Source organism: Geotrypetes seraphini, chromosome 3 (genome assembly GCF_902459505.1).
Source record: "Geotrypetes seraphini chromosome 3, aGeoSer1.1, whole genome shotgun sequence".
NCBI lineage: Eukaryota > Metazoa > Chordata > Amphibia > Gymnophiona > Dermophiidae > Geotrypetes > Geotrypetes seraphini.
In genome coordinates, this window is record NC_047086.1 from 194,128,205 (window position 1) to 194,272,383 (window position 144,179).

A 144,179-nucleotide genomic window follows, 5' to 3' on the forward strand; every position below is an offset into this window, starting at 1 on the left:
TAAAGGCCAGCACGATCCATCTAGTCTCCTCAGCACGGTGGCTAGAATCAAGTGCAAATTCAAAGTGTGTCACACAGCAAAAATGGTTGTGAAGCACAGATCTAGACAAAACCCACTTCAACAAATGCCATTGCCAGAAGGACAGCCAGCCGCTTGAGAACAAGCAGAAATGGGTTTAATTCCCACACTGTAGCTCCTTGTGGCTGGGCAAAGCATGTAACACATTGTCCCAGGTACAAAATAAATACCTATATGTAATATGTAAACCACCTCCACTGTAACCACAGAAAGGCAGTATATCAAATCCCATCCCCCATTCCCTCCTTCCATTTTCCATTGCTTCACTCTTTACCATGTGGAGAACCAACACTTCTGTGGTAATACAGTCTAAGTGCATGCTGTATTGTACATTCAATTACATACTATGAGTACCAGTATAAAATTGTACTGCTGAATCCATTCATCCAAACTATAGAGTAAATCTTTTAGTTTGGTATCCTTATTTTTATTGTATGAACCTTCAGAATACAATCAGGCATACATTTCTTCTGATTGTTTCTATCTCCATCGGTCCACCTTTTATTGAATATTTCTAGCATTCATTCTAAATATTTAAAAAAAAATTTTGTAATTGTAAGTTTTTTCCTTAATTCATAATTTGATAAATTCAATAGCCATCACTTAGGTTTTAAACTCTTTCTTCATTGTCTTTCACTTCCATTAACCAGTGGAAGACAATGAAGAAAGACAGTGGAAGTGGAAGACAATGAAGAAAGAGTTTAAAAGCTAAGTGATGGCTTTTGAATTTATCAAATTATGAATTAAGGAAAAAACTTACAATTACAAAAATTTTTTTTGAAATATTTAGAATGAATACTAGAAATATTCAATAAAAAGGTGGACCGATTTGAGCTAGAAACAATCAGAAGAAATGTGTGCCTGATTGTATTCTGAAGATCCATACAATAAAAATAAGGATACCAAACTAAAAGATTTACCCTATAGTTTGGATGAATGGATTCAGCAGTACAATTTTATACTGGTACTCATAGTATGTAATTGACAGTGATTGTACCAGTAAATAGTGGCTCTAATTTTCAAGCAGTATCTTCTCTTGTACATTCAGACACTGCCCTCTGTTTGCTTTATGCTAGACTGATCAAGCTGTTGTTGTGTTATTGGTCATAGTCTGAATATGTGAATGACTCAGAACTTTGCTTTTAGGTACAGTATGTTTCTGTTGTTGAGAGATATCATCCTTTCTGTCTATTGGCTCATCCATCTGTACACATCTGTTTGTTCATGAGCAAACTAAAGGATTTTACGGAGTGAGGGAGAAGAGCAGGGAAAGTGCATGGGAGGGGCTAAAATCCCCAAAATGGGAAATAAATGAAGACCAACCCGGGATATATATTTTTTCTGATGAGTCTTTATAAGTACAACAACACAGACTGTTTCAGCTCAAGAAATGTGTACATTATCAAAACAAATAAATAGAATGGGAAAACATATATACAAAAATATTAAAAGTTGAAAGCACTCACAAAACATATTCTTTTATGTATAAAAACAATAAAAATTTAAAAAAAGATATGTGAATAAAATAATCTAAAAATAAATTAATTGGGTGATAGGTATCTATCTTCTTAGGCCCGATTCTACAAAAGATAGGCGTGTTTAGGGGTGGAGAAGGACTTAGGCCAGGGATGGGCAACTCCGGTCCTCGAGGGCCGGAATCTAGTCGGGTTTTCAGGATTTCCCCAATGAATATGCGTGAGATCTATTTGCATGCACTGCTTTCAATGCATATTCATTGGGGAAATCCTGAAAACCCGACTGGATTCTGGCCCTCGAGGACCGGAGTTACCCACCCCTGACTCAGGCGCTGCTAGGCTCGATTCTAAAAGACTTACAGGCACCTAAATTTTAAGTTAGGCATGATTCTGTAATAGGCGACTAAGTGTGATTGACAAGCGATAGACGTCTATTTTTTTATATGTCATTTACAGAATTTCCCCCCTAACTGCATTGTTTGGTATCTGAAGATCTCCCTCCACCCAATGCACAGAACAGTCACTTGAAGCTGACACCTCTGTTATCAATTCTATTCTTGGTTTTTTCTCTTTCTTCTCTGTAGTGCTGGTAGTTAATTTTCAGGGAGGCATGGCAGAGGAGTCCTATGCACTGTCTATGGAAAAACATAGTATTTTACTACACTATGCCTAAAAGCACATTCTTTCAGGTTGTTACCACAAAATATTTTTGGGCCTGATACAAAACCTCAGAGCTAATGGGTATGTCCTGCATGCAAGAGAATTAATTATATACCAAAGAAACATATGTAATTAGCCAACACAATGCGACTATTTCCATCATTTAAATTCTATGTGGGACTCAGGTCAGAAATTTTGAATTGGATTCCAGTTTATGCCAGGAGGCACACAGCTACTAAATTACACATTCTAACCACTAAACTGAAAATAACATACTTTTTTCTGCTTCTCTTGTCAAGATGATTTTTGTCTCTTATTGAGTTGGTCCCAATCTATTACTTTCTTGTCTATCTTCTTCTGACTCTCTCTACAGACTCTCCTTTACAGTTTGCTTTTCATCTCCTGTCTCTCTTCATTACTTCCTCCCCAACCCAGACATTTTCATTTTTGTTATCCTCCATTTATCTCTTCTCTGCCTCTATTTTTGTCCTTTACAGCATCATTTCTCACCTCTATTCATTCACAATTGGATCTTAACCTTCTTCTTTCTCTTCTTTCCTTTATCATCTCCCACCTTCCAGTTCTCCCTCATACAACAGTTGCCCCTCCCTACTCTCTGTTTCCCCCTGATATCATTGCTCTCCCCCAATCATTTTCATGCTGTCTGCCTCCCTCTTTCCCAACAGCCACTTCCTCCCTTATTCTCCCACTGCTCTCCATCAGCCCTGCACTGACTTTCTCCCCCCATAACTTTCCCTCTTACTCTCACCTCCCACCTCATCCTCTCTCAGCTATTTCATTTTACTCATTTCTTTTCTTGTTTTTCCATTTTCTTCTCTCAGATCCATTTTCATACCAGTCACCCCCTTATATAATCTTCACCTCCCCTGATATCCTTTGGTTCTTTCTCTCCTACTTTTTCTCATTACTCCTTCGAGCTCTTATACATCAACCCCCACCTCCATCTCTCTTCAATTTGTGTGCCCACCCAATCACCACCTCTCTCTCTCTCTCACACACACACACACCTCCTCATCTTACCATCATCCCCTCTGATCCTATATCTCCATTCCCCGCCCCTCTTCACCACCATTGGCTTTTTCTAATGCACACTCTTCATTATCACCTTTGCCCCACCCCAACATTATCTCTGGCTCTCTTTCACATTCTTCAACACCCCAGCTCTTACACCAGTTTTCTTGCATCTCCTCTCCAGCACTTGTGCCTCTGTATTTCCTCACCATACTCTTTCACACACAATCCTCCCCTCCCACACACATACAAAATTCTCATGCACCCCCAATCATTGTCATCTGTCACCTCTATCTCAATAATACTAATGCTTGTTTTCCCATATCTGCTGTGAAACACATGGTGCCTCATGATATCTATTATTCATAGACCTCAGTAGTGCAGGCTAGTATGAACATAACATAAGAACGTAAGCATGTCCTTTGCTGAGTCAGACCATGGGTCCATCGTGCCCAGCAGTCCGCTCACACGGCAGCCCCCCCAGGTCCATGACCTGTAAGTGATCTTATACCTCAAGCATTCTATTCCCTAATCATTTAATATCCTGTATGGTAACCCTTTGACTATACCCTTCAATCCCCTTTTCCTTCAGGAAGTCATCTAATCCCATTTTGAAGCCCAAAATCATACTCTGCCCTACCACCTCTTCTGGTAGCTCATTCCAGGTGTCCACCACCCTCTGAGTGAAGAAGAACTTCCTAGCATTTGTTTTGAATTTGTCTCCTTTCAATTTTTGCGAATGCCCTCTTGTTCTTGTTGCCCCTGATAGTCTGAAGAATCTGTCCCTCTCTACCTTCTCCATACCCTTCATGATCTTATGAGTTTCTATCATGTCCCCTCTAAGTCTCCACTTTACCAGGGAAAAGAGCCCCAGTTTCTCCAGCCTTTCAGCATATGAAAGATTTTCCATGCCTTTTATCATCCTTGTTGCTCTTCTCTAGACCCACTCGAGTATCGCCATATCCTTCTTAAGGTACGGCGACCAGTATTGGACGCAGTACTCCAGATGTGGGGGCACCATTGCTCGATACAGTGGTAGGATAATCTAATCTAATCTAATCTAAATCTTAAGTTTATATACCGCATCATCTCCATGAGAATGGAGCTCGACACGGTTTACAAGAACTTCAAATAGTGGGTAGAGAAGAAGAAAAATGATTACATGAACTTATGTGTAGAAGGGGGGAGAGAAAGGGGGGAAGGATAGAGCTACAATTTGCTGAAAAGCCAGGTTTTCAGTTGTTTGCGGAATAACTGAAGGGAGCTCAGGTTCCGCAGCGGGGTGGTGAGGTCGTTCCAAAGACCTGTGATTTTGAAGAGAAGGGATTTTCCCAGTTTGCCTGAATAGTGGATGCCGCGTGGAGAGGGGAAGGCTAGTTTAAGCCTTTGGGCAGTTCTGGAGGAGTCGGGACTGGAGGAGTTGAAAGACAGTGGGAAAAGAGGAGGCAGGATTCCATGAATGATCTTGAAAGCCAGGCAGGAACATTTGAAATGGATTCTGGAGATTATTGGGAGCCAATGAAGTTTGGCAAGGAGTGGGGAGGCATGGTCAGACTTGCGTTTTGAGAAGATCAGTTTGGCTGCAGTATTCTGGATTAGCTGGAGTCTTAGAATACTTTTTTTTTGATAGATTTAAGTAGATGGCGTTGCAGTAATCTAGTTTGGAGAGGATGATGCTATGTTTCGCCCACACAAGAATCTGTCTAACGCGGGGATGCTAATATAAAGGGGGATTTCCTTGATAAAGCCTTGTGTGGGCGAAACATAGCTCTGTATCTGAGTATTATCCCCTTTCCACGTAGATTAAGATGTGTATTGTTTTCTTACTCTAAAAGTACTTTTTCTACTGAAATTATTTAAGAAAAAATATTTAAAGCATATTTAAGTATAATTGCAGAAGAAGATTAAAATGGGACTGATGACGATTTAGGTGCTGTCATGCTATATGGGGAAAAGTTTGATACTCATACTAGCCTGCACTACTGAGGTCTATGAATGATAGATATCTTGAAGCTCTCTGTTTTTGATGTACAGTAAAACCTTGGATTGCAAGTAACTTGGATTGCAAGCGTTTTGCAAGACAAGTAAAACATTTTATTAAACGTTAACATGATATACAAGCAATATCTTGCAAAACAAGTACATACAGTATACACATATCACAACTGAGCCGATGGTTCTTCTCTCTCTGACACTGCAGGAGTGCAGTGACTGTTCTAAACAAGCAAAGTCTTGCAATATGAGTGCATACAGTATACATGCATCATATCATCACAACTGAGCTGAAGGTTCTTCTCTCTGACGCTGCGGGAGTGTAGTGACTGTTCTAAATAAGTGAAGTCTTGCAATACAAGTACATATAGTATTTTGTATTAAAGTTTTGGGGTTGTGGAACAAATCGTCTGAGTTTCCATTATTTCTTATGGGGAAATTTGCTTTGATATACGAGTGCTTTGGATTACAAGCATGCTTCTGGAACGAATTATGCTCACAAACCAAGGTTTTACTGTATATGAATTTAGCCTTGAGTGAGTATTCAGATAAAATCTATAGCCTGAATCTGTTTGAGTGAAACACATGGTAGCATGGACCTTGGGGAGGAGCAACATACCAAACAGCCAAGCCTGAGATTACATTACTGTCCAAAGAGATAGAGAAGAGTCAACATTCACTAAGAATTAATTCACCTCTTTTCCGCATCCCCCCCCCCCCCCTTTATTCATGGATAGCAGGGGAGGGTTTTGACTGGAATAGATATTACCGAGTACAGAAGAACCCTTACACTCCCTGCTCCACCACCTTCCTTTTCTGTCCTAGCAAGGGGGAATGCAGCAGTTAGCGTGCAGGATGGTGGGGTGGGGAATGAAAAGCATAGTTGTTCTGTTAGAGACTCATGCGGCTTCTGTTCATTTATACGTGGGTCTTCACTGCTATTGTAATGTTTTCAGATATGCTCTCAAGCCAAATAAACTGTCTCAACAATTTGCTTTGCCTTTATAGTATATTACTTACAGCAACAATAGGATTCTAGAAAGGATCATAGAGACTTATACAATAGCTAGCATGACTCATTACAACTTCCTCTCTTTAAACTAACAGTTTCTATAACACGCTGGTTTTCCTATGTCACAGCCATAATATGTCCTGGTGGGTATCATGATCTGGGGCAGTTTCACAGCTGACTGTGACCCATTCCAGACCTGCCAGGTCTCTCGTTTTCAGCAGCAGACCCCTCCCCCTCCCACCACTTCAATCAGGTGTTTGGAAACGGGCCTCCTTCATAGAAGGAAGAAGTAGATAAATAGTAGACAATCAGAATATATCTAAAAAGGGGAAAGTTTTACTATTAGGTGATTTTAACATGCTGGATGTTGATTGGGGTATCCCTATTGCAGGATCTTTTAGAAGTAGGGAGATCCTGGATTCTCTACAAGGAGAATTGTTCCAGCAGTTGGTAATGGAACCCATGCAGGATGGGATCATACTGGACTTAGTGATACAAATGGGAAAAGTGTTTTTGATGTTACAGTGGGTGATCATCTGGCATCCAGTGATCACTGCATGGTATGGTTTAATATTAAGATGGGTATAGAGAGGGCTCATTCAAAAGCAAAAGCCCTAGACTAAAAAAAAATAACTGTTCTGATGGGGAATTACATCAAGAAATTGTTGTCTGGATGGGAACATCTGAAAGGAGTGGAAATGCAGTGGGCAAAACTGAAAGGAGTAATCGTTAGAGCAACAAATCTTTCTGTGAGGCAAGTAAGTAAAAGTAAGAGGAAAAGAAGTAGCTGAGAATGTAAGGCAGGGGTGCCCACACTTTTTTGGGCTTGCGAACTACTTTTAAAATGACCAAGTCAAAATGATCTACCAACAATGAAATAAAAAAAAAAAAACACAAAGCACACTGAAAGGCAGAGAAATATTAATTATCATTCATATTCCGGGTTTTTTTTCAAAAAGGTCAGGCAGATAACTCTATGCAATGTCACCTCAGTAACAACCATACAAAAATAGACAAATATACCCCCTCCCTTTTTACTAAACCGCGATAGCAGTTTTTAGCACAGGGAGTTACGCTGAATGCCCCATGCTGCTCTCAATGCTCATAGGCTCCCTGTGCTAAAAAACGCTATTGCGGTTTAGTAAAAGGGAGCCATAGTGCAAAATATAGACAGCAGATATAAATTCTCAAAACAGACACATTTTGATCACTAAATTGAAAATAAAATCATTTTTCCTACCTTTGTTGTTTGGTGATTTCATGAGTCTCTGGTTGCACTTTCTTCTTCTTACTGTGCATCCAATCTTTCTTCCCTTCTTTCAGCCTCCTGTATGTTTCCTCTCCTCCAGACCTCATTATCTCCCCCAACTTTTTCTTTCTGTCTCCCTGACTCCCTTTCTTTCTGTCTCCCTGTTCCCCCTTCTTTCTGTTCCCTGCCTGCCCCCTTTCTTTCTTTCTCCCTGCCCTCCCCCAAGCCACTCAGTTTGTTGCCGCCGCCATCGGGGAACAGCCCCTCAAGCCACCATCGCCCCAAGCTTTCCCTGCAGAAGCGTTGCACTGACCAGCATTCTGCTCCCTGATATCAATTCTGATGTAGAAGAGGAAGTTCCGGGCCAACCAGGCATTTCTCCCCATTCTATCCAGCCTGAGCCCCATCTCTCCTTGATCCAGCATTTCCCTTCTGTGTCTGTCAGAATTACCATTCAACCTATTTTCCAGCATCACCCTTCTTTGTGTCCATCTCACCTATATCCCTATCTCACCGCTTTTTCAGAATCTTCATTTGTCTCTGTCCTTGTCTTTACCTCATGTTCACCATTTGCCCTTTCAATGTCTTTATCTCCCCCCCCCCTTTTTTCAGCATTACTTCTATGTCTCTATTTCACCTCCTCTTCATATCCCCTCTGTATTTCTATCCTTATTCAGTAGGTCCTGCTTACCCTTTCTCTTCTTTGTGTCACTATCTCCATTTTCAGCTTTCCCCCCTTTTCCTTTGTTACTGCACCCTGTAGCCAGAATCTTTCCACCCTCCCTCCATTCCGGTCCAGCCCAGTATGAAATATTTCCTTTTGTTTCCCTCCCCTCTCTCTTTCTCTCTCTCTTCTCCTCCCTCACCCACGAGTCCTGCATCTGGCCCTCTCCCTTCCACCTTCATCCAGCCACACACCCTGCCCTGCGGCCCTCTTCAGCAACTGGTCAGTAACGGTGATCAAGACAGGCTGCCGACATAGAGGCCTTCCCTCTGTGAGTCCTGCCTTTGTGGAAAAAAGAAGTTGAAACAAGCGGAACTCGCAGAGGGTAGGCCCCGACGTCAGAAGCTTGTGTCATTTGCTGCTGATGACAAGTTGCAGAAGAGAACCGCGGAGCAGGGGGTCTGGCCGGATGCAGGTAGAAGGGAGAGGGCCAGATAGGAAGGCTGCTGGAAGAGGTAGAAGCTCCGGAGCAGGACATCGACCCCGGCCAGGATGATTTCTTTTTCAGGCTGCTGCCACTGCCCCAGCCAACCCCCCCCCCCCCCCGCCAACACACATACCGAAATGGCAAAAACCAGACTAAAGTGGATGCCCAGCGTCGGGGAGAGGAAGGCTGATCGGCCCGGTAAATCGGGACGGCAACACGAGTCTATCACAGAGCCCGGGATGGGCTCCGCAATCGACTCACGTTGCCTTCTCGATCTACTGGTCGATCGCGATCGACGTATTGGGCACCCCTGATGTAAGGAATAAGAGGTTAGCTTTCATAAACTACAAAAGATCGCAGAAAGAGGAAGGCAAAAATATTTGGAAAAGTTAAAAGAGGCTGGTCGAGTAGTCAGGAAAGCAACGATACAAATGGAAGAAAAAATAGCTGACGGTAAAATGGGGACACCATATTTTTTAGATATACAAGTGAAAGGAAGAAGTGCAAAAGTGGCATTGTGAGACTCAATGGTGAAGGGGAGGAATATGTAGAAGCTGATAAAGAAAAGGCCAAATTGCTTAACAAATATTTCTGTTCTGTGTTCATGGCTGAAGCGCCGGGAGCAGGACCACAAAAGACAAATGTGAATAGGGATGGAGGAGTAATAGACCCTGATCGATTTTCAGAGGGATGTGTTCGTGAGGAGCTAGCTAAAATAAAGGTAGATAAAATGATGGTGTACATCCGAGGATACTGAAGGAATTTAGGGAAGTTCTGGTAGCTCTGCTGACTGACCTTTTCAACGAGTTTCTAGAGTCGGGAGTGGTACTGGAGGACTGGAGAAGGATGGATGTTGTCCCTCTCCACAAAAGTGGAAGTATAGAAAAAGTAGGGAATTACAGGCCGGTAAGTCTGACTTCTGTGGTAAGCAAATTAATGGAAACACTTTTAAAACAGAGAATGGTCAAGTTTCTGGAATCCTGTGGATTACAAGACTGGAGGCAACATGGATTCACTAGAAGTAGGTCTTTTCAGACAAATATGAACAATTTCTGTGACTGGGTGACTAGAGAATTGGATAGAGGTTATGCGCTAGATGTGGTGTGTTTAGATTTTAGCAAAGCCTTTGACAGTGTTCCATAAAGACATCTAATAAATAAACTGAGTGCCCTTGGGATGGGTCCCAGAGTGATGGGCTGGGTCAAGAACTGGTTGAGTGGAAGGCGACAGAGAGTAGTGATCAATGGAGATCACTCTGAGGAAAGGGATGTTACCAGTGGTGTGCCTCAAGGTTCTGTTCTTGGGCCTTTTCTTTTTAACATTTTTATAAATGATATTGCTGAAGGGTTGTCTCTTTGTGGATGATACCAAAATCTATAATAGAGTAGACACATAACAAGAAGAAAGACTTGGCAAAGCTTGAAGAATGGTCTGAAATTTGCAAGCTAAAATGTAATGCTAAGAAATACAAGGTCATGCATTTGGTCTGCAAAAACCTGAGGGTAACGGTACAGTTTAGGAGGTGAAGAACTTATGTGCACGAAAGAAGAGCGAGACTTGAGTGTGATTGTATGTGATGACTGTAAGATGGCCAAACAGGTTGAAAAGGTGATGGCGAAAGTTAGAAAGATGCTAGGTTGCATAGGGAGAGGTATTGCCAGTAGGAAAAAAGGAGGTATTGATGCCCCTGTATAAGACGTTGGTGAGATCTCATTTAGAATATTATGTACAATTCTGGAGGTCGCATCTTCAAGAAGATATAAAAAGGATGGAGTGGGTCAAGAGGAAGGCTACTAAAATGGTATGTGGTCTTCAAAGATCTAAATCTGTGGAGGAAAGGCAGGAGAGGGGGAGATATGATAGAGACATTTAAATACCTATGTAATGTAAATGCGCATGAGTCGAGTCTCTTTCATTTAAAAGGAAACTGCAATGAGAGGGAATAGGATGAAGTTAAGAAGTGATAGGATCCGGAGTAATCTAAGGAAATACTTTTTTACAGAAAGGATGGTAGAGGCGTGGAACAGTCTCCCAGAAGAGGTGGTGGAGACAGAGAGTGTGTCTGAATTCAAGAGGGCCTGGGATAGGCACGTGGGATCTCTCGGAGAGACAAAGAAATAATGGTTACTGCGGATGGGCAGACTAGATGGGCCATTTGGCCTTTATCTGCCATCATATTTCTATGTAAGCAAATTTAGCCAATTTTTAGGAAATTAACCTTAAGAGGTTTTTTTTTAATATTAACAAACAACTTTTTCTTGATACCAACTTCAGAACATTTCTTTATGTAACTACCATAGGTTTCCTATAGAATTCTATGTTCCAAAACAAATTTCCACTAAAATGTATAGTTTATATTTCTTATCTACCCTATTTTATCTAGTAGTATTCTGTTAAAACTGAATTAGTTACATCCCCCCCTCAAGCAGCACAAGTTAAATGCTGAACCGGCCATTCTAATCCTATGGGTGGCTCGACATTTAGCTTGCACTGTTTGGCAGCATAGCTTGAAAAAAAAAAGGGGGGTGGGGAATAATGTATCATAGTCATTAATCTTTCAGTCTCTCTTCCTGGAAGTCTTTCTTTGTTCCTTGGAAGCTGAGAACATTGGTTGTCATCAAAGCTCTCTTGCCACTTTTCTTCTTCTACCACAGATCCAGGGAGTACCTACTACTCTAGCCTATAGAAATCAATAATAAAAACTTATCGACTTGTCCTAATATATGCATCTAATTACCCTCCCCCCCCTTTTTTTTTTTTTTTTACAAAGGCATGGTTCTGGCTGCTGGGTGGCAAACTCTCTGATGCCGAATGAATCCCTATGGGCATTGGAGTGATTAACGCAGTCCGCCACGATAATCGTTTTTGTAAAAGGGGGGCCTATATGTGCCTCATTCTTCAGGATCCTAATACTAGATGTTCTAACTATTCCAAAAAAATAAAAAGAAAGGTGAAAGGGGATTCCTGCCATCATCAGCAGACGAATCCAGAAACATGGGATCTTACCTCAATCCTGGTGTGATCTGCTGTTAGGTCTCCTGTTTTGGATTTCCCAACTCAGTTTAGACTGAGGGTTAGGCAACCATGAGTATTAAAAAAGAAAAACAAAATGGCAAACTTGGGGAAGCAACTGTGTTACTTGAGTCACAGGTGTTTTTCCTGAATGAGGGAGAAGTACTGGAAAGGGGTGATAGAAGGAGAAATGGGCATGGGGCTGCCTCCTGCGCACTTCCTCTCTTCTGGACCTCATTCCCTTCCCTAACCAAAATCTCTCTCTGTCTTTCCATGAGTCCAATTTTCTTCCTCTCTCCTCCACCCCTATTGGAAACCCCTTTCTCTCTCTCTCTCTCTCTCTTTCTCTCACTGTTCACCTGTCTTGAGAGATCCAGACATATCTCTCACCCCCACATCCATTTCTCCCTCTCTCATCCCTTGGATCATGTGCAGCATTTTTCACCACTACCTACCAACCCTATGCCCATTTTTCCTTCTATCACCGCTTTGCAGCATAATGCCACATCTCTCTCTCCCTCACTATGTCTAACATTCCTACCCCTTGCATCCCATTCAATCTGTCCCTCTGTTCCCTCTCTACCACCATATCCAACATTTCTCCCTCTCATCCTTCATTCCCCATACATCTCTACCTCTGTATGCCCAATTTTTCTTTTTTACTTTCCCCATGTGCACCATTTCTATCCCTTTCACTCACACACTCATGCCCAACAATTCTCCCTTTCTATTCCCTCCCTCCTATGTCCCAGGTCAGTGTCCCTTTTCCCCCTCCATTCTCTGTCTCATGTTCAAGCCCCCTCCCTTCCTTCTGTGTCCCAAATTCATGCTCCCCTCTCCAACCTTAGGTCACCTAATTTTTTGACCATTTTTGACCGCAAAACCTTCATGTTGAAAACTTCCAAATCCAGACCATTTGGACATGGAAGGGGCCAGCATTGTAATGGACTGGCCACACAGACATGCCAGCAGAACAGTAGTCTCAAAAATCAATACTTCTTTAACACTGAAATAATGTATTATATAGCATGATATTCACACCGAAGGTCCTCAGAACTCCACGCTAACTCATTTGAATAGTGTGGCAGCACTCCTCACTGGAACCCTTATGTATCAGCATGTACTATTTTTCATTCTAAAACTTTTTTTCTATGTTTTAAAATTAATTGTAAAGAGTCAGTGCTTTAACAATCAATAATTTAATATAAAGGAGGGGGCTGGTGCAGTAATGTTCACAAGCTAAGTTGCACTTTATATTAAACTATTGATTAAGTTATAAGCACTGACTCTTTACAACTAATTTTAAAACATAGAAAAAAAGTTTTAGAATGAAAAATAGTACACGCTGATACATGGTGAGGCCTCACTTGGAGTACTGTGTTCAGTTTTGGAGACCACACTACTGAAAGGACTTGCTGAGGATCGAGTCGGTTCAGCGAACGGCCACCAGGATGGTCTTGGGGCTCAAGGATCTCACGTATGAAGAAAGATTATAAAAATTGCTGCTGTACTCACTTGAGGAAAGAAGAGAACGGGGATATATGATTGAAACATCATGGGACGCATCGAGTCAGAAGATGATATTTTCTGGCTCATGGGACCCTCGACCACCAGAGGGCATCCGCTGAAAATCAGGGGAGGGAAGTTTCATGGCGACTCCAGGAAGTACTTCTTCACCGAAAGAGTAGTGGATCATTGGAACAGACTCCCACTCCAGGTGATAAAGGCCAGCAGCGTGACGGATTTTAAGAGAAAATGGGATACTCACGTGGAATCTTTAAGGGAGTAAATTCAGGGGAGGGGATACTTGGAATGGGCAGACTTGGTGGGCTATAGCCCTTTTCTGCTGCTTTTTTCTATGTTTCTATGTTTCTAAGGGTTCCAGTGAGGAGTGCTGCCACACTATTCAAATGAGTTAGCGTGAAGTTCTGAGGACCTTCGGTGTGAATATCATGCTATATAACACATTATTTCAGTGTTAAAGAAGTATTGATTTTTGAGACTACCGTTAATTTGTGTCTAGCATTGTTTGATAGCAGAGCAGTAGGGCGTCTTAGAGGGCACTGCTGTGAACTTCACATAAAGGGTGCCAGATGTTCATCTTACCATAACCCTGTTATGATTTAAGGTGAACCCTCCCAAAACTCCCTCAAAACCTACTATCCCCACCTGTCTACTAGCCCAGTAGCCCTTATGGCTGCAGGTGGCACTTATATGGCAATATAGTAGGGTTTGGGTGGCCTTACTCTTTTCACCATAAATGTAGTGGTTAGAATGTCTGGGTCCTCTTCTTTATGGCTCACTAGCCCATCCACCAGGCTACTTAAGACAACTCTGTGATGCTTTACTAGGATTTCCCATACCAAGTGCTGTTATTCTAAAGACTGTTTCATTCAGATTTTTGTGGGGTGAGAGGAGGTTAGTGATCACTGGGGGAGTGTTGGGGGACTTGTTACTTAATCCCTCCAGTAGCCATCTAGTTTGGGTACCTTTTTTGACATTTAGATGCTTTTAAAACAGGTCTAGCTCTGGACATCTAAGTTCTGTCCTGAATGTCCTGGGAAAGGTTTGATTATTGCTACATAACGTTCATGTCTAAGCACACCCAAAGCCTGTCTATGACATGCCCCCTTGAGTTTGTATGCACAGTGGCTTGGACACCTTTGCAAAATGTCCAGAAAGATGGTTTCAAACATCGGCACTTGGACGTTCTTGTGGCAGAACGCCTAAGTGCCAATTTATGCCAACTTTTGGATGTCCTTTTTTTTTTTTTAAATGAGCTCCAAAGGACTTTCTTAAGCATATTACTGTCTCTTTAAATGCAGTTTAACTTATCTCTCTCACACTATTAGAGAAACCTTCTAGCTTTGACATGAAGCTCCTGATTGGTGAGGTCTGACTTTAGTACAGGAAGAGGCGGTCGGAGCACACCGTGAGTTATTTCTTTCACTCGCCGGCACTCCGGATGCCCTCTCCTGCCTCCCATTCATGGTCGGAAAATACCATGAATGACCAGGACTGCGGACTGCGAATTCGCAGGGGAGCACTGTATATATCCAGGAGCAGGGAAATTTACACAATTTTAAAAAATTACTGAAAAAATATTTGTTTTGTAAGATGAAATATGGGAATTGAAGCTTTAATATAATTATAGGTGCTGGTTGCTGAAATGTTTTGTTTGTTTGATTTGTTTAATTGTATGAGATGTGATAATATTATGTAAGTACTTTTTGGAACCCGCTTTGTATAAAGCGGGATATAAGCCTATAAACTATACACTCTAACAGTGTGACCAAAATAAGATAGTCGTAACTTCACCATGTGGGCTTCATGTGACATATCCGGTCTGAACTCTTCCAGATGTTTGAGGTGATCAAAGGAACTAGGTGAAGAGGGCACACTACAACTAGGTGGCTGGACATGTTAACAACTACTATGGGGATGACGCTGAAGGACCTTGTCAGACTCTTTCTGGATCTGTAACTCATCAAGTTGCTGGGACTCAATCCCAAGTCGATGGCATCTAACACATACACCTGGAAAGGGGGAGGATACCAACATTCTGACTTCAAGCCTGGTAATTTACAAGTTTGTAGAATCCTGAAAACAATCCAGACCCTTGGCAATCCAAGGTTCCCTAATCCTGAGTACATCTGACAGGGCCCCTCCCCCCTAAACATTTGGGCCCAAGGCATGTGCCTAGTTTGCCTGTGCCTTAATCCCTCTCTGCAGCTGGAGACCAAATGCATCTGCATGCCAAAAGCGACAACCATTCCAGTCCTAATTTTTCTCCATTAAATGCAGAAAAAGATATTTCCCTAAGAAAAGCATGTTCCTTTTTACATGGTGCTTTATTGTCACTGTACTTACAGATTTCCCTGAACTTTGCCTTGCAACTTTATTTTCAAGCCCTTCCATCACGTACTGCATAGTCCTAAAACTACATATGGCAATGTAGAAGTATTTCACAGATCTCCTGTCTCATCTTGCACTGGAGAACATATGAACTGCTACCCTACTGGGTCAGAACAAAGATCCATCAAACCTAATATTCTGTTTCCAACAGTGGCCGTCCATTTCACAAGTACTGTACTTGGCAGGATCCCAAAAAGTAGATAAATTCCATCCTACTGACCCCAGGGATAAGCAGTGGTATATCATGACAGCAAACATCATCATGTGTGTAGAATCTTGAGAAAGCTTGGGACAAGTATATTGGATCTGTAAGGGAGAAAAAGGGATGGTAGATGGTACTGATGGGCAAACTGAATGAGTCATATGAGGGCTGATTTCACTGCGCAACAAATTTTAAACTAAACTAAACCTTAAGTTTGTATACCGCATCATCTCCACAGAAGTAGAGCTAGGCACAGTTTACAGGAATTGATATAGAAAGGAACTCCAAAGAAAAGTAGAAGAACTTGGTACAGAGAAGTTTAGAGAGACTTAGTATATCGAAGAGGGAGAGGTTGTTACATTTTAGAGAAAAGCCATGTTTTTAAATGTTTTCGGAAGAGTTGGAGGGAGGTCAGACTCCGAAGCGGGATAGTAAAGCTGTTCCAGAGTTCAGTGATCCTGAAGAAGAGGGATGTCCCTAATTTTCCTGCATGGGATATGCCCTTTAAAGAGGGGAAGGATAGTTTGAATTTTTGAGTAGATCTGGTGGTGTTGGGATTCGAGGAGTTCCAAGATAGTAGAAAAAGGGGAGGAAGGATGCCGTGTAGAGACTTGAAGGTTAGGCGGGCGCATTTGTAGTAAACTCTAAGGATTACTGGGAGCCAGTGAAGCTTAGACAGAAGCGGGGAGACATGGTCGAATTTGCTTTTTGCGAAGATTAGTTTAGCCGCGGTGTTCTGAATCCGCTGGAGTCTATGAAGGCTTTTCTTTGTTAGGCTTAGGTAGATGGAGTTACAGTAATCCAGTCTGGAAAGAATAATGGATTGAACGAGGACAGCAAAGTGTTGTTGATGGAAGCAGGATCTCATTTTCCTTAACATGTGAAGATTGAAAAAGCATTTTTTTACTAAGGAGTTAAGGTGGTCGTTAAAGGACAGTTTAGAATCAATGATGATGCCCAGAACTTTGCTTGAGTGTTCAAGCTGCAAAGTGGTGCCAGAGAAAAGTGGGATGAGGGTGGGTAGCTGATCTAATTTTGGGCCAAGCCATAGTAGTTTTGTTTTGGTCTCGTTTAGTTTCATTTGTGCGGTGAGGGCCCAGGATTGGAGGTTTGATATACATGAAGAGATGTTCTCAGAGAGATTGGTGAGGTTAGAGTCGGTCTCGAGGAGGACAAGGATGCCATCGACGTAAGTGTAAAGTGTTTCCAAGGGGGATAGTTGGAGGAGTTTCAGGGAGGACATATAAACATTGAAAAGAATCTGAGATAGAGGTGAACCCTGGGGAACTCCACAAATCGGTTTCCAAGGAAGGGATGAAGAGCCATTCATGTTAACGAAGTAGGAGCGGGAACATAAGAATTTTGAGAACCCAGTTTAAAAGGAAGCAGTTCCTTCAGCTAAAGCCCAAGGTTTTGGTAGCTGGAGCTACTTTCTTTTTGAAATTTCCAAGCAAATGCCTTATATCTTATGGAAGTGATAAATATGTGTTTTATGATCCAGTCCAGTTAGAAGACTTTGTTAAAGAGAAACCTTTGCTGAAAGTTTAATTTCTATTATTGATTTTTTTTTTTAACTTTTGGAGGATGATGTATAAATTATAAAATGCCATTTGCCTGTCCTTAGATGGTAGATTGATGGATTTGATTTTTTTTCCTTCTTTTTTTAAAAAAAAGATACTGGCGACCATGATAATGTGGACTAGGACATGGTTGACTAATTGCCTTTGTTTTAATGTTCTCTATATTGAGTTTGCTGTGGTCATTCATGAATATTTGTTATTAATGTATTGTAACGAATAATCAAATAAAGAATTTAAAAAAAAAAAGAATTTTGAGAACCAATCTAGGACTGTTGAGTTTATGCCAATTTCAGAAAGTTGGAGAATTAGTATATCATAATGGACAATATCGAAAGCCGCAGAAAGGTTGAATTTTAACTTTTTTTCTGGGACAAGAAGAAAATGAGGTTTACTTTATAGAATTTGACCTCCTGTGAATGAAAATAGCCTCGGTTTTCTCCTATCACGTATAGTTTTTTAGCAAATCACAAATATTTATAGCATGAGAAGTGATAATGTAACGCATTGCACTAATTTAACTAAAAAGCAAAACCCTATACAAAATCGACGATTTAATCTCAACTGTGCTGATGAAGCTTGAAAATTGCTGATGAGGCAATAGGCCTACACCCATAATAGTTTCATTATATAGCACATTATTACATCATCATTACAATTAATACTCTAGCTTAAAAATCTAATTTGAGGGCAAACTGTCTTAATATTTTAGAGATTGTTATAACATTTACTCCAAGCATTAGCAAATATAGCGAAAATGTTAATTTTTGCATTATAATGCTCTTTTGCCAAAATTCAGAGGGTTATACTGAAAAATTAAGGTCAGTTTTGAATTCAGCGACCCCCCCAAAGCACTATAGAACACCCACTACAATTCATGCCCCAAAACCTCTTTTGCACAGTGTATTTAGACCACAGGAGCAGGCTGGCTTGCTCCCATGATCAGCACTGAGCCCAGATATTCAATTCTGGTCCATTTCCATTGACCTGCATTTGAATATCCGGGGTATTTTTTTGTGGTTATAACTTTAACCGCTTATATGTAAATTAGTAGCGGGCACTGACCTGTTAAGTTTATAGTGGCAAAAAGTAGGCCTGCTATTTACACTGCCTAGTTTGGCAGCTAAACATGGCTGGTCAGCACTCAATATTGGCAGTTATCACGTGCTATAGCCGGCTAACTGCGAATATTCGACGGAAATAGCTGGAAATCTCCTGCTGAATATTGGCTAAGCGCTATTTAAGCAGCCAGGAGTCGTTCCTAGCCAGTTAAATAGCACTGAATATCGAGCAGATGCTCTTAGTCTGCCTTTATTTTTCTCTGTTTCTGTGGAAGTTTGATCGGCACAGACTCGGTTGGAAAATGTTCAGTTGTGGTTAAAGAGGCAGAGTTTAAGTGATGCTCAATAAATGCCAACCCTGTAATTAATTGCTGCAGTGTGTTTTGTGAGCTTGTTATATGAAAGTGCAGTGTTATTATAACACTTAATCAATGGCATCAGCCACCTAGGAGCCAAGCACATACTAATGAGAAATAAGAACAAGTAGTTCATATTTGGAAATAAACCTTCCTAAGAGCTAAGGAGCTAAATTGCATTTTTTACACGTCTGTTGCTGAGAGAGGCAGGATGGGCTATGGAATTTCAGGAAGACCGTGAAAACCTTCCTGTTTATGAGACCAGTGACTTAAAAACCACGCCTTAATGGCTCAGTAGCTCCATTACCGACCCACTAATACTCAGTTGCCGATTTGAAAAGTGAGATGACTGTCTCTAAATCTTCTATCCAGAAACTTGAACAGGAAATGACAACATCTAAACAACTGCAAGAGACATTAATAAAATATAACACTAATTTGAGAAGAAAAATTGAGATGCTTGAGAACAACTCTCAAAGTAATAATTTAAGGCTGATTAATTTTCCTAGGCTGGCGATGGTAACCCCAAGGGAAATGCTTAACTGATGGTAATGATGGATGGGGGAGGAAATTTTTATCTTTTGTATACACTTCTCCCTCCGTATTCGCGGTTTCAGAATTCGCGGTTTCGATTATTCATGGTTTTTAGCTTGCTGGCTCCTCCCCCTAAGTTATATCAGCTTGCATAAAAAAATCGCTGATCCAAGCATTTACAGAGAAAATTGCTGATTCCCAGCACTTTCTTCACCGTGTTTTGCCTCTCCTTCAGGAACAGACCAGGTCTCCCTCCATGTTATTCACGGTTTCACTATATTCACGATGGTTTTTAATAGAAAACAGCGAATAACATATGAAAAAGTTATTCACAGTTTTTCTATATTTGCGGTTCTGTTAATCCCTTATCACTGTGAATACAGAAGGAGAAGTGTAGATACTGAGTGCTTAGTTGATTATCATTATTTGTATATAAATTGTATTGCACTTTTTGTTGGCATTAAAAACTAAATAAAGTTAAAAAAAAGAAATCTTAAGAGGTTTCAGAAGAAATGTTACCTCCATTTTCAGGTGTATATTACTTGCCTGATAGAAACTCAACTCAACAACAAAAAGAATGTTTCTGAACTATTAGAGACGTCAGATAGAGAGGCAGCAGTGCCTGAAACATTGATTATAACAGTAGCTCTTTCGATAGATAAATCATGGTTGTTAAAAACTTTCTTTAAAAATAGACAGAGAGAATTTTTAGGCCATAAAATACAGATGTTTCCTGACCTTTCACATGGGACGCAAAAGCATCACCGTGAATTTCTTCTTCTGAAATCTGGGGTTATTTCTTTGGGAGGTACATTTTATTTGAGACATCATTGTAAGTGTATTGTGTGTTACCGTACTGTTAAATATGGGTTTTTTAAACCAAATCAGTTGACAACTTGGCGTTATTTCGTCTGGATGTAGAAAAATCTTGAACCCTATAGATTTGGATTTAAATATGGAACCTTGCTCTCAGCTCTATAGCCAATAGAATTCTTTAATATATATTTTTTCTTTCACTCGCTTATTCGATCTTGGACTCCTTTTGAGGACATGAGCATAAATAGTTAATTTCTTTAATTAATGAATGTTAAGATTTCTTTAATTTAATGGAATGCACTGCCGGAGGATGTAGTAAGCAGGAACACGCTACAGGGCTTCAAAGAAGCTTTGGATAGATACTTGGAGGACAAAGGGATAGAAGGGTACAGAAAAGAATAGAGGTAGAGGTAAGTTATAAAATTAGTCTGGGAACACTGTTTCAGGCAATAGGCCTGATGGGCCGCCGCGGGTGCGGACCGCTGGGCAAGATGGACCTATGGTTTGCCCCAGCGGAGGCAACTCTTATGTTCTTATGAATGTTAAAGATTTATATTTCATTGGAATTTAATTTGTATACTATTACTGCTTTCTATACAAGTGTAATACTTGATGTTTAAGTTTGAAAATTAATAAATAAATAAAATTAATAAAAAAAGATACTCAGTTGCCACCCTTAATGTAACGTGAATGTTGTTGCCTACTGTAACTCAGATGTTGTTTTGGACTATCAATATTTGTCATGTACTGTATGTCATGTCTCGACCTATACTGTGTATGTACTCCTGTTCCTTACACCCTCGCTCAATATGGAATAATCACAAACTAAAAATAGAAATATGTAGACAAAAGTTAAACTGAACCGCCAAGAAACCAGACTCTGCATACAATACAACACTACAACACCACAAAAACAGTAATACATGTCCTCTAATACTGTGCAAAATATAAAGACAGTAGATGTAAATTTGAAAAAACTGATACATAACAATTGCCACTTTACAAATTAACAAATAAAAATAAAACAAATAATGAGAAATAAGAAAATACCATTTTATTGGACTAATCCCCGTAAGCTTGGTCCCCATCCCCACAAACCACCTGATTCCATCCACACAAGCCTTGAATTGTTTTATATTGAATTTATTATATTAAAGTATAAAAAGAAACAATATTCTGTACAATTGTCAATTTATAAATCAGCGTCTTCTCCCCACTCTCTCTTCCCCATTTCCCTTCAGCGTCCTCAGCCTACTCTCTCTCCATTTTCCTTCAGCGCACGAACATAAAAACAAGCAAGTAATTTATATCATTTTCCAAGTCAAAATGATCTATATTATTGGCCAAGTCAAAATGATCTGCCAACAATAAAATTTTAAAAACACAAAGCACACTGTACACAGAGAAAATGTTAATTATCATTTATATTCCGCGGGTTTTCAAAGAGGTCAAGGCAGTTGACTTTATGCAATGTCACCTCAGTAACAACTATACAAAAATAGACAAATATACCCCCTCCCTTTTTTCTAAACCGCGATAGCGTTTTTTAGCACAGGGAGCTGCGCTGCTCTCAATGCTCATAGGCTCCCTGCACTAAAAACCGCTATTGCGGTTTAGTAAAAGGGGGCCATAGTGCAAAATATAGACAGCATATATAAATTCTCAAAACGGACACATTTTGATCACTAAATTGAAAATAAAATCATTTTCCTACCTGTTTGATAATTTCATCAGTCTCTGGTTGCACTTTATTCTTCTGACTGTGCATCCAATATTTCTTCCTTTCTTTCAGCCTCCTGTATGCTTCCTCTTCTCCAGATCTCATTCCCTCCCCAAACTTTTTCTTTGTTTCACCCTGCCCCTTCTTTGTTTCTCTCTCCATGCCCCCTTTCTTTCTGTATGTCTGTCTTTCTCTCTCTCTCTCCGTGCCCCATTTCTTTCTTTCTTTCACCCTGCACCCTTCTTTCTTTCTCTCTCCATGCCCCCTTTCTTTCTCTATGTCTGTCTTTCTCTCTCCGTGCACCATTTTTTTCTTTCTTTCTTTGTTTCACCCTGCCCCCTTTCTTTCTTTCTGGCTCCCTGTCCCCCCTCCCTTTCTTTCTTTCTGGCTCCCTGCCCTCCCCCATGCCACCACCTTTGGGAAATATGCTGCCACTGCCGCCATCGGGAACAGGCCAGCACCTCTCATGTGTGCATTCATAAAATACAAGCAGTTACGCAGATATCATGCGAGTACATTTACACTAGCTCCATGGCTTCTGTCTAGCTGTGGGTTCCACAATGTTACAGTACCTCTAATGTCTTATAAAGATACACAGGTAGTTATCACTCTAACTTTCGGCACTCAAACTGAAGTTATGGTTTATTTACAGTATTTAATATACCACCCTTCCTTAGGTAATAGCAGAATGGTTTACAATATAAAATCATAAAAGATAAGACAAGAACTACAAATCGCAGGAAAAGCTAAGGGGCTCATTTTCAAAAAAAGATACGACATCCAAAAGATTGCATAAGGGAAGGGGACTTGTAGACTGCCTTTCTGTGGCTTTGGCATTCAAAGTGGTGGTCATTGGAGAATTAAGTGACTTACCCAGGGTCACAAGGAGTAGCACTGGGTTTTGATCTCATAACCTCTGGGTACAGAGGCTGCAGCTCTACCAGTGAGCCACACCTTCCCCGTAAACCAGTACTTGAATGTCTTACTAGTGAAAACATCCAAGTGGACATTTTCAAAACTGACTTACAATACATCTTCCTGTCTCCAGTGCATATAAACCTTAAGGGGAATGTTAGAGGTGTGTTTTGGACAGGATTAAAGGGAGTGGGGAGGGAAAGGGATTGGGACTTGTATACCGCCTTTTTGTAGTTATACAGCCACACTCAAAGCGGTTTTACATACAGGTACTTCAAGCATTTTCCCTATCTGTCCTGGTGGGCCTATCTAATGTACCTGGGGCAACGGAGGATTAAGTGACTTGCCCAGGGTCACAAAGAGCAGCGCAGGGTTTGAACCTACAACCTCAGGGTGCTGAGGCTGTAGCCAGGGCAGGATTAATTCTTCAAGGGCCCGTAGGCACACAAATACCCTGGGCCCCCTAGTCCCACCATGCCCTAGCCCCACCCACACCCCGCCCCCATTTATTTACCTGTTTTCTGAAAATTAGTCAAAATGTATTAAAATTAGTCCAATAAAAGGATCACCATTTCTATTTCTAACCATTTATCAAAACAGCTACAATACTACTTTATCCTAAAGCAATAAAATAAAATAAAATAAATATAATTTTTTTCTACCTTTGTCATGTGGTTTCTGCTTTCCTCATCGTCTTGTCAATTTCTTCCTTTCATCCACTATCTACCTCTTCCAGAAAATGTCTGCTTCCCTCTGCCATCTCTCCTCCTGCCCCCTCCCCCTCTAGTATCCATCTTCTTCCCTCTGTTCCCCTCATTGTCTGGCATTTCTCTCTCTTCTGTCTCTCCGTCCCTCCCTGTAGTTTTTAGCATCTCTCTCTTCTCATTGATTTCCTCCACTCAGATCTAATATCTCTGTCTCCTTCCCTGTTCTTTGGCATCTCTCTCTTCCCTTTCCTTTTCTTCTCTGATCTTCCTTCTCTATTTTCTGCCTCCTTCTAAATTAAATTCTTTCTTACAATTCAGTCTTCAGTTTCCCTGTTTTCACTGTGTCTGCTCACAGCTTGCCACCCCTTTCCTTCACCCCTCCACTATCTCACTAACTCTATCTTCTTCCCCCCATCCAGCATGTGGGAAAGCAGCAGCAGCAGTGGTGTGGAGGTGAGGGCCTTTCACCTCCTCACTGCTGCTGCTGCTTTCCCATATGTGACTGACGCTGACGGCACAAGTTCTCCCCTCGTCCATCATCTGCCCCTTCTCTCTCTCCACCCCAGGCAATTCCAGCACGTTATCCAGCATGTGGGAAAGCAGCAGCAATGGTGAGAAAGCAGCGGTGAGGGGCCCTCACCTCCAGGGCCGCCATCAGGGCAGTACTACCAGTCCTGCATTCAGGGGCCCGGAGCTACAATATCTTGAGGTCACGAATGAGTTCAGGCTATCTGACCATCTTTTTGTGCTCACTAGTCAGGCTAGACGAGGCACACGATTTTCAGATGGATCTGTAGGGCTATTATGTCAGATAAACAGTCACCAGTGAAAAACAGTCACCAGTCTCAATAAAAGCACATTCCACTAGAAGTATGGCTTCTTCGTGGGCAGAAGTTTGGGTGGTCTCTCCCAAGGAGATTTGTAGGGCAGAAGCTTGGTCCACGCTACATACATTTTCTAAGTTTTACAAAAGTGGATGCAGTGGCAAAGGAAGACTCCACCTTTGGGTCCTCAGTGTTATGAGCTGGCACAGTGGTCCCGCCCTAGATTTCTGGGACTACTTTTGTATGCCCCGTCCATCCAGAATGCAATAGAAAAAGAATGCAATAGAAAAAGAGATTCGGTTCTTGCCTTGCTAATATCTTTTCTACCATATTTCCCCAAAAATAAGACAGTGTCTTATATTAATTTGGGGCCCAAAAAAGGCACTAGGTCTTATTTTCAGGTAGGGCTTATTTTTTTTCATGTACATGATCATCTCTCCCTTCCTCTCCTTCACCCCAATTCTTCTTCTTTGCTTTCCCCTATATGTGTAACATCTTTATTCCCCTCTCACCCATCCCCTTGTGCCGTCCCTCTGCAGCATCTTTCTATCCCTCCATCCCTCTGTGCAGAACCCTTGCCCAGCTTCCATCCTTCCCTCCCTCCCTCCCTCCCTCCCATCCTTACATACATTGGAGAAATACGTGTATTGTACTAATTGTATTGTATTGTATTTTACTAAATGTATTCTGTAATTCGCTGACTGTACTGTGACATCCTCGCTATTTGTATTCTGTAATTCGCTTATTTTTAGCTCTCTTCACTGTAAACCGCCTAGAAGTCGCAAGATTGGGGCGGTATAGAAAAAAATAAAGTTATTATTATTATTATCCTTCGTGCAGCAGAACCCTTTGCCCAGCTTCCATCCTTCCCTCCCTCCCATCCCTTGTGCAGCAGAACCCTTTCCCAGCTTCCATCCTTCCCTCCCTCCCATCCCTTGTGCAGCAGAACTCTTGAGCACCCGCCGCCGCCCCCGCTGTGCAGCCAAACCACCGATGACCCTCCAACCTTCTCTCCCAATCGATTCCCGCTGACTGCGACCATAAATACCTTGCTGCAGAGGAGCGTTGGGCCAGCAGCACTCATAGGCTGCTTCGTGGCCTTCTCGCTGGGGCCATCTATGTTTGTTATGATTTCAGAGCAAAAGATTAGGGGAGTTTCCCATATCCCTCCTTTTTAATCTGATTTCAGAAAATGTGGTATAATAAATGTACCAGTTGCTGTAAAGCCCAGTTAGAAGAGCATGAAGCATATGGCCATATTGCACCTGTTGACCACACTGTCATTTTGCCTCTTTACTACAGTCACACACACAGTGTGGTCTGGTGGTTTTTAGCCCTTGAAGCAGTTCTTCGAAATGAAACCGAGCACAAGTTGGACTTAGAAGAGCCATCTTGAAATTTTCTTGTGATACCATGCTGTATGGTGACTAACAATTTATTTCTTGAGTTTGAATGCAATATTTTTATAGTGTACTATATATAAGTTTGCATTGAATTATGGATACTGGACACTTGCATGGAAGGAATTAGTCTATGACTGAGACTGAAGCTGATTGCACTTCTTAGGTTGCTTAAGTTATAGATAACAGAGCCAAGATAGAACCCTGCATGGCTCTGTACAAGGCTAATCAACTCCCAGACTTCACCCTCCCCCCACACATTATTAGTCATGAGGTTTGTGTGTGGCAGGGCTCGGGGTGGATTGGGGCAGGCCGGGGCAGGGGGCAGAACTAGGTGGTACTGGGGGCTGAACAGGGCAGGGCCAAGTGTCCTCTTTTTTAAAAGAGGAAATCTGGTAACCTTATGGTGGGCAGACATGGGGGGGGAGACCAGCCTGAAAATGAGCATAAGAGCAGCAGGAGGAGGTAAATTGGAGGACACCTTCAGATTAGAGAATTACACGGGGACAAATTTTTCCCCCGTCCCCGCAGGAGCTAATTTTCCTGTTCCATCCCCGTGAGTTCTTTTCCTGTCCCTAACCCATTCATACATGCTGAATCCTCATCTGCACAAGCCTCAAACATTTTAAAATCACAAATGTTTGAAGCTTGTTGCAGTTAAGGCATGGCCCAATCCTTTTCTATGGCTACATATCAGTTCTGTTTTAACCATCATCAAAAAAGTCACCTTTAATGTGCATTCAGTTTTCCTATAAACATATAATAACAGCAAAACCTTTTTTTTTTCTTCTTCTTTTCCAGAAGATGGAAAACTAAGGTTTCAGTTGAAAGAACAATCCTCGTCCTTGCTAAAACCTGGTTCAAATCCTGGCACCCAAGTTAGGTGCCTTGAGGCAGTATTCTGTAACAACACGTGTAGTATTTTGGAATGCCCCTTACATATCCATGGCTATGCTCCCTTTTGAGTTAGGTGCTATTAGAATTAAGTACCATGCCTTATAGAATAGCCTGCAGCTTAAATAATTAGTTGTTTAGTACCCAGTCGCTTTATAGAATAGCGTTTAGTGCCCAAATACCTTATAGAATAGCGTGCAGCTTAAATAATTAGTTGTTTCGCATCCAATTGTTGACATTAATTGGCATGCAAATGTAGGCCCCAAATCCATGGCTTCTTTATTCTCCGTATCACTCTTCACACACTGTGGTGGTCTCTCATTTCTAACTACTGAAACAGGCTTTGAACAATTTTAAAATAATTGAACGACCCCCTTCAGATTATGCTTAACCATTTTACTACCGCCTTTTCTGGCGATTATGGCGACCCTAAAATGACAAAATCTACCCTCACTAAATTTTGTGCATATGAATGGCCCACTTTCGGTGTAGGATGGCCCCCCGAGGGTACTCTGGATTTGAATATTATACGTCAGGTATATATCCGTGTCACCAGTCCCACTGAGGGACATCCTGATCAGTTCCCTTATATAGATAGTTGGTTGGATACGGTCCGACTAAAACCTTCCTGGCTTAAACCCCAATTGGACAAAGCTACCTTAGTGCATGTAATGGCCCTCCGGCGGAAGGTCCAGGAAAACTGCCCAGTTTTATCCGAGCCATTAGATAGTGGACCGGATCCGTTGGAACCCTCAGCGCCCCCTCCTTCGTATACCCCTCGACCCGATTTGAACGTTCCTGTCGGTCCTGGTGACCGTGATATTCAGGATCCCGATTTACCCCCATCCCCTGATTTACCTCCCCAACAAGCCCTCCACCCTCAACCTGACCCCCAGGCATCCTTCAGCCCCCCCTTGCAATCTCGTCTTCGACATCGTCCTGATAAGCCCGCTGCCATACTTCCCCTCCGACATACTCTCACCGCCCAGCTCCCGGATGACCAAGGGTTTCCCCGACCTCCGATAACCCATCTGGTATACACCCCTTTTTCAACCACTGATATTTATAATTGGAAAACGAACTGTCCGCCCTTCTCTGAAAAACCTCAAGCTACTATTGATCTCCTTACCTCCATATTCCAGACCCACCTGCCCACTTGGGCAGACTGTCAGCAACTTTTAGTCTGCCTATTGAGCACTGAAGAACGGCGCCGAGCCCTTTCTGAGGCCCGGAAACATGCCCAAACTTTAGCCTCCGTGGACCCGAATCCTGACAACTGGCTTACGATACATTTCCCTGACACAGATCCCTCCTGGCAACCTGACCAACCTGCCCACATGACTTTACTAGACTCGTATCGCAAATATATTATACAGGGCTTAGTTCAGAGTTCTCGGAAACCCATAAATGTTACTCGTGTAGCCGAAATCATGCAAAAACCTGATGAATCTCCCGCTGCGTTTCTTGAACGCCTGACCGAAGCCTATCGTACTTATACCCCTTTTGACCCGGAACTCCCTGAAAATCTACGCATGGTAAATACCTCTTTTGTCAGCCAAGCCCAGCCTGACATCCGCCGTAAGCTTCAAAAGCAAGAGGGATTCGCTGGCATGACAACTACCCAGCTATTAGAAATAGCTCAGCGTGTTTTTATGAACCGCGACACTGCCGCTCGGCGGGAAGCTGATCGCTGTCTCCGCCGAAAGGCAGACCTCTTTGCCCTAGCCCTCCGCACTCCCTATAAGGTTGGTCCCCCTTCTGTTCCCACTGGTCCAGGGTTCACACCGGGTCCAGGAACCCGCCCTGATCTGGCCCGAGATCAATGTGCTTACTGTAAACAATCAGGACACTGGAAAAATGAATGTCCCAATCGACCCTCTCAGGATCGGTTTAATCCCCGATCCGGACCCCCAGCCGCTTCCGGTAGGCCTGGACCCCGTGCCGGTCCCTCTCTGGCTCCCCGACCACTCCCTAGTATCGCTATGGTCCAGGACACTGCCCCTGATTCAGATAATGAATACTGAGACAGACCGGTTTCGGGAGTACGACTGACCCATGTCCTGCCCGTCTACTCCCTAGGTTCCCTTGAACCCTTGGTCGATGTCCAAATAGGGAACCACAAAGTCACCATGATGGTTGACACAGGTGCTCAGCACTCCGTTCTCACTAAACCCCTCAGTCGTTTCTCCCCAGATACAATTGAGGTCTCCGGCGCCACGGGATCCCAAGCCGCTGCCCCCATTCTTGAACCGTTGCCAGTTTCCCTCGGCCCCCATGCTATCCCTCACCGGTTCATATATATGCCTTCCTGCCCTATCCCCTTGCTGGGCCGCGATCTCCTACAGGCCTTGCACGCTTCCATTTCCATAACCACACGAGGATTTTCCCTGCACATTCCTGATGATCCTCTCCTCGCTAGTCAACCCCTAGATCGGCATTTGTCTTCCTGCCTCTGTTCCCTCATGCAGTCTCCCTCCGGGGAACCGGCTCCTCATCCCGCTGTCCCGTCCTACCTCCTTACTGTTCCTCCTGATCTTTGGGCTGAGTCTGGGTCTCCTGGATTGGCACACAACATTCCTCCTTTTGTGATTGACCTGAAACCTGCTGCCACCCCAGTTTCAATCAAACAGTATCATATCCCTAAACGGGCTTTGACCTCTATCATTGTTCATTTGGATCGCCTTGCCCGAGATGGCTTTATCCGTCCCTGTACATCCCCTTGGAACACTCCCCTCCTCCCGGTTCTCAAACCTGGAGATCCCCCTGACTACCGCCCTGTCCAGGATCTTCGTGCAGTTAACTCTCGCACCACTGATATCCACCCTCTGGTTCCCAACCCCTATACCCTCCTGTCCCATATCCCACCCTCTGCCACTGTCTTCACGGTCTTGGACCTTAAGGATGCCTTTTTCTGTTGCCGATTGGCCCCGGTCAGTCAACCCATTTTCGCCTTTGAGCGACCGGACCCTGACCCTTCCCGATCCCCTACCCAGGCAACCTGGACCAGACTACCCCAGGGCTTCAAAAACAGCCCAACCCTGTTCAGTACGGCATTAGCCCAAGACCTCAGCTCCTTTTCCCTTCCACCCCCTGCCTGCCTTCTCCAGTACATTGATGATCTCCTCCTCTGTTGCCCTGACCTCTCTTCAGCGCACACACACACCCTTTCCCTGCTCCTCCACCTATACGACTGTGGATATCGGGTCAGCCTCAAGAAGGCTCAGTTTTCTCTGCCCTCAGTCACCTACCTCGGCTTCACCATTTCACAGGGCCAGCGTTCCCTACCACCTGATCGGGCTGAGGCACTGTGTTCTCTGCCCACCCCGACTGACCGTAAATCTCTCCGCACCTTCCTCGGCATAGCTGGGTACTGTCGTCTTTGGATACCTGACTTTGCCACTCTGGCTAAACCCCTTTACGAGGCTACCAAAGGGCCTGATCGCTCACCTTTCCTTTGGACCTCCGCTCAACAAAAGGCCCATGACTCCCTGCGCTCTGCACTCCTGTCGGCCCCTGCTCTGGGCCTCCCCGATCCTGAGAAACCTTTCCACTTATACTGTCATGAACGGTCTGGAATTGCCTCAGGAGTCCTTCTGCAAACCCTCGGTTCTTGGAAACGCCCTGCTGCCTATCTCTCCCGGCAACTTGACCCTGTCGCCTCTGGTTGGCCCCCTTGCCTCCGGGCCGTAGCCGCTGCCGCTGACTTAGTAGCCCATGCCTCTAAGTTTACCTTTGGTCAGCACTTGACGGTTCATGTCCCGCATGATGTCCTCTCCCTCCTGGACTATCGGGCCCACCTCTGGTTATCAAATGAGCGTCTCCTGAAATATACTGCGCTCTTCTCTGAGAACCCCACCCTTTCCCTCGTCCTTGTGAGCCCCCTTGATCCCTCCACCCTACTTCCTGTACTCCTTTCCACCGCAGCCCCCTCTTCCTTGTCACATGATTGTCTTCATGCTATCGATTCTGTCTACTCTTCCCGCCCTGATCTTTCTGATCGCCCACTGTCCAACCCGGACTATATCCTTTTCACAGATGGCTCCTCCTTCTTGGACGAGTCCGGGACTCGTCGCTCCGGATATGCGGTGACCACTACAGATATAGTTATCCTTTCGGGTTCCCTAACTCCTGCCCCCTCAGCCCAGGCAGCCGAACTTGTGGCCCTCACAGCTGCCCTCCGATACTGTGCTAATTCCACCTGCAACCTCTACACTGACTCTAAATATGCCTTTCTAGCTGTTCATGCCCACGCTGCCCTCTGGCGCCAGCGTTCCTTCCTCACCTCCTCTGGATCCCCTATCCAACACCACCAACTCATCCTGGACCTTTTGGATGCTATCTTGCTACCCTCCAAAGTTTCTATCATGCACTGCCGGGCCCACCGTCGCCTCCGTGACTTCATCAGCCGCGGTAATGCCTTGGCTGACCGCTCGGCTCGCCAGGCGGCCCTCCAAGGTCCGTCCACACCCCCTCTTCTGTTATCCCTTTCCTCCCCTCAACCTTTCCTTCATTCCCTTTCCCCCCAGTACACTGACCCCGAGCGCAAGTGGGCCGTGCAGCAATCTGGCCATTGCACCCTCCCATCTGGATGGATTACTATACCTTCCTCTCACACATCCACCCCCCTCCTGTACGTCCCTCAACTCCTGGCCCTCACTGTTGTCCAACGTGCACACGATTTTTCTCATGCCGGTAACCCAGCTCTCCGCACTCTTCTCCGACAGAATTTCTATATCCCGAATCTCTCTCAACTCATCTCCCATGTCCTGCTCCGCTGTGTCATTTGCCTCCGACACAACCCCTCTTCTGTCAGGTCCCCCGTTCCTGGTCACCAGCCTATCGGTTCACACCCCATGCAAGTCCTCTCTACTGATTTTACCCTCTTGCCCCCCTCCCATGGGTTCCGTTACCTCCTGGTTTTCATTGATTCCCACACTGGGTGGCCAGAGGCCTACCCAGTGCGCACAGAGAAAAGTAGGGAAATAGTAAAGGCTTTACTCCATGACATCATCCCTCGCTATGGCCTGCCCCTAGTGATTGGCAGCGATAATGGCCCCGCCTACATATCACAAGTCACACAAGCTGTCTCTCGGGCTCTGCAAATCACCTGGAAATTACATGCGGCCTATCACCCCCAGAGCTCTGGCCAAGTTGAACGCATCAACAGAACTATTAAAACCCTCCTCGGAAAAGCGGCAGAGGAAAGCCGCCTGCCATGGCCCAAACTGATTCCTTCTGTTCTATTTCGCATCCGCTGTACCCCAGGTAAACGCAATCGGTTGTCCCCATTTGAGCTCATGTATGGCCGACCCCCGCCGATAGTCAGCCCAGACCCTGAGTCTCTTGAACAGATAGGGAACGCTATCACAGACGCAGAGATAAAGCAGCTAGGAAAGACCATTATGAAATTACAGAACTGGGTCATTTCTAGAGCCCCGCTACCAATTACAACCCCTGTTCACCTCTACAAACCTGGGGATCAAGTGTGGCTAAAAGTATGGAAGAAAGAACCGCTGAAACCCCTTTGGACAGGGCCTTTCACTGTCTTACTTGCTTCTCCCACAGCTGTCAAATTGTCCCGCCACGAGTCTTGGATTCACTACAGCCGTGTGAAGCCCGCTGCTGAGTATATTTGTGAAAAAGGGCCTACTGACCTTCAACTGAAAATCACACGGCTGCCCCACACTCTGGAAGAGTAATCACGCACGTCTGATCCAGAGATCTGTCAAGATATTTAAAATGAACTCTGTTGTGTATATACTGCTTGTGATTTGCGTCTTGCCAACATTGTCCATGTCCCCTACCCCTCCCACGCCTGGGTGTGCCCCTTGTGTGGCACTAGTGGACAATGGGGGCAAAACGGAAAATGTTATTAGATTTCAAACTAATTATGAGTGTAAGGGTCAACTAGTGACCCCTGTATGTATATATAACAAGGTTGAATATTCTATATGTAATAATGGAGACTCACAGATCTGTTTTGACCCCAAAGCAACTAATAGGGATACTTGGATAGAGGTCAGGTCAGTCTGGGATCAGGGCCCCCTGATTCAACAAACCCTGGTCACTAATCCCTATGTCCCGGCCTCAGTCCTCTTTGATGCTTGCCATGCCATGGACCAAAACCCCACCTTCCTTGGACGTTGTGGTGCCCTGGCATGGAGGAGGGAATATATGCACAATGATAAATACATGTGCCTGGCGGGACAGAAGCCGTCCCACTGTGAAGGGTCTTCCGAACACTACTACTGTAACTACTGGAGATGTGTATCCTGGGCTACTTGGGGTATGACCCGACTGCCTACCACCCGAGCCATATTATCCAAAGGGGTGACTACCTCTGACTGTGGCCTCCAGAACTGTAATCCACTTAACTTCACTATCCTACAGCCGTTTAAATGGAACCTCGATGATAGCCTCCGGAAAGCTCGCTATCTTGTGGGCCTACAGATATACGGTAAGGGCACGGACCCTGGTACTGTCTTACACATCAAACTCGTTGAGAGACACCGGATCCCTGAACAACACAGCATTGTGTTTCCTGACTTTTATGAACATATGAAACTAGACCAACAAGACTTTGTGCCCTCTGCCACCACCCGCAACCTTTTCATACAGTTCGCTGAAGCCATAGGAGCCACCTTAAATCTGACAAACTGTTATGTCTGCGGGGGCACAAATATGGGAGAGAAATGGCCATGGGAGGCTAAACAGGTTTCCATGCTCCGGCTGGCCAGCCTCCCGTCTTTCAACTACACCCCCAACTTACAGCGGGCACCCAGCTGGCCCCTGAAAAACTCCATTCTGGCAAAACACTGCATACAGCGTCTCGGACCATCCTTTACCACTCGTGTTGGACACCTGCAGTGCCAATCCTTATGGACTAAAAACAGCACCTCTCAGCCCGGTTGGACTTATTGGACCGGAGATCCTAAGTTAAAAATACCCAGACGATGGAATACTACTGGCAACGCTACCACATTAAATGTCTACCTCAACCTGCCTGCTTCTGCCCCTTGGGCTGCACCGGAAGGATACTACTGGATCTGTGGGAAAACGGCATACCCCACTCTACCCTCAAATTGGACTGGCACTTGTGTTCTGGGCACTATCAAACCAGCCTTCTTCCTCCTCCCGTTATCCGAAGGAGAACATCTGGCTGTCCCAGTATTCGATCAACGGGCCCGTCCTGAAAGAAGTTTGGAAATTGGTAAATGGGATGACACTTGGCCCCCGGAGCGCATCATTGCTGTCTACGGTCCTGCTACTTGGGCTGATGATGGTATGTTTGGGTACCGGACCCCAATCTACATGCTTAACCGCCTCATACGACTGCAGGCGGTTTTAGAAGTTATCACCAATGAAACAGCTAGGGCCCTGGGAGCCCTGGCCAAAGCGAACACTATGATGCGTACCGCCATCTATCAGAACCGACTGGCCTTAGACTATCTATTGGCCGCTGAAGGAGGGGTATGTGGCAAATTCAATCTTTCCAACTGCTGTCTACAACTAGATGATGAAGGATTTGTGGTTGAAGAGGTCATAGATAAAATTACCAGATTAGCTCACGTTCCTGTCCAGACTTGGAAGGGTTTTTCTGCTGATATGTTTGGACTTAACTCACTGACTGATTGGGCCTCCAAACCGGGACTCTTTAAAGCCCTCACCATAATTTTCCTGGTATTCTCTGTCATATTTTGTGTTCTTCCTTGCCTGTTACCATGTTTATTGAAAACCCTTAACCATACTATTAGGACTACGATTGACAAAAGTACCACCGCTCTAGTCCTGGCCCTTTCCTCCTATCACCCAGTCCCCACCTCTGATACAGATGGCCCTGACCTCCCGTAACCCAGCTAGTCAGCTAGCGCACAGAAGAAAAGTTGGGAATGAAGGATCCCTAGCTAGCTGACATAGCTGGGTCACAGTGTAGATGAAGAAATTCCTTTTAGATCAATGGGTCATAATTAGTACAAAGAACAACTTGTGACTCCATTTTACTGCTCTGAGAAATCACGTATGCATGCAGGCCTGTTCTATGTATCTGTCTTAGTGCCTGGTACAGCCAGGAGGCAAAGGAATGTAGATGTTAGCTAGCCATTGATGTATAGATTATAGGATGGATTTATGGTTTTGTTTTTCTCTTTGCTCCTACCTTTTGGTCAGAACTGGTTAAACTGGTTCGGACTGGTTAGGACCCTATATAATCTTTGTGTTTGAAATTCTCAGGGTCTTCTGTTTATGCAGCCAGTTCTGCTCAGAAGTCCAGCATATATGCTTGATTAATAAAAGCCTTTTTAAATCTCTTCAGTCTCTGGCTCAAGTCTCTGCACTACTAACGGAGGGCCTTATCCTAACCGTTCCTGGTCAACCACCAGGTTAATGCCGGCTATTACGGGTCTCGTAGAAGGCAAGGTTTGAAATCCTCCGAGGGAGACGATCGTGCCAAACAGGCTCAAGTCTGTAGATCAAGTCCCTGTTCGGCTGCGCCAAATGAAGGTACCTTTTAGGATAAGGCCCTCCGTTAGTAGTGCAGAGACTTGAGCCAGAGACTGAAGAGATTTAAAAAGGCTTTTATTAATCAAGCATATATGCTGGACTTCTGAGCAGAACTGGCTGCATAAACAGAAGACCCTGAGAATTTCAAACACAAAGATTATATAGGGTCCTAACCAGTCCGAACCAGTTTAACCAGTTCTGACCAAAAGGTAGGAGCAAAGAGAAAAACAAAACCATAAATCCATCCTATAATCTATACATCAATGGCTAGCTAACATCTACATTCCTTTGCCTCCTGGCTGTACCAGGCACTAAGACAGATACATAGAACAGGCCTGCATGCATACGTGATTTCTCAGAGCAGTAAAATGGAGTCACAAGTTGTTCTTTGTACTAATTATGACCCATTGATCTAAAAGGAATTTCTTCATCTACACTGTGACCCAGCTATGTCAGCTAGCTAGGGATCCTTCAATAATGAGTGTATTGTATTATCCATTTCTTAAAACAGCAGGAAATTGTGCAAGCAAAATTGCAGGGAGATAACGGATTATAGCAGAAAACATATGGTCGAACGATCATCCAGGTAAAATGCATTGAGTATAAACTCTTTGGAAATGACTGCATGAACTGTTCAACTCCAGATCGTGTTACACAGAAAAGGGTTTTGAAGTTAGATGTTAAGCTTTCTGCTTTAAATCCGTGTACCAAATGAACTCTTTTGCATCCCTGTAGCAGGTGTGCTTAATAAAGCAACTGCACCTGCCAAAGACTTGGGAGGGGGGAACTTGAGTAACAGAATAGTCAAGTCTGTGATACTGTGCAGTGATCAGAGAGCAGACAATTCAATAAACTGAACAAGATATTTCACTCAGAAATTTGGGATAAATATTCTGTTGGCAGCTATAGCCATGTCCAGGCACTGGCAATAAATATCTAAGTTTGTGTGGCCAGCTGGCATGTAACCGTAGAAGTACCCAATAGTATAGTAAAGGGGGGCAGGGAGAATGGTCCACCCCAGGCACATTCTTGGTGAGGGCACTGGCACCCCTCCTCTTTTCCACCACCCTGCTCCTTCCCTATCTCTTTTAACTTCCTCAGCATCACCAACTCACTGCCTGACATTGGCGTCAGCTCCTCCTCTGACGCCACTTCCAGATCCCATGCCTAGGAACTGACGTCAGAGGGAGAGCCTACATGGGCAGGGATTTGGTGATTCTGCTCATGCTGGGGAAGTTAAAAGAGGTACGGGGTAAGGAAAGGGTGCAATTGTGCTGCGGGGGGGGGGGGGGGGGGAGGAGGAGCAGGAGTGGGGGAGGGGTGCCACTGCCCTGGGCACCTCGCACCCATCTATGGCTGATTTTAACTTAACTGATTAAGGCCTGATTATTGGCACTTATATGGTTAAGTGCCAGTTCCATCCCTAGACCACCCACAAAATAGCCAGTTTCCATTTTTGCAGTTAGTAGTGCTGAATATCTCCCAAAAGGCAGCTAAGTGCTATTTAACCAGTTTTAACATTACCACCTTGATTACCACTATTACCAAGGTTTAACATTATCACCTTGATGAGTGGCCTTACTAATTACCTGCACCATAGACCATAACTCAAAAGCAGAAATGCACATATAGTCCCTTTATAGGAATTATGAGGAGGTAGAAGCAGCAAGTTAAAATCTCCCAATATGCACACTTTCTTTGATTTTACAGGCAATACAGACAGAAAGTGAATCAATTCTGAACAGTCAGTGGTTAAAACTCCTGGAGGACTATAAAGTACACAAAAACAGATATACAACCTCTCAAAACCAAAAACTCCACATCACCCATTTCAATAGCACATTCTCCAGTGCCAACCATAGCCCTTGTTTAAAAAACACAAGCACTCCATCTAGTCTCTGCTTAATACAGCAGGCCCACTCCTATTTATAGCCCTCTGGGCAGCATTGTGTCCCACATACCCTGTCTGAAAGATGCAAACATGATTCCATTATATAAAAGACATCATAATCTACTCCCTCATAGATCATATTCTGAATCAAGATGATCTTTTTCTTTACTGACCATACATTTAACAACCTAGCCAAACTACTGCAAAAACAGCTGATCTGCCAGCCACTTGAGGGGAAGGGAGTTAGGGCCCATGTTAATGCGGCGGTCAGCTGTTCCTGGCAGTCGCGGCATTTGTTTTTATTGAGCGTCAACCACTAGGAGCTAAGGGGGAGTATGTGCTGGCATTGGAGCAAGGGTAACTACGATAAAATGATGAAAATGGTTAAAAAGAAGCTAAAATGGTCTGTGGCAAAGGTCAGAAGTGTAAACCAGGCATGGTTGTTGTTTAAAAATGCCATCTTGGAAGCCCAGACCAGATGCATTCCACATATTTAAAAAGGTGGAAAAAAAGAAAACAAGAGTTGATGTGGTTAAAATGTGAAGTGAAAGAGGCTATTACAGCCAAGAAAGCATCCTTTAAAGAATGGAAAAAGGATCCCAATGAAGAAAATAATAAAAGACATAAGCACTGGCAAGTTAGATGCAAAATATTGATAAAGAAAGCTAAACAAGAATACGAAGAACAACTTTCCAATGAGGCAAAAACTCATAGTAACAATTTTGTTAGGTACATCAAAAGCAGAAAATCTATAAGGGAATCTGTGGAATTGTTGGATGATCAAGGAGTAAAAGGTGCACTCAGGGAGGATACAGCCATAGTGGAGAGACAGAATGAATTCTTTGCTTCAGTCTTTATGGAAGAAGATTTAAGAGATCTACCAGAACTGGAAATGGTATTCAAGGGTGATGATGCAGAGGAACTGAAAGAAATCTCTGTGAATCTGAAAGATGTACTAAACCAAATCGACAAGTTAAAAAGTGATAAATCACCTGGACCAGATGGTATACATCCCAGGGTACTAAAGGAACTCAAACATGAAATTGCTGACCTGCTGTTAGTGATCTGCAACCTGTCGCTATAATCATCTGTAGTACCTGAAGATTGGAGGGTGGCCAATGTTACGCCAATTTTTAAAAAGGATTCCAGGGGAGATCTGGGGAATTATAGATCAGTAAGCCTGACCTCAGTGCTGGGCAAAATACTAGAAACAATTATAAAAATTAAAATTGTGGAACATATAGACAAACACGATTTAATGAGACAGAGTCACCAATTTGCTTGACTTCATTGAAGGTGTGAATAAACATGTGGATAAAGGCAAACCGGTTGATGTAGTGCAGTGGTCTCAAACTCAAACCCTTTGCAGGGCCACATTTTGGATTTGTAGGTACTTGGAGGGCCTCAAAAAAAATAGTTAATGTCATATTAAAGAAATGACAATTTTGCATGAGGTATAACTCTTTATAGTTTACTAGTCTTTAAGCCCGTTACATTAACGGGTGCTAGAATAGATGTGTGTGTCTTTATTTCTTTCTTTCTTTTTCTTTCTCTTTCTCTCCTCTTGGCTGCTTTCTGTCTCTCTCTTTCCTTGGCTGTCAACCATCACCCCTTGCCTGTTCCACCTGTTCAGCAGTAGGTCTTCTCCCTTCCTTTTACCTCCCCCTGTCCATCAGCACTCCTTACCTGCTCCCCCTGTCCCTCTTCCCTGCTCCCCCTGTCCAGCAGCACTTCTTACCTGCTCCCCTGTTCCTCTTCCCTGCTCCCCTGTTCCTCTTCCCTGCTCTGCCTGTCCAGCAGCACTCCTTCTTTTCTCCCCCTGACCCTCTTCTCTGCTCTCCCTGCCCAGCAGCACTCCTTACCTGTGTCTCTCTTTCTCCTTAGTGTTTTTTTATTTTTTTCAATCTGTCTCTTTAGCCCCCTGTCCTTCTGTGAGTGTCTGTGTGTCTCTGTCCTTGTGCACTGTTGTTTGTTTGTTTGTTTTTTAATCTCCTGATCCCCTCTGTTTGTTTGTTTGTCCTTGTGCACTGTTTGTTTGTTTTTTTAGCTCCTGATCCCCTCTGTTTCCATGGCAACCCTGTTCGCGGATGTGAGGGCCGTTTTGTGGTGCCGGGTGTGGCGGCGCCGTGTAGGTCGGAAGCGGAAGACGGGCCTCAGCGTTTTGTAGGGCCGGGTCTGGCGTCGCCGTGTAGGGCGGAAGCGGGAGGCGGGGCCTCAGCACCGGCCGGGTGGCGTCTGGCGTCGGCGTGTAGGGCGGAAGCGAGAGGCGGGGCCTCAGCAGCGGTCGGGCGGCTCGCGCCGCCGGCCCCCAGGAGCTCGAGGCCGGCGGCGGACATGGATGGCGTGTAGGGCGGAAGCGGGAGGCGGGGCCTCAGCAGCGGGCAGGCGGCTCGCGCCGCCGGCCCCCAGGAGCTCGAGGCCGGCGGCGGACATGGCTGGCGTGGCATGGTGGAGTTCGGTGACGTAAAACCCGCGCATGCGCAATTGTGTTTCCGCGACGGATCAGGGAACATGATTTTTTTAGTGCGCATGCGCGTCCTACCATTTTATTATATTAGATAAATCTTTCCTTTTGGCTAAGTCTTAATAATAATATTCTAATTTATAGCTAAAGAGACATATGATCAAGAAACTGTTTTATTTTACTTTTGTGATTATGATAAACATACCGAGGGCCTCAAAATAATACCTAGCGGGCCGCATGTGGCCCCTGGGCCGCAAGTTTGAGACCACTGATGTAGTGTATTTAGATCTTCAGAAAGCTTTTGATAAAGTTCCTCAAGAGAGGCTCCTGAGAAAATTAAAGAGTCATGGGATAGGAAGCAATGTTCAATTGTAGATTAAGAATTGGTTATCAGACAGAAAACAAAGGATAGGATTACATAGTCATTTTTCTCAATGGAGGAGGGTAAATAGTGGTGTGTGCAGGGAACTATACTGGGACCAGTGCTATTTGATTTATTTATAAATGATCTGGAAATTGGAACTACGAAAGAGATGATTAAATTTGCAGATGACACTAAACTGTTCAAAGTTGTTAAAACGCATGCGGACTGTGAAAAACTGCAGGAAGACCTTAAGAAATTGGAAGACTGGGCATCTAAGTGGCAGATGAAATTTAATGTAGACAAATGCAAAGTGATGCATATTGAGAAGAATAATCTAAATCATAGTTACTGGATGCTAGGGTCCACCTTGGTGGTCAGCGCTCAAGAAAAAGATCTGGGTGACATCGTGGACAATACGCTGAAATCTTCCACTCAATGTGTGGCTGCAGCCAAGAAAGCAAACAAGATGCTAGGAATTATTAGAAAAGGGATGGTAAGCAAGAGTAAGAATGTTATAATGCCTCTGTATCACTCAATGGTGTGATCTCACCTTGAATATTGTGTTCAGTTCTGGTCTCCTTATCTCAAAAAAGATATAGCAGCACTAGAAAAGGTTCAAAGAAGAGCGACCAAGATGATGAAGGGGATGGAACTCCTCTCATATGAGGAAAGGCTAAAGAGGTTAGGGCTCTTCAGCTTGGAAAAGAGATGGCTGAGGGGGAGATATGATTGAAGTCTACAAAATCCTGAGTGGTGTAGAATGGATACCAGTGGATTGATTTTTTTACTGCATCAAGATTTACAAAGACTAGGGGACACTCGATGAAGTTACAGGGAAATACTTTTAAAACCAATAGGAGGAAATATTTTTGTACTCAGAGAATAGTCAAGCTCTGGAATGTGTTGCCAGAGGATGTGGTAAGAGCAGTTAATGTAACTGGTTCTAAAAAAAAGGCTTGGACAAGTTCCTGGAGGAAAAGTCCATAAACTTTTGTTTGAGACAGATATGGGAGAAGCGACTGCTTGCCCTGGATTGGTGGCATGGAATGCTGCTACAATTTGTTTTGTTTCTAGATACTTGTGACTTGGATTGGCCTCCATGATGATGGTATATTGGGCTATATGGACCATTGGTTTGATCCAGTAAGGCTATGGTTATGTTCTTAAAAAGAAATTGTTTCTGTTTACTTGGAATGGTTATATTTCATTCCTTACTTCCAGGATCTGTAGTTTTAAATTCTCTTTTAACCTGAACCTTATTGAATCTTTCCTTTATGAGCTGCCTTGTCACAAACATAGTTATTTCTTTGGGGGGGGAGGGAGAGGTAAAAGCATGGAATGTTGCTGCTATTGGGTTTCTGCCAGGTACTTGTGATTTGGATTGGCCAATGATACTGGGTTAGATGGACCATTGGTCTAACCCAAGGATCTCAAAGTCCCTCCTTGAGGGCTGCAATCCAGATGGATTTTCATGATTTCTCCAATGAATATGCATTGAAAGCAGTGCATGCACATAGATCTCATGCATATTCATTGGGGAAATCAAGAAAACCTGACTGGATTACGGCCCTGAAGGTGGGACTTTGAGATCCCTGGTCTAACCCATAGTCGTTTGAGATCTTGAGTTATGCTTAGTTCAGTGGTTCCCAAACCTGTCCTGGGGGACCTCCAGCTAGTCAGGTTTTCAAGATATCCCTAATGAATATGCATGAGAGAGATATGCATACCAGTCACTTCCATTATATGCAAATCTCTCTCATGCATATTCATTAGGGATATCTTGAAAACCTGACTGGCTTGGGGTCCCCCAGGACAGGTTTGGGAACCACTGGCTTAGTTGATGGGAAGCTTCCTTTTTGTTTTCTTTTAGAGGGGAGGATTTAAGAACCCAGTCCTGCTCATGGTTTGTTGAGCTGTTTGGGTTGTTCTATCTATATTTTTTTGTTTTGAAGTTGTTTTCATACCCCAGGGGTCTCCAAAGTCCCTCCTCGAGGGCCAAATCCAGTTGGGTTTTCGGGATTTCCCCAATGAATATGCACTGAAAGCAGTACATGCACATAGATCTCATGCATATTCATTGGGGAAATCCTGAAAACCCGACTGGATTCGGCCCTCGAGGAGGGACTTTGGAGACCCCTGTAATACACTCACTATTCAATAACCATCGACTACTGATACATCTACCTTGAATTCATTGACTATATAAGAACATAAGAAGTTGCCACCACTGGGTCAGACCAGAGGTCTATCGCGCCCAGCGGTCTGCTCCCGCGGCAGCCCATCAGGTCTGTGACCTGTGAAGTGGTTCCTGACCATTTCTGTAACCTACCTCTACATCTATCTGTAACCCTCAATCCCCTCATCCTTTAGGAACCTATCTAAACCTTCCTTGAACTTCCTCGCATTTGTTCTAAACCTGTCCCTTCTCAATTTCTCCGAGTGACCCCTTGTACTTGTGGTTCCCCACAGTCTGAAGAATCTGTCTCTGTCTACCTTCTCTATGCCCCTCATGATTTTGAAGGTTTCTATCATGTCTCCTCTAAGTCTCCGCTTTTCCAGGGAGAACAGCCCCAGCATTTTCAACCTGTCAGCGTATGAAAAGTTTTCCATACCATTTACCAGTTTAGTTGCTCTCCTCTGGATCCCCTCAAGTACTGCCATGTCCTTCTTGACAGGGGGGTATATAAGTGTGTGTGTGTGTGTGTGTGGGAATAAATTTGAAGTAAAAGAAAGTGAGTTTTGACTCGGCTGTTTGGATTTTGACCAATGTACCTATCTATTTGTTCTTATTATTGAATAAACAACTTCTCTAGCGTCAGGGAGAGAACTTTGTCTGGCTGAGCTCCACCCCTGAGGAACTTCTTGCTACTGAACATCAGGTCCCAATGTTTATGTTTATTGATCACTTGATATCCCACTAATGCATTAGCTCATAGCAGCTTACAATAGATACATAAATGGAAAGAAAGGAATGTCAAAAAACAAAAGTAAAGTTAACAACCAAACAAGTAACCAATCACACAATATATCTAAAAATGTGTTCGCTGTACTATTCAGTCTTCCCCAAAGCTACCATGACTTTCTGAAGTGGATTTTGAACTAAAAGCTGCCTTATAGCCTACCTGTCAAACTACAGAGCACATTGAAAAAGATAAGTTTGAGTCATTTTGCACTTTAATTTATGACCACTGGCTATTTATTCATATTTATATTGCACAACACAGAGCTTCATTAAGCCCCACAGGAGATATTTGGCCAATGAGGTTCTCCGCCTGAACACCTTGTACCACTGCTGTGGTGGTGGGAGGGCTTTGTCTGAGGCTTTTCCTCCTAGTGGTGGCCCTTCTGACTCATGTTGTAGCTATGCTCACTTTTTTACATTTCATGTGAATGTGTTCTATTTATTGATATTGAAATTTTCACTATTTATGGGTTGTTTATACTACTTCTGCTCCCCTGCCATTCTTTGTCGTTCATGTTTTTTTTTCTACACCCTCCTTTAAGTGTTGCTTAGAAAACTGGCCCCTTACCAGAAGACCTAAAACAACTTTATATCCCTTTAATATCTCTACTTCATTATGCCTCTTCAAACATTACTCTCCCTACCTTTACTTACTACGCCTTAGTTATTACACTGATATATTATCTAATTATTCTTGTCAATGTACAGTAATTGTAAATTGCCAGTTGCCTAGTTTATACTTGCTACGCACAGCCTGGAGGGAATTTTGTTTTTTCAAAAAAGGCAGTAAGAAATCTTTATAAATACGGAAAAAATAATTTATCAACATTGAACTACAGTAGATTCTAACTTCTGGTAAGCTCCATTTTGAGCTGTTTAGTTGGAAGTGTTCTGTTCATCAAGGTTGTTAGACCTGGCACATGTTCTGGAGGCTCTGTGCTGGCTTTCAGATGAGAAAGAAGGCCATGGCTGACTCTGGATTGATCCCAACTAAGCAGTGGGAGGGATCAGTCTTGAAAGAAACTTTCCCTACAATCCTTGCCAGAAGAGGAGGATATAGAGAGACAGAGGTGGGGGAGGATGAAGAGAATATATTTGAGGATCTGATCTGTCCCGCGATTGGCTGGCCCAGAACTTCCTCTCTGACATCAGAATTGACGTCGGAAGTGAAGTCTTGTGAGTCCGGCGCTTCTAAGCGCCTGGCCTGGCTCAGGGAGGCAGGAAGAAAAAGATTGCAAGGCAACGCGATCGACTCACATTGCCTTTGCGATCTACTGGTCGATCGCGCTCGACCATTTGGGCACCCCTGCTGTTATGGTATCCTGTCCTGACCTGAGGAAAGGGGTTTAGTTCCCCCAAAACTGCCTTATTTCCATTTCCTATTTATAAACTTTAATCAATAGATACAATACTACTTGATTCTACGTAAAGCAACAAAACAATTTTTTCTACCTTTTGCCGTTTTTGCTTTAATCATCTTGTCTTCACTCTTCTTTCTAGCCAGCATCTGTCCACTCTGTCTTCCATACAGCATCAGCCCCTTCCATCCACTGTCCGCCCTCTCCCCGTTCCATATGACATCTTCCCTCTTTTTATGCTCCTTCAATAAACTGTCTATCCTGTGCCCCTTCTGTTCTCCTTTGTACATGATTGATTTCAGCTCTGCCACCTCTCCATTTTTCTCTCTCTGTCACCACCCCGTCCCCTATGCTCTGGCATCTCTCTCTTCTCCTTTCTTTCCTTCGCACCCCACAGTCTGGTATCTTCCCTTCCCCGATTCTCTAGCATCTCACTCCTTTCCTTTTCTTCCATCTCTCCCTCCCCCTCCATGCTCTGACATCTCCTCCTTCCTTTCCCCTTGGTCTGGCATACTTTCCTCCTTCCCTCCATGCCCTGGCATCTCTTCCTCCCTCCCTTCCCTCCCTTCCCTCCAATACCTGGCATCTCGTTTCATTCCCTCCCTCATCTTCTTTCTCCCTCCAGTTGGGTGCAGCAAGTCTCTCCCCCCTCTGCTCCCTTTCCTCCTTCTGTCACCCATGACTTGGCGTCATGAACTTCTTCAGGCAGCAGCATTCACAATTCGCTGCTGTTGCCAGCTTCGGGCCTTCTTCTCTGTCGGGTCCTGCCTTCATGGAAACAGAAGTAGGCAGGACCCGGCAGAGAGGAAGGCCTGAAGCTGGCAACAGCAGTGAATTGTAAATGCTGATGCTGGCTGAAGAAGTTCATGACGCCAGGTCGAACACCCGGGGCAGACTGCTACTCTCCCCCCCATGACCCTCCTATCTCTCCCTCCCTCCCATCACGAGACTCTAAACAGCACTGCTCTACTCTAAGCAGGCTGCTTCAGGGCTTTCTCCTGCTGTGATTTCCTCTGGCACGTCACTGATGAGGGAAGGAGGGAGAGATAGGAGGGTCGGATCGGGTTGGGGGTCGCCCGGAATGATGATGAGGCTGCTGCTGCCAGCGAATCCAGCAAAGGTGAGGCCCCAAAGCACAGCACTGGCAGACCCCCCCTGACTATTTTGGGCCCTAGGCCTGTGCCTACTGGGCCTATCCTTTAATCTGGCCCTGCTTCCCCCCCCCATATGCTCTGACATCTCTCTCTTCCACTCCATGGTATGGTATCTCCTTTCCCTCCATCCCATGGTCTTTGCATCTCTTTCCTCCTTTTCCTGATCTTCCTTCTCCCTCCTTCCCTCTCTCTCCCCAATTGGGTGCAGCGGTATTTCTCTTCCCCCTCCCCCCACTGGGTACAGCAGTATCATCAGCATTTCTCTTTCCCCTCCCCAATTGGGTACAGCAGAAGCAGCATTACTCCTCCCATCCCCCCCCCCCCCCCCCGTCTCACACACCCGGCAGATTCGCTACAGACAAAGGCAAGTTGCAAGTTTCCCTTGGTCGCTGACCTATCTCCCAAAGGGCAGCGACAGAGGGAAGTTTACAACTTGCTGCTCTTGCTTACTTCGGGCCTTTCTCGTTGCCGGGTCCTGCCTTCACGGAAACAGAAAGTAGGCAGGACCCGGCAGCGAGAAAGGCCCGAAGTAAGCAAGAGCAAGTAAGCTTTCCTCCGTGGCTGGCCTATCTCCCGCATGCTCCGGGGCTCTAATGGTCCGTGCTGGCTTCTCTTCTCTACCCCCCCCCCCCCCCCGACGTAACTTCCGGTTTCGGAGGGAAGCCGGGTTCGAGTCACTTGCTGGGGGTTTTTTAGTTTAAAGTCTGGCGGGTTTTTCGGCGGCTCTTCAGGCTGCGCATTAAGCAGTGGCGGCAGCAGGATTTGGCAGATCACAGCCGGGCGGGCATCTAAATTTGCTGGACATTGCGCCCGGCTGAAAAGCGCTGGGGAGAACTTCTCACATCCAAGTTTTTCAGAATCCAATCCTTCTTCATAGAACCTGTGGACTAGAATGCCAGCAATCTGACTTCTTGATTGACATGGAAAGCCGAAACAACCTTCAGCAAAAAGAATGGAATGGTGCCTATATATACCTGCTGTTTGTCGGCAGTGTTCCTTGTTGAGCTCCCTCTCCGTTCTTGCCTGTAACATTGAAATTTTATAAGAGCAATTTTATGGAAAAAGTTCTTATAGTTTTGACTTCTTTTTGTTCGCAGAAGTGCTGACATATTTGATAAATCCTGACCACGGTGAGGATTCCACTAGCAATTTCATTTACCAGCGAAGTGCTTTAGAACTCTTAGAATTGGGTCTCCTGATGCATACAATGAAACGGGGCCGAGTTGGGACCCCATACCACCTAAGATAAGTGATATTCTTTTCTGATGGTCAGTTCACAATAGCTGTGAGGAATTATACAACATCAAATAACTCGTTTGTGATAAGTTTGAAATATATGAGGTTTTCAGTTTCACGAATACAGGTATTGATTGACAAAGCAAGAGTAATGCTATGACTGGACAGGAGGACAAACAAATCCCCCAAACGAGCCTCATACTTCTGAGCATACAGAAGCATTGTCAATTTTCGACTGTTTTCTACATTACATCTTGAGTAGGAGATATGTTATATAACTAGATTGGAAAAAAACAGGCAGACCTGTTGGTTTTTCCTGATCACTAAAACTCCTGGGGGGGTTTTTTGTTGTTGTTGCATAGCCAAGCGATTTTAGTGCATCAATTGTATGGCTACTTTGTATGGATTACTTTTCAGAATTTTGGGAAACTGAATTTCTCCTAGACTTGTCTACTGAAGCCAACCTGATTAAAGTGAGCTGATAATGGCCCTCAATTTACTTATATGCAGTTTAAAAAGTTTTCTGTTGAGCGGGAGTTTGAACATGTTATGATATCCCCAAGATACCCCAGAAGTTCATGACAAAACTGAATCTGAGGTAAACATAGTGAAAAACGTATGTAAGGAAGCAAAAAGGGATGGTGAAGACACAAGGAAAGCTATACTACACTGAAGAAACACACCAACAGAAGGCATGATGTCAAGGAGACTGAAAATGGCCTGCACTCAAAGCTACCTCAGAGAGTTAAAGTCTGTAGGACATTTACAACAGGAAATTGTAATAGTTGAAAGAAAAAAAAACAGGGAGGTATTAATTTATGCTGCTACCACCTAATGGCTCTTTGTTATATTTCAATGTTTTCCTCTTTGCAAAGAGTGTTGTGGCTTTTAACTTTAGTTGTCAAATGCTATGGTTTTTGTGCACAGCTGCATTAATTAATTAATTAACCTACCACCTTTTGGAAGAAAGTCTCCCAAGGTGGTGAACATTCTGCAAAGTGTGTCCCGATTGATGGGGGGGTATCACTGAGGGGGGGGGGGTCCAGCAGGAGGGGTTGAGCACCTTCCTACCGGTGATCATGGGCAGGAGGGGTTGGGCACCCTCCTGCAGCGATCATCAGGGGTGGAGAGGGGAAACTGGCGGCCATAGCCACTGCCGCTATACTAATCGCAGCAGGGAGATCCCTTGCCACGATTAAGTATAGCAGCCGCGTCTAAAGTAACCCAATTCTGTAACTGGCGTCTGCAACATGGACATCGGTTACAGAATCGGGTTTAGTTTGGGTGGGTATAGGCCCGATTCTGTACAGGAGCCCCGGGAAGGGTGTCCTATACAGAATCCGGGCCTTAATTTAATGTGTCTATTTTTAACTCTGAAACAGTATCCATCTAAGTTTAAAAAACAGGATCACCTGTACGTACCAGGAGCTGCTGAGCAGGTATTTCAGGTTCTGCTATATTTTTAGCAAGTGTAGTCAAGTTCTAGACAGAGAAATGTCTGAGAGTGAATGTTAACTGCATGCCTGAATTACCATCAAAAATACATTCTGCTTTGATGCTAATGAACCAGTGGTTCGTGTTAGAAAGAATTTGATCTAAACAGAGCTATATAAATTTACACCTAATGTGCTGACATCCTCATGTATATGAGATGAATCAACCATGTGTTTTCATTCTTCCCAACCTGATGGAATTTGGAAAGAATACAAAAGGTGTTGAGAAAGTCTGTCCACTCTGTCTGACCGACCATCTGTCTTGTCTCCAAAAATTTATCAAAATGGGATGAAAGCTGACTTATAAAAACAATAATAATATTAATTTTTATTCTTATACTAGTCTTTAAGCCCGTTACATTAATGGGTGCTAGAGATGTCTGGCTGTCTGGGTTTTTTTCTTTGTCTCTCTCTCCTTGGACGCTGTCTGTCTGTCATTCGTTCTGTCTGTGTCTCTCCCTGGCCCCCTGTCTACCTGTATTTCTCTGTTGCGCCATGCCTGCCTGTATCTCCGTGGCCCCCTTCTGTGTCCCCCTCCTCCTTCCCAGAGCAAAGCATGATTGTTTTGTGCCCCCCAGCACACCCCTCCCCCCCCAGCAGCCCCCTTTCCCTCTCCCCTTGTTGTATCATGCCTGCGTGCTCTGTGGCCCCCTTCTGTTCCCCCCCCCAATGATTGCTGTCTGCCCCCAGCACACCCCTCCCCCCCCAAGCAGCTCCCTTTCCCTCTCCCCTGGTCCCCTGTTCTACCATGCCTGCATGCTCCGTGGCCCCCTTCCCCCCAAAGAAGCCCCCTTTCCCTCTCCCCCTGGTCCCCTGTTGTGCAATAGCTGCCTACTCCATGGCCCCCTTCCGTTTCCACCCCCCTCCCATTCTTACCCTCCCTCCATGCCTCCAACTGGAGCTGGTCCTCTCGGCCCAGATCGTCATGCAGCAGGCCCGGCATCCTGCCCCGGTACTGCTCGCCATCGGGAAGGTGGAGAGCGGCCTGCAAGGTTCGCTACAGTGGCTGGCGAACCTCAGCAGGCCGCTTTGAAGAGGAGCGGCAGCGGGAGGGAGGAGTCGCTGGCACTCGCGCCTTCAGCTAGCACAGGCGCCTTGAGGACTGCCACAGAAGCACACCTCACGGTACCAGGAATCATGCAGTTTCAACAGCGCATGCGCGCTTAGGGTTTTATATAGTGTGACAGGGAGGCGCCTGTCAGCAGTTTAAACCCGGTTTTAAACCCTGCCTTGCAAAGGGCTGCCCCTATTCCTAAGCCTAGGAAGCTGCCCAGTAACCCTGTTCCTATCACCAAGAGCCAACAGGCAGGGCAAGGCAAAGAGAGAAGGACAGAAACCACAACATCTGGTTTAGGGCACTATAATCCCTTTTATAACACCTTGGGCAGTGCTCCAACAAAACCTCTAGTAAAGAAAACCAGCACAGGCATGGTTAATGAGAGGGGTGGGGCTGACAGGCAGGACGAACCCAGAGGGAGAGTGGGAACAAGCCTGCAGCATAAAATCAGCACAGCTGGGAACACTCGAAAGAATAAGGCAGAGAATGCAGGGAGGAATGCAGGAGAGAATTCAGGAGGGAATTCAGGAACTGCTAGAACAAGAAGTGCCGTGCTGAGCAGGAAGGAGCCTGCTAGGAATTCTCTGTCCCAGAGCAAAGCTAAAGCATAGGCTGTCTTACAACCCTCCCGAGCAAACAGACTTCTGGCTCCTAAGCAGAAGTTCAAGGGAGGAGAAAGACTTCCAGGGCATGGCTGGCCGTTAGCTGCCCCTGAAGGGCGTTCTTACCCGGTCTCAGAAAGCGGAGAGTCCCTAATGGAATTAGAGGGAGAGCTATCTGGAAGCAGTGAAATGGAGTGCGATCTAGCAGCCTGGGATCTCCTGTAGAATCACAGTTAATAAGGTATGAATGGGGGAGGGGAATGAAAGTGAATGTATTTTGTGTAGCGTTCTTTCTCCCTTAGGCAGAACTGTAAGCATGTGTGAATGAATCAATTAGAGCCTGAAAGAGAGGCCTTGTAGATAAAGGGAAGGAGGTGAGAACCATAATTAACTTTCCTGAGAAGCTTGAACGGAACTCAGAGACCTGACTTCATGTAACCCTGAAGCAGGGAACTTTTGGGAGGGGACTTACACCAGTCATAAAAGGTTGGGTTATATAAAGTTCCCTAGCCCCTACCCAGGAGCATAAGGGTAGTGGGGGCATTGGACTTCAGGTGGGTCAGGTAGAAAAGCTTCCTGAAGTATCTGCAGACAAAAGCAGTAAAACTAAAGAGAAAACGTTTTTGGTTTATTTTTGGCTTTTTGGCCTGAGCAGCAGGCCGGACTATATTATAAGGAAGAAGCCTTGTGAATGTATGATTTGTTTTAAGTCCACTCAGCCAGAGGGACTACTGGAACCCCAGTGTTTTGAACTGGGGGTAATAAAGATAAAAGCTGAACCTTACCCAAAAAGCAGTCTACTAATTATTCTACTGATTATCCAGTGGGAGTCCTCCTGGGAGCGCTCCGTCCTACGCCTGGGGCGGGAGCCGGGTTGCCAGCGCTAGGCTTATCCCTGGCCCCGCCACAGAGCGAATTATGGTGGCAGTGGTGGGATGTAGCGCCACTCACAGGCTACTGCTGGAACAGTGGAATTTTTTTTTTGCTTTTTCAAATTTTTGTTTAAAGAACTGACTATTGCTGTGGGAAACACATTGCTTATTGATATTGCAAGTACTATTGCCTAACTTGGAAGAATTGCAATACTGCTTGGTGCAGGTTGTGAGTGCTGCACAAGTACTGGAAGACTGAAAACAGTAACTTTAAATTCCCTGTGGATTACAGGGTTTTTTTTGGAGTTTGGACAGTGAAGTGATAAAGTCCCATTTTTTGGTTGGAGTATTGGTGGAGTCCCACAGAGGTGTTGCAGGAGTGCATGGCTACTAGGCCGGAGATCCTGGTCGGCGGACGGAGACTGGAGTGAGCCAAGCTGCATCCTGGTGGAGAGGCGACCAGAGGAACAATGTATGCGGTAACGGAGATCGAATCCTGGGGAGGAAAAAACCCAAAGGCGCAGACTCATCAGTGCCTGAGGTAAGGGTACCTTAGGGTGCTGGTGAGGGATTCTAAGTAAAAGGTTTCCTGTTTCCGGGAAGGGAGAGGGGAAAGGTGCTTAAAGAGCCACACTTGGTTTGTGTTCTCGTTTCCCTTTCCTTCCAGATGGAGTCGGCCAAGCCTACAACAGCGTGGGAGGTCGAGCGGCGACAGCTTGCAGAGGCGATGCGAGAGTCGGAACGGACACAGATGGACTTGTGGAAAGCCGATCAGACCGCCCAACAAACCCGCCATGCCGAGCTACTTCATATGCTTGGGGAACAAGTGCAGGCTATGCATAAGCTGGCACAATGGCAAGTGACTGAACCAACCACCAGCGCCCCGGTAGGAGCTTCCTTTGGGGAGCCTATTAGACTGAATAAGTTAGCACCGGAGGACGAAATGGAAGATTTTTTATTAGCGTTTGAGCGGGTGGCTGGGGCATCTCACTGGCCTCAGGACCAGTGGGCAATAAAACTTATTCCCTGCTTAGCGGGACAAGCGCTAGAGGCTTACCGAACTTTGAATGCTGAGCAAGCCTCGGACTATAAGTGCTTAAAAGAAGTCCTATTAGAGTATCTTGGACATACCCCAGAACAGTACAGAATGCAGTTCCGGGCCTTAAAAATGAGCCGGGAGAGAGACCTAAGGCCCTAGCGCAGAGGCTTAAACGTCTCTGTGAGAGATGGTTAACCCCTTTTCTTCAAAGTCTCCCAGCCGTGATAGCAGAGCTGGTGAGAGAACAATTCATAGAAGCAGTTCCAGCCTCTTTACAAGACTGGTTAGCCAGGCAGGGAGCTCCAACCCTGGGTCAAACTGTTGCTATCGCTGAAGCCTTCATGGAGGCTCAGGTCCCCTCTAGAACCCAAGGGTCTAGGCGAACACCTTGGGAGGAAAACTCACGAGTACGGGGGTCTAGTTACACCACCCCGAGTAGGTATAATCAAAGTACCTCCAGGGATCGAACCTTTCGCTGTTTCTCCTGTGGGAAAATGGGTCACCGGAGCACACAGTGTAAAGGGAAACTGAACCTGGCTAGTAGGAAAGAATCCCCAGGCCCTAGGGAAGGGAGAGAATACTTTCTGCCAGTCAGGGTAGGGGGAGTTCCGGCTACTGCTCTATTAGACTCTGGGGCGAATCAGTCGAGCGTCTCTCGGGCATTGTGGAGGGCTATACGGAATAAGAAGGGGGAGGCAGATAGATAGACCTAGAGGCATATTTAGAATTCAATGTATGCACGGCACGACCATTCCTTATGAACTCCGAAGAGTGTGGTTGGAATATGGGGGGAAAAAGCAGCCCCTAGAGGTAGTAGTAATGCCAAACCCGCCCTATGATCTTATATTAGGGAGGGAATGGTCAGGTTTCCAGGAATGCATGAGGAAGCGGGAGGAGATGTCCCGGTCGAGGTATAATGAGGGGTGGACACTACAAGGACAGAGGGAGCCCCGAGACGAAGAACTGGGGGAAATCTTTCCTTGGGAGGATGCGCTTATGGGATCCCCCTCACAGAAAATTAAGAAAACCAGAAAGGAGGGCTGACAAAGTCACATATTCCCAAGAATTAAGGTCAGGGGGAGATCTGTCTTGGAGGCCTTGGTAACCATGGGAGGTGATGCGGAAGTTCCCGACCCTAAGACAAGAACAGAGAACCGATCGGTCCTTACGATACATATGGGCGCAAATGAGGCAGCCGGGGAGAAGGTACAGACAGTTCCAGATAGAAGGAGGCCTATTATATTACATGACCTGGGATAAGGAAACGGGGAGGCCACATAGACATCTGGTAGTGCCCCAATCCTTTAGGAGGAGGATGTTTTGGGTCGCCCATCTGGACCCCAAGACGAGTCATCTGTCGGAGGCCCAAACCCTGAGCCGGGCGAAGGCTCAGTTTTATTGGCCTTCTTTACCACAAGAAGTTAAAATCTGGTACCACGAATGTAAGCCCTGTCATTCCAGACCCGTTCCTAAAGAACAGTCAGATGGGATCTGGGACCAGGAGGAGAGGGAAAGAGTGGTAGATCTGGGGCTTGTTGAAAAGGAGAGCTGCGAGGTAAGATTGAAGTTTGTGCGGCTATCTAATAGGGCGAGATCTCCCTATAAGGCTACAAGCCAAGCCGCAGGTTTTGATTTAAGCAGTGCACAAGAAAGAATAATACCCAAGGGAGGCCGGTAGGTCATAAACACAGATTTACAAGTATCTTTACCCCCGGGTTGATACGGGAGAATAGCACCACGATCCGGATTGGCACTTAGGCATGGGCTATGTGTAGGAGCAGGGGTAGTGGATCCCGACTATAGGGGGCCCCTAAAAATACTCCTCTTCAATTTAGGGGAGGAAGATTATAGGATAAGGGAAGGAGACCGAATAGCCCAATTAATTTGTGAGAAGGTTTTCCTTCCAGATTTGCAGGAGGAAGAGAGGTTAGAGGAAACAGGTCGAGGAAACCAGGGTTGGGGTTCCACGGGGGTGGATGAAGCTCAAACCTGGGGAAAGCAGAACATGGACATTCTGTCACGACTGGAGGAAGGGGTAGAACCCCTGCCCAAGGATAAAAGGACTGATAGTGTTTTGAGGGGGGGGTATGTGACAGGGAGGCTCCTGTCAGCAGTTTAAACCCGGTTTTAAACCCTGCCTTGCAAAGGGCTGCCCCTATTCCTAAGCCTAGGAAGCTGCCCAGTAACCCTGTTCCTATCACCAAGAGCCAACAGGCAGGGCAAGGCAAAGAGAGAAGGGCAGAAACCACAACATCTGGTTTAGGGCACTATAATCCCTTTTAGAACACCTTGGGCAGTGCTCCAACAAAACCTCTAGTAAAGAAAACCAGCACAGGCATGGTTAATGAGAGGGGTGGGGCTGACAGGCAGGACGAACCCAGAGGGAGAGTGGGAACAAGCCTGCAGCATAAAATCAGCACAGCTGGGAACACTCGAGAGAAGAAGGCAGAGAATGCAGGGAGGAATGCAGGAGAGAATTCAGGAGGGAATTCAGGAACTGCTAGAACAAGAAGTGCCGTGCTGAGCAGGAAGGAGCCTGCTAGGAGTTCTCTGTCCCAGAGCAAAGCTAAAGCACAGGCTGTCTTACAACCCTCCCGAGCAAACAGACTTCTGGCTCCTAAGCAGAAGTTCAAGGGAGGAGAAAGACTTCCAGGGCATGGCTGGCCGTTAGCTGCCCCTGAAGGGCGTTCTTACCCGGTCTCAGAAAGCGGAGAGTCCCTAATGGAATTAGAGGGAGAGCTATCTGGAAGCAGTGGAGTGCGATCTAGCAGCCTGGGATCTCCTGTAGAATCACAGTTAATAAGGTATGAATGAGGGAGGGGAATGAAAGTGAATGTATTTTGTGTAGCGTTCTTTCTCCCTTAGGCAGAACTGTAAGCATGTGTGAATGAATCAATTAGAGCCTGAGAGAGAGGCCTTGTAGATAAAGGGAAGGAGGTGATAACCATAATTAACTTTCCCGAGAAGCTTGAATGGAACTCAGAGACCTGACTTCATGTAACCCTGAAGCAGGGAACTTTTGGGAGGGGACTTACACCAGTCATAAAAGGTTGGGTTATATAAAGTTCCCTAGCCCCTACCCAGGAGCATAAGGGTAGTGGGGGCATTGGACTTCAGGTGGGTCAGGTAGAAAAGCTTCCTGAAGTATCTGCAGACAAAAGCAGTAAAACTAAAGAGAAAACGTTTTTGGTTTATTTTTGGCTTTTTGGCCTGAGCAGCAGGCCGGACTATATTATAAGGAAGAAGCCTTGTGAATGTATGATTTGTTTTAAGTCCACTCAGCCAGAGGGACTACTGGAACCCCAGTGTTTTGAACTGGGGGTAATAAAGATAAAAGCTGAACTTTACCCAAAAAGCAGTCTACTAATTATTCTACTGATTATCCAGTGGGAGTCCTCCTGGGAGCGCTCCGTCCTACGCCTGGGGCGGGAGCCGGGTTGCCAGCGCTAGGCTTATCCCTGGCCCCGCCACAATATATAGATACCGCCAAAGCCATAATAGTTTGAGGCGGTATACAACAAGAGGTGCTGGACAATCAGAGAAATAGTCACAATATAGAGTCGTCAGATTCATGCATACAGTATAGAAGAAGTAAAAACTATAGAATTTTTAGGTTACAAATCGATTGAACAATTTCGTTTTTACTGATTTTCTAAAACTAAAATAGGATGAGGAATGCATGATAATGTTACCCAGCCAATCGTTCCATTTACCTGCCTGGAAAGCGAGAGTTCTGTCCAGGAATCATTTATAACGGCAGGTCTTTATTGTTGGATAGGTGAACATATGAATTCTACGTGTGGGCCTAATAGAGCTATCCAAATTAAATTGAGAGACCAATTACATAGGGGCCAGACCAAATATTGATTTAAAGCAAAGACAGAAAAATTTGAACAAAACTCTTGCTTCCAGGGGCAGCCAGTGAAGTTTTTGATAATAGGGACTTATGTGTTCCCATTTTTTTAAACCAAAAATAAGTTGAACTGCCGAATTTTGAATAACTCTGAGTCTCTGAAGGGTTTTTTTGAAGGTTCCCAAATAAATGATGTTACAATAGTCAAGCATGCTTAAAATGGAAGACTGAACCAATAAGCGGAATGATACTACATCAAAATATTTTCTGATGGTTCTGAGTTATGTTAGTTAAAATGCATATTAAGTTAAAAAATATCCACAGTTGGTTGAGGGGTTCTAGAGAAATAAGGATTCCAACGTCCCCCATTAAAATAAAATAACCCAGTGAATTTTTATCGGAACAGGTTTGGGGCAAAATAACTTTCTGGATGAAACTTGTCATATGGGAAAAATAGAAACAAAGACAATTGAGTTTGAGCATAGTCAGATTGAGGGTTGCAGAGAAATAAGATCCACTCCTCAAAAAATTCCTAATGCATTTCTATGGGAGAAGGCTTCTGTAATATAGAAGCTGACAAACAGTGAAACACAAGCAGCTAGGGAATTCCTTCCTTCAAATTGGCTCTCACTGTTCTCTCAGATTACACCCACCTCCAAAAAATACCCCAACGAAAAATTAACAACCCACAGCTACCCCAACATCCCACACACTGCCACCCCCTCCTAAGAAACTATCGGCACAACTGTCCCACCAATCCGCAAGCTATCCCACTCCCTAAATTACCACCCCACAATTATTCTAACCCCTCCTAAACTGCCCAACCCTCAAGAAATACCCCTTCCAACTATCCTAGTTCCTGCAAACAGCCCCCCAAAATACCCCTCAACTGCCCCACCATGCCACTAACTGTCCCACACCCAAAAGCTATACCCTGCAACTGCCCCTACTTCATACACTGTCCACAATCTCATAAGCTACCCCCTGAACCTTAGCTGAAATTCAGCAAACTGCTCCCTGCAATTGTATCACTATCCTGCAAACTGTTCCCATTCCAAAGACTACTCCCACTAATGTCACCCCACACCACAAACTGGACCATCCCCAAAATCTACCCTCCCATAGCTGTCCCACCACGCTGCAAACTGTGTAGCACTACTTATAAAAGCTATCTCATATCTGCCCTGAACTACTCCACCCCCAAAATTACCTGCCACCCCACAAATGCCCTACCCCCAAAAACTAATCCCTACAACATTCCCATCTCTCCACTAACTGGTCCAAGTGTCCTTAAGAGAAAACAGCAATGTCCTATACACTACTACGGGTATGCATCACTTATATAGCGCTGAAAGGCGTATGCAGTGCTGTACATTTTGACATTTAATAGTCCCTGCTCGGAAGAGCTTACAATCTAACTTGGACAGATAGACATGACACATAGGGTTGGGGATGCAGAACCCAAGGTGAGAGTAGTTAGGAGATGAAAGCACTCTCAAAGAGGTGGACTTTTAATTTGGACCATAGGGATTCGGGCAGTTTGTTCCAGGCATACAGCGCAGCAAGATAGAAGGGACAGAGTCTGGAGTTGACAAAGGAGGAGAAGGGCACAGATAGGAGGGAGTTACCAACTGGGCAGAGCTCGCGGTGGAGGGGGGAGGGAATAAAGGGAGAATTAAGTGAAGAGAGATAGTGAGGGGCAGCTGAGTGAGTGCATTTGTAGGTCAGTAAGAGGAGTTTGAATTGTATTCGGAAATGGATGGGAAGCAAAAGAACTGACTGTAGGAGAGGGGTAACGTGAGTATAGCGGCTCTCACATACTACGAGTCATGCAGCTGAATTATGGATGGATTGAAGGGAAGAAAGATGTCTGAGTGGATGACCTGAGAGTAGCGAGTTGCAGTAATCTAAGTGCAAGGTGATGAGGGTGCAAGAAAGAGATCTTGGTGGTGTCAGGTCAAAAGCGCGCCAGGACAAAGGCACGCCCAGAAAATTGAGCGCAGTGCGCGCCGCCGTGCTGCTCTAAATTACTGTTTTTAGTGCTCCGACGGGGGTGTGTGGGGGGGAACCCCCCCACTTTACTTAATAGACATTGTGCCGCGTTGTGGGGGCGTTGTGGGGGGTATAGGGGGTTGTAACCCCCCACATTTTACTGAAAACTTTACTTTTTCCCTGTTTTTAGGGAAAAAGTTCAGTTTACAGTAAAATGTGGAGGGTACAACCCCCCCAAACCCCCCATAATGCTGGCGCGATGTCTATTAAGTAAACTGGGGGGGTTCCCCAACAAAAACCCCCGTCGGAGCCCCTAAAAACTGTAATTTAGAGTGGCGCGGCGGCGCGTGCTACGCTCAATTGTCGGCGCGCGCTTTTGTCTTTCGCGCCGTTGTCTATGAACCGATCTTGGTAGTGTGCTCAGAAAGGAAGGGTCATAGTTTGATATTATTATAGAGGAAGAAGCAACAGGTTTAAGCGATTTGTTGTATCTGGGCGGAGAAGGAGAGAGAGGAGTCCAAGATTGCAAACAGACCAAACAGAGAGGATGAAAGTGTTGTCCACAGAGACAGAGAACAGGGGAAGTGGGGAGGTGGGTTTAAGCGGGAAGATGAGAAACTCCGTTTTAGCCTTATTTAGACTCTCTAACAGTATTAAAGAAATTGGTTGCCCTACTCATGTAACAGATTACCCAGGTTGGTTCATGGGTGTAATAATGCAACCCGTAAAAGGCATCTCTTGTTTCCCAAGACCTTGCGTAATGTGCCAGAGATATTCGTGTCTTTCTCTGATTTGATTTTTAATTGCTGCTTGTAAATGTCTGTTTCACAATGCAACTTATGCTTTTTAAAGGCCACCCAAGCCAGCATGCTTGCCTTATGAATTATTGTCTTTTTATGCGCTTTGAAGGAGGAGTCTAATGCTCTCTTCCTGTTTCTGAAGACATTGTTAATCAACAAATCCAAAGTTTTTGCATGCTAAACTTTTTCTCAAACACAGTATTCCAAACATCTGTGCTTTTCAACCCAATAGTAGTAGAAGGAGCATATTTTTAAGTCCAAATGGCTCATAAGAATACTATGCAAATGTTGGATGCACTGGACCATTCTTGCTATCTCCCAAATCAGAAGCCTCTCAAGCTTACCTGACATTTTACTCCTGGTGGAATTCTGTGCAAAAAAAAAAATAATTCTGCAAAGTTTATTTGCAGTGCTTTGGGAAGAATTCTCCTATCTTGAGGCCTGAAATTCCTTCCTACCTTTTCCTTTCTCAGAGTTCCAGCCATCTCTGTTCCCTCTCTCACTCCAACTGCAGTTTTGTCTCCCTCTAAATCCCACCTCTGTCTCACTCACACCATGAATCCCCTCCCTGGCCCCCATGGTGTGGCATCTCTCTCTCCCTCTTGTCATTGGTAAGAATCTCTTCCTCCCTTCCCACCCCCTTTCTGGGTCACACTATTCATCTCTCTACCATCTCCCACCCCCTTATCTTCCTCTCTCAATGGCCAAGGATCTTTTCCTCCCTTACTGATCTGTCACTCTCTCTTCCTCTCCCCCCACCCCCACTTGTAAGTCCATCCGTGTACACTCACCTCACCCTACCACCTCTCTTGTTCATATCTCTACCTCCCTTCCCACCCTTTTTTCTGATCCGGGTCACTTTCTTCCCCCTCCCCTTATGGGTCAAGCATCTGTCTCCCCTCTACCTTGCAGGTCCAGCATCCATGTCCCTTCCTCTTCCCCTACCCCCCACCTTTGGTTCATCATCCATGTCCTCTCCTCTCCCCATCCCCAATTGTGGTCCACCCTCCATCCAAGATGGCAACCGTGACAGCAATTTGGGCACTAAAAACGGCCATGGGAGCTACACTGGGGGACAAATCCCAGTGATTTTAGGATTTTAGGGATGGGGTCCCTGGCTTTTACCCCAGAACCCCTCTAAAAAACACTTTTGGAGACCCCCCCCCCCCCCATTTTCTTTATGGGATGTCAGCCCTGTACTCACTGTGTTAAGCTTTGTGCTGAAAGCTGCATAGGCTGACACTGCAGCCAGTGAAGGGAAGAACCTCTGCCTCAAGCAAGCTGGAAAACCGGACTGCTTGCTTCTTCGGACTACCTCTCAGTCCTTCCGGTGGGACTGAGACATCAACCCCCTACAAACAACAAGATAATTTTTAGATTTATGTGCTCCTGGTTCAAATCAAACAGCCATGCCCCACAACTGAGTAAGCCCAAGAATCACTGAGTGGATGATATATTGGTAATTGGACTGGATAAGTCTTGGATAGCTGTTGGTATATGTTCCTTTCTTCCAACCTTGCAGTCACTGGGGGTAAATAAGGTATTTCATTAGAAGGAGAAGGATGGAATACCATGAATTGAAAATCTCCCTTTTAAAATGTACTTTCTCTTAGCAGCTCTGATATTGAGAGGAGTTATGCTCAGAGATTCAACCACGAGAGAATGGAGAGTAGCACTGTTCCTATTCCTCACAAAAATTACATTCCACGAGAAGTAGAAATGGAGGGGGCATGGGATAAAGAAATAGCACAGCAGCTGCAGCAGGAAAAGTAGCAGGAGACTATTGGCAGTATTAGAGATGGGGAAGAAAGGACATGCAGTCTCAGAAATTCTGTGTGTTTCCTGGTTTGGCTCCCTGGCTTTCTTCTTGCTTAATTACGAGATCCTTGCTCCCTTCTTTGCTCTTTGTAAAACTCTGCAACACACCCCCTCCCTCCCCCCCCCCCCCCCCCACACACACACATACAGAGCTAGATGCTTGTTTCTTGGCCACCGGAGCAATATCCTGAAGACAGCCCAGAATACAGTGGCTGCTAGAACATGTAATCCTACTCAGTGTGTTGTATTTGAGGTTTCAAACTGTTATCCTTGTTGGACTTCTAGAGCTCAGGGTAAACATGGTAAAGAATCTGATATGGACTCAAGACAAAGTTGGACAGGTTCCTGCTAAACTGGAACGTACCCAGGTGAGGCTGGACTCATTTAGAGCACTGGTCTATGACCTAGGGGCCCCCGCGTGAGCAGACTGCTGGGCAGGATGGACCACTGGTCTGACCCAGCAGCGACAATTCTTATGTTCTTATGACTGTGCAGGCAGAAGGTGGCCATTTGCCTGGAATCTGAGAGCCAGGGGAAGTTCTGCAAAATGGGATGGGAAACCAGTCCCAGAAAAGAGGAATGTGCCTAGAGCCAGAAAGAGCAGAGCAGGGGAATGATCCAAGCCTTTGGTCAATAGGGATTCACAAATTGAAGATGAGTTAAATCTACAAACATTAGAAAGTCCTACCTGTAGAGGAGAGTGAGAAGTGGGAATCAGTAAAGGGATGGGTAAATCAAACCTACATAGAACAGCAGCTGGCTAGGGAAAAGTGCATTGGAAATTGCTGGGGAGCAGAGGGAAATAGAAAGCTAGGTCAAAGGAAAATGAGAAACAGAGCAGGTTAAAAAGACTTAGGGAGTGGAGCAGGAAGAGCGCTATTAAACTCCCTGTCCACAAATATAAAACATCAAATTATACCTACTGTATGCAAGAGGAGTAGGGAGGGGGGAAGAAGAAATTAAAGGGAAATGAAAAAAAATTAGGGGTATAGAGTGTGGTGTAGATGGGCTGAGGGAAGAGAGAGAGAGAGAAAGTATGAAGATGATATGTTACGATAGGGATGAAAGAGTGACAGGACCCTAACTTTTGATATGTCCACATTACCTGCCCTGCTCTTGACATTTAGGGCCTGTTTTACAAAGCTGCGCTAATGGCTGCTGCGCAGTAACAGCCCCGAAGCCCATAGAGATTTAAAGGGCTTCGGGGCTTTTGCCACACGGCTTTGTAAAACAGTCCCTTAGATTCAGGCTGGTTACCTTTTTTTTTTCTTTTCTGGATGAGGGGAAATATGTTGCAAGTTATAAGTTGAGCACCCCCAGTCATTTTCAAAAGTTGGCTCCTGTGTCTGCTGGTATCCCTTTTGTCTCACCCCAGCTTTTGATGGCTTAGGTAATTAACACTTTTGCTCCATACCCGGTTTCTTTTTGTTCTACTCCAGCCACTGTTTGCTGTTCATTGCTTGGAGAATAGAATTCTGTTTGACACTGTCGCAACTTCCATTCTTGTACATATCTTGACACATGTCCAGCTATCTTTTGTATTCACTGAAAAGAGTACTTCATTGTTTCAGGCTTGCAATAGTACTAGCTGGGCAGAGGCTTTCAGAGGTCAGCTTGAGAAATAATTAATAAAATTCTCAGCTACAGTTTCCTTAGATTCAGTTACCTCATAAAGTTAATCATATCATGCTACCTGAAACTCCCTGACAGTGACCCCATTAAAATCCAATCAAGGCTCTTCCCAGTTATGAAGCATGTGACCTGTCAAACCAGATGACATCGCCCACCTAGAACAGAAATCAGTTCTTGAATTGTGATTAGATACTATTCCTGATATAATTGGACACTATTCCTGATTTGTGACTGAACCTGACTTCCAGCTCCTATGGTCCATAAAAAGGGGAGATACACCTATGCTCCTCCTCTTTGGATTGGCACTGGATCTGCAACACATGTTGATGAAATCTCCTCTGCATCTAAATTTCCATGCTTCACTTCCAATTATTCTGCAACAAAAGAACATTTCTTCCAGCAAAGAGCCATCATCATCTCAAGCTGTTCTCTGCAAACAATAGACCTCCTTCGCCCTTCTAACCAGAAGCAACAATAATAGCAGCCCGCCATTTTTTAATGGGGTTTTTGAGCCAATCGAGGTCTTCCTTAGATTCTTCCCTAAGAAGTCCCTGATTGGCTGAGGCGCCCCAAGCCTTTCCCAAGGGAGGAACTTGAGGCTCCTCAGCCAATCAGGGCCTTAGACCCCTCCCCGTGCATCAGATGATGCATTGGGGCATGGCCTAAGGCCAGTATCGTGGCGGAAGAGCAGGAGCAGGAGAACTTTTGCCCTTCCTCCTGCTCCCGAAGACCACGGGACTCGGGAGGCCTAAGGAGCAGGAGGGACTGGGCACTCCTCCTGCTCCCACCGTTTCTAAAGGTACAGAGAGGGGGTGGGCTAGGCCCGGCCACCTGGGCCGACCTGGGGTGTGAGGCAGTGGGGCCGGTGGGCCGGCTGTGCTTGATCAGGGGAGGGGTTGTCGGGCAGGGCCTGTGTGTCGGGCCAGTGGGTGGGGCTTGTGTAGGTTCTCCTGCCTGCCTTGCTCTGCCCCGATCTCTCCTGCCTGCTCGCCAGACTCTCCTGCTCTCTGCCGCCATTCCCCGCAGTGCAGGCCTGCTTTAAAACCAAAGGCACTGCGGGGAACGGCGGCAGAGAGCAGGAGAGTCCAGCGAGCAGGCAAGAGAGATCGGGGCAGAGCAGGGAAGGCAGGAGAGATCAGGGCAGAGCCCTGACAGCAGTGACAGGAGGCTGCTTCTCCTGTCATTACTGTCAGGGTCTGTGCATGAGCGGGGATCGCACATTTGCAATCCCTGCTCGCAAATGGGGGATTCCCTCCGATCACCCCCTTTTGAATACGACTGATTTGTGAATCAGTCGGACCAGCCTGAATCAGAAATGGATTGTTCTGATTCGGTTAGTGAATCTGTTTATGTTATGTGATTTGTCTATGTTATTTATATTGACTGCCCGAATATGGTAATGTATTATTTTTTTTAGATTTGTTCATTGCTTTGTATTAAGATTAAGCGATTCATCAAATTTTAAATAAAACTTGAAACTTGAAAACTTGATACTCCCCTCCTTCTTACACTAATAATGCACAGCTGATTTACAGGACATTGTAATAGTTAAGCAAAAAAAAATTAGTGCATCACAAGTTAAGAGGCATTTTAGCATGCAAAGTTAATTTTTTTGTGAAAACACAATTACACATTTTTTGTGTGTTTTTATTGCATAGGCTTCTAAATATCACCAGAACAATAAACCTGAAAAATGCTGAACATTACCGATAGACTACAATGCCGATAGCCAAAACACAGTACATTAAGATTATAAACAAGGAACTTTGCTGACTTAAATGCTCGAGGTAGGTTTGGCACTCTCTAGCAGACTGGTAATTTGCTCTTGGGAAGGAGACAGCAACTGATCCAGAAAGTTTCCACAAAATGGTCTATTAATTCAATAGCATGGGATAATGGAAAATAATGAGATGCAGGAGAGCATACCTGCAGTTTGACCACAGATGCAGGCTTTTTGTGCCTGCATGGGTACTACAATAAGACACAGGATTAATTTTTTTCTCTACTCCAAACTTTTATTTTTGTCCCTTAGCTCACAAGCAAAGAGGCCATTAGATTTCCAGCAATGCTGACATCTCCAGAAGTGAAATAGTCTATTCTGTCAGACTTCAGATTCTCAAATGTGGTGATTCCCTGAAATAGAAGGCCTCTTTCTGTGCATGCCACCTGTAATTATTTGTACACGTGATGGATGTTTGGGGATTTGGAGGATGGGACTTGTCAGCCCATCAGGCTGGAACCTTGTCATTTTGGCTTGAAATTCTCTAGTTTCACAGAGACGCGTATGGTATCAAGCTGTGAATACCGATGAACCCAATGACACTCAAGAGAGACACTGTCTGCACTTGTGCTTTCTCTACATAGCAGGCTGGCTGGTGGTAAGAAAAAAACACATTTAGTGTCAGGGTTAGAACTAGAAGCCAAAATGAAGTCAATGGATGCTTCATTTCATTTACCACGACTTCCATACCATACACTGATGACTAATGTTAAAGATATACATATACATGAAAGGAACCCCGCTACTAAGATTTGAAGATGTGATCTGTGTGGCTTGGAATGCTGATGTATAAAACTGTCTTTGCATAATCCTTAAGCCGATTCAACTTGCCCCCTCTTCTACGCAACCGCACTAGCGGTTTTTCATGCAGAGAGCCGAGCTGAATGGCCCGCGCTGCTCCTGACGCTCATTGAGTTCCTATGAGCGTCGGGAGCAGTGCAGGCCATTCAGCGTGGCTCTCTGTGCTAGAAACTGCTAGCGCGGTTTTGTAGAAGAGGGGGTAAGTTTCACAAACTACAAGACTTCAAAAAGTTCTTTCAAATGGATGAGGAAAGGCTGGATCTTTATTTAAAAATGTTCTGGATTTTAAATCCTTATGGCTTATTGAATTTATCAGATTTTGAGAGGCCACTATTTTCCTTACCTAGCCCCAGTGGCTTGTGCAAAACGGATGCCCAAAGATTTCATCTTTCAGGTGAGAAATGGTGTAGTGGCCTTGTTAGTCCACTTTCCAAAGTAGTATAAAGAAATAAAACAAAAAAGCAAAGGAAATGAGTTGATACTTTTTTTCATTAGATTAGCTCAGGGGTAGGCAATTCCGGTCCTCGAGAGCCGGAGCCAGAGCCAGTCAGATTTTCAGGATATCCACAATAAATATGCATGAGATAGATTTGCATCTCAAGGAGGCCGAGTATGCAAATCCATCTCATAAATATTCATTGTGGATATCCTGAAAACATGACCTGGCTCCAGCTCTCGAGGACCGGAATTGCCTACCCCTGGACTAGCTCAATGTATTTTATGATGAGCTTTCCAAGGTAACCCTTCTTCTTTGGATCAGAAATAAGCAAATGTTGACAAATATCAGTATATATAAGGAAAACATGAACGCATTTTAGGGATAGGAAGAGGGACACAAAGGTGGCAGAGCAGTTTTAAATGTCTTTATAGTAGGAAATGTCTTATTTTGATTTCAAAGGTTTTACGTTCTTGGATTGTTTTAAAGTTCCCTTTTAGTATAATATAGGCATGCGGCACATATACCGGCTTCCCCTTGACCACTTCATAACACATTGACAACAACACAGTTTTTGGGGAACAAAAAGGCCACAGCTTTATTATAACATACATGTCAATAAAACCCTAGGAAGCATCCGAGCCTGTCTTACTCTTGACGTATTGCTTCCTGCCATGGAAAACCAGTGAGGGAGTGCGTCCTTCAACCTTTGTGGCCCGCCATACCTTTCTACCAGCGAAGCCACATTTCTCCGCCCACCCATCATGGATGCCAGCGAGACAGACATTTCTTGTCTAGAGGACTGATAAACTCTTCCCTTTCAGTCCATTCACATGTCTTTTTGTCCAAATATACTTGCTCGGGTGCCTCCACAGTTGTGACAAGTAACAGCTGCCAACGCCAGTGTTGGAGAACATCTCACTAACTAGCATTGATCATCTGCCTGTCTCTAATTAACGCTCGAGTACAATTAAAACAAAGATTCTACTAACATTGATTTCCTAACTGAGTGTATAGCAAGCTTGGAGGAAGGCATAGAGCCTCACAAGCTTGCCCTGTGTCCCTACGCCACCGGCGGAGACGAATTAGAAGAGGGAGGGAAAGCACTCGCCGCCAAGGAGCCCAAAAAGACCATGGCTTCTCAGCGGTACCAAATTTAAACTGCCCGCTCTCCCTCTGAGTTCCGCCCTCCTCCTCAAGAGCAGCCAATGAAGCGGGATGCCCCGGCGCTGATATCAGCAGCACGTGGACAGACTGGAGGAGGAAGGGCGGAGCCGACCAGGGAAACCTCGTGGCCGCCGCCATATTATTAGCGGCATGCTCCGGAGGAACCCTCGCTGCCTTCATTTCTCACCATAAAATCATCGGTGCAGTGGTCGGTTTTTCCAAGGTGTTGCCTGACAGAGGTGACATCCTGGTAGGTATTGCAATTCTTAATATGATATCTATGTAGGTTGATTCTGGTCTTTAACCCTTGGCTTGTTTCACCGATGTAGTCTCTTTGCACTTTTTGCACATTAGAAGATGAACATGCAAAGAATCCCTTTATGCTGAATGTTTTTCCCATATGAGTGACCATGGGATCCTTTGAGATGTGCTTGCACAGTATGCAGTTTGTCACACCACAAGGATATGTGCCATGTGGGGGAGCTTGCTTTTTGCCAATTTTTGTTTCAGATTAGGTGGCTGATGGAAGGCCAGAACAGGTGGAGCTGGGAATATTTCTTTTAGCAATTCATCTTCCTGGAGTAGTGTTTTAAGGGATTAGGCTAGGGGATGTCAAACTCAAATCACATAAAGGGCCGAAATCTAAAACACAGGCTGAGTCGCGGGCCAAATTTTTTTATTAAGATGTGACAAACCAAGTATCCGTGCTGGATTTGCACCTAGAACTGCCAAGAAGATCCTGTGCAGAAGAGCTGATCAGATCAGCTCTGCTGAGCTGCTTGAGACTGACCTCCCTTGTCCTTATTGCAAGAACTGTAGTAATCTGAATCAGGATGTTCATGAGCAGGCAGAAACACAGCATTTGCACCTGGGCAGTACATCAGCTAAGGCAGTTAAAGCCAAGGTAGCTGTGCCTATGAGATTAATGCAGAACAGACAGGGGTAGCTAGAGTTTAGTCAGCCTGCTGTGAAACCAAAGCCCATCCCCCTCTACAGGCTGAAGGGGAGTGGCTTCGGGCTGCTTAAAGGCAGGCTAAGTGAAGCAGGAAGGGAGGAGGAGAATGACATGGCAGAAACACTCCAGCAGCATGAAGCTAGGCAGGAGCCTTTGAGAGAGCAGGCAGACTCTGGGATCTCAGATGGGCCTATGTAGGAGGTAGAGGAAAGTTGCCCTACTTCTAACTGTCATTCTCCAGAGGATTTCATGGAAATAGAAATCCAGGAATCCTACCCTACCTCAGAGGCCCAAACAGAGCTCATGGAAATAATCTGAAGCAGTGAGTAGCTGTAAAGCAGCTGGTTGGGGGGGGGGGGGGGGGGGGGGGGGGGGTTGCCTAGCAAAGTTTGCTTTCTGTTATGGTTCTCAAATTTTGAGTTAAACAATATTTCTTGGCTAAGAAGGTTACTTACCTGCATTTTGGCAGCCTGCTTATTTTTATGTTTAATTTGGGACAAAGAACACTGAGACAAAGTGAAGGTTTTTGGAATGCTGTAATCTCACTGCGTTTGCCGTTGCTGAAAAGCAATCACAAAAACTCTTTCAGCTGTTCTGCCTACCAATGGTTGCTACTGTATCCCAGGGAGCCTTATGTAGAGGTTACTGCCGTATTTTGCTTCAGTGAGTATACAAACTGTTTGCTGCCAGGAATTATCACGCTTCTGTATACATTTTGCTGTGGATGCCTTTTCCTGCCTATACATAACTGCCACAGAAAGAAAGGTTTTATTTTCTAGAAAACAAGTGTAATTTCAAGGCTGGGCCAGAGTGGATGGTCTCAGGCAAGACAAAAATGTATGTGTTTTCTTTTGACCTTTATTTTTGAAAACTGGTATTGTAGGATCATGAAATGGTTAACTGTTGTTTAAAATATTGCTCTGGCCTACATAGCTGAAAACAGTGTACAATCTACTGACCTCATCTGCCTAAAATGTATGTCCCTACCTTACCACATTGTAAGTTAAATAGATAAGAGTTTGAGCCATGATGTACCCTGCCCTTCTGCACATGTAACATTTAGACCTGTAAGATTTAGATAAGCAAAGAAATGAGCTAGTTTCCTATAGGACTATAAGTTGTATCCCTGAACCTATCATAAGTGCTGGCTTAGGACCAATAATAATTGTAGAAAAGTTATAGAAGTAACAAAGGAAAATTGTAGTTTTTGCATATATTAAGTTTGCATATGTTTAGTGAAAAGGGCATAAAAGTCCATGTATTTCCTGATTCTAACACTCTAGTAGGCAGGCTGTTAACTGCACTAGAATCCGGTATGCTGTAATAAACCTCTTGTACTTTCTTCACGCCTCTGACTTTGTGTGTCCAAGTGTCCTTTCAGTATTGTGAAAAGCTGCATGTGGTTTTCCTGTATGCTATACCTTTTGACCACTGGGGTCAGAATAAAGACCAGTCCTGACCTTTGAGAAATTCTGCCTGAGTTTGGTATTTTGCATGGTTGAAGCCAGTACCTACCTTTGCTCCCAGGCCTAGGCAGTTGCCTAAGGCCAACTAGAAGCCCTGAAGATACCCCACGTCAGATCACATCTATTGTCATGTTTTAACTCCACTTAGAGGAGTGTTTGTGACAATACTTAGAAGGGCATAATCAAAAGAAACATCTAAGTCCTCTTTTGGCGTGTCCCTAGACACAGAAAGTAGGCAGCAGGGAAATGTCCATTCTCAAAAAAAACCATCCAAAATGAGGTAGGTTTTTGGGTTGTTTTTTTTTAGAATGGCCTACCTTTACATTGAGCAGTTTAATTGCCCAAACCATCTATCCTTACCACACATTCCCGACCAAAAAATCGCCCAAGTCCCAAACACCCAAAACAAAACCTTTTAGGCGAAGGAGGGGCCAGTCCTTCGCCTAAAAGCAGGATTATGTAACTGGCGTCTGTCATAAACAACGCTGGTTACTGAATCCTGGATCTGCCCCCCCCCCATCGTAGCAGGAGAGATGCCTAATCTCTCCTGCCAGACACAAAGCATCCCCCCAACACCCATGCGATTACAGGCAGGAGAGACGCCCAGTCTCTTCTGTCAGACACTAAGTACCCCTCCCCCCTACATGGCTCAATCGGCAGGAGGGAACCCAAGCCCTGAATCACTGCGATGACTGGCAGGAGGAAGCCCAAGCCCTCCTGCCAGAAGGCAAGCACCCCTGAATCCCCTAACCCCTGACCGTGCGCCCATACCCCCCGGGTCCCCTCTTCACACAACCCCGGACCCCTATAACTCCCAACCCCCCATACCTCCCCTAATCTCAAAAGATGGATGGGTTCTCTTTCTGGCTGGCCAGCAGGCCCGCCTTTCTCCGAATGGCGGGCCTGCCTCTTTCTGGTGCATTGTGGGATGCATCGGTGAGGGGCCTAGAGCCTGATTGGCCCAGATGCTTAAGGCCCTGCCCATAGGAGGGGCCTTAGACACCTGGGCCAACTGGAATTGGGCCAGTTGCTTAAGGCCCCACCTATGGGCAGGGTCTTAGGCACATGGGCCAACCTAAGATTCAGACTGTGGAGATGGGTGGAACGGGAAGGGCCTGGGGTGGGTCTCGGGGGTCTGGATTTTCCGAATGGAAAATCTGATAACCCTAGTCATAGTAAATGCTCTTCAATAGCGTTTCCTTCATGACTGTTATCTGTTCCCTGTTTCAGTGGCTGTAATATTCGCTCTGCTATCACAAGACTGCTAATCTTAAAGCTTCTGTCTTTTAACAGGGGTAGGGTAACATTTTTCTGTTCTCTGTTATATTAGACTGCTTCTGGTAATGACTTTCTACAATGGTAGCAGTCACTTGCATTTCCGTAGATGTTTTAAAAGGATCCTTTTTTTTTTGTGTGTGTGTGTGTGTGAGAGAGCTTTTTTTTTCCACACTAGCTAATTGGTTTAATACAGCCTGTGATCACCTATTCTTTTCTACAATCTATAAGTGCTTGCTCTAATCGCGTGTTATATGCCACATCATTTCCTTTAAGCCCCCACCTTGACAACAGAACTGCTACCCCTAAACAGTCACCAGGGCATGTTCAGACATGACTCTTTTTTTAAGATGTATTTTGTAACTAAAAGGTTTTGTTTTGGGTCATAGTAAATGCTCTTCAATAAAGTTTCTTTCATGATCACCATCAGTTCCCTGTTTCAGGTGGCTGTAATATCTGCTCTGCTATGACAAGACTGTTAATCTTAAAGCCTTTGTCTTTTAACAGGGGTAGGGTAACATTTTTCTGTTCTTTGTTTTATTAGACAACTTCCTGTACTTGCTGTATACTCCGGTAGTGGTCACTTGCAATTCCGGTGTCAGACAAACACTGTTTCCACTGACATCATCAGAAAAGTGCATTTCTGGGGGTCAGACAACCCTGTTCCCACTGACATCATCAAAATGTGCATTTCGGGGGGGAGGGAGGTTAAACACTCCTGTTTCCACTGATGTCATTAGAAAGCAGCGGAGGTCATTTCCAGTGACAGGAGGAGCATTACTTTGGGGCAGGCAGTGGGTGGAGCTTGGGTGGCGTTACCACTATTCATTCCCATGGGAGGGGAGGAGTGTGGGTGGAGCAGTAGGTATATTGTAGGTGGGGATGGGTAGAACATGGGTATGGTATGGGCAGGGTGTGGGTGGGGCATGTGTGTGGTCAGGGTATTGGCAGGGTGTGGGTGTGGTCCAACCCGGAAGTGAATGCTGATTGACTGATCTTATCTCACCTGTCAATTAGTTTGATATGTGTAGCTTACATGGAGGTAAGGCTTAGATAGAACCAAACATCCATGTGTATTCCCCATTTCACAAAGGGAATGCACATCACTGTGTGACTCAATATTACAACTTTAAATTCATAGCTGCTCCCTTCCATAGTGTCTTTAGTGCTCGTTGGATGGGCCCTTTACCAGAGGGATTAAGGGAGTTCACCCAATGAATCCCCCATTATTTTCCCCCTGCAAATAGAAAATAAATTAAGATTGCAGCCTGTGTTGACAGTGACATGTATAGGTTGGCATATATGTGTAAGTGCTGACACATATGCAGTATATGTACGATGCAAAATAGCATCTTACATATTTAAGTTGCCAAGTTTCCTCTGTTTAATATTTCAATGCATGTCTTTGTGAAATGGCTGATCCTGCTGCACATGTAGGCATGCGTTTTAGAAAAGGCTCTATGTTGGCAGCTCTGAAACATTACCAACCAGGACCTATCAATTCTCATTTTTACATTTTGTTTAAAATGGGGCTTAAAAAGTACTAGCTGATGCATTTGAGGATGCCTTTGTTTATCTAACCTGAATAATACATGTAATGTGTAAATATAGTGATATATGTAATAGCTATATATATATATATTGTGATAAGCAGACTATGCCTGCTAGGAGTGTCCCTAGTACAGGCCCCAGTGCAAATCCAGACACTGCCCATAATCTGCCTTATTCCCCATTTTCTGCCTCTCAGTCTGAATTTTCTTCTAGGGCCTGTAGAGGGAGTAAGAGAGCAGGAGTTCTAGGTTCCCATCCCCCTCTGGATCACAAGGTGAATCACCGGAAATCCTTTCCACCTGAGGGTTGGGGGCAGGGCTGCAAGCTGCTCTCCCTGAAGACTAGGCTACTAGAGAATCAGAACAGAGAGGAACAGCAGCAGGGAAGGTCACAAGGCTCAGGGCTGGGAGCTCCTGATAGCAGTTAAGCTCCAGAGGACATGGAGTTTACAGAGGCTGGAGGAGAATCACCTTCCAGTCTGAGTGAGGAACCATTGGCCATGGAGATGGAAACAAGTCCTGAAGCCAGTGTTGGGCTGATGCCTGAAAATATTCCTATGGAGGTTTGCCTCACAAAAGCAAGTATTTGAATGTTGCTGAAGTTTATGGCAAGTTTGTTTTGGACTAACTTTTTTTTTTTGACTGAATAATTCTAACTCATGTTAAAGAGTGGATTTGTACTATGCTGAATTAAGCAAGACTTTTATTTTGGAAATTTTAGTTTTTCCATTTTTGAAAGCTAAATTGTGTTTTTCCTTTTTGAGTTAAGCATACTTGATGTGCTAGGATAGTGGGGTTAGCCCCGTGTTACGTGGTAGGATAGCGGGCCTAATTTCTGGCAATTCAAGACCACACGGAGCACACTGTCTTTCCAGCCTTCAGTCGCTGAAGAAGCCAGTATTTTACACTGTCTTGTAGCTCTGTTTTGGTGGAAAAGTTTTTCCTTTTTTCTTTGGTAATGAACTCCACCTGGACAATGAGTTAAATGAAAACTTACCTGTGAGGAAGAGAGTTTTGTTTAAGTTTGGACTCTTTTGGTTTCTCAACCAGAGACTATTTTTTTGAACATTGTGTATACCTTGAACATTGTGTATGGGAAGCCCATTGGCTTGGCCATTGTAATTCTGACAAGCAAGTTACTGTGTTTTTTTTTGGTTTGAACAATTAAAAACCATTCTTTATTTGGCATTGAACTTATTGTTTGGAGGCTGTCCCTTTCACTAAACACTGAAAGAACTTATCCTTGTGAGACACGCAGCGACTCACAAGAGTTTAATTGTGGCCAGTATTCCCAGGCCCTCTGCCTGGAGCATGCCGGCTACAATATATAATATGATATAATATAATATAGAATAATATTTGTAATAGTTTCCATAAGAATGATCAAATGGACTTTGCTGCTGTTTTACTGTTATTGTCTCTACTTCTGTGCTGTGATGTCTGTACATTTATTAACCTTATTAAGTATGTTTAGGAGGCCATTTACAATAGTTATGTGGTATAAATGGCAGTATTTATATTATAAGAGGAAATACATGTGTAACTACAGTACTAAGTTTAGAGTATAATACTCCTCTTTACAGACACTATGGGACATAAAGGGGTTCAGTATACAGCCCGCAGTGTTAAATGATTTGTAAGTTACTCACAACCATGGACTGAGTTAATCCTGGATATTTAATTATGGGACATGTCCAGCCTCCGGCACTAAATATGAGTTTGTGTGGCAATCTGGAAGTTAACCAGGCACCGTCCAATATACAGACCAGTGCCCAGTTACTTCAGTGGATAAAGTTAGGTCAGCATTTCAGGTATCCTAACGTTATCTGTTCACTTAACTGGTTAGCAGACTGACTATTGCCGGTCACTGGTTAAGTGCTCTGCCTTTGGACTACCCCTAACCTAACCTAACCAGTTAGTACTTTGGCACATAGGAGCCAACTTTTGAAAATGAGAGGGGGTGCTCGACTTATAACTCACAATAAATTTCTCCTCATCCTGAAAAGAAAAAAAAAAAAAAGGAAAACCAAAATACATCTGGTAGTGAGTACCCAACCTATATCTAAATGTCAAGAGCAGGGCAGGTAACATGGACATATCAAAAGTTAGGGTCCTGTCATTCTTTCCTCCCCATTGCAACTTGTCAGCTTCATTCTCATTCTCTCTCTCTCTCTCTCTCTCTCTCTCTCTCTCTCTCTCTCTCTCTCTCTCTCTCTCTCTTTCTCTCTTTAAGCCATTCTTAGCATTTTTTTTTTTTTTTTACTATATATGGATTGATTTATTGGGGCTGCCTGTGAAATAAATGTCTAGTGTAATATGTCTTTTTTTCTGTGTCCAAGTATGTTTATTGGAATTTCTTTCAAAAAGTTATTAACAATACAAGAAATAAAAAGAAATATCTATAATAATAAAATGCTAGCCCGCGCCTGTGCACTCGCGACACGTGTTCCCTGATCCCTGTTCTGTCGCGCTGTGCCAGCTTAATGCACATGTGCACATACTACGTCACAAGGATCGTCAAGCCGGGACCGCAGCCAGCCAACGATCGCCTCCACAGCGCAGAATTACTTCTCTGGCAAGCCCGCGAGGGGAGGAGGGAGAGGGCTGGGGTTGTCCCGCTGGCAGCATGGCCCCGATCCCCTTGCGCCTGCTCTCCGGTCCACTGCCGAGCTCTGGAGTGAATAAACCGCGGCTGTGCTGTTCTTCGGTCTGCCCTGCTCCTTGCCCCAATATACTTTCAAGCTGAAAGACGAGGCAGCGGCTCCCCTCAGGATCCCCACCCACGTCGGAAGTCCGATGCAGTCAGGGATCTTGAGAGGAGCCGCCGCCGTCGCCACGTCTTTCAACTCAAAAATATACCAAGGCAAGGAGCAGGGCAGATCGAACTTCCAAATGACCGCAACTCCTGCACAGAACGCCGATCCAGGGGAGTAGGCCAGCCAGCCATTTTAAACAGAAAAAGGGCATTAAATCCTCTCAACTAACCTTTCTATGTTGCCCCAGACATGATGAAAAATTTAGCACATCGTGTGCGCATCAAAAGTTGATGTATCCTTCTGTGCATAGTGGAGGCCTCATTATCGTTCATTTTAATGAATTGAGCGGCCATGTCTCCTGCTTGAATTAACGCCCATGCTCAAACCCTCTCTGTACAACTCACAGTAATAGCACAGTTAGACGTGTGATGGCTTTCGTTTTTGGTCTCCGAGTGCTCTATGTTCATCGATATGCAGTAAGTCTCCAGAGTTTTGCAGAGTTCTCCAACTTCATTCTGCGAACCTCAGCTTATTATGCTTTGGCACATGAACACAAAACCCAACTGCCAGGAAAAAGGAGAGAACTGATATGTCGGAAATGGCAGTAAATCTAAGGAAAGCTAATATGAATGTTTCAGCTTCAAGTCTTTCATATTATTTGCTGCCCCCCCCCCCCCCACTTCCCTTGGATTTTAATTTCTTCTTAAACTTGCCCCACCCTGGAGCTGTTGATTTATAAGCTGTTATCAGCTATTTTCTCCCATTCTTATCCATCAAGAACCCCTCCCCTGTTCAGTTAGTTTTTTTTTTTAACAGAGAGGTAGGCAAATAAATTGTTGGGCATTGCTGAGGCAGAGTTTAAGGGCGCCTGGCACTGACAAGCCAACTCTTTGCCTTCTTCCTTGGTTTGAGCCCATGCCAGTGTGTCTAACGTTGGTCCTGAGCCCAAAGGAAGGGAGAATGGACGGGGAGCAGGCAAGGGGTGGTTGTGGACAGCCAAGGAAAAAAAAAAAAAGAAAGAAAGAAATACAGAAAGCGGCTAAAAAGAGAGAAAAAGAAATAGACAGACACACACACACATATATTCTAGCACCCAATGTAACGGGCTATAAGACTAGTATGACTATATAAAGAGATACAAAATGCTTATGCACACTGTATCAAATAGGTATTTAAAGGAACACAAATCTTCTTATACACAGACATGCCCAATTATTCTGCCATTGAGAGTTCAAATTTATGTGTTTGTAGAACATGTTGCCACAAAAAATGAACATTAAGAAAGGAATTATTTTTCCAGTTTAAAAGAATATATTTTATAGCAATTGAGACAAGAATATCATACAATCTGGCTTGAAATGACGTAAATATCCCTTGAAATGTTGCAGAGCCAAACAAGATTGTATGCACTGATATCCCCTCAATGATAGGCAGAAGTTGTTTTAATACCCTCCAAACCTCATTCCAGAATTGGAAGGTCACAGGAGATTCATATAAAAGATGCAGCAAAAGTACCTGGCTGCTTTAAACATGACCAACAAATATTAGTAGATGTCAGTTTAGCCACAAACAAACGCTGAGGAGTCCAAAGCGCTCCATGATGCAAAAAAAATAAAAACCAAAACAAAACAGAGATTGCATCATATTCGCTGAAATTAATGGTCTATCAACAGAAATCCAAAAGTAGGACCATTGTTCAGCTGTAAGTGCATATTTTAAATCACATTCCCATACCTCTTGTAGGCTCTGCTTGACATGGCCTAACTTATCAATAAGAAATCTATATAAATGAGAGGCAACATGACCTTTAGAGTACAAAGTTACAAAAAAGGAGAAAAAAATAGATTGTAAAGTTTGAAATTAGTTAATTTGTCTAGATGTAGGATCTAATATTTGATCCAAATTCTACATTTGTTTATCAATCCAATCTTTCCTCCCAAAAAATGGTAGTATTGTTGATTTTGATTTGTAAGTTGTTCCATAGTGGAATAGACAATGACTTAGACAAGGAAATTGTGATATAGTGATCAAGATCTAGCACACAGCTTTGTGGTTGACAACAAAACATTATACTGGGCTCCTTTTGCAAAGCCGCACTAGCGGTTTTAACGCACGCACCGGATTAGTGCGCGCTATAGCATGCGCTAGCTGAAAATCTACCGCCTGCTCAAAAGGAGGCGGTAGTAATGTAGCGCATGCTATTCCGTGCGTTAAGGCCCTAGCGCGGCTTTGTAAAAGGAGCTCTATATTGTTTCAGGTACTTAGGTAAACACATTACTGGTATATGCTTCAATAATAGAGGGGAACATAAAGAACGTTCAAAAAGTAACCATATTCCAATGAGTTAATAAACCAACAACAAGTTTGCTGTAAAATAAAGGCTTTGTGATAAAGGAAAAAATCTGGAAAAGAAACACCAGCTTTAGACCTAGGATTTTTAAGGGTAGACAACACAATTTCTGGGGGGTTTTGACTTCCAAAGAAAGGAAGACTGTAGTCTATCTCAGTGTTTTTCAACCTTTTTTGAGCAAAGGCACACTTGTTTCATGAAAAAAATCACGAGACACACCACCATTAGAAAATGTTAAAAAATTTAACTCTGTGCCTATATTGACTATATATAAAGTAATTCTCTTGAATAGGAATCAAATAAACACAAAGAAAGTATTTTATAATTACTTTATTATGAAATATTAAGTAAACAGAATAGTGAAAAATTATAAAATACTTTATTCAGTGCGAAACCTGGGCCTGTTTGGCTGAACACAAAGCTGATATTCTGGCTGGAATCGAAGAAAGACACACACGTAGCTCTTCGTCAACAGCCGTTCCCTTCACCGCCCCGTCACCGTCACCGCCATCCCTTTCACCGCCCTGTCACCGTCCCCGCTGCATCCATATAAGCCTTAGTACTGTAATATTTAGCTTATTCCTTTCTTATAAATCAAAGTTCCTGCTGCTGAACTAGAGAAAGAGATGTTCAGCTGGCAGGGCTTTGTTTATAAATTTTTATCAACACAACTAATATACTATTTTATCCTAAAGCAAAAAATAAATATAATTTTTTTTTCTACCTTTGTTGTCTGGTTTCTGCTTTCCACATCTTCTCATTCAATTCCTTCCATCCACTGTGTGTCTTCTCTCTACGTCTTCCATTTGCTGTTACTGTGCCTCTCCCTTCACCCCCCCCCCCAATTGGTCTAGTACCCATCTTCTTCCCTCCGCTCCCCCATAGTCTGGCATCTGTCTTCTTCCCACTCTGTCTTCCACATTTCCCTTCGGGGTCTGTTCCTCTCCACCCTCCTTCAATGTTTGTCCTATTCCTTTCCACCACCACCTTTCCCTCCCTCCTTTACCATCTGTTCCTTTCTACTACCCTTCAGCTCCTCTCACGTGGCTTATCTATCTACCTTCCTCCCTCTTATTTTCTTTTTTTTATTATTATTATTTATTTATAGAATTTTATAATATTACCAAGCATATACATCTTGTACAGTAAAGTAGATCAAAGAACATAATAAACTAAATTTCCAGAAAAAATATATCACAATCACAATTCAATTTGAAAATAAAGATAAATAATTGAAGTAATAATATTCTAATTGATCACACACTAGTCCTCCATGTATTGGATCCAAGATTTAAAGAGTAGAACAAATATAAATCAAATAAATTAAAAGGAAATGCATATCTTACTACAGTGCGGGGGGCTAACCTTCCATGGGCGCTGTTATTCCTTTCTCAAGACGTTTCACTGGGAGAAAACTAATCATTTGAGACGGCTCTGTAAAAATATACTTCAAAGATAAATATCTAACCACATGGATATCTCAGAAAGAAAATACCCCCTATTTGAGTCACTCCAGGTTTTAGAAGTAGAAATTCTTTTCTTCTCTTTTGAGTCTCTCTAGAGACATCAGGAAAAATCTGAATATGATGTCCCAGGAAGTCTTTGGACCTATTTTTAAAGAAAAGTTTTAGTATCCAATCCTTGTCTGGAGCCAAAGCCACAGACATCAAGAGAGTGGCTGGAACAGCCAATTCTCTATCCGATTGTTCCAGAATTGCGGAAATGTCCAATGATCTGTCCCGGGATTCCTCAATCTTTCCTTCTTCTTTGGATTGGGGTTTGGCAGGAAGATAGTACACTCTTGTAAGAGGAGGTAAGGAGCTTTCAGGAATTTCCAATATTTCCAAAAAATACCTTTTCACCATTTCTCTGGGAGAAATTGACAAGATCTTTGGAAAATTTATAAATCTCAAATTGTTAATTCGACCATTATTCTCCTGAGCTTCCAGCTTTCTCCTGAGTATTATATTATCTTTAACCAGCAAATCTTGATTTTGTTTTAAAGTTATTAGCTCCTTACTTGAATTTTGTGACTCTGTTTTTAATTGAGATATATCCTGTTTTAACATTTTTATTTCTTCTTTTTGTTCTTTTAATTCCTTGTCCAAATTTTTTATTTGAGGGTTTAAAGAGTTCCCCAAATTCACTACCAAGTCCCATAATGCCTCAAGTGTAACTTTAGGAGGTTTTGTAGGTGAAAAAAGTTGTAAAGGTGTAGTATCTAACTGTTCTGAGATTAGCTTTACCTCAGTGAAGTCTTGTATTCCCCCAACCTCTGTTGTCCCGGTCGCAGGTCCTTGCAGAGAGAACATGTCACTCTGCATTGTTGTATTCGGCGAGCCCTCCATGCTAGCCTCTGGAAACAGAGAAGCTACCTCCTCGGGTGCATTCTGGTCCCGTGGAGAGCTGGCTGCTTGCAGCGTCGGTTGAAGGGGTGGCGTCCTGAGGTCGGGGCTAAGTGTAACATCGAGCCCAGGGGATCTCACCACCGCACTACTCTCCGGCGGCGTCCCTAGCGAGCTGGCACCCGACTCTTCCTGCTCCCGCTGTAGGCGTCGGAGAAAATCATCTATGGTGACCGCTGGGGTTAAGGGTCGCCGGGAGGCTCCTCCGACGTTCCTTCCCCGTCTTTTCGGCATAATTAAGGTAACTCTCGACGGCGTCCTCACTGCAGTAGAGATGCAGCGGCCATCTTGGATCCTTGCCCTCCCTCTTATTTTCATGGCACGTTACAATGTAATTTGTGCAAGCTACTGGAGCCTGCGAGCTCGGTCCCTGTCCCATCCCCACAAACCATCTCGCTTCTGTGCTCCTATTTTCTCCATTTCTAATATCTCCCCTATGTATCTGTCATTGCCCCCCCCCCCTGTGTCCATAAACCATCCCCATGGCATGTCCCCTTTATGTCTCTGTCCCTATGCCCCATGCACATAATTTCCCCTCTTTCTGTTACCTTCCTGTGTCCAGATTTCCCCTATCTTCCTCTTCCATACCAGTGTGTCTCTTCTTTTCAACCCCATCTAGCTTTTTTCCCTCTTTCTTCCCCCCCCCCCCTGCTTCTAGCATCTGGCTCACCTGCCTGTCCTTCCCTTTCTTTCCTGCTGTGGGTTTTTCTTTCCGTCTTCATTCCCTTGGCCCAGAATCCTTTTCCCTTTCACTCCCTCCTTCCAATTTGAGCCGGGAACACAAGCGATCGCACGGTCCCCGCAGCCACCACTCACCTGCCCAATCGATCCTACTGTTTAGCCAGCTCTCTCCCTTCGCCTCACCTTAGTTTGTAGGTTTTGTTTTTCGGCGACATGCATGCTTTCCCAAAGAGCCGCGCACGCGCGGCTGCTCAGTGTTCAATCTTCTGCTCTGCTGCAACTTCCTGTTTCCGGTTGCGTCAGAGCAGAAGATCGAAACTGAACAGCAGCGGGGACCGGGGGAGTCTCATGGGAGCGTGTGCGGGACCCGGCCTGAGGCCTAATCAGTGTCTGCACCATATGGCATACCAGGCAACATCTCGCGGCACACTAGTGTGCCGCGGAACAGCGGTTGAAAAACACTGGTCTATCTAACTGCTTGTAGAAACTTTTAGGAAATAATGATGATAAAATATCATTTTTTTAAAAAAAATTCTTTATTCATTTTTTCATATTACAACAAGTGTATCAGAAAAATACATATAATCTTATAACACACACATGATTTTCCTTCATGAATACTTTAAGTACAATATATCATATTTATATTCATATTTTTATAATGTTTTAGATAATATGTAAATCATTTAATATGTATGACAAATATAAATAAAATAAAAAAGCCCCCCAAGCCCTCCTTTCCTATTTCAGAAAATCTAACCTAATACTTCAAAATGCATTAATCATTAACTTTAGGTATGATCATCATTTTAATAGATTCGATAAGACCCCACCATGAAAGATGTAATGGGTGCCAAGAAGATAATAAGGATTTAATTAGACTTAATATGTATTGACTATTATGTTCAATTGTTCTATCAAGGTCTGCAAACAAAATGATTCCTAAGTATTTTATGTATTTAGAAGACTAAGCAAGATTATAAGAGATAACTATATCAGGTGTTGCATGGACATTCAGAGGCATAATCTAATCTAATCTAATCTGAACCTTAAGTTTATATACCGCATCATCTCCACGAATATGAAGCTCGACACGGTTTACAAGAACTTAAGAATAGCCTTACTAGGTCAGACCAATGGTCTATCAAGCCCAGTAGCCCATTCTCATGGTGGCCAATCCAGGTCACTAGTACCTGGCCAAAATCCAAGGTGTAGCAATATTCCATGCTCCTCCCTCCGCCCAGCTGACTTGGATCGTGTGTTTGACTTTTTGAATCACAGGTTCCTGAGGAAGGGACTTGCTCCCGAAACCAGACCATAGAAACATAGAAACATAGAAAAATGACGGCAGAAAAGGGCCAAAGCCCATCAAGTCTGCCCACTCTATTGACCCTTCTCCTTGATTTTGCTCACCACCCCCTGCCCTTACCTCATTAGAGATCCCACATGAATATCCCATTTATTTTTTAAATCTGACACGCTGTTGGCCTCAATCACCTGCCATGGGAGTTCATTCCAATGATCGACCACCCTCTCAGTGAAGAAATACTTTCTGGAGTCACCATGAAATTTCCCTCCCCTGATTTTCCTCTGGTGGAAGAAGGTCCTATAAGACGGAAGATATCCTCTTCCACCTCGATATGACCCGTGATATATTTAAATGGCTCGATCATGTCCCCTCTCTCTCTTCGTTCTTCAAGTGAGTACAGCTGCAATTTATTCAGCCTTACTTCATACGGAAGATCTTTGAGCCCCGAGACCATCCTGGTGGCCATCCGCTGAACTGACTCCATTCTCAGCACATCTTTCCGGTAATGTGGTCTCCAGAATTGAACACAATATTCCAAATGAGGTCTCACCATGGATCTGTACAGTGGCATTATGACCTCTGGCATCCTGCTGATAAAACCTCTACGGATACAACCCATCATTTGCCTTGCCTTAGAGGAAGCCGTTTCAAGTTTAATATTCATTTGATGAATCGCTTATAACAATATCTAAGCGATGTACAATTTAAAAACCATCAGAATGTGGTAATACAATTAGTTAACAAAATTTAAACAAAAGACAAACAAAATTGGACAGGAAAGGGTGGGGAGGAGGGGGAAAGTTACAGTTTTTATATTTAGAATTTAACATCAATGGGAAAGTACATTGGGTAGTGGCGGGTTTTAATAAAATAAGAAGAATACGGAAACCTGAAATATTACTTTTCATGCATCAAATGCATCTTGAAATAAGTATGTTTTTAAAATTTTCTTAAGAGACTAGGTCTGTTTCTTTTTTAATAAAATTTGGAAGAGAGTTCCACAGTGTAGGGGCTTTCACGGAGAACATATCATTACGTCTTGTGCCTATGATTCTCAACGAAGGGATTGAGAGCAGTTGTGATGAAGAGGATCTTAAAGAACGAGAAGGTCTGTATGGGATTGGCAGTTTTCATGTCATCACTAATGATTACTCCTAAATCCCGTTCTTCCGTGATCCTAACTAAGGTCTCACCATTTAACGTGTAAGTCCTGCACAGATTTATTTTACCCAGGTGCATCACTTTGCATTTTTTAGCATTGAAGTTAAGCTGCCAAGTCGATGACCATTGTTCTAATAGTAGTAGGTCCTGTGTCATATTGTCAGGCGTAGTGCTTTTACCTACTATGTTGCACAGTTTGGTGTCGTCGGCGAACAATGATATTTTTCCTCTGATCCCTTGGGTCATATCACTTATGAATATGTTGAATAGGATTGGACCCAAGACCGAGCCCTGTGGTACTCCACTGGTCACATTCGATGTTTTGGATGGGGTACCATTTACCATCACTCTCTGAAGTCTACCGCTCAGCCAATCCTTAACCCATGCAGCTAGTGTTTCCCCTAATCCCAGCAATTTCAACTTGTTCAATAACCTACGGTGCGGGACGCTGTCAAAAGCTTTGCTGAAGTCCAAATACACTACGTCCAGGGACTCCCCGGCATCCAGTTGTCTTGTTACCCAGTCGAAGAAGCTAATCAGATTTGATTGGCAGGACCTGCCTTTGGTAAATCCATGTTGATGGGGATCACGTAGATCTTCTTCATCCAGGATTGTATCAAGTTTCTGTTTGATTAGTGTTTCCATGAGTTTGCATACTATGGATGTGAGACTTACCGGTCTGTAATTCGCCGTCTCTGTCCTGCAGCCCTTTTTGTGAAGTGGAATAACGTTAGCTGTTTTCCAGTCCAAGGGGACTCTTCCCGTGCTTAGGGAGAGATTGAAGAGCACAGATAATGGTTCCGCCAGGACTTCCCTCAGCTCTCTGAGCACCCTGGGGTGTAGGTTGTCCGGTCCCATGGCTTTGTTTACTTTGAGTCTTGAAAGTTCGCAGTAGACACTACTGGGCGTAAACTTGAAGTCTTGAAACGGGTCTTTCTGGCTTTCCCTTGTCCGTAAAAGTGGACCGGATCCCGGCTCCTCACAGGTGAAAACCGAGCAGAAGTATTCATTTAGTAGTTCGGCCTTAGTGGAATCCGATTCTGCATAATTCCCGTCCGATTTCCTGAGTCATTCTATCCCATCTTTGTTTCTTTTCCTGTCACTAATATACCTAAAGACGGATTTATCCCCTTTCTTAATGTTCCGCGCTAGATTCTCATCTATTCGGAGCTTGGCCTCTCTGACTGCCTTCTTGACAGCTTTAGATCTGTCCTGATAGTCTTCTTTTGCCTCCTGCTTTCCTAAATGTTTGTAGGCAATAAATGCTTTTTTCTTCTCCTTAATGAGGTCCGAAATTTCAGTACTGAACCACTGGGGTCTTTTGTTTCTCCGACTTTTGCTGACCGTTTTTGCGTAGCGATTTGTTGCTTCATGCAGGGTGGATTTCAGAGTCGACCACATATTCTCCACATTGTCAGTTTGTGCTTGGTTTTGCAGCTCCCGATGGACAAAATCTCCCATGCGTTCGAAGTCTGTGCCTCTAAAGTTGAGGACTCTCGTCACTGTATTTGATCTAGAGAAACCCCACTTGAGGTTAAGCCATATCATGTTATGGTCGCTAGAGGCCAGCGTATCGCCTACCGATACTTCTGTGACGCTGTCTCCATTGGTGAGTACCAGGTCCAGTATTGCCTGGTTTCTAGTGGGCTCCAGTACCATTTGTTTGAGTCGTGTACCCTTTATAGAGGTTAATATTCTTCTGCTGCCACAGGTAGTCGCAGAGAGTGTGTTCCAATCTGCATCGGGCATGTTGAAGTCCCCAAGCAGAACTGTGTCTCCACGCAAAGTGATGTTCTCTATATCCTTGATCAGTTCTATATCCTTGTCTTCCTGTTGTCTTGGAGGTCTATATACCACACCAAGGTATAGGCATTTTTCGTTCCCTCTGGCCAGGTTCACCCAGAGGGATTCCCCGGAGTATCTAACATCCGTGATTCTAGTAGTCTTGATGTTTTCTTTAATGTATAGTGCTACCCCTCCTCCTAACTTGCCCTCTCTGTCTCGATGAAGCAAGTTGTAACCTGGTATAACCATATCCCACCCGTGCGAGTCCGTGAACCAGGTCTCGGATATTGCCACCACATCTAGGTCTGCGTTCCTTATTTCAGTCTCCAATTCCAGTATTTTGTTGCCCAAACTGTGTGCATTAACATACATAGGTTGAACCTGGCTTCTCGTGGCGTTCGTTGCCTTACTTTGGACGCCTGGATTACAACTTTCACTGAGCTAAGTACTCTTTTTCCCTAAAAATTCCTTTCAGCTTTGGGAGTTGGCTGGGGGGTTTCCAGAGTGGTAGCCGTGTTTGAATGCACTTTTTTCACTGTTTATTATGTTATTATGTTATGGTGATTGCACCATTTGATTTAAAGCACACTTAGGTGCCCGGTGATGGAGTGTAGATGGGGGCTTGGTTGTCTCCGCCTTGATGTAAGAAGCGTTGGAGAAATTCTCCCGTCGCTGTCCCTTCACACTGAGGGCACCTAACTTCACTCCATTTTAGTTAGCCATTCATTTTGTTAATCGAGTTGTTTTTCTTCACTGCTACCACTGTGGGAACCCATAGACCTTTTTTGCCTCACTGTTGAGTCTTTTGAAGTTCCTCTGGCATATATTTTTTTGGAGTCTTGTAGCATCAATATAGGGGAAGCAGTGGCTTCCCCCTTGTCTTTGTCAATAACAGACTATGGACTTTTCCTCTAGGAAATTGTCCAAACCTTTCTTAAAACCAGATACGCTATCCGCTCTTACGACATCCTCTAGTAATGCTTTCCAGAGCTTAACTATTCTCTGAGTGAAAAAAAATTTCCTCCAATTGGTTTTAAGAGTATTTCCCTGTAACTTCATCGAGTGTCCCTTAGTCTTTGTACCCATTCTACTCCACTCAGGATTTTGTAGACTTCAATCATATCTCCCCTCAGCCGTCTCTTTTCTAAGCTGAAGAGCCCTAACCGTTTTAGTCTTTCCTCATACGAGAGGAGTTCCATCCCCTTTACCATCTTGGTCGCTTTTCTTTGAACCTTTTCTAGCGCCACTATATCTGTCTGTTTTCTGAGAATTTATTTTGTTTCCTGAGACTAAAGAAAATTCCTCAACTAAATGAAAAAATTTAGGGAGAGAAACTGCAGGTTCAGTAAAGAACACCAAAACATCATTTGTAAATGCTGACAGTTTAATATCAAAATGATTAATACTAAAATAGCAATTAAAAATGGCTCTAGTGAAATTTTGAAAAGAGGAGAAGAGATTAGACAACCTTGTCTCATTCCCCTATGAAGGAACAGAGAGGCTGACAGGGCATTATTGGCTAATATTCGGGCAGATGGTTTACTGTAATCGTCTTAATAAAGACATCAGGAGTTCCAAACCACTGAAGAACATGAAAAAGACAATCCCATTCGACCCTATCAAATGCCTTTTCCGCATCATGAGACATGACGATGACAGGATCAGAATGGGGTTTTAGCCAAAGTGGACATATGGAAAAATAAGCGTATATTATCACTAATAAGTCTCCGTGGGGAAAAAAAAAAACCTACCTGATTAAGATCAATAATTTTGGAAATTAGCTAAAATGTTCCCATATATTTTATAATCTACATTAAGAAGCGATATCGGCCTATATTGTTTGTATGTAATTTGGATCTTTATTTGGCTTGGGAATTACAGTGATACTAGCCATCAAAAGCTGGGATGAGACAAAAGTGATACCAGCCGACAGAGGAGCCAGCTTTTGAAAATGACTGAGGATGCTCAACTTATAACTCGCAAATTTCCTCTCATCCTGAGAAGAAAAAAAAAGGAAAAGCATAATACATCTGGTAGTGAGTAACCAGCCTGTATCTATTTGTCAAGAGCAGGGCAGGTAATGTGGACATATCAAAAGTTAGGGACCTGTCATTCTTTCTTCAGCTTCATACTTTCTCTCTCTCTCTCTCTCTCCATTCAAGCCATTTATTGCACTTTTTGCCAACCAGTCCCTCTCTTCTCTCAACACCACACTCTATTCCCCTAATTTTTTTTTTCATTTCCCTTTAATTTCTTCTTCCCCCTCCCTGCTCCTCTTGCATGCAGTAGGTATAATTTGATGTTCTATATTTGGGGACAGGGAGTTTCATAGCTCCTTTCCTGCTCCACTCCCTAAATCTTTTTAGCCTGCTCTGCTTCCCATTTTCTTTTGACCTAGCTTTCTATTTCCCTCCGCTCCCCAGCACTTTTCCCTAGCCAGCTGCTGTTCAATGCAGGTTTGGTTCACCCAACCCTTTACTGATTTTCACTTCTCACTTTCCACTAAAGGTAAGACTTTCTAATGTTTGTATATTTAACTCATCTTCAATTTGTGACTCTCTATTGACCACAGGCTTGGATCATTCCCCTGCTCTGCTCTTACTGGCTCTAGGTGCATTTATGGTTTTTGGGTTGTTGGGACGGGTTCCCAGTCCCCTTTTGGAGCACTTCCCCTGGCTCTCACAGATTCCAGGCCAATGGCCCACCTTCTGCCTGCAGCGTCCACATCAAATTCTTTGCTGCATGTTCATCCTGAGCTCTGGAAGTCCAGCAGGGATCACAGTTTGAAACCTCAAAGATTACTTGTTCTATAGTATCAGCATTACATGATGCTGGCATATCCTGAGTACAAGCAAAGGCTCCTGGGATATTATATCAAACAATCTGACCCTTGCTGTTCCTGAGGAATGTTAGTGAAAATAGTAACATATGGGCAGGAGCCATTCATTCTAACAAAAGATCTTTTACTTAGAATGCCACTGCAAGCAGACTAAATGACTCCTAAAAGGCCATTACTTAAGACAAAAAAAACTTTTTTGCATAGTACTGAGGAGTATCCTCAAGTCCTGAACTTTCAAAAGATCCAAATGGTAAAGACAGATGCTTGAAGTATAACAAAGTAAATCAGACACAGAATGGCTCCAATTACAAGTTCTTCAAAAGATACACACCTTCTTGTCAATTAAGAGTCATTGTAATAATTGTGATGATAACAATGTATTGTCATAGTTTTTCTGATTCTTCAATTGTATACATTATAAAAGTTTGAAATGTTAATAAAGATTTACACACAAAAAAAAGAGTCATTGTTTCAAACAAATACCAAATTGTGACATAGAAAGATACTGGAAGATACTTTTTTTTTTTTTTTTTTTTTTAACAAACTCATATCTATAAAGACAAGCCACAGAGCCCTGATCTCCTCCTTTTTCTCTTCTCCTTTCTACTCCTCAACCACACCTATTCATTCAGACACTTACACCATTCATTCAGGCAGGACACAGGCTCTTTCTACTCTGCTCTCTCATAACCCCAAAAACACACACTCCTCTTCAGCCATTTTCAGAAGGACAGCTATATTATTATATTTTCTTATAGACCCGCAGAAGCAGTTCTAAATCCAATTTATGCTCTATATTTGTAAAAGCCTATTCCTATATCATATACTTTTTCTGAACCACCAGGTTGTTGTCTTGTTAATTTACTTCCCACTGCCTGTGAGGCCTGAACCTAGGTCCCAAAATAGACTAGACCAGGGCTGTCCAAGTCCGGTCCTCGAGGTTTTCAGGATATCCACATACCACATATTTGCATACCACATACCACATATTTGCATACCAAGAAGGCAGTGCAGGCAAATCTCATGCATATTCATTGTGGATATCCTGAAAACCTGGCCTGCCAGTAGATCTCGAGGACCGGACTTGGACAGCCCTGGTCTAGTCTATTTTGGGCAGCCCTGGACTAGACAATACAAAAACACAAAACTCAAAACATTACAAGTATACGAACACATTCTAGCAGCCCAGGACATAGGAGCATGTTGTCATCCGAAGCCACTATGTTCCAGTGGCCAAGGAACAAGCATCTAACTCTGAGAGATGGTTACAAAATCTTGCCAAGAACAAAGAGGGGAGCAAGGATCCAGTAATTAAGCAAGAAGAAAGCCATGGAGCCAATCCAGGTAAACATACAGTTTGAGAGACGGCATGTCCCTTCTCCCCCATTGCCAACACTGCCAATGGTCTCCTGCCATTCTTCCTGCTGCAGCTGCTATGCTACTTCTTTATCCCATGTCTCCACCATTTCTAATTGCTGTGAAATATAATGTAATGTAATTTATTTCTTATATACCGCTACATGGGGAAATAATATTTTTTATTTTTGTGAGGAATGAGATCAGTGCTACTCTCCATTCTATCGAGGTTCAAAAGCTCCTCTCAATGTCAGAACTGCCAAGAGAAAGTAAGTTTTAAAAAGGAGATTTTCAATTAAGGTATTCCATCCTTCCACAACCTTCTCCCCTTTCCCATTTCAGAAGCATGCTCGTAAACCGATTTACTCGTATATCAAAGTGAGTTTCCTCATAGGAAGTAAGGGAAACTCACTTGGTTGGTTCCACTTCCAACCCCCCTCCCCCCACCCCACGGCCACCGGCACTGCTCCACTTTACCTCCCACCTCCGAGGCCACCTGTGCTGCTCCACCCCCCCACCCCTCCCCACCGCTCATCTGTCATCTCCCACTCACCCACCCACCCAAACACAATCGCTTACCCTGCTCTGGCCCCAGCACCAGCCTTCTAGTTCTCCTTCTCTCTGAGATTCTCGGAGAGAACTAGAAGGCCTTGAGCATGTGCAGATGCTCAAGGCCCAGCACAAGCAACAGGGAGGATCTTCAGGCACCGGCATGTCCTGTGCGTTGGTGCCGGTGCCAGAGCGGGGTAAGCGATTGTGTTTGGATGGGTGGGTGGGTGAGTGGGGGTGCCGGATCACAGTGGGGGGGGGGGGGATGCAAGCAGGGGGTGGGATGCTGGATCGCAGGGTGGGGGCTCATAAATCGAGGCACGCTCAATTTCTGAGGCGCGGATTTTGCAAATGTTTTGCTCATCTTGCAAAACACTCACAAACTGCGGCATTCGTAAACCGAGGTTTGACTGTACCTTATTTACCCACAGTGAAACAAGGTTGGAAGAAAAGAGCAGATATCAACAGCTACCTAAAACTTATCCAGTCCAATTAGTAATATATCTCCCACTCAGTGATTCTTGGGCTCACTTAATTGAGGAGCATGATTGATTGATTTGAACCAGGATCACAAATCTAAAAATTATCTTGTTGCTTGTTCTTATTTTTTTCTTCCTAGTCTCACTATTCCTGCCACTTCATCCCTCTCTTCACCCCTTAGTGCTTCTTCCTTCCAACCTGATCTCTCACCTATCAGCCCTGCTCTTTGAATCCCACACAGTTCCTCTCTCTATCCTCATCTGTTTCTTTTTCTTTAGAAAATAAAAAAAACTATACTGTATATAAACGCAAACGCATATCTGTTTCTGAGGTCTTATATCTCCACAATTTAAATATGGTATGTTGCAGTAACCTTATCATTGGGGGTCCTAATTAAATATATACTGTAATTATTTTCTTGTGGTTCTTCAGCCCATCCCTCATCCACTTATCTTTGTATCACAGCCCTTGCTTTCCCCCCAGCTTGTATTCACTTCAGCTCTGTTCTTCCTTTTGCATTCCATATCTCTCTCAGCCTCTTTTCCTCACTCAACCTATCAATGCCTGTGCTAGTCTTTCCTTTCCCTGCTTTTCTATCAAGTTCTCATTCCATTTTCAATACCTCCCTCAGCACTTCTCCCCCCTCTCTATGGAAAACCAAAGGCAGGAAGCCTATCTGACCTACACTGCTGCTCTCCTATGTTCCCTGCTATGAGCCCTTTCCTCAGCCATTCCTTAGCTAGACAATAGCTGCAGGAGGAGGCAGGCCCATTAGGTTAGGAGACACCAACCTTCCATCCCGTTTTAACCTGCGTTCTATTTGCTGGCTAAGGAGTATCTGACCAATGGTGTTTCCTAAGCTACTGGTCCTGCCTCCTTTGCAGCTTATTGGCTGGCTGAGGAATATCTGATCAATAAGCTATAGGGGGAGATGGGAGCAACACACAGACTTAATTCCTGCTTTCCTCTGCAGCTTTACATTGGAAAGATTTCAGCTCTGATGTCTGGGCAGTGCTGGAAAGAATATTCAGCATGTTCTAAAACCCTCTGCTTAGGCAGGCCAAGAGGATATTTCAGCACATTACCCAGTTAATATGTCAGGGCTCTATAGCCTGTCTCTATAGATTTGAGTTTGTTCTACAAATAATATATTCCAGTATCTTTCTATGTTACAATTTGGTATTTGTTTGAAACAATGACTCTTACTTGACAAGAAGGCATGTTTCTTTTGAAGAACTGGTAGATGGAGCCATTCTGTGTCTGAATTCCTTTGTTATACTTCAAGTATCTGTCTTTACCATATCTTTTGAAAGTTGAGGACTTGAGGATACTCCCCAGTACTATGCAAATATCTAGGCATGACTAGTTTAGCAGAGTTTAACCAGGCAGGAGCCTTTTGAATATTGCCCCCTATCAGGCCCAATATTTAACCAAGCAGGAGAGGCTCCTACCCAATTAAATCATGCTGGCTGGCCAAGCCCTAATATTCAACAGTGCTTACCAGGTAATGCCAGTTAGCTAGTAGTGCACTGGCATTGAATATCTGTGGTGTTCAGTTCTGTTGCAAATACACAGGAGTCCATACTTGAGCTGTGGATTCTCATTTCCCATGAATTGCAGGATATCCCTTTAAGAACTTGAGAATTCCTCCCTTTCTGCAGTGGAGCACAGCACCCTCTTCAGTTGGTACCAAAGCAATCAAACTCTACTGAAACATAAGAAAAGAAAAGGAGAGGGTATCACTTAAAGAACTTGAAACTCCTCCCCTTTGGCAGTGGAGAACAACTCCCTCTTCAGTTATTCCTTAAGGCTGCAAGTGAACTCAAAAGGTGTATTTTGCTCTGCTCTTTTTTTTCATTATTGTTTCCATTTTTTTCACAGGACCTTTGAAGTTATTAATGGCTTCAGTGCTCAGAGGTCCCCTGCTTGGGCATACTCCACCTGGGAAAGGATGCAGTACCTTGTGGGAGGACTGCTGCTCACAGGACAGTCTCTCAGAATTCCTGCAGAGCCAGCCTGCTTTGGGTCCCTTCAGGAGGTCAGGGTCTGTCCCCCTGGGAGCAGCTTGTCTGCAGATTCGGTCAAAGGCTTGAGCACAGGCTTTGTGGTCCTTGAGTAAAAACCCTAGGAGTATCAGGGAGCCAGCTGCATAATTTCTCCCCCGTCACTGCATGAGGAATTCCAAGGATAGGAGTCAGTGGCCATGGTCCGTTAATCCGGAAGCCAGAAGATTTCCTTCCTCGGTTGAGGATTTGAGCAATTTCTGAGGCAGAAATCCTTTCCTTGCAGCCAGGCTAATTCAGGCAAACAGGCACCTGTCACAGTGAATACTCCCATTATTCCCTTTGGGGAACATCGGGAGGGGTCTGAAATTTGGAACTGTAGTGATTTCTGGGTTTACATCACTCCCTGCAGATGCGGCTCTCCTGGATGGTAGAGGCAAAGCATAGCCTGTATTTGTGGCTCCCAGGGGAAAACTTGGTGAGTGCCATGCCATTCTGAATCAAAGCATAGGTGACCCTCATAACCGACACTAGCTTCAGTGACTGGGGGCCCTCTGCTGTGATCACTTTCTCCAGGGCAAGTGGTCCCTGTCAGAGAGCAAGTGGTCCATCAGTCATCTGGAACTGAGAGTTATACAGTTGGCCTTGTTACAGTTGCAGTCTTTCCTGTCAGGGAAAGCATTCAGGGTATTTTTGGACAATGCCACCTGCAGTGGCTTAAGTAAACAGACAAGGGGCACCAGAAATGCACCCCATCGCTTGAAGGTTCAGATGCTGTTCCAGTGGGTTCTATTGCAGCCCACATGGCAGGCATAGAGAACTTCCAAGCCAACATTCTCAGCCAGCAGACCTTGGTCCCCAGAGAGTAGTCTCTGTCTCAAAAGGCATTTTCCCTCATAGTTCAGACTTGGGGCAGAGTCAAGCTGGGAAGCACTGGTCTGGATGCCCTGGTCCAACCTTGGCCCACAGATCTGCTTCTTTATGTATTTCTACCCTGGGACATGGTGAGTCTGATTATCTGCAGGATGCTGGACTGGCACCGAAGACCTTGGTTTGTGGACTTGATGTGTTTACAGAGAGGCAGACCACTGAATTTGCATGTTCATCCATGGCTTCTCAGTCAAGGCCCGGTTCTGATGGAGAAACCGGAACGCTTTAGTCTTACAACACGGCTCTTGAGTGTGCAGCCTTGATTTGGAAGGGTTATTTGGAGGTTACAATTATGACTCTTCTTAGGGCCAAGAAGCTGGTGACGGTTGCGGCTTACGCTAAGATCTGGAAGACTTCCAGGTATGGTGTGCCAAGAAGCAGGTGGAACCAGAGAGAGCTCTTGTTACGGTGATCCTGGCCTTCCTACAAAGCTGGCCTCAAAAACGACTTGCGGTTTTGTCCCTCAAAGTGCAGATAGCTGATATCTCATGTTTTTGGACTCAGAATGGCCTTCAGTCTCTGGCGTCTCACCCAGGCATTGCTCAGTTTTTGAGGAGGGCTATCAGACTGAGACCCCCATTGCGCAGACCGTTCCCATCTTGGGACCTCATGCTCCCTATGAATCTCTTTTGGAGGCTGCCCTACTTGACCTTACAGTCAAGACAGTATTTTTGGTTGCCACAATCTCAGCAAGAAGGATCTCAGAATTGCAGGCTCTCTCCTGCAGGGAACCATTTCTCCATTTCACAGAGTTGGTTGTTTCACTGCACAGGGCTCCTTCCTTTCTTCCAAAAGTAGTTTCTGCCTTTCATGTTAATCAGTTGATTCGATTGCTCACCTTTCAGCCTAAGGTTTCAGCCAAATAGGATCATCTTCTGTGTAAGCTGGACGTACACAAGGCCTTGCTCATCTACTAGACAGGACTAATGACTCCAGGCTTTCTGATCATCTTTTTGTATTGACCAGTCATTCGGGCCAGCCTCCAAGGCAACCATTGTCAGATGGATCCTCTTCCTACATTTCTGCCAGGAAACAGCCGTTCTTTCCCTGGCAGCACATTCCACCAGAGGGATAGCGACTTCCTGGGCAGAATCCTAGGCCGTTTTGCCTTTTGAAATCTGCAGAGCTGCAACTTTGGCTACTCTTCACACTTTTGCAAAGTTCTACAGAGTGGATGTGGCAGCTCAAGAGGATGCTGCTTTTGGGTCCTCAGTGATTCAGGCAGGCTCATCTGTCCCCCTAAATAAATAAATTTATGTTTTGGTATGTTAGCTCGAGTATGGACTCCTGTGTATCCACAACAGATTTGGTTCTTACCTCAGTAATCTGGATTCTGTTAGGATACACAGGAGTCCATACTGCCCTCCCTGTGTGGACTTATTTTGATTCACCTGATTTCTGCCTCAGCCATTGCCAGTGTCCATCTTGGGACCTCTGCTATTATACCTAGGATAAAGAAGAGATGTGTTTCAGGTATCGGGGGTTTCCCTTTCTCTTTCTTCCAGAGAGAATCTCATAACTTCTGCTTGTTACCCTTAGCAGGTTGGATCTAAGTTATTCATTCGGGTGATGTATTGTTCTCTGTTTATTCATTAAATGTTTATTAATCATTGTTCTATTTTCTAAGTTTCAGAACAGAGCAGAATGTGTTTCATGCCAGGAAAGTCCCCCATGCCTTGCCTTCTCTTTTGTTTCAGTAGAGTTTGATTGCTTTGGTTCCAAATGTGGAGGGTGCTGTGCTCCACTGCAGAAGGGGAGGAGTTTTCAAGGTCTTACCTGAGCACTGCAGATATTGGGGGATGGGACTTGATATACCACCTTTTTGTGGTTATAGTCAATGGTTTACATATTATATATAGGTACTCATTTTGTTCCTGGGGCAATAGAGGGTTAAGTGACTTGCCCAGAGTCACAAAGAGCTACTTCCCCAGGTTCTTAGGCCACTGCACTAACCACTAGGCTACTCCTCAGTGCTAATGCCCAACTAGCTAACTGGGCAAGTTAGGCAGCATATAATGGAGATCTATCTATGCTTGGTTAGCTATCTGGGTATAGCACTACACAGTATAATGGCCATACCCAGATAGGGTTATCATATGGCTCCAGAAAAGGTGGACAGATTGAGACACCAGGGTTTTCTTCTTTTGAAAGCAAGAGAAGTAAAACCTTGATGTCTCAATTCATCCTCCTTTTTCTGGAGTCTCTATATCCAAATAACTTCCAAAGGGCCTTGTACCTGGATAGGAGCTAGCAGTGAATATCTGGGGCCTAATTCTGCCCACTGTTGTCAGGACTGTCAAAAATACTCTGCTGCAGGCTGAATGCTGGCTGGATAGATTTATAGAGGGTGTGTTCCTGAATATGATTTGGGTGTTCCAAAAAATATATGTGGAGGCCTGCAAGTTCTGCTTTTCTACAACTGCTCAGTAGAGACCTCTAGTGACGTTACAAGGTCATTGATTTTGACTTCAAAATAATAATAAACAGAAGGAAAAGAAAAGAAAGGAAATTAAGGCGATTACTTTTTTATTGGATTAACTCAAAACATTTTTTGAGAAGCTTTCAATGGCAGAGCTGTTTTATCAGGTCAATTATGAGCAAAACATGGCAATTTCAACATATATAATGAAACATGAAAAGCATTCCAATAATAGTCTGGAAGGAGAGGTAGAGGTTGGGGGCAATGAGGGATAGGGAAAGGAGTAGAAGGAAGAAACAGGGAGAGGTGGTAATAAAGCTGGATAATATTATGGTTTGAAATATGATAGGAAACCTAGATCCTTGTTAAGACTTGTGTGATGGGAGTCAAAATATTTCATCATTTTCACTTCAAGGATCTTATTTTCCTGGATTGTTTAAATCCATCTGAATGAGATGGAGAAGGAGTTGAAGGGTCCCAGGAGGAGAAGCAACAGGACAGAGATTCCTTGTAGCAGTAGGTTCATTGCGGAAGGGGCCACCTACAATACAAGAACTTGATGCTCATAGGCTCAGAAAGCCCTGCTAACTTGTAGATACTTACAGAGCAGCTCTCCTCCAGAAGAAGACGTACAAAGAAAAGACAGCTGTAAAAAGCTTTTACCAGCAGCAACCTCTACCAAGACAGTGTGTTCTTAAGAAACTCTAAGACTAAGAACATAAGAATTGCCGCTGCTGGGTCAGACCAGTGATCCATCGTGCCCAGCAGTCCACTCATGCAGTGGCCCTTAGGTCAAAGACCAATACCCTGAGTCTAGCCTTACCTGCGTACATTCTGGTTTAGCAGGAACTTGTCTAACTTTGTCTTGAATCCCTGGAGGGTGTTTTCCCCTATAACAGCCTCCAGAAGAGCGTTCGCAGTTTTCTACCACTCTCAGGGTGAAGAAGAACTTCCTTACGTTTGTACAGAATCTGTCCCCTTTTAACTTTAGAGAGTGCCCTCTTGTTCTCTCTACCTTGGAGAGGGTGAACAACCTGTCTTTAGCTACTAAGTCTATTCCCTTCATTATCTTGAATGTTTCGATCATGTCCCCTCAGTCTCCTCTTTTCAAGGGAGAAGAGGCCCAGTTTCTCTAATCTCTCACTGTATGGCAATTCTGCTAGTCCCTTAACCATTTTAGTCGCTCTTTTCTGGACCCTCTCAAGTAGTACCGTGTCCTTCTTCATGTATGGCAACCAGTGCTGGATGCAGTATTCAGGTGGGGGCGTACCATGGCCCAGTACAGTGGCATGATAACCTTCTCCGATCTGTTTGTGATCCCCTTCTTAATCATTCCTAGCATTCTGTTTGCCCTTTTTGCTGCCGCCAAGCATTGTGCACGGCTTCATTAACTTGTTGACCAGTACTCCCAAGTCTCTTTTTGGGGGTCTCTCCAAGTACTGCACCGGACATCCTGTATTCGTGTATAAGATTTTTCTTACAGACACTTACACTTTTCTTACCGACCTTACACTTTTCCACGTTAAACCTCATTTGCCATGTCGTGGCCCATTTCTTGAGCATGTTTGTCACATTGCAGGTCTTCGCAATCCTTCTGCGTCCTCACTAGTCTGAATAACTTTGCAAATTTAATCACCTCGCTAGTCATACCAATTTCCAGGTCATTTATAAATATGTTGAAGAGCACGGGTCCAAGCACCGAACCCTGTGGCACTCCACTTATGACGCTTTTCTAGCCCGAGTATTGTCCATTTACCCCCACTCTCTGTTTCTTATCCGCCAACCTGTTTTTAATCCACGTGAGTATTTCACCCTAGATTCCATGGTTCGCAATTTTTCAAAGTAGTCATTCATGCAGGACCTTGTCGATCACCTTCTGAAAATCCAGATATTCAATGTCGACTGAGTCACCCTTGTCTATCTGCCTGTTTACTCCCTCAAAGAAGTGCAGCAAGTTCATCAAGCAAGATCTTCCTTTGCTGAAGCCATGCTGGCTGGTCCTTATCAGATTGTGTCCGTCTAGGTCAGAGGTAGGCAATTCCAGTCCACGAGAGCTGGAGCCAGGTCAGGTTTTCAGGATCTCCACAATGAATATGTATGAGATGGATTTGCATGCATTGCCTCCTTGAGATGCAAATCTATCTCAGGCATATTTATTGTGGATATCCTGAAAACCTGACCTGGCTACGGCTCTCGAGGACCAGAATTGCCTACCCCTGGTCTAGGTTATCAGTGATGTGGTCCTTTATTAGCACCTCTACCATCTTTCCCGGTACCGAGGTCAGACTCGTACCATCTGTAGTTTCCCGGTTCTCCCTTCGAACCTTTCTTGAAGATTGGCATAACATTCACCACTTTCCAGTCTTCTGGAATCCTTCCCGATTTGATCGACAGATTGTCTATTAGTTGGAGCAGTTCAGCTATAGCCCCTTTCAGTTCCTTGGGGATTTATCGATTTTAAGCCTATCAATCTGCCTGCATACCTCTACTAGACTGACCATCAACCCTGTCAGTTTACCATCTTCATTTCCTGCGTATAGCCTGTCGGCTTCCGGTATGTTGCGTATATCCTCTTTGATAAATACAGATGCAAAAAAATGTGTTTAGTTTGCCGGCAATGGCTTTGTCCTCCTTTATTCCATGGTCATCCAATGGCCACACTGCTTCCTTCGCAGATCGTTTCCCCTTTTTCGGTAATGGCGCCGATGCTGCTTTCGCTGGGAGGGTAGGAGCGCGATAGGGACCGGGCCAGCTGTGCACCCCCCCTAAGGCGGCACCCGGGATGGACCTCCCCCCCCCGCCCCCCCCCCATCCCCCCTTGGTACGCTACTGCCCTGGGGAAACAGCCTGCAACAAGATCGCGCGATGCCAGCGATCTATGCTTGCTTCGGCTGTTTCTTCCGCCGCGGTCCCGCCCCTCCTCTGACATCAGAGGAGGGGGCAGGACCGTGGCGGAGGAAACAAGTCGAGGCAGGCAAAGATCTCTGGCATCGCGATCTTGCTGCAGGCTGTTTCCAGACGTGACACCCGGCGCAGGGGGGAAGAACTGGACCGGACCGGGAGCACCCCCTCAGGGCTTGGCACCTGGGGCGGACCGCCCCCCCTTGGTACGCCACTGCTCAAGGGACAACTATAATTGAATAAAACACAACAAAATAAATGAACAATCATATACATTAAAAAATAATATACAATACATTGATAATAAAATAGCATAAGTGAAACATATATTTAAAAAAATGTTGTAACCATCGGCGAAAACAGTTAGATGACATATAGGCATAAAGCTAGTAATTATAAAAGCACAGAAATACACATAGAGAGATTATCAAGTAATAATGAAACAAGGGGGTATCAGTGAATGGTGAAACCCATCAAAAAGCATCCACAAAGAAGTATATATAAATTTGAAGCATATGAGGGGAGACATATGAAAAAAAGTATATCTGTAACAGGAAGGGTAACCTCCCTTGAAACCTTTTAGCATAATACTAAACAATAAAATATACCAAAACAGACCACCAAAGAACTTGTATAGGAAACAAGTATAAAAAAAACAAAGGGAGAAGATAATTGGTTAAGAAAACATTTTAATAGACAGCATAAGTTTGAAGCAAAGATGGAGCATTTGATAAGATGGAAGAAGTCAGAAAATAAGGGGACTAATTTAAAGAAGTTGCATATGAGGTCAGAATGGTGCTTGAGAATTCTCAGCTAGGGTAGGAGTGGATAAACATGTCCTGCTATATAGTATATGCTATATAGTATATGCAGACAAGTGTCACTCCTTGTGTGCGTGACTAGCAAGTTAGTTACTTCTTCCATTAAAGGCCTGGTTGAAGAGCCAAGCTTTCACCTGATTCCTGAAGTACAGATATGCTTGTGTTAAGTGAAGCCTTTCAGGGAGTGCATTCCAGAGTGTAGGGGCAACTCTGGAGAAGGCTCACTGGCAGATATCACATCGTTTGATGTCCTTTAGAGAGGATGTGGTAAGGGATATTCCCTGGGTGGACCTTTGTGATTTTGGAGGTGTATAGAGAGACACCCTGTTCTTCAAGCACTCTGGACCATTTCCTTTGAGGGCCTTGAAGATCAGAAAGAGTTTTAAATTTTGCCCTATATTGTACTAGTATCCAGTGAAGTTTTTGCAAAACTGATGTGATGAAGTCACATCGCCCACATCCTTCTGTTAGTCTTGCTGCAGCATTCTGAATCAATTGGAGCTGGTGCAGACTCTTTGCACTCAGACCATGTAGAGTGCATTACAGTAATCCAATCTTGATGTTATCATGGCATGCACAGCTGAGACAAGACTTGCCGTCTCAGTGTAAGAAGAGAGGCAGTGTAGTTGTCACAAATAATAGAAAAAGCTCTTGAAGGTTGCTTGGATTAGGGGGATTAGAGTAAGAGTTGAATCTAGCTGTATTCCAAAATTCCTGACTTGTGATTTGAGGGGGAGTTCATATTTCCCAAAAGAGATTTTGATGTCAGACATGTGCCCAAGAAATATATTTTATAATCCTTATATCCAGAGTTCAAACCATACTTTTCTTTCAACAGTTGCAGCTGGAAGAAGAGATGCCTGGGATCTTGTGTCCAATTGCTATTTATTTTTATATTGAACCATTTACCATGTAAACCCCAACACAGAACTCTACAATCATTTTTAAGATTTTCAGATTCTTTCCTTTTAGATTATGCTTGGAAAGCCATATTCTCATGAACCTTAGAGCTATTTACTTGACTTGTTTGAAGGTGTGAATAAACATGTGGATAAAGGTGAGCCGGTTGATATAGTGTATCTAGATTTTCAGAAAGCTTTTGATAAAGTTCCGTCACAAGAGGCTCCTGAGAAAATTAAAGAGTCATGGGATAGGTGGCAAAATTCAGTTGTAGATAAGGAATTGGTTATCGGATAGAAAACAGATGGTAGGGTTAAATGGTCATTTTTCTCATTGGAGGAGAGTAAACAGTGGAGTGCCGCAGGGATCTGTACTGGGACCGGTGCTATTTAACATATTTATAAATTATCTGGAAATTGGAACGACGAGTGTGTTGTTAAAACGCATGTGGATTGTGAAACATTGCAAGCAGACCTTAGGAAATTGGAAGACTGGGCGTCCAATCGGCAGATGAAATTTAATGTGGACAAATGCAAAGTGATGCATATTGGGAAGAATAACCCAAATCACAGTTACTGGATGCTAGGGTCCACCTTGAGGATTAGTGCCCAAGAAAGGGATCTGGGTATCATTGTAGACAAAACGATGAAACCTTCTGCCCAATGTGTGGTGGCGGCGGCCAAAAAAGCAAATGAGATGCTAGGAATTATTAAAAAAGGGATGGTTAACAAGACTAAGGATATTATAATGCCTTTATATCACTCCATGGTGCGACCTCACCTGGAGTACTATGTTCAATTCTGGTCTCCTTATCTCAAAAAAGATATAGCGACACTAGAAAAGGTTCAAAGAAGACCGACCAAGATGGTAAAGGGGATGGAACTCTTCTCGTATGAGAAGACTTAAACAGTTAGAGCTCTTCAGCTTGGAAAAGAGAAGGCTGAGGGGAGATATGATTGAAGTCTACAAAATCCTGAGTGAAGTAGAATGGATTCAAGTGGATCAATTTTTCACTCCATCAAAAATTACAAAGACTAGGGGACACTCGATGAAGTTACAGGGAAATACTTTTAAAACTAATAGGAGGAAATTTTTTTCACTTAGAGAATAGTTAAGCTCTGGAAAGCGTTGCCAGAGAATGTGGTAAGAGCGTATAGCATAGCTTGTTTTAAGAAAGGTTTGGACAAGTTACTGGAGTAAAAGTCCATAATTTGTTATTGAGAGAAAGACATGGGGAAAGCCACTGCTTGCCCTGTGTTGGAAGCATGAAATATTGCTACACCTTGGGTTTTGGCCAGATACTAGTGACTTGGATTGGCCACCGTGAGAACGGGCTACTGGGCTTGATGGACCATTGGTCTGACCCAATAAGGCTATTCTTATGTTCTTATTTCCAACAGAGCCAGATCCTTTAGCTAGACACCTATTTTAATGGTAGTTACAAGTCTATGACCATAACTTTGATCTGTGCTTAAGTCTTTCATCATTACATCACTGAGCTATGGAAGAATGGGGCCAACAGAGATCTTAGTAAAAATCAGGATTTATTTCCAGTTCAGTAGCAGAATCCAGAATTTTTCCAATAGGACCTGCATGTTTGTTGTTGCTTAATGTCTTGTCATCTAATGCAGTCATAAGGGACCGGATTTTATAAACTGCGCTGTCGACATTGGCTGCCTAAAAAATAATCGCTCATCATGTGCCAGTCATGCATCGGCACTGTTTATAGAATCATGGCTTCATAAAAGGTAGGCACTGGAAATGTAGGCCAGGGTTTTAAAGGCATTAGCCACACCTACAGTGGCATTAGGCATCGTAAAGCGCCTCCATAGCTGTGGTCCTACATTTTAAAACGGAATCATTTTTTAAATGGCTTTTCCATTTAAGTTAGGCATTAGCATGGCGCCTAACTTAAGATGCTGTTTGTAGAATATGGGTCCAAGTATCTAATCCACACCAGCTTCCTCTGTAGTTTCTCCTCAACATAATGCGTCACTCCTCCCTCCCAACCAGTGTTTACATTACAGGAATCACTTCCAATAGCTTGAAGTTTTGTCTGCTCCTCTTTTTCTCAGCCGTGCAACCATTTCCACGCGAGTCTTCTCTTTAATTACTTTTGTATGAACAAAATGCCACAGATATCTGCCTTCTGGCTTTAAACAACTATGAAATGTTCCTCTTTCACCACACCTCGATATATTTTGCCATTCTCTTCTGCCTTTAACTTGGCCCTGGATATCATCATGACGACCATCAAAGAAAATGCAACTGGTGCCATTCTGCTGCAGTTCCTCCTCAGACTGTACATCCGATGTTTTATGATTCTCACCTGAGCCCTCTTCACCTTGTTGTGATCACTCACCAAAGTGATGTCCAAACAAGTGATGAGTTCTGCATCATTACATGCAGCAGTAGCAATCTCTGCTGTTTCTCGCAGTCCAGTATGGTGTCTTAAACTGGGAAGGGCTATGCTAGTTATATCCTCAGTATAATATTTTTACCTCCTTCTAGCTTTCTCTAGAGCAGTGGCTCCCAACCCTGTCCCAGAGGACCACCAGGCCAGTTGGGTTTTCAGTATAGCCCTAATGAATATGCATGAGAGAGATCTGCATATAATGGAGGTATCAGGCATGCAAATCTGCTTCATGCATATTCATTAGGGCTATCCTGAAAACCCGACTGGCCTGGTGGTCCTCTGGGACAGGGTTGGGAATCCCTGCTCTAGAGCAGGGGTAGGCAATTCCGGTCCTCGAGAGCCACAGGCAGGTCAGGTTTTCAGGATATCCACAATAAATATGCATGAGATGGATTTGCATCTCAAGGAGGCAGTGCATGCAAATCCATCTCATACATATTCATTGTGGCTAACCTGAAAACCTGATCTGTCTTTGGCTCTTGAGGACCAGAATTGCCTACCCTTGCTCTAGAATAACAGGTACTTCCTCCATTGGTTCTTCCACCACCCGTTCTGAATCTCCCTGTTCTACTTCAAACACAGATCTCTCCATCATCTCTTGCTCTTCTGCTGTTCTTTTTTGCACTCTTCATTCTCCTTCCTTTTTGCCTGCCTTTCCTTCTGCAGTTCTTGTCTTCTGGTCCAATCCGATAAGGTCCAACATTCCCATCTTTCTCTCTTTTACCATTTATAAATACTAACTCAATCACAGGAATCTTCTTCTCTCTGCTGCAGTCACAAAGTATGTGTATTCCACCGACACAGGCAGAATTGCATCCCACATCAGTACAACTCTTTATTTCAAACTTGCAGGTAAGTATGTCCATCAGTGCGTCAAGCTTCGCCATAAATCTGTCTTTCTCCTCCAGTTTTGCTCTGCCCACAGAAACTTTGCTGGCTTGTTCCCACATGGATTTCAACTTTGCTTTAATCCTAACATGGATGCTTATAAAAGGACCACTGAATTTTGCATATGCTATGTACCACGGAGCAAGTAATCCAGTCATTAGGTTATTGACCAGTTCATCAGTTGCTGTAATTTTGTCTTTTTTGATCATTGATGCCTCTCAATTACAACCCATATCTAATGAGATCCCTGACAGCCTAATTCTATAAATGGTGCCTAATGGCGCCTAATTCTTTGACAACGCTTGTCGTGGTTATCAGTCAACTGCTAGGTGCTATTTACAGAATCATGCCTAGTGGCGCTTAAGTGGGCTTAGGCGTTGCTAAGCATCCTAGTGGTAGGCATAGTATATTAGACCAGGGTTTTCCTGACCTAATTTACAGGTGCTTAACAATGCTTAAGTCATACCATGCCTGCTGTCCGCCCTAACCATGCTTAGTTTTCAGGTAGGCACCTCGACTTAAGCATTTTAATTGAAAATGCCATTAAAAGTCAATTAAAAACCCATTAATTTACATTTGAAGTCCTTGTGGTACCTTCCCATACTTAATGACACCTACCTGAAAGTAGGTATATTTAGGAGGTGGAGAATAGGCATGGTAAGACTTAGGTGCTGGTTAATTAGGCCAGGAAAATCCTGGTCTAATATACCAGCATCTAACATTAGGATGCCTACTGGTGCCTATGTCAAGTAGGGCATCAGTAGGTGCGATTCTGTAAATGGAGCCTAGTGGTTGATTGCCAACTGCGCTGAGCAGGGCCTAGGAGATAAGTGCCACTAGGCATCGTTTATTGAATGAAGCCCAAAAGGCATTAATATGCAATGCAAACACATAAAAACTATTATTGGAGCACTTAAACATATTTTAGGAATTTGTGTATTTTTGCAAAATTCCCTAGATATTCCAGGCAGGTGAATAACATATCACACAAAATCTAAAGCTAGTTGTTGATTTTCCACATGCAATTGCACCATTTTTTTTACTAGAAACATAGAAACATAGAAAAAAGCAGCAGAAAAGGGCTATAGCCCACCAAGTCTGCCCATTCCAAGTATCCCCTCCCCTGAATTTACTCCCTTAAAGATCCCACGTGAGTATCCCATTTTCTCTTAAAATCCATCACGCTGCTGGCCTTTATCACCTGGAGTGGGAGTCTGTTCTAATGATCCACTACTCTTTCGGTGAAGAAGTACTTCCTGGAGTCGCCATGAAACTTCCCTCCCCTGATTTTCAGCGGATGCCCTCTGGTGGTCGAGGGTCCCATGAGCCAGAAGATATCATCTTCTGACTCGATGTGTCCCGTGATGTACTTATATGTTTCAATCATATCTCCCCGTTCTCTTCTTTCCTCAAGTGAGTACAGCCGCAATTTTTTAAATCTTTCTTCATACGTGAGATCCTTGAGCCCCAAGACCATCCTGGTGGCCGTTCGCTGAACCGACTCGATCCTCAGCACGTCCTTTCGGTAGTGTGGTCTCCAAAACTGAACACAGTACTCCAAGTGAGGCCTCACCATGGCTTTGTACAACGGCATCATAACTTCAGGTCTCCTGCTGACGAAACCTCTGCGGATACACCCCATCGTTTGTCTTGCCCTGGAGGAAGCCTTCTCCACTTGATTGGCAACCTTCATGTCCTCACTAATGATCACCCCTAGGTCGCGTTCCGCCGTGGTCCTAACCAAGGTCTCACCATTTAGTACATAAGTTCTACGCGGGTTTCTCTTACCCAGATGCATTATCTTGCATTTTTTAGCATTGAAGCCTAGCTGCCAAGTAGTTGACCATTGTTCCAGCAACAGTAGGTCGTGTGTCATATTATCAGGTAATAAGCTTTTGCCTACTATGTTGCAAAGTTTGGCGTCGTCGGCGAACAGTGATACCCTTCCTCTAAGTCCTTGCGTCATATCTCTTATGAATAAGTTAAATAGAATAGGGCCCAGGACCGAGCCCTGCGGCACTCCACTGATCACGTCCGATGCTTCGGATGGGGTACCGTTCACCACCACTTTCTGAAGTCTACCGCTCAGCCAATCCCCAACCCATGTAGTTAGAGTGTCTCCTAATCCTATCGATTTCAGCTTGTTCAGTAATCTTCGATGAGGGACGCTATCAAATGCTTTACTGAAGTCCAAATATACCACGTCCAGTTGTCTAGTAACCCAGTCAAAAAAGCTAATCAGATTAGATTGGCAGGATCTGCCCTGGGTGAACCCGTGTTGGTGTGGATCACGCAGTTTTTCTTCGTCTAGGATTGTGTCAAGATTCTGTTTGATCAGTGTTTCCATTAGTTTACACACTATAGACGTGAGACTCACTGGTCTGTAGTTTGCTGTCTTTGTCCTGCAGCCCTTTTTGTGGAGTGGGATTACGTTGGCGGTTTTCCAGTCCAAGGGGACCCTTCCTGTGCTTAGGGAAAGATTGAAAAGAACAGATAATGGTTCTGCCAGGACTTCCCTTAACTCCCTGAGCATTCTGGGGTGTAGGTTATCCGTTCCCATGGCTTTGTTTACCTTGAGTCTTGATAGTTCGTCATAGACGCTACTGGGCGTAAATTAAAAATCTTGAAACGGGTCTTTCTGGTTATCTCCCGTCTGCAGCTGTGGACCAGCTCCCGGCGCTTCGCGGGTGAACACTGAACAGAAGTATTTGTTTAGTAGTTCTGCCTTCTCAGAATCTGATTCCGCAAAGTTACCGTCCGATTGCTTCAGGCGTACTATCCCATCTTTGTTTCTTTTCCTGTCACTAATATAGCTGAAGAAAGATTTATCCCCTTTCTTAATTTTCCGTGCTAGCTCTTCCTCCATTCGGAGTTTGGCTTCTCTGACTGCTGTTTTGACAGCTTTAGATCTGTCTAGATAGTCCTCTTTCGCCCCATCTCTGCCTAAATGTTTGTAGGTGATAAATGCGTCTTTTTTCTGTTTAACTAGGTCTGAAATTTCTTTACTGAACCATTGGGGTCTTTTGTTTCTCCTGCGTTTACTTACTGTCTTTATGTATCGGTCTGTTGCTTCGTGTAGGATGGACTTCAGAGACGACCACATATCCTCCACATTGTCAGATATTGCTTGTTTATGTAGCTCCTGATGGACAAAATCTCCCATGCGGTTGAAGTCTGTGCCTCTAAAGTTGAGAACCCTTGTTGCTGTGTTTGTCTTAGGGAAACCTTTCTTGAGGTTGAGCCATACCATATTATGGTCGCTGGAGGCCAGTGTGTCTCCTACTGAGACTTCCGTGACGCTATCTCCGTTGGTGAGAACTAGGTCTAGTAACGCCTGGTCCCTGGTGGGCTCCAATACCAATTGCTTGAGACGTGCACCCTTTATGGAGGTTAATATTCTTTTGCTGCTACCCGTAGTCGCGGAGAGTGTGTTCCAATCTGCATCTGGCATGTTGAAGTCTCCTAGCATTACTGTGTCCCCGCGCAGTGTGATGTTCTCTATGTCCTCGATTAATTCCATGTCTTTGTCCTCCTGTTGCCTGGGAGGTCTATATATCACCCCAAGGTATAGGCATTTTTCATTCCCTCTGGCCAGGTTCACCCAGAGGGATTCCCTGGTGTATCTAACATCTGTGATTCTGGTGGTTTTGATGCTTTCCTTAGTGTATAGCGCTACTCCTCCTCCCAATTTACCCTCTCGGTCGCAACGAAGTAGGTTGTACCCTGGTATAACCATATCCCACCCATACGATTCCGTGAACCAGGTTTCGGATATCGCTATCACGTCAAGATCGGCATTTGTTATCTCAGTCTCTAATGCTAGAATTTTATTGCCCAAGCTGTGTGCATTAACATACATAGCCCTCCATATCTGTGAAGAGATTCCTTTACGAGCTAGTGTGGCTCCTAAATTATCAGTGATATTTCTCCCTGAATTATTGTGGATATCATTGGTACTTACCTTAGACTTGGTAGTGTGAGTGCGACTTGCCTCCTCAGGGTGGTTTCTTACTGCTCTAGGATATAAGTATGTACCCTCCCCCAACTTACCTAGTTTACTAGTGCTTTTTAAAATTCTGATATCTCCAAAATTGACACACCCTATCATTTCAACTAGCTAATTAGCTTCAAGAAAAAATGTATTTATTAATAGTATTTATCGACTGCATATAGCCTAAATGGTTTACATTTATGTACTCAAGTATTTCTTCCGATCGGTCCCAGTGGGCTCACAATCTGGGTCAATGGAGAGTTAAGTGACTCGCCCAGGATCATAAGGAGCAGTGCTGGGCTTGAAACTGAATCCTCAGGGTGCTGAGGCTGCAGCCCTAACCACTAGGTCACTTCTCCTTTCAGTAAAAAAAAAATAGGGTTATCAGATGTCCGGATTTTCCTTGTGAGGACATGTCCGGGGATCCCGATGGCTTTTCAAAACCCAGCACTTTGTCCAGGTTTTGTAAAGCTTCTGGCAATGAGCAATGTCAGAACATCATCGCATCACACCAGCACATGTGCAAATGCCGTCCGATGGCACTCGTTGCTCATGCAGGTCAAAGGGGTGGGGCATGAGGCGGGCCTGGGGGGCGGGACCTTGGGTCCAGATTTTCTGTTTGGAAAATCTGGTAACCCTAGTAAAAAATATTTTACTGAAAGAAAAAAAATAAATTCTTAACAATCTAGGCTGCAGAACCTGACAGGAGAGAGAGGGGGCACTGGTTACAGATCCAGGCAGGGCACTTGACTATTAAGTTGCTCGACTTATATTTGAGTCAACAATTTTTCCTCCATATTGGGGGGGAAATGGAGGTCTCGACTTATATTCGGATCGACAGATTCGAGTATATGCAGTAAATACATGCAATAGTATTTATAAGGTGCCATTTAGAAAGATGCAGTTAGCTGTTTCAGAATGACTTTCTAAGTTATCACAAGTGTTACCAAACATTAAGTACATCTCTGAAGGTGTGGAGGGGCATTTTTGATATGACATCAAAATCTGAATTTAGACGTTTTGTGGAACATGCACAAAAATCCAATATCAAACGTGCATTTTGAAAACTGCAAAACATCTATCTTGCTTTTTGAAAATGGATGTGTTTATGTCCTTTTTGAACCATTATTTAAAAAAAATTTTAAAAACACCTCACTTCAAAAGAAAACACACAGAATAAGCCATTGAGATGTAGGAGAGGCCAGCATTTTTAATAAAATGGTCACACAGACATCCTAACAGAGCAGTGGGGCATTTTAGGGGACACTGCAGTAGTGAACCCCACATAAAAATCTCAGTATACACCTCACCATAGCCCCCTTATATTGTATGGTGAGCTATCCAAAACTCACTGTACCCATCTGTACACCACACCAATAGCTCTTATGCCTGTAGGTGACACATATATATGAGTACAGTGAGATTAGGAAGGCTTACGAATCCGCTATAAGTGTAGTGGTTAGAGTCTGAGTTCTTATTTATTTATTAGCCTATCCTCCCAAAGGAGCTCAGAATGGGTTACAAATCAGGTTACTCAAGCATTTTCCCTATTTGTCCCAGCAGGCTCACAGTGTATCTAATGTGCCTGGGGCAATGGAGGATTAAGTGATTTGCCCAGGGTTACATGGAGCAGCACAGGGTTTGAACCCACAACCTCCTCCTATGCCACACTATCCTTTTAGTTCTTACATAGTAACATAGATGACGGCAGATGAAGACTCGAATGGTCCATCCAGTCTGTCCAAGTTGATTCAATTAAAATTTTTCCTTCTTAGCTATTTCTGGGCAAGAATCCAAAGCTCTACTTGATACTGTGCTTGGGTTCCAACTGCTGAAATCTCCATCAAAACCGACTCCAGCCCATCTACACCTTCCCAGCCATTGAAGCCCTCCCCAGCCCATCCTCTCCCAAACGGCCATATACAAACAGACACAGACCATGCAAGTCTGCCCAGTACTGGCCTTAGTTCAATATTGAATATTATTTTCATCCCACACTTCTTTGAATTCCGTCACCGTTTTCCTCTCTACTACCTCTCTCGGGAGCGCATTCCAGGCATCCACCACCCTCTCCATAAAGTAGAATTTCCTAACATTGCTCTTGAATCTACCACCCCTCAATCTCAAATTATGTATTCTGGTTTTACCATTTTCCTTTCTCTGGAAAAGATTTTGTTCTACGTTAATACCCTTCAAGTATTTGAACATCTGAATCATATCTCCCCTGTCCCTCCTTTCCTCTAGGGTATACATATTCAGGGCTTCCAGTCTCACCTCATACGTCTTCTGGCGCAAGCCTCCTATCATTTTCGTCACCCTCCTCTGGACCGCTTCAAGTCTTCTTACGTCCTTCATCAGATACAGTCTCCAAAACTGAACACAATACTCCAAGTGGGGCCTCACCAACGACCTGTACAGGGGCATCAACACAATCTTCTTTCTACTGGTTACACCTCTCTTTATACAGCCCAGCATCCTTCTAGCAGCAGCCACCGCCTTGCCACACTGTTTTTTCGCCTTTAGATCTTCAGACACTATCACCCCAAGGTCCCTCTCACCGTCCGTGCATATCAGCTTCTCAGCTCCCAGCATATAAGGTTCCTTCTGATTATTAATCCCCAAATGCATTACTCTGCATTTCTTTGCATTGAATTTTAGTTGCCAGGCATTAGACCATTCCTCTAACTTTTACAGATCCTTTTTCATATTTTCCACTCCCTCTTCGGTGTCTGCTCTGTTACAAATCTTGGTATCATCCGCAAAAAGGCAAACTTTTTCTTCTAACCCTTCAGCAATATCACTCACAAACATATTCTTATCTATATAGTTCACTGCATCGCCCACTAGGTTACTCCAGGTACCTGTCTGCTGATCCAATAGGACTGGCCATTATATCTGAAGCTGTCATCCAGGCAGGAATGCATTTTTTCATTCATATCTGTGGGAGGGGGGCCAGTGGCCACTGGATGAGTATGTGGGGGTCATGCTTACATCCCTCCAGTAATTACCTGGTTAGTTTGGGCACATATTTGGCACTTATTTGTTGTCAAACAGGTCAAGCCTCAGACATTCAAATTGGACATTTTCTTAAATGTTTGATTATGGTAGAAAAACATCCAAGTCATAAGACCACTTTAGTCCTGTCCACACCACATCTCTATCACGTTCCCTTGAGATTTAGACAAACAGATGAACAGCATAGATATCCATCTAGAAAATCAGTTTCGAAAATAGCAAATTGGAAGTTTGATGAGAAAAAGGTCCATCTTCCCCTTTATGTCACTTTTTGGACATTTTGGGGTTTGTTTTTGAAAATGAGCCCCATAGTTAATTAAGTTTATGAAATTAATGATGGGGCTGCATTACAGTTTGCGAGTTTTCACACGTGTGGGGTTTCTTTTCCTGCACAGGTAGGTGGCAAAGTACTATGCGTAATTTTATATACTATTACTTCATCCTACTAAGTTTTGTGTTAACACTAAGGCTGGCTTTTATCAAGCTGCGCTAGAGTTTTAGTGTTGATTCCGGAACTTGGAGACCTTTTGAATGGCTGGCTAGCAGTTAAGCTCCCTCCTCCAGACATCATTTAATAGACTCCAACAATAAAATTGTTTCTTCTATCCGAGTATAAATCCTCTAAAAACAACAATAATAATAATGTCATCAATCAAGCAGAAGATACAGGTGACTCCAGCAAAAGCCACAGGGAAAACTAAAAGATTAAAAGAAGATCCACAAACTCCTGAGGGAATCCCATTACCTAAGGATACCTTAGATGTTATTGAGGTAATGGAAGTACTTAGAAATATTAACTTAACATTAACTGAGATGAGAAAAGAGATGAACATAATGAATGGTAAATTTGATATAATAAATAACAGAATGGATACTTTGGAAAATAGAGTAGAAAAGATTGAACATGAGCAGAAGGATCATAAGGAAGACCATATTATCCTTAAAGAAATGAGAAAAAAATTGACGGATCTTGAAAATAGATCAAAGAGACAGAATATAAGGATCCTGGGATTAAAAGAAGGATCTGAAAAGGAAAATATGATAGCATTTCTAGAAGAAATAATTCCTAAAGTTCTTCCTATAAAATTTAAAGTACCATTGCAAATAGAAAGAGCGCATAGAATTGGGGGAAAAAACCTCATCAGGAAAAACCCAGGCCAGTAATAATAAAATTATTAAGGTTTCAACATGTATTGGATATTTTAAAAGCTGCAAAAGAAACAAAGAATTTGATTTATAAGGACTCTAAACTACTATTTGTTCCGGACTTTGCTAAAGAAACAGTCCAGCTGAAGAAGCAGTTTCTGCATCTCAGACAACCATTAAAAGATCTTGGAGCTAAATATGGGTTATATTATCCAGCACTGATGAGGGTTACCTATAAAGATAAATTTCATCAATTTGAGGACCCTGAAAGACTCAAAGAATTTCTGTCAACTTTAGAGGTACCTATGAATTAATCAGAATATTGTTGGAAATTATGAATTTTTTTTTTAACTTTGAATTTGAAAGTTTTGAGAAATGCATAAACAAATGAATAACTGTTAATTGACCTCCTTAATATTAAAAATGGTTACTGCAACTGAATTTAACTGTAATGGAACCAGTGGAAGGGTCACCATTTTGAATAGAAGAAGATTCTACTTAGGAGCAAGAAAACAGCTCTTACATTACTACATTCAAGTAATCACCTGATGTCGGGCTGGATGATGGAAGGAGAAACAGAGGAGATTCTGGAACACTTTACCCTGCCCTCCGTGGATGAAGCCAGTAATGGAATCATTCTATTATGAGCCCTGATGTTTCTGGGAGATTGATTACGAAGAGCAAAGATGATTCTAAATGGAAGGAGAGGGTCGTGAGAAAAGGTGGTGGGCAGTGTTATGTTTATGAGAGGAAGCAGTTTAGGTCCGGTTTATTCTGACTGCATTGCCCCTGCTCACTTCAGTCACTCTTCCGATTCCTGGTTGCATGAAGGAGGTGTTTAAAGTGATCCTCTTGCAGCTCCGGTTAGCGGCCAATTTGGTTTGGAATCTTCCGCTACTGAATAGAGTCTTTATTTGACTTGTGTCTGCATTGGGCCGGTAGGAATAAGAGCTGTAATCAGAAAAGACTTAAGGGAGGCTTCGGCAGTGCCTGCTTTTCTACACAGTTTGTGGTTATACGTGGTGGTTCTAACTGCCCTCCCCCTTGTGCTGCCGATACTCAGATTTGAACATTTCCATGAAACACTCTCAACCAAGTACTGCAGCTCCCTATTTGTATGGATTACGGCAAACCTAATGTTATAAAAAGCTTCTGCATTTCTTCAGTAACTCTGCTCACTCTGTGTCGGTACAGATAATGAGAGGCTAGGGCTGCAAGCTAGAGAGTTGCGCGGGGACAGAAATCCCACCCGTCCCCGCCAAAATCCCACCCATCCCCACCCGTCCCCGTGAGGAATCCCTCCGTCCCCACCCGTCCCCGTGAGGAATCCCTCCGTCCCCACCCGTCCCCGCGAGGAATCCCCTCCGTCCCCACCCGTCCCCGCGAGGAATCCCCTCCGTCACCATCCTTCCCTATAAACTTCAGAAATAGTTATTTTATTTAATTATGCTACTGAATTAAAGGCTCTGGTAGAGACCCATTTACAAATAAGCAAAGAGACTATTAATTTGGAAATATTAATTGGGAAGAATACATACTTTGTAAATGGGTTTCTACCAGAACCTCTAATGTAAATATAAAATATAAATACTCAGCTGATGAGAACCCACAAACTGTCAGCTGAGGACTTCCTTTGCAGTTGGCCTGGGGTCCCTTTTGCCAAGCTTGGCAGGCAGCAGTAGCGTCCCTGAGTCACAGATGCTGGCACCTCAGTGGCTCATGGATGCTGCCAGCGACTGCTGCGCTTGGTGGAGGGGAGTTCTGACCATCTCTAGAGGAGGTCCTCTGCTGGCGGTGCTTGGGGATCCCCACCAGTCACAGCAAGGGCCAACAAGTACTTCAACACTGTAGAAATAAAACCAGAAATGCATTTCCTTTTCTTTTGAACACAAAACAAAGATATCTGCCATATACATTTCCCAAGGCAGATGACTCTATGCAATGTCACCTCGGTAACAAAATACAAAAATAGACAAATACACCCCCTCCCTTTTTACTAAACCACAATAGTAGGTTTTAGCACAGGGAGTTACGCTGAATGCCTCGCGCTGCTCTCAATGCTCATAGGCTCCCTGCGCTAAAAAACAATATTGCGGTTTAGTAAAAGGGAGCCATAGTGCAAAATATAGACAGCAGATATAAATTCTCAAAACAGACACATTTTGATCACTAAATTGAAAATAAAATCATTTTTCCTATCTTTGCTGTTTGGTGATTTCATGAGTCTCTGGTTGCACTTTCTTCTTCTGACTGTGCATCCAATCTTTCTTCCTTTCTTTCAGCCTCCTGTATGTTTCCTCTCCTCCAGACCTCATTCTCTCCCCCAACTTTTTCTTTCTGTCTCCCTGTTCCCCCTTCTTTCTGTCTCTCTGTCTGCCCCCTTTCTTTCTTTCTCCGTGCCCTCCCCCAAGCCACTCGGTTTGCTGCCACCGCCATCGGGGAATAGTCCCCAAGCCACCGCTGTCCCAAGCTTTCCCTGCAGAAGCGTTGCGCTGACCAGCATTCCGCTCCCTGACGTCAATTCTGACGTAGGAGAGGAAGTTCCGGGCCAACAAGGCATTTCTCCTCATTCCATCCAGCCTGAGCCCCATCTCTCCTTGATCCAGCATTTCCCTTCTGTGTCTGTCAGAATTACCATTCCACCTATTTTCCAGCATCACCCTTCTTTGTGTCCATCTCACCTATATCCGTATCTCACCACTTTTTCAGAATCTTCATTTGTCTCTGTCCTTGTCTTTACCCCATATTCACCATTTGCCCTTTCAATGTCTTTATCTCCCCCCCCCCACACACACTTTTTCAGCATTACTTCTATGTCTCTATTTCACCTCCTCTTCATGTCCCCTCTGTATCTCTATCCTTATTCAGAAGGTCCTGCTTACCCTTTCTCTTCTTTGTGTCACTATCTCCATTTTCAGCTTTCCCCCCTTTTCCTTTGTTACTGCACCCTGTAGCCAGAATCTTTCCACCCTCTCTCCACTCCGGCCCAGCCCAGTATGAAATATTTCCTTTTGTTTCTCTCCCCTCTCTCTTCTCCTCCCTCACCCACGAGTCCTGCATCTGGCCCTCTCCCTTCTACCTGCACCTGGCAACACCCCCCTGCTCCGCGGCTCTCTTAAGCAACTCGTCAGCAGCGGTGATCAAGACAAGCTGCCGACATCGAGGCCTTCCCTCTACGAGTCCCACCTTTGTGGAAAAAGGAAGTTGAAACAAGCGGGACTCGCAGAGGGTAGGCCCCGACGCCAGAAGCTTGTGTCGATCGTTGCTGCTGAGTTGCCGAAGAGAGCCGCAGGTAGAAGGGAGAGGGAGATAGGAAGGCTGTAGAAGCTCCGGAGCATGACACCGAACCCGGCCAGGATGATTTCTTTTTCAGGCTGCTGCTGCCGCTGCCATCCCCCACCCGAAATGACAAAAAACAGCCTAATGCCCGCGTCGGGAAATAGCCATGCTGAGCAGTGAGCTCAGCACGTACACAGATGAAAGCCTTGCTTGCTGATTGGTCCGGCGGCACGGTGGGGCGGGGCCGCCGGACAAATCAGCAAGCAAGGCTTTCATCTGTGTACGTGCTGAGCTCACTGCTCAACATGGCTATTTCCCGACGCGACGCCAGACTTGTAAGCTGCATGCTTGCATCGCCAGAATTTAGGTAGGTTGTTTTCATCCCCGTGGGAGTCCCGTGGGCAAGGGGGCGTCCCCGTGGGTCAGGGGGGCATCCCCGTGGGAGTCCCGTGGGCCAGGGGGCGTCCCCGTGGGAGTCCCGTGGGCCAGGGGGGGAACCCGCGGGATCCCCGCGATCCCCGTTCCCGTGCAGACCTCTACTGCAAGCCCACTCATATTCTTGCTGCTCACATTAAAGCTGGAAACAGTTGTATGCAGTTAATGACGAATGCATACTAGCAATGTGCTGTGATCTTTTACAGTGAGGTGGAGAGTGAAAGAAATAAGTTTACTGGAGTTTTCCCTTTGAAAACTGCACACATGGATTTACTACATCTGTTAGGTTATGTGGGTAGCTGTTCCAGAGACATGTTCATCCACTTGCCTCCTCAACTAGTATCTCTAAATATATTACAATTCCAGTTGTCATAATTATCAAGAAAGATGAAGATAAATATGAATTGGCAATTAATTATTTAATTATTAATGTAATAGATTTTTTTTTAAGCCTTCTTATATGAGTACATAAAATTAAAATATTTATAAAATATTATTGTATACGGGGTGATAATTATATTTCATGAACAGGGAGATAATTGATTTCTTAGACTTATGAATTATTCAGATTAATTTTTTGTAATACGTACGTGAATGTTCAGGTTATGTTACTGTAAATTTATATGTCAAATGTACTTTTGAGGTAGAACACATGCATGTACTCTTTGAAATAAATGCACACTTTTTTCAAATATGTATGTCTATTCATTTTTAAGTGTGCAAACATACTTTTTTCAGGAGTACATGTATATTTTCCAAGTCTAAGCACACTTTTTCCAAGAGTGCATGTAGATTGTTTTTATTATTTATAGACAAAGATATTATATATAATAAAACCCTAGCCGCGCATGCGCACTCCTACCTGCGTGATCTGTGATCTGTAGGTCTGTCGCCGGCAGGAGTGCACATGGGTGCCTAGCTGTGACACTGGCTGGCAGAGAATCTGTACGCAGGCCTCCCTGCTCTTTAGCTCCTCCAGGCAGTGGCAGACCAAACAGGACCCGATCAGAGACCATTAGCTTGGGAGGAAAATTTGTACCACACTCGCGGAACCCAAGATAATGTTCTGACAGAAGTTATTTTTAAGTTCAGCGGACCCCAAAGTAATGTTCTGACCGAAGTTATTTTTAAGTTCTAAGCCATGGCGGCGGCTCCTCTTACAAGCCACACCTGCATTGGAGAAGGTTTCCGACGCAGGCAGGTTTTGTGAGAGAAGCCGCTGCCGCGGCTTAGAACTTAAAAATAACTTTGGCCAGAACTAAGGGAGTCATGGCTCCAAAGGCCCCAATTGTAACGGTCGACAACAGAACATTGGGCATTGCTCGCAATCCTGGCCGCTCTTCACACCCACTAGCCTGCAAAACAGCTTCCCACAAGGAAATAAGAAAACGGCCCCACACTCACAGATCCCAAGGTGGCAAGGAGACCACGATCACTGTAAGCAAGAGTTTGGGGCATTATCGAGCAGGGTTGCCACAGAAACCCAGCCAGCATAACTAAAATTATGCAGTCGCAAGGGTCAGTGAAAGGGGATCAGGAGCGACATGCACAGCAGGGGCTTAGAGGGCAAGAGAGATACAGTTGGAGAGACTGAGGAAGGGAATGTTCAGATAAAGAACTGAGACTGAAGAAGGAATAAGAAAAAAAAGGAAGAGACACCTACAAGGAAACACAGGATCAGAAGCATACAGAGAAAACAGGAGAGCGTAGAGGTTTCCAGGAATCAGGAACATATAGAGAAAGGAGAGCAGAGACCCCTGCAAGAAGAGAAAAAGAACAAAGAGACTGGGGATGAGAAAGAGAGCAGAGATGCTTGCAGGGAGAAAAAGCGAGGCAGTAATGTTACAGCTGGAGAGTGCAGAGTGAAGAAGAAAGCAGAGATAGTGCTACACAGGGAAATGGAGGGGGAGAGAGACAGAAAGAAAAAGACAGACAGACATATATTGTAGCACCCGTTAATGTAACAAGCTTAACGACTAGTGAAATATAATTTAATACAGTTGTTATAATAATTATAAGTGTATTCTTAATATTTGTACTAAATCATTAATAATTAAGAAATAATTTTGATATTGTAGACTTTATGAGTTGAATGAATTTTCCAGGAAACTAAATTAATTAATTTATATGGTTAATAAAATCTAGTTAATATTTAATCTTCTTAAATGAATTGATAAAACTAAATATTTAAGAAATATTACTATTTAAGGGATGCTTGATTATATTTCATGAATGGGGGAAGTATATCTTTTAGAATTGTGATTTTCTCAATTTAGTAAAATTCAAAAATTGATAAATTGTCAAATTAAAGGGGTATAGGTTGATCAATTTTTATAGTTTGGAGGAAATAATGAAGTAAGATGCTAGGGGGGAGGGTAGGGGGCTACCAGTCTGATTCATGTTTTCAAGTTATTGTAATATGAGTAGGGGGGTTATGGGTGTGAATAGGGAAGGGTTTTGGGGATCTTATAATTAGGGTATTTAAGAGATCAAGGGAGGGGGAGAGTTGTGAAGAGGGAGTATAAATGGGTATTATATTTCATATATTAAATTAAGGGAAATGAAATATATACAGAGATATTAAAAAATAGGATATGTTTGAAGAGATTCATGTATCCTGTAAGTAAAGATCTTAATGGAGCTTAAATTATTTTCATTAAATGTTAATGGCCTCAATTATCCTATAAAAAGAAAGAAAACACTATTGTTTCTAAAACAACAGAATGAAGATATATGTTTTATCCAGGAGACTCATCTATCGGCTTTAGAATCCCAAAAACTAGAAGGAGACTGGGTAAAACGTTGTTGTTGTTGTTTTGCTCCAGCAGTGAGGAAAAAGGCAGGTGTAGCAATATTGGTAAATAAAAAATGTAATGCTATCTTTAAGATGATTGCTACTGATCCTTCAAGAAGATGGGTACATGTTGACATGAGTCTGGGAAATACTATGCTGGGGCTTTTCAATGTATATGCACCTAATTCGAACCAAATGGAATTTTTTAAATCTCTACAACCATTGTTACTACCACTGGCTGCTTCTAATTTAGTTGTGGCAGGGGATTTTAATGCTGTTATAGATCCTTTAATGGATAAAAAACCTAGTAGAGTTATGAAGTCAATAGGATTAGATAATTTGGTACAGAATTGTGATTTGAAAGATATATGGTGAATATTTCATTTTAATGATCGGGAATTTTCTTTTTGCTCCCATGTTCATAAATCTTTTTCAAGAATAGATTATATATTTGTTTCAAATTCATTAGTTCAACAAGTAACACAAGCCTCCATAGATCCAATTATTTTGTCTGATCATGGATTAAATTTAAAATAATTGATCCAGATAATAGTAGATCTGTATGGAGATTTGATAATACACTGCTTGCAAAGCCAAATTTTATTGAGGAAGTTCAATCAAAAATAAATGATTATTTTCAAATTAATAATACGGAAGATATCTCCATTGAGACTATATGGGATGCTTTTAAGGCTACCATGAGAGGTCAAATTATTTCATTTTCGCATATATTAGGAAACAAGTTAAAAAACAATTTTCCAGTTTGGAACAAGAAATTAAGTTTTTGGAATCAAAATTGATTAATAAATGGGAATACTCTGTTACAGGCTCTTTTAAAAGCTAAAGGTAAATACAATGAGATTTCTTCTAAATTGATAAGAAAAGACTTCTTTTCTCAACAAGCTTTGTATTATGGAAATTCAAATAAGGCGGGAAGATTATTGGCAAATTATCTAAAAGCAAAAAAAGGAAAACAAAAATAATAGCAGTAAAGGATGAGAACGGTAATACCTATTCTCAAATTGGACCTATTTTAAAACAATTTTTAAATTTTTATAAAGGCCTGTATTCTTCTGAGCATTATTTAGATAAAGAAAAGGATGGGTTAGATTTTTTTTAAATTAATTAAGGGACCAAAAATTCCTGAACATATAAAAGAAAGCTTAAAGTCAATATCTCTAAAAGAGTTGCAAGCAGCGTTGAAGTCCCTTAGAGTTGGATCCGCTCCAGGTGGTGATGGTTTCACAGTAGTTTTATAAATCATTTCAAAATACCCTATTACCGTATCTGTTAAATTTATATCAGGTTCAATTAACAAATGGTTACATCATAGGTACTATGGCAAATCTGTTACTATAGTTTTGCCAAAGCCAAATAAAGATCCCACATTGGTTTCAAATTACAGGCCTATTTCTTTAATTAATGTGGATGGCAAACTTCTAGCTAAAACATTGGCTTTACGCTTGGCCAAGGCTCTCCCTTTTATTATTGGTATGCACCAAACAGGATTTGTTGCTCAGAAACATTCCTCTAATAACAAATTAAATTTAACAAAAGCCATGAATGATCCAGCCTTTTCTGTATCATTGGACGCAGAGAAGGCCTTTGATCGGATAGAATGGGCCTTCATGTATCAAGCAATGGAATGGTTTGGTATATAGCTCTCCTGCTGCTAGATTATATATTAATAATAACTTCTCAGAGCGTTTTAGTCTGCAGAGGGGGGTTAGACAAGGCTGTCCTTTGTCTCCTTTGCTTTTTGATATTGTATTAGAACCCTTGTTATTAGCTATTCAGCAAGCGAAGAAGATACGGGGTATTCCTTATTCAGATCGGGAATATAAAGTTTCTGCTTATGCAGATGATATATTGCATCATTTGAGAAATCTGGAAACAACCATTCCAACACAGTAAATGTTCTGACACTCATAGAATTCCTATGAGCGTCGGAGCACTTATCTTGCCAGCCCGTGCTAAAATCATCTAGCGCAGCTTGTTAAAAGAGGGAGTAAATGAAGTGCATGAATGCTGATGCATACTAAAGCTTGAGCTAGCATCAACACAATGGCCCTTTATTTTACAGGATTATCCTTTTATGTTTACATTCTATGTAAGATCAGGAATACAGGTGCAAAAAAAAAGTCCAAAGTGCAATTATAATGGATAAAAAGTTTTGTGCCTCTTCTGTCGCTTACACAATCCTTGTTTACAGCTTCACCTTGTCTTGTGTTCGAAATCATTATGTAACTGTTCTTTTGAATTAAGCAGTGGAAATATAAGGCTTTCAAAGGTCTAATAAAAGATGCACTTTTGCTCCATGGAATGCAGCTACCACTGAGCTCTCATGGCTCTTCCATGCCTCAATTATGGGCGAAAAAAAAATTTAAATGGAAGACATTCAATAGTCTCCATGACAACAAACTGAATTAGCTCTACAGACAGCACTGGTTGCTTGCAAGCCTGAAACATTTTCCATGGTAGAATGACCACTTCAGATATGGAATGTTAGAATCCTGCTTTTGTTGACTGATTTTCAAACAGTCATTTCTTCTCTACATGTTCTTCTCCTTGTTTACAGGAAAGGACTCCAGGCTATAGACAAGGAAGGCAGCTGTGATAAATGAATGATAGCTACATTTTGTCCATCCCTCTAGCCAATTTGATATCTTCCTCATACCTCACAAGCAAGGCCAGTGCAACAGTATCAGCAAACCTTCTGCCTTGGGCCCCTCTCCTTCTGAAATTTTGATCATTAAACCCCTCAATCACAATCATCCTTACAGTGCTTCAATATCCTCCATCCTTCACAATCGAGATTCAGGAAAAAAAATCACCGCACTGAGATGGTGGTTGCAGCACTAGTATCATACAGCAAAAAACTCCTAAGCAAGGGTCACAGTGCAATCATTAATCCAATTTGACCTAAGCAGCGCATTTGACTTAGTAGACTTCGATCAAATGTCTGAGATCTTCAATGATTTTGGATTTAGCGGCCCAGTCCTCTCCTGGTTCCAAGGCTTCATAACCATTTGGCACTATGCTGTACATAAGGATGGTGAACTTTCTGGCAACTGGTACTCTCTCAGTGGGGTCCTCCAAAGATCTCCACTTTCACCATCAGTGTTCAACATTCTAATGCAATCCTTGGGAGCCAATCTAGATCTCGCACAATAAAACCTTTTTATCTATGCAGACAACATAACGATCATGCTACCTGTAATGGCTGCATTAGCCAACACCATCACCACTGTGAAAAAAATGTGTCCACATCATAGAGATCTGGACCTCAACCCACTACCTCAAACTAAATAAGAACAAAACCAAATTCCTTTGGCTAGGACCCTCAACTGACCCATATTACACTCCAAGGATTACAGTAGACGACACAGACTTTTCATTAAAATTGCAATCCTGAATCTTAGGAGTAGAAATTGATAACCACCTAACCATGAAGAGCCACATAAATCAATAATAAAGCAATATTTCCTTGCAATGAGAAAGCTATCAGAAAATACTTTGAAACAGAGGATTTCTGAATTTTAGTGCAATCCCTAATGCTATCTTGACTAGACTACTGTAATGTAACACTAGTTCATTGCTCTAAAGACTGCTATCACGTCTACAACTAGTTCACAATTCAGCAGTAAGGCTCATATATGGACTATAGAAATGGGAATACCTACAGCCCTACTATATGAAACTACATTGGCTGCTCATAACCACAAAGATCAAGTTTAAATTAGGCATCATTGCCTTTAAGATCTTGAGAGTGAATACCCCTGACTATCTAACAGAGTTGGCCATCCTATTCCAGGGTGCCTCATAGAGAGTAACACGGGGACAAAAATTCATCTCCATCTTCTCCCTGTCCCCGCTTTCCCATCCCTGTCCCCTCATCATCTCCTCAGTGAAGTGCATTTTCATCCCTGTCCCCGCAGTTTTCATCCTCATCTCCTCCCTGTCCCCGCAGTCTTAATTTTCTTCCCCACGTCTCTCCGCTCAAAGCAGAAACATAATTTTATGCAATTGTATGAGCCTAGGGCATTGCAAATAAACATTTTAAGCATATCCAGTATCTAAATTTTATTCAGAATAGCTATAAACTGCATGTGAATAGGTAGGCAAAGCACGCAGAGTATGGTATTTTTTCCAACTTCCCTGCCTATTCGCATGACGTTAATAGCTCATCTGAGTAAAATTCAGATACTGGATGTTTAGTGCAGCTTATAAAGAATACTGCTGCCCCCTGTATGAGCACTACTCTTTATAAACATCTGTTACTGATTGTTTTATGCAATTCCAGAGAATTGTATATTAAAAAAATCAAAACACTGTACAGAAAAACAACACATTGAGCAGAATAATATTTGCAGTATTTTAGAAATATATGGGGGCATTGTAATATTTAGTTGCCAGTCCAGTATCTTCCTGTTGGCTATGTAAACTGTTATTTCGGCAGCATTAACCAAAAATCCTGAGGTTACTAGCAACCATAAACCTGAGGGCTCCTTTTATGGAGGTGCGCTAAGCGTTTTAGCACACGCACCGGATTAGCGCACACTAGCTGAAAATCTACTGTCTGCTCAAAAGGAGACTGTAGCGGCTAGCGCGCGGGGCAATGTAACGTGTGCTATTCTGCTCGTTAAGGCCCTAGCGCAGCTTTGTAAAAGGAGCCCTTAGTGTTTTTGGTAGGTTGCCAAATAGCCACCAGGCTTCAGCTGATACAGAACACTACAAATGTCACCCAGGAAATGAAGTGCAATTCTACCATGCCAAAATACTCAGTTTCCCTGATAATAAGACTTATTCCGAAAATAAGCCCTAGCATGATTTTTAAAGATGCTCATAAGCCCTATGCCAAAAATAAGTCCTAGTTAAGATCAACCCCTGAAGCCTCCCCCCACCCCCGAATGTCCCTGACTCCATCCCTACCCGATTCACCGATAAAATCGGACTTGTCAATTCAGCAACCCCCACCCAGGTGAGACCTGACATACCTCCACTCTGAGGCCTCCTAAAGCAGCAGCAGCGGCAGCACTCTGAATGGGCTGCTTCACAGCCTTCCCTGCCGGGGCCTTCCCCCTGACGCGTCACTGATAACATCATCAGTAATGCTGCAGAGGGAAAGCCATGAAGCAGCCCGTCCAGAGCGCTGCTGCTGCTGCTGCTGATTTAAGAGGCCTCGGAGCAGAGATATCTAATCTAATCTTCTATTTCTGCGTTGCACATACCTAAGCAGGCTCAAGGTGACTTACAAAGAGAAGTGAGAGGAGTGGAGAGAGAAGAGGTGTCAAAAAGGTTGGTTTTCAGTTTTTCTGGAATGTGGTGTAGTTGGGTTCTGTTCTGGTCGTTTCAGTGAGGTCATTCCAGGTTTTCACTCCTAGGAAGGTAAGCATGGAGTGAAAAATTTGCTTGTATTGGAGATTCTTTGTTGAAGGAAGGTTTAGTAATATCCTGTTAAGGGTTCTGTGGGAGGTAGACCATGCCTTTGAGAAGAGTTGGATGAGTGACGCTGCTGAGTTTCCGTGAATTATTTGGTATAAGATGCATGAAGTTTTAAATTTTAAAACATACATAACATAGTAGATGACGGCAGATAAAGACCCGAATGGTCCATCCAGTCTGCCCAACCTGATTCAATTTAAATTTTTTTTTTTTTTTTTTTTTCTTCTTAGCTATTTCTGGGCGAGAATCCAAAGCTTTACCCGGTACTGTGCTTGAGTTCCAACTGCCAAAATCTCTGTTAAGACTTACTCCATCCCATCCTCCTCCAAACAGCCATGCACAGACACAGATCGTACAAGTCTGCCCAGTAACTGGCCTAGTTCAATCTTTAATATTATTTTCTGATTCTAAATCTTCTGTGTTCATCCCACGCTTCTTTGAACTCAGTCACAGTTTTACTCTCCACCACCTCTCTTGGGAGCGCATTCCAGGCATCCACCACCCTCTCCGTAAAGTAGAATTTCCTAACATTGCCCCTGAATCTACCACCCTTCAACCTCAAATTATGTCCTCTGGTTTTACCATTTTCCTTTCTCTGGAAAAGATTTTGTTCTACGTTAATACCCTTTAAGTATTTGAACGTCTGAATCATATCTCCCCTGTTTCTCCTTTCCTCTAGGGTATACATATTCAGGGCTTCCAGTCTCTCCTCATACGTCTTCTGGCGCAAGCCTCCTATCATTTTCGTCGCCCTCCTCTGGACCGCCTCAAGTCTTCTTACGTCTTTCGCCAGATACGGTCTCCAAAACTGAACACAATACTCCAAGTGGGGCCTCACCAATGACCTGTACAGGGGCATCAACACCTTCTTCCTTCTACTGACTACGCCTCTCTTTATACAGCCCAGAATCCTTCTGGCAGCAGCCACTGCCTTGTCACACTGTTTTTTCGCCTTTAGATCTTCGGACACTATCACCCCAAGGTCCCTCTCCCCGTCCGTGCATATCAGCTTCTCTCCTCCCAGCATATACGGTTCCTTCCTATTATTAATCCCCAAATGCATTACTCTGCATTTCTTTGCATTGAATTTTAGTTGCCAGGCATTAGACCATTCCTCTAACTTTTGCAGATCCTTTTTCATATTTTCCACTCCCTCTTCGGTGTCTACTCTGTTACAAATCTTGGTATCATCTGCAAAAAGGCACACTTTTCCTTCTAGCCCTTCAGCAATGTCACTTACATACATATTGAACAGGATTGGCCCCAGCACCGAACCCTGAGGGACTCCACTAGTCACCTTTCCTTCCTTCGAGCGACTTCCATTAACCACCACCCTCTGGCGTCTGTCCGATAGCCAGTTTCTGACCCAGTTCACCACTTTGGGTCCTAACTTCAGCCCTTCAAGTTTGTTCAACAGCCTCCTATGAGGAACTGTATCAAAGGCTTTGCTGAAATCCAAGTAAATTACATCTAGCATATGTCCTCGATCCAGCTCTCTGGTCACCCAATCAAAAAATTCAATCAGGTTCGTTTGGCACGATTTACCTTTTGTAAAGCCATGTTGCCTCGGATCCTGTAACCCATTAGATTCAAGGAAATACACTATCCTTTCTTTCAGCAACACTTCCATTATTTTTCCAACAACTGAAGTGAGGCTCACCGGCCTGTAGTTTCCTGCTTCATCCCTGTGACCACTTTTATGAATAGGGACCACATCCTCTCTCCTCCAATCCCCAGGAATCACTCCCGTCTCCAGAGATTTGTTGAACAAGTCTTTAATAGGTCTCGCCAGAACCTCTCTGAGTTCCCTTAGTATCCTGGGATGGATCCCGTCTGGTCCCATCGCTTTGTCCACCTTCAGTTTTTCAAGTTGCTCATAAACACCCTCCTCCCGTGAACGGCGCAGAATCTACTCCATTTTCTCGTGTAACTTTGCCGGACAATCTCGGTCCTTCTCCAGGATTTTCTTCTGTGAACACAGAACAGAAGTATTTGTTTAGCACATTTGCTTTCTCCTCATCACTCTCCACATATTTGTTCCCAGCATCTTTTAGCCTAGCAATTCCATTTTTTATCTTCCTCCTTTCACTAATATATCTGAAAAAATTTTTATCTCCCTTTTTTACATTTTTAGTCATTTGTTCTTCCGCCTGTGCCTTCGCCAAACGTATCTCTCTCTTGGCTTCTTTCAGTTTCACCCTGTAGTCCTTTCTGCTCTCCTCTTCTTGGGTTTTTTTTATATTTCATGAACGCCAACTCTTTCGCCTTTATTTTCTCAGCCACTAGGTTGGAGAACCATATCGGCTTCCTTTTTCTCTTGTTTTTATTGATTTTCTTCACATAAAGGTCCGTAGCCATTTTTATCGCTCCTTTCAGCTTAGACCACTGTCTTTCCACTTCTCTTATGTCCTCCCATCCTGACAGCTCTTTCTTCAGGTACTTTCCCATTGCATTAAAGTCCGTACGTTTGAAATCTAGGACTTTAAGTATTGTGCGGCCGCTCTCCACTTTAGCCGTTATATCAAACCAAACCGTTTGATGATCGCTACTATCCAGGTGAGCACCCACTCGAACATTAGAGATACTCTCTCCATTTGTGAGGACCAGATCCAATATCGCTTTTTCCCTTGTGGGTTCCGTCACCATTTGTCTGAGCAGAGCCTCTTGAAAGGCATCCACAATCTCCCTACTTCTTTCCGATTCCGCAGACGGAACATTCCAGTCTGCATCCGGCAGGTTGAAATCTCCCAACAGCAGAACCTCCTCTTTCCTTCCAAACTTTTGGATATCCACAATCAGATCCTTATCAATTTGCTGCGATTGAGTCGGAGGTCTGTAGACTACACCCACGTAGTCTACAGACCATCTTCTCTTTTCAGAGCAATCCATATCGCTTCTTCCTCTCCCCAGGTCCCTTGCATTTCGGTCGCTTGGATATTGATCTTTACATAGAGAGCTACTCCTCCACCTTTATGACCATCTCTGTCCTTCCTAAAAAGATTATATCCCGGTATGTTTGCATCCCATCCATGTGATTCACTGAACCATGTCTCTGTGATAGCAACAATATCTAGATCTGCCTCTAATATCAGGGCTTGCAGATCATGAACTTTGTTGCTTAGACTGCGAGCATTTGTGGTCATCGCTTTCCAGCTATTTTTCAGCGATAATCTTCTTTTTCGTATGGATTTTTGTGTCATTTCACTTTCCGTTGCAATACTAAGAAATGAGTTGCTGATATTGCTTATGTTGCAGCCTTTACTACTATCACATCTTTTCTTTTGACGGGGGTGGTCTCTATAATTGTCCTTCGTACATACACCACCCCCACCTTCTAGTTTAAATGCCTAGAAAAATATTGTCTAAATTTCTCTGCAAGGTTTCTTTTTCCTGCTGTAGTAATATGTAGCCCATCAGTGCAATATAGCTTCTTGTCCTTCCATGTATTTCCCCATCCTCCTATGTACCTGAAGCCTTCCTGATGACACCAGGCTCTGAGCCATCTATTAAAGTCCTCTGTGTTTTTCATTCTTTGCTCTCCTTTTCCATATGCAGGCAGTATTTCAGAAAAAGCTAAAGTCTTTACAAAAGGTTTCACGCCCTCACCAAGCTCCCGAAAAGCTTTCTGTGCTGCAAGTGTGGAGTTGTTGGCCAGGTCATTTGTTCCCAGATGGATAACAACATCAGTGTTAAAATCCTTAGTTTCTTCCTTAATTATAGTCAGTATTTGCCTGGAACTCCTGGTAGCTGAGGATCCTGGAAGACATTTCACTATTTTGGACTCCTCGCCCTGTGTTCCAAGGTTAATGCCTCTGATGATGGAATCCCCCAACAGTAATAGTTTTCTGTTTTTGGCTTTTTTATTTGTACTTAGGGTGCTCTTGTTCTCTTGAGTTTCCTTCATTGGTTCCAGTCCCACCTCCCTTCTGTTTTCCTGAGTATCGCAGTGCACTAGTGGAACGAAGGAATTCTGTAGAGGTAATATTAGTGAAGGTGGATGTTTCTGTGTTACATGTCGCAGTCTTCCTGAGCCTACTGTGACCCATTTATTTCAGGGTTGTTTTATTCTTTGAGGTAGAGGTGGTAAGTTGGTATGATTTTGTGGAGTGATGGAAGCTGCTTTAATTGTATTCAATTCCTGTTTAAGTTTGCAGAGCTCCTCCTTAATACTGGCATTTTATTTGTGATGGGATGAGTAATCAGTGTAGTTGCTTGATGAAGGCTGATATTGAGTCGTATTTTTTCAGGTTGAAAATTAGTCTTAACAGCTGTGTTTTCTATGAGTTGCATTTTATGGAACTGTGCGCTGTTGATTCCCATGTAGGCAAAGTTACAGTAGTCCATCTGTGGTAGTATCATCGACTGTACAATCAGAGCAAAGTGATGCTGATGAAAGTATGGTCTGATGAGTCTTAGTTGCCTCATGGTGAAGAGGGACTTTTTCCGAATATTAGAGATTTGAGCTTCCATGGTTAGTGTGGAATCAAGAATGCAGCCTAGGATTTTGGAGGTTTTATCAACAGTGAGGATGTGGCCCGATCGGAGAGTGATGCTTGTCGGTGCTGTCTATTGGGCTGTGTGGAAGTATAAGATTTTGGTTTTGGTTTGGTTTAAGAACATAAGAACATAAGAAGTTGCCTCCGCTGGGTCAGACACAAGGTCCATCATGCCCAGCAGTCCGCACCCTGAGGTAGATAAGCCGCTGTCTAGGCCTACCTCTGTAATGATACCTCGAACACTATATACTGGCTTCAATAAGTATATATTTATTTAGTCAATCAATAACAGCTTACAAGAATAGATCATATAGTATATAGTGTAACAGAAGGTGATACAGAAGGTGACCTCTAGGCCTAGAGGTCCTCTGATGTCTGTTCTGACCTTTCCTTCCTAAAGGCCTGGTTTTTATACATTTCTTAGTGGCCAACACCACGTTGGTTTACATCACATGATACATCCTTATTGGCTATTTACTTATGCATTACTGCCTAACTACATTCATTTATTGGCTATTCTTATCTACGTCATGTTATATGTTTTACTCTGTTTTCCGTAAAGCCTACCTTTTCCCCGAAATGCCTGTTTCCCCACCATATTAGTATTTCCGAGCACAAGCCCCCCTCCCAACTTTAAACATCTCTGATACTTTCTATTAGATGATTTTTCTTATGAATTCCTTCTTCTGAGAATTCTGTCTTCTGACCATGGTCTGTTTATCTCTTTATGGTATCTGGCTGGGTGGGCCTTGGTGTAAAACCACAGCTAGCCCACAGCCTCAGGACCTGTTGCTTTTTCTCTAGCTTTATTCCTACAGTAGCTAATTGAACTCATAAAACAGCGTATTTCTCCATCTTTGCATGCTCTTCAGTTAATGGTGAAATATCTTTCCATAGTTAATCTATTGTTTCTATCATCTGCAGAGATAGATAAGGTAGATGTCAGTTGCAGGGGGTGAGGGCAGTTTTTCTGTAAAGAGCAAAGTGATCTTTGTCCTTTTCCCATCCCCCTTCACCTGTCCAATGCCAGGACTTATCTTGGGATGTATCTCACTTCACCTGGCTAATGCCAGGACTTTATCGGGATCAGAGCCTCCATGCTGTATTCTCTCTCAACCCGCGGCGGCCCATCAGGCCCATGACCTGTAATGTGATCCTTCTCTAATCCCTTTTATCCTTCTATCCATACTCTGTCTAAAACCTATCTCTACCTCTATCTGTATCCTTCAATCCCCCTATCGTTCAGGAATTTATCCAATCCTTCTTTGAACCCCCGTAGTGTACTCTGTCCTATCACAACCTCCAGAAGCGCATTCCAGGTGTCCACCACCCTCTGTGTAAAGAAGAACTTCCTAGCATTGGTTCTAAAATTGTCCCCTTTCAGCTTCTCTGAGTGCCCCCTGGTGCTTGTGGTTCCCAATAATCTGAAGAATCTGTCCCTTTCCACCCTCTCTATGCCCTTTATGATCTTGAAAGTCTCTATCATGTCTCCTCTGAGTCTCCTCTTTTCAAGGGAGAAGAGCCCCAGCCTTCCCAACCTGTCTGTGTATGAAAGGTTTTCCATACCTGTTATCATTTTCGTCGCTCTTCTCTGGACCCTTTCAAGTATCGCCATGTCCTTCTTGAGGTTCGGTGACCAATACTGGACACAGTACTCCAGAGTCTTTTGAATGAGAGGAAATGGAAGAAACGCATACAGAAAGCGATTCCCCCAATCCAGCAGAAAGGCATCTGCCTCGAGGCGATGAGGAGTGTAGATCCTGGAGCAGAATTGAGGCAGTTTGAAATTGTGGGGGGCAGAAAGAGGTCTATCTGAGGCGTCCCCCATTGAGAGAAGATCTGATGAAGGGGCCTGGAATGGAGGGTCCATTCGTGAGGCTGGAGGAGACGACTTAAGTTGTCCGCCAAGGCATTGTCCTTCCCCTGAATGTAGACAGCTTTGAGGAAGGTGTTGTGGCGAATCGCCCAATCCCAGACTCTGAGAGCTTCCTGACAGAGGGAGGCCGAGCCCGTGCCCCCCTGCTTGTTGACATAATACATGGCGACCTGATTGTCCGTACGAATGAGGACCACCATGTCGTGAAGCAGATGTTGAAACGCTTGAAGCGCATTGAAGATCGCCCTGAGTTCCAGAAGATTGATATGGCACAGCCGGTCCGCACTGGTCCAGAAGCCTTGAGTGCGAAGACCGTCCAGATGAGCTCCCCATGCATAGGTCGAGGAATCGGTCGTGAGAACTTTTTGTGGGGAGGAATGTGAAAAAGCAAACCTCTGGATAGATTTGAAGAGGTCATCCACCAATGTAGAAACTGCTGAAGAGCAGGAGTGACTATGATGTGACGAGTCAAAGGATCTGACACTTGTGTCCATTGAGAAGCCAGGGTCCACTGAGGAATTCTGAGGTGAAGTCTGGCAAAAGGAGTCACATGAACCGTAGAAGCCATGTGGCCCAGGAGAACCATCATGTGTCTCGCTGAGATGGACTGGCGAGAAGACACTGACTGGCAGAGATGAAGAAGAGCATCCAGGCGCTGTGGAGGAAGGAATGCTGAGTTGAATAGTATCGAGAACCGCCCCGATGAAGGGAAGAGACTGGGTAGGCTGCAGATGAGATTTTGGGAAGTTGATCTCGAAGCCCAAACTCTGCAGGAACCAAATCGTTGTTAGGGTCGCCGAGGTGGCCTTAATGAGCCAGTCGTCGAGGTAGGGAAATACCTGAAGACCCTGGTTCCGGAGTGCAGCGGCCACTACCACCAGACACTTGGTGAAGACTCTGGGAGACGAGGACAGGCCGAATGGAAGCACTCGATACTGCAGATGTAGATGTCCCACCCGAAGTCTGAGGAACTTGCAAGAGGCTGGATGAATGGAAATGTGAGTGTAGGCCTCCTTGAGATCCAGAGAGCATAACCAGTCGTTCTGCTCGAGGAGGGGGTAGAGAGAAGCAAGGGTCAGCATGCAAAATCTCTCCTTGACCAGGAACTTGTTGAGGACCCTGAGGTCCAGAATTGGACGCAGGTCGCCCGTCTTCTTCGGAACAAGGAAGTACCGGGAGTAAAACCCTCAGTTGTTTTGTCCACAGGGACCGGCTCGACGGCCCAAAGCCGGAGCAAAGCCTGAGCTTCCTGAAGAAGAAGGGCGGTCTGGGTCAAGTTGGAAGGATACTCTCTTGGAGGGTGGTCCGGGGGGACCCGATGGAACTGAAGAGAATATCCTTCCCTGATGATGGTAAGGACCCAAAGGTCGGTGGTAATAGCCGTCCATCGATGATAAAAATGATGGAGGTTACCCCCAATTGGAAAGACAGGGAATAGCAGAACGGTGTTGGTTATGCTCCCTAACAGAGAGTCAAAAAGGCTGAGGAGCCTTAGGGACAGCAGAAGGCTGAGATTTTTGCTGAGCCTTCTGTGGATGCTGTCTCTTCGCTGGTTGTCTCGCAGCAGGAGCCTACCTGGGAGTATAACGCCGTTGATAGATCAAGGGCGGTCGAGAAGGTCGAGACTGAGCAGGCTTAGGCTTCGGACGAAGGATGGACTGGAATGACTTCTCATGGTCCGACAGCTTCTTCGTCACAGTCTTGATGGACTCATCAAACAAATCCGCACCTGCACACGGGACGTTTGCAAGCCTGTCCTGGAGGTTCGGGTCCATGTCAATGGTTCGAAGCCAGGCTAAACGACGCATGGCCATGGAGCAGGCAGCAGCTCGTGCCGAGAGTTCAAAGGCATCAAAGGAGGATTACATCAGTTGAAGGCGCAGCTGGGATAGCGAGGCGACCACCTCCTCAAATTCAAAACGAGCCTGAGACTCAATGTAAGGTGTAAACTTCCGAAGCACAGGCAGGAAGAACTCCAAATAAGTTGCAAAATGGAAAGTGTAATTGAGAACTCTGGATGCCATCATCGAGTTCTGGTAGATGCACCTCCCGAATTTATCCATGGTCCGGCCCTCTCTGCCCGGTAGCACCGAGGCATACACCTGGGACGGATGAGATCTTTTGAGGGAGGACTCGACCAACAGGGACTGATGAGAGAGCTGGGAGCCCTAAAACCCCTTGTGATGCACCGTGCGGTACCTGGCATCCAGTTTGCCAGGAACGGCAGGAATAGAGTACGGTGTTTCAAAACATCGCATGAAGGTTTGGTCGAGGAGCTTGTGCAGAGGGAGATGGAAGAGACTCGGCAGGAGGATGAGGCAGATGCATGGTATCCAGGTATTCCTTGGAGTATCGGGAACCGGAGTCTAAGGTGATGTCGAGATCATCCGCCATCTGCCTGAGAAAAGACGAAAAAGACAATTGGTCCGCCAACACAGGCCGGCAGGACGGGCTGAATGAAGTCGAAGCCTCTGGATACAAGGAGATTTGTGATCGGCAGGGCGAGAAAGAGCCATAGGGATCCTCGTACTCCGGGCCCGGAGGAGGTGAGACATTCGAAGATGAATACTCCACACGAGGGAGTTTCTTCTGAGGCGAGACTGTAGAATGCCTAGAGGAATGCCTCAAAGAATACCTGGAACAATGCCCCTCCCTGTGTCTCGAAGGAGACCTGGACCGGCGATGCTTAGACGGGTCCCCAGAGGCCTCCAAGGAGTAGATAGGGCTGGAGGCCGTAGAGCGAAGAGGAGGATGGCCCGATGACTCTCGAGCCGCATTCCATGCTTGATAGTGAGTGCGGAAGAACTCTTCCTGGCGATGTCCAGGGCTTCGACTACCCGAAGAAATATCCCAAATATCTTCGCCCGGAGGGGTAATGGGTTCTAGAGGCGGCATGTCACCAAACTGAAGGAAAAACGAAAAAACTACTACTCCAAACTCATCAGCACCGAAAAACCAGACACAAGAATACTTTTTAACATCGTAAGAAATCTCACTGATACCAAACCATTTCTCTCCACCCAAGGAAACCAAACTCCCACAGCCACCCAATTAGCAGATCATTTCAAACACAAAATCATCACAACCAGATCCACATTCAACAACTCAAGCACCAACATAGAAGAAATACGAATCAATCCCAAAACAGATGAAGCAATCCCAGCAGACAGGATATGGACAAACTTCCCAAAGATACAATGGTCAGACTTGGACAGGCTTTACAAAAAATACAGCAAATCCTCATGTGACTTAAACAACTGTCCCTCATACTTACTAGCAACAGCTTCCACCAAATTTAAAGCTAGCCTCACACTATGGCTGCAAACAACATTAAGTGAAGGTCATTTCCCACCGGAATTAGGAGAAATCATAATTACACCTATCCTAAAAGATCCCAAAGGTCCTATAGATAATCCTGCAAACTATAGACCAATCGCTTCAATCCCACTATACATTAAAATAACAGAAGGCCTTGTCGCACAACACCTCTCCAACTACCTTGAAGACCATCACATACTACATCCATCACAATCCGGATTCAGATCCAACCATAGCACAGAAACTCTACTGGTATCACTATTAGACATTGTCCGACAACACCTCAGCAAAGGAAACAAGCTGCTTCTCATTCAACTCGATCTTTCTGTGGCATTCGACCTAGTTGACCATCACACGCTACTCCAGACATTAGATGCAATAGGAATCTCAGGTAATGTTCACAAATGGTTCCGAAGCTTCCTCAAAACACGAACATACAAAGTCAAATCAAAAGAGCACATATCCGACCCATGGTCAAACCCATGTGGAGTACCACAAGGATCACCATTATCACCCATATTATTTAACCTCTTCATAGCATCCCTAGGCATAACCCTAGACGCCCTAAACACAGTATCATTCAGCTACGCGGATGACATAACTATCCTCCTCCCCTTTAACATTCAAGACCCATTATCCACAAACCACCTGAAAATAATAATGGAAACGGTAGAGAAATGGATGTCAAGTCATAAACTAAAACTGAACTCGGAAAAAACTAAATTCCTACTACTAGAGAAGGAAAAAAAACCATCTCTCACAGAACTAGTACTAAATACAATCAAGTACCCAATGCAAAGTACACTCAAGATCCTGGGAATACAACTAGACAGAAACTGCACAATGCAGTCTCAAATCCACAAAATCATCCAAAGAGCTTTCTTCACAATACGTAACCTAAGAAAAATAAGAAAATTCTTCAACAAAGATCAATACAAGATAGTAGTACAATCCCTAGTACTAAGTATTGTAGATTACTGTAACAGCCTATACCTATCATGCCCAAACTACATGATAAAACAATTACAGACAGTTCAGAACACAGCCCTCAGAATCATCTACTCACTCGGCAAATATGACCACATCACCAAAGCATACCTAGACTCACACTGGCTACCAATAAAAGCAAGATCCCAGTTCAAATTCTATTGTCTACTATACAAAGTAATACATGGAACAGCCCCCAGCTACCTAAATAACAGACTACACCGTAACCTCTCACACAGACTAAGGAGAACTCAGAGCCTATTCACTCACCCCCCTCTCAAAGGAACACGACGAAAGAAACTATACGACAGCCTTTTAGCGACACAGGCAGCAAAGATCGATACTACCATCACCAATCTACTGACCAAATCTACAGACATTAAAGTATTCCGAAAAGAAATCAAAACTCATCTCTTCAAAAAACACTTCCCATCATCATAACCTCACAAAAGTATTAGAAAATGTTCTCACGGCCACCTCCATCACCACCACCAGCAATACCCTGAATCCGAACAGTATTATCTCTATTCGTATAAACAACCTATCACTATCCCTCCTGCTATCAATTTCTCCTGGAAAAGTCCAGACTAACAATTGTAACTGGACACACTCTTGATTACATGTACTGCAATGCTACTGGAAATGTCCAGTCCTCTAACTTGTAATCCGCTTAGAACCGCAAGGCACAAGCGGAATAGAAATCACTAATGTAATGTAATGTAAACGAAGCACGCCTTGATGAACTGGCCACCGAGCGCCGCTCCTCCTCCCCGAGCAGCAAGAGCGAGCGGCGAGGGGGAGGAGGAGGGGGTGGCTCGCCCCCTCGAGGAGAGACTGCTTGCCCACCCTGGATCGTGGCCAGCCACTTGGGCCCCATGGTGGTCATAATATCAATGAATTGGGCCTCCATGATCGACCGCAGCGAAGCCAGCAAGGAGGGAGCTGCACCCGAAGTGGGTCCTCCTGAATGGTCTTCGCGGTCCCGAGTGGTCGAGTGCTTAGGCTTAGAAGCTTTCGGCACTTTGATAACCACCGGGGGGATGGTCTGAGGAGGTACCTGATCTGAGGAGACCGAACGAGGCACCGGAGCAGGAGGCGGGGTCGAAGCCGGGACGAAGGAGGCCGGCTTCAAGAGACCCGATGCAGCAGGAGTAGAGGACGACTTCGCAGGCACAGGCGAAGCGCTGGTTGAAGTTGAAGCCGAAGGTTCCTTAGCAGCTTCCATCTTGAACATCGACTCCCACAGGAAACAGCGGCGCTTAAAAGCACGTGATGTGAGAGTGGAACAAGGCCAGCACGATTTCGGAAGTTTTAGCTTGTTGATTGTTGCCCAATTTTGGATTCTTTCAAATATTGATTGAGACTTTGTTGGTGGCATCTGATTGGTTGTTGGTTATGGGGATGAGGAGCAGAATGTCATCTGCTTAGGACATTATGTTTTCATCATCAAATTTTATGTTTCCGAGGGAGCTCATGAAGAGGTTAAAGAGGATGGTGGAAAGTGGAGATCCTTGAGGCACCCCACAGAAGGTTTTCCAGGGGTTAGAGATCTCTTCATTCTTTTTGACAATATATTCTCTGTTTTATAGGAAGTCGGAGAACCATTTTAGTACTGTTCCAGTTATACCACCTGGATTGCGATCAGCCCTGCCTTCGGTCCTGGTCCTGCTAAACCAGCTAGCAATGATGAAGCCAGAAGCTGCAGGAACCTTCCCTCTTGCCAAATCACTATAGGCTCTGCCTGTCTCGATCCCTCCCTTCAAAATCAAGACGTAACTTCAGAGGGGGCAGGATCAAGACTGGCAGAGCCTATAGTGACTTGGCAAGAAGGAAGGCCCCTGTGGCGTCTGGCTTCATAATTGCCAGCTGATTTAGCAGGACTGGGACCGAAGGCAGGGCTGATTGCAATCCAAATGTGGCACTGACTCCTGACTCCCCACTCCTCCTGGAAGCCATTTTGTTAATAGAAGGTGATGATCCACGGAGTCAAGCAGCTGAAATGTCAAATTGCAGGAGTATTGCCTGACGTCCCGTACTGAGTAGTTGTTTGGTTTTTGTGATTAAAGTGAGGATGAGAAGTTCAGTGCTGTGTTGTTGACGGAATCTGAATTGGGTCAGGTGGAGACATGAATGTTGCTCAATGTAGATTGCAAGTTGTTTACTTATGTGGGTCTCGATGATTTTTGTTCAAATAGGTATGCCAGCGATGGGTCTGTAGTTGGAGGTCATGGAGAGATCTGCCTTTGGATTTTTTGGTATGGGAGTAAGTGCAATTTTTCCCATTGTTTCTAGTAATTGGCCTTGGTTTAGGGAGGTATTGAGAAGGTTGGTGATCCAGATGATGATTTGCTTTGATGTGGCTGCAAGGTGGGGCAGTTGTCTAGGGGAGGGTCGATGGGGTTCTGCTGCACAGGAGGATGGGAGGGAGGGATATAAAGATGCACAAGGGGATGGGTGAGAGGGGAGGAAAAATGCTGCACATGGGGGGGGGGGGAGAAAGGAAAGAGGAAGAACTGGAGTGGAGGAGAGGAAGGGAGAGATGATTGTTGTACATGAATAAAAATAAGACATCCCCCTAAAATAAGCCCTAATGCATTTTTTGGATCCCAAATTAATATAAGGCATTATCTTATTTTCAGGGAAACACAGTAGCAGTAACATCCACGAGACACGTAACAAGGATCTACTTAGGAAAACACAGCACCAAACACTACAATGCGTACTAGAACATCAATAAACCTACTGGAAAATTAAAGAAGCCAGATTAGTACAGATACATCCTGCACAATTAAATGCTAACAGAAAACCATGTCTCTTTCATATGGCTATTTTTTTTGGCCTTAAATGATGTTCGTTGTTGATGTGACATGTATGTCATATATAATTTGATTTTTATATGTAAGTATGTAATTTATTATAGTGTATTCTTCATGTGATTTGTACGAGAAATGTTATGTCTAATTTTGTATTTTAATATGTAACTCACCCTGGATAAACAAACAAACATATGCAGAGAACATAGACAGACTCTCAGACAGTATAGAATGACTAACCACAAATTGAAAATAGACACAAAGAGAAAAATACTAAATTGAATCCCAAAATATTTTCAAGGCATCTGTTTTAAGCATCTCCCAAAATATTTTCAAGGCATCTGTTTTAAGAAAGGCATCTCCTTGCAAGTTGCCTTTCTTGTTATTTATGCCTGTACAATCGACTGTGATGGGGTGAGGGGTAGGAGCCCTACATATGATTTTGCTCATTTTCTAGGCTTCCTTTGTACAAACACACTTTCTCCTTCCTCTGTTTGCTTCTGCATTCATTGTTCCTTCTCTGTCTCCTTGTGCTTTTGGGTCGGGTGGGGGGGGGGGGGATGCTGGGCTAGCAGTTATGGTTATATACAAAAATTATTTTTGAACAGATATATCTTCTGCTGTATTTCACGGTCTTTTCTCTGTTCGATAAAAAAACATTTTCAATTAAATTGAATCCCAAAACAGTCACAATGTAACACCAGAGAAAGAGAAAAAGTGATATCCCCCTGTACTGTGCAAAATATAAAGATAGTAGATGTAAATTTTAAAAACTGAGCCATTTTGAACATCTTTGGACCGGCGTTGGCTCTCAGTGGCAGAGGTGGGAAAGAGTTGGGCTCTTTCCTGCCCCCCGAAGAAGCCACTAGACCACTGTTCTTCAACCGCTGGTGCCGGTCCGCAGAATCGACGCCATTAAATTTCTTGCCTCGGTGGTGTTGGCGGAAATCTGCTCTTCCTCCCAGCTTCAGGCGATCAAGACAGGCTGCCGACGTTGGGCATTCCCTCTGTGAGTCTCGCCTATGTGGAAACAGGAAGTTGAAACAAAATAGGCGGGACTCAGAGAGGAAAGGTTCTGGCGTCGGCAGCCTGTCTTGATCGCTGCCCCTGCCGAGTCACCGAAGAGGGCCGCGGGGAAGGTGCAGGTAGAAGGGAGATGGTCAGCGTGCATGGGGAAGGGGGGGTCAGCGTGTGGATTGGGGCCATCAACAGCGTCAGTGCTGAGTCTGCCCACGTATAGGATGCTAAAGTGCATTCAGGGATGTAAAGTTAATAGACACAAAGCCAGAAAAGCTATGATAAACACCAAAAGAGAACTGGCCTGTATAGATGACTAACCTGTGAAAGGTGATCAAACAAGTTTATAAAAAAGCTCAGATATTCGAAACTCTGAAGGGAAGGTTGTGAGACCTCCCTTGGAGAAAGAGTTTACCTTCCAGTCATAGTCCTTTTATGAAAAATCTTTGATCACTTCCTTCAAAGGTATATTCGAAAAACCATTTCTAAAAACTTCAAAAAATTGTCCAAACAAGGTACTGCCTTTAAAATTGCAAATGTCACTAAACCTATGGCAGATTCTAAAAGGTTTACTTAGCTTATAAGCAGGATTAAGGGGGTCCCAACGCGGCCCCGTTTCGATCCCTACTTCAGGGGACCCGATTATAGATTCTCTAAACAGGTTCCTATAGACAATTTCATGCCGGAAAAGTTTTCTGTCGTGACATGCAGCTGAAGACTCGCTGCTGAAACGCAGTGACTTCTAAATCTGGCTGGCGGTTTGAAGACCAATGGGGGTGAAAGGAGAGATGGAAGGGGGAGACATACAGTTTCTGGAAGGGGCATAGAAGGAGAGAAGATGCCACAGAGGGAGGGGCAGAGAGATGGCAGACAGTGGATGGAAGGAAGACTGTAACATGAAGATGAGGAAAGCAGAAACCAGAGAAGACAAAGATAGAAAAAAAATTTCTATTTATTTATTGCTTTAGGAGACGTGTCACTATTTCTGTGGTGCTGCATTTTATGCAGAGTCCAGCTTCTTGCTGGTTCAATTTAACCTTTGTCTATGTATTTCTATTTTGTCCCCCCTTTTACAAAACTATGGAGTGTTTTTAGCGCCAGCCGTGGTGGTAGCAGCTCTGATGCTCAGAATTCTATGAGCATCAGAACTGTTACCACCGTAGCTAAAATCCATACTACAGTTTTGTAAAAGGGGGAGGGGTTATTTTGTGATGACATATTCCATACTAGGCGTTCTGTGTGTTCGAAAGACATGGTTTTCTGTTAGGATTGATGGTGTAGGATTGATCTGTGCTGGTCTGGCTTGTTTTACAATGGGTGTATTGATGTACTGCTCACTGCAATATGTAAGATGCTGCCTTTTCCTAGGTACTCATGTGTGACATGTGGCTTGTTGCTAAAAATCGTGATTTTCGTACAGATGGGGAGAGTGCCAAAAAATGATGGGCCCCGGGTGTCACATATGCTAGGTACGCCACTGACCATGACAATCAAATGGCTCTTTGTTTCTACATAGCATGGTTTTAACTTGATCACTAATTTTTAGATCGTTTTCGATTGGTTTTAATCTTTTAAATCACATATGTTTTTTAATAGCTTTTTAGCTCATCCCTTTTTTACCCCCATCTCATTGGCCTTATGTGTTCTTTTTCGTTTCTTTTTCCAATTGTTTTCCTTATGGTTCCCCTGTAAGTGGGTTGAATACCTTATATGTATGGCTTCTGACTGATTCTTAATCTTTGGTGCCCTTCTGTTGCCACTCATGTCACAAGTCCACAGGTTCCTCTTCACTGTGGTATGCATATATTTTATATTTTCATACATTTCTTTATATGGTTTTTTAATATGTATTCACATTGTTCACCCCATTCACTTTTACATTATTTCAAAGTAGCTGCGTTACCACTTCACATCTTTGGGCCACTGCACTATTGACTAGTTTTCATAATTTTCACATCATCATGATGTAGTTTCCTTAGTCCACCTTTCTGTAATTACACATTTATGCTGACAGTATTCACATTTTTGCTGTCACCATTCACATTTACACATAATATAACATAACATAGCATTGTGCTTATTGACCTCGTAACCAGAAGTTCAACGCGATTTACAAAAAGTTATAAAAGTAAACATGTTACATGAAATAAGATGATTCATTAAACAGTCAAATATTTAGAAAAAAGATAGATCTTCAATTGTTTTCTAAAATGGCCATAAGAATGGGTAGTAAGCAACAATATTTGGAATTCGTTGTCATGAAGAGCTGCCTGAGATACCAAAGTATGATTCAGAAATTTCTTACTCCTGCAACCCTGGACGGGTGGAAAATTAAACAAAGGATGTCTATGTCTATATGATGCTAAGGAAAATCTATTGACTAAGTAAGAAGGAGCTGTACCATAAACAGCCTTGTAACAAAAACAGCCTAGTTTAAACAATAGCCGGGCCTCCATTGGCAGCCAATGCAATTCGCAATATAAGGGTGTAACAAGATCAAATTTCTTCAGGCCATAAATCATTCTGACCGCTGTATTCTGTATTATTGTAAGTCTTGCTAATTCTTTCTTGGTGACTGTCAGATAGATAATACAATAATCGAGAAGACTCAGTAGTAACGATTGAACCAGTAATCTAAAAGCAGTAAATTCAAATTAAGATCTAATTGTTTGCAATTTCCATAATGTGAAGTGGCATTTACGTACTACAGCATCTATCTGAGCATGCATTGTAAGATGCTAGTCTAAAATAATTCCCTAAATTTTAATTGTTGGATGAATTATATACCTTATAAATGCATACACACTTGTTCATACATTTACATTTTCACATAGGACCCCTGAGGAAGGAGTGTATTTTCGAAACACGGACCATGTCGGGTCCCGGTTTTCCACACAATTGGACCATAATTTGGATGTGAACTGTTTATTGTTCCAAGTATTGTTTTGAGTTTGTTTTTTTTTTTTAATTAAAGACATGCACTTGGTATCTTGTACATTCTTGATGCAGTTTACTTTTTTGTTTAAAAGACTCAACCATGACAATCAAATGGACAACTGTGAAGAAGCTATCAAATTAGGTAAATGATTGGTATGCACTGAACTACATTCATCCACATTATTGAAATATTGTCAGAATAAAATGATTTTAAGAGGACTAAGAATTAATAAAGAAGCCGGTGAAAACAGGCTTTTTTAAAAATACTTTATTTTTCTGTGCACTATATACATTTTTTGTATTTTATTGGACTTTGGGACTGAGAAACACTCTGATTTTAAAAGAAGCACCTGTGGTTTTGGATATCCTAGAACAAAGTTGGTATTAATCTCAAAAGCATGACTTGTTTGAGTTTTTACTATTATCACTGACTATAATGGTACTGTCAATGTAAACTTGATCATACATGAATGATAAATTAGCTTTACTATCTAATATAATAAAACGGTAAGCCGCGCATGCGCACTTCCTATGCGTGCGCCGGTTTTCCGTGAGCTGTAGCGACCCATAGGAAGTGCGCATGCGCGGCTTACGATCTGGCCTGCTCCCTGCCGTATTGCATTTTTTAGTTGAAAGACACAGCGGTGGCTACTCTCACGATCCCCGCCTGCGTCGGACTTCCAACGCAGGTGGGGATCATGAGAGGAGCCACCGCCACGTGTTTCAACTAAAAAAAAAAAATACGGCAAGGCGAGCAGGCCAGACCAGACCGGCATAAGTGAGAGGTGGAAGCCTAATAGCCCCGGCGGCTGTCGGCCAATGCAGCTGTAGACCGCGGTGGCTGTTGGTGGCTGCAGGCCGCTGCGGCTAAGCACGGAGCCCCCACAACCTATGGCAAGGAGGGAGTGGGAGCAGGCCGCAGAGGCTGTCAGTGCCTGCAGGCCGCGGCGGCTTTAGCCAGATGTCGGTGGAGGGCAGACAAAAAATAAAGGAGGTAAGGTTGCTGCTGGACAGGAGAAGAGGTGCTGATGGATGGGGGGGCAGAAAAGAGGTACTGCTGGACATGGGAAAAGGTGCTGATGGACGGGAGTGGGGGCAAAAAAAAGGAGGGGGACAAAAAAGGAAGTGAGGCCTACTGCTGGACAGGGGGAGCAAAAAATAGGTGCTGATGGACAGGGGAAGAGGTGCTGATGGACAGGAGGGCAGAAAAAGGAAGGCAAGCCTACTGCTGGACAGGGGGAACAGAAAAGAGGTATGCTGGACAGGGGAAAAGGTGCTGATGGATGGGGGGAGCAAAAAAAGGAAGGGAGGCCTGAGGCCTACTGCTGGACAGGGGGAGCAAAAAAGAGGTGCTGCTGGACAGGGGAAGAGGTGCTGATGGACGGGGGGGGGGGGCAGAAAAAGGAAGGGAGGACTACTGCTCCACAGGGGGAACAGAAAAGAGGTACTGCTGGACAAGGGAAAAGGTGCTGATGGATGGGGGGGCAGAAAAAGGAAGGGAGGCCTACTGCTGGACAGGGGGAGCAGAAAAGAGGTGCTGCTGGATGGAGGGGGGCAGAAAAAGGAAGAGAGGCCTCCTGCTGGACAGGGGGAGCAGGAAAGAGGTGCTGCTGGACAGGGGGTAGTTAAACAAAGGGAGAAGGGCTGCTGCTGGATAAGGGGACCAGTGAAGGGGGGGTGGTGGACACAGGGGAAGAAAAAGAAAGGGAGAATGGACAGGGGGAGCAGGCAAGGGGTGGTGGTGGACAGCCGAGGAAAAAAAGACAGAAAGAAAGAAATACAGAAACAGGCTAAGGAGAGAGAGAGAGAAAGAAATAAATACAAACACACACACATATTCTAGCACCCATTAATGTAACGGGCTTAAAGACTAGTTTATTTATATTTAAATTTAATTTACCTTGTTTAAATATCTGATAACAATTGTTGGACATACAGTACTTATTTAGTTTTCTTTCACCCTCAATTGCTATTGGTTTTTTTTTAGTTGCAACAAATAAATACAAATATTTAAATGTTTAACCTCTGTGTTAGTGTGAATTGAAGGGGAAACCTATTGAAACATCTGACCATGATTATAACATCTTATACATTTAATTGTAATAATTAAATTGTAATGTAATGTAATTGCATCACATCACTACTAGGGGTTTTTACATAGTGTTACCATATTGCTCCAGAAAAAGGATGGAGTGGCACATCTGGGTTGTACTTCCATTGCTTTTAATAGAAGTAAAACCAAGATGTCTCTATCTGTCCTCCGTACTTCCATTGCTTTCAAAGGTAGTAAAACATGGATATCTCAATCCGTCCTCTTTTTTTCTGGAGCCATATGGCAACCCTAGAACTAGTGGAACTGGGGTTTAATTCCTACTGCAGTTCTTTGTACCTCTGGGGAATCATTGAATCCTCCATTGCCTGAGGTACATAAATACCTGTATATAATACATAAACGGCTTTGATTATGACCATAGAAAGGTAGCCTATTAAATCTCATTCCCTTCCTATGAAGAAGGGGAAGGGAGGCTCCACTAGAGCAGTGTGACAGAAACTTAAATCCTTTACTAATCACAGCCTGCAAAAGATTCAAGAGCAATATAACTAATCCAGAGCAATATAACTGCCCGAACTCTAGCATTGAAGCTCAGGTTAGGCAGAGAAACCTTTGACTGGCTATCATGAAGTACTCTTGAGTATATTTTGCAGCAGTCCCAAGCTCTCAAAGCATATTCTCCAGAGCTGATTTACTGAGGCATCTGCTATCAAGAAGAACTGTTGAAAGCTGATACATACCAGAAGGAAACTTGCAGTAGATTTGAGATTAAAAAAAAAATACTTTCCACATACAAAAGATGATCTCAAGGGCAAACTTTCCTGCTTTTAAATGTCGATTCATTAAAAAGGAACATTAGGTTGAACTCAGCAGGACAGGACGGTAACCGTTGACATAATGAATTTCTATTTGCTTGCATATGATTGCAGTTCTCATCTCATTAAAATTCCTATAAATTAGTTAGTACGGGTAGGAGACTGTGCAGCTGGGAAAGTATTTGGACCTCCAAGTTCAGCCGCAGTTACTCATCAAAATTCATTCTGTTGTAGACATGGACCATGACCCTACAGAAGTTCTTGTGAATGTGATCGAATCACTATCCAGGATATTGGTTGCCAATTGGCATGCGGGTTGAATTTAAGGTTCTTTGTGTGATGTTTAAGGTCCTTCAACATAATTGCCCGTCAAGTGTTTGCTCTCTTCTGCAGTGGCATTGTCCTTCGCGCGAGTTACGGTCCTCAGATAGCTTGAGTTTAGGGGTTCCATCTTTAGCAGTGGTGAGGCTTATGGGGAATCGCAAGTCTATGTTTTATGTCCAGGGTCCAGCACTATGGAATGCTTTACCTTTGTTACTGCGCCAATCTGAAATGCCTGATCTTTTAGAAAGGGGGTGAAAACTGTATTTGAACGCTTTTTTGGTGTGAGTAATGTGGCAGTGTGATTTGTAGCTGTTCTTTTTTACCCTGTTTTGCTTTGCTGTTTTGAATTTGTATGTATTATTTAATGTGATTTTGTTCCTCACTTAGGGCTCATTTAACTAAGCTGCGTTAGCGTTTTTAGCGCACGCAGCATTTTAGTGCGTGCTAAACCCACGCTACACGGCTAGAATTAACGCCAACTCAATGCTGGCATTAGCGTCTACTGCATGTTGCAATTTAGTGCATGCTATTCCGCGCATTAATTCCCCTAACATGGCTTAGTAAAAGGAGCCCTTAGATTTGTGGATAAGCAGGTTATAAATAATTTTAAATAAATAAATAAAATAAATATTGTTAAGAGCACTTGTCCAAGAATCCTACTACTTTCTACTGCTTATCATTTCTATAGTGCCGCTAAATGTACTCTATATAGCACTGTACATTAAAATATTCAAGAGACAGTCCCTGCTCAGTAGAGCTTACAATCTAATCAAACAGACAAATAGGCAAGTAGAGGGTTAGGAAGTTTCTCAGCTATGGGTGCTATACAAGCGAATGGAGGTTAGGAGTTAAAACCAACCTCGATAAAGTGGCCTTTTAGCCTGGATTTGAGTACTGCCAGGGGCAGCATGATAGACAATTTTTAGCGTGTAGTGCTGTAAAAATTTAGGGCTCCTTTTACTAAGCCGCATTAGGGCATTAACGTGCGGATTAGCGCACGCTAAATTGCCACACGCGCTAGATGCTAACACCAGCGTAGCATGGGTTTAGCGCGCGCTAAAATGCTGCGTGCACTAAAAATGCTAACGCAGCTTAGTAAAAGGAGCCCTTAATGCGCAGTTAAAACACCAACACTATGTCCACAGTGCACAGGAATGTGAAAAAAGATTTGCGGTGATAAACATGATGCTAATTAATACTGTAATCATACTTAAAATGCTAAAGTATTAAAAGCAAGAAATAAATTTCTGTTTATACTTTTGCATGAAGAGAGCGCTAAGTTCTATCAGACCCTTTGGCTCTAGCTTTGTTAAGGCTGGGGTGAGGGGGACAGTCAGCAGAAGCAAGTTAGGGAATGATATCAAGACTTGCCCAAGGACTGTCAGCATAAT

The 144,179-nt window shown here is 43.8% G+C and overlaps 1 protein-coding gene across 1 annotated transcript; it reads left to right on the forward strand.

The window, feature by feature from the left end:
- The first annotated feature begins 27,253 nt into the window (after nt 1–27,253).
- Nucleotides 27,254–90,888, forward strand: LOC117357239. The gene is made up of 4 exons (XM_033937610.1): nt 27,254–28,327; nt 29,051–30,454; nt 51,202–51,674; nt 90,651–90,888. Exons 1-4 carry the CDS (start codon nt 27,254–27,256, stop codon nt 90,886–90,888), a joined length of 3,189 nt encoding a protein of 1,062 aa, XP_033793501.1.
- The last annotated feature ends 53,291 nt before the right edge of the window (nt 90,889–144,179 follow it).

Coding starts and splice junctions, on each gene's coding strand:
- LOC117357239 (XM_033937610.1), top strand. CDS start 27,254: ATGGCCCTCCGGCGGAAGGTCCAGGAAAACTGCCCAGTTTTATCCGAG. Junction 30,455..51,201: donor CCACCCTTTCCCTCGTCCTT/GTGAGCCCCCTT, acceptor CTTTCCTTCCAG/ATGGAGTCGGCCAAGCCTAC. Junction 51,675..90,650: donor CTTGGACATACCCCAGAACA/GTACAGAATGCA, acceptor TTTTTTTCACAG/GACCTTTGAAGTTATTAATG.